The sequence below is a fragment of the Toxotes jaculatrix genome, chromosome 19, assembly GCF_017976425.1.
Source record: "Toxotes jaculatrix isolate fToxJac2 chromosome 19, fToxJac2.pri, whole genome shotgun sequence".
Classification (NCBI taxonomy): Eukaryota; Metazoa; Chordata; class Actinopteri; family Toxotidae; genus Toxotes; species Toxotes jaculatrix.
The window spans coordinates 16,721,956-16,866,134 of NC_054412.1; the positions used below are offsets into that span (position 1 = coordinate 16,721,956).

The 144,179-nt window shown below is 41.4% G+C and overlaps 1 protein-coding gene across 2 annotated transcripts; it reads right to left on the reverse strand.

Annotated features, from left to right (window-relative positions):
* Nucleotides 1-11,222: 11,222 nt before the first annotated feature.
* flrt2 (fibronectin leucine rich transmembrane protein 2) lies at nucleotides 11,223-51,370 on the reverse strand. 2 transcript variants are annotated; one of them, XM_041064402.1, is made up of 2 exons: nucleotides 51,007-51,370; nucleotides 11,223-18,145 (listed from the first exon to the last, which is right to left on the reverse strand). In XM_041064402.1, the coding sequence occupies exon 2, from the start codon at nucleotides 17,697-17,699 to the stop codon at nucleotides 15,717-15,719; it is 1,983 nt and encodes a 660-aa protein (XP_040920336.1). In that variant the 5' UTR covers nucleotides 17,700-18,145; nucleotides 51,007-51,370; the 3' UTR covers nucleotides 11,223-15,716. The 2 variants fall into 2 exon arrangements, with proteins under 2 accessions (XP_040920336.1, XP_040920335.1); XM_041064401.1 differs by lacking the exon at nucleotides 51,007-51,370 and adding an exon at nucleotides 20,575-21,231.
* Nucleotides 51,371-144,179: the final 92,809 nt, after the last annotated feature.

The following is a 144,179-nucleotide window of genomic DNA, read 5'->3' on the forward strand; positions in this document are numbered from 1 at the left end:
TTTAGAGTAAGTAGCAAGTTGAATGTGATCACCTGTGTGTAGTCAAAATGCAGGAACAGATTTTCAGATAGATACCTGTTCACCTATCTAGAAGGTCAACAACAACTGGTTAGTTTTATTGGCAAAACTTTATGGGCTGAAACCGCATCACAGTGACAAAGGAAGTTAACAGAAAAGTACCAATCAGGTAAAGAGTGCAAGAAAATTCCTAAGATGATGAACATCTCTGAAAAGAGTCACTGAGGAAAAAATGGAAATAATACATCACAGCAGTAAATCTGCCTAGGTGAGGCCACCTTCACAAATTAAGTGTCTGTGTCAGAAGGACACTAGTTAGGGAGGCCACTGAAAGGTCTTATTCATCTTTGAAGGACCTATGAGGTTCGGTGATGACATTGGAGAGACTGTGCATATAACAACTGTTGCCAGAGGTCTTCAGATAAGCACAATTGAAAAAAAAAAACAAAAAAACTCATGACAGAAGGTTTTATGGTCTGAGAAGACAACCAATGGTACTAAATGCACACTGAATGTTATGTTTCCGTCTCCACCATGAAGTCTGGTGGTGGCAGCATCATGCTATGGGGATGCTTCCCTGCAGCAGGCCCTGGGTGGCTTGTGTGGGAAAAGACTGGGTGAACTGAGCAAAATACAGGGAAATCATGTTCTGCAACTTCTGAGAAGATAAACAAAAAGCCAAAGCCACAGATGAACAGTTTCAAAGCAACAAAGCTGATGTCCTGACGTAACTAAGTCAGGGTCCAGACCTCAGTCAAATCCAGAATTTGTGGCTGGACTTGAAAAACACTGTTCATTCATGTACCTCATGCAGCTTGACAGAGCATGAGCAGTTTGGCAAAGACAAACGGGAAATTTTCAGTGTCCAGACATGCAAACTCAGGCAGAGTTGCCCATACAGACTCAAGTCTGTGACTGCTGCCAGAAGGTGTCTCTTCTAAATACTGACACAACGTCAGTGAATTATGCCATCAGTTGTTTAGTGTTTTATCCTTGGTCTCAGATTAGATCGATGTATAGAGATTTCTCTTCAGTTTGAGTTTTTTTCTTCCTTTCATCAGAAAAAACTTAATCACACACACTGTGAGTCAATAATGTAAACAGGGCTAGGACCAGAGTGGTGGCCAGGGGTGGCAGGAACCTCCCTCTGCAATCTGATTGCCCCAACCCCATCTGCCCCATCTGCCAGAGTCAGAGAGTGATAGGTAGATGGCTTATTAGTATCACGGGTGGATTGCTGAGCAGTCTTACCACATAAAGGGCCTCCTGACTAAAGTCACTAGATACATAGACATACATAAACATACATTTTAAGGAAACGTTCAGGCCCATGAAACTACGTAACTATTAATAATGTACAGTTTATTATTGCTAAGAACCAGGCATTTAATTTCAATCTTAACACATCTGAACTCATTTTACAGATGTGCCCACTCTTCTTTAAAATCGTGCCCCAGACGTTTCTACACCCAGCCCCGACTGAAAAAAACCATAAAAACATGAGAAACTTATTTAATATACAGTGTATATACAGCGCAGTGCTTATAAAAACCAAGGTATTTAAATAACTGTAGGAATTCCTTCCACTTCAGCAATAACACTTTACCAACTTCAAGCCACTCTAATAACAAGCCATTCCTCAGCTGCTTGGCACTTCCACAGAATAATTGAAGTGCTAAAGCGCTGGAGTACAGCTTGTTTACTTGTTCACAGGCAAACAACATCATCACCAAGTGTTAGACTAAACAGATGAGTGAGAAACAGAGACAGTGATGTTCCGAACGAAACAATAAAGCATCGGCAGAGGATGGAGCTGAATGAGTGATGTCCAATCCGCAGCTGCTTATGCTCCTCAGTGGTTTTCAGGGATGTCTGTGGCTAATGACTCACCATTGGAGCTCCTCCACGTCCCATGGAGAGATTCAGATCTGCAGGCCAGGCTTGAACGCTATCAGATGGTTGTGTCTGAACACCAGTGGCGTCTGCAGCATATGCTTAATTGGCAGTTTGAGCCTCTGCTCTGCTGTCTGTGTTCCAAGTCATTAACATGTAATGTGCACTCCGGACCCGGGGCTCGTAAGAACCATTCCTACTCGCCATAACATTTAAACAGCTTTGAGCCACACTTTCCCCAGCTGTGAGACAAAGGGCTTCTGCTTTTTGTCTCGGGCGTGCTCCTCTCCAGTCACACTGTGTGAACTGTCACCACCTCTCCACAGCAGGCCCTTTTCTCGGCGCCTTCTCGTGGGATCTCACTCCCGCTCAGGCCGCGGCTGGCTTTTGTCTCTGCTACTTACAGTGAGAAAGGGAGAACAAGAGGGAGAGCAGGATAGTGAGAGTTGTTAACAGCTTGTTAAACATGTCTGTTTAATTCAACACCACTCTTACCCCTCTGCTGATCTCAAATGCAACGTTCATCTTCTCTAATGCTAATGCACTCGGCTTTTATGGTCCAGATATAGAGAAAATCAATTCATAATGTCTCGCTTTTCTGCTCTGAGTGGATGTGTGAGACTCTAATGAGCTCCCAATTTAGACAGAAATGTTTGTTTGGGACTACAAGAATTTGTTCCGTCTGGGAGAAAGCAGTACAGGTTCAGCGAGAAGACATGAAACTGCAAACGGAAGTTCAAGAGCATGAGACAGGCACTTGAATTTTCAACAAGTCAAAAAATAGTCTCGAAAACAAGAGTTTTAGGTTGTCAGCAGGTAGTAGGGGAGGGGGAGGAACAGTACATTTCCTGTTTCTTTCCTTCAGCTGAGGAGAGAACTAAAAGACTCTAATCATTTTCCTGTGGTAAATACACTCACTGTATCCACCACACACATATATACACATTTATTCCTCCTGTGCTACGATTCTCTTAAAACCATGTGAAGAGTTTAGAGCTTATTTGAATCTACTGCAAATTTCGAGAGCAGGAAAACAACAATTACACGACAGGAAATGAACAAAGCTAATATTCATACAGAATTTGCACTACTCTTGCCATGCAGTTAATATGTGGGAATAATAATTTTCCACATGTACTTAAACCAGCATGATTACAAACGTGGGAGTTAGGATTAAAAATGTGGCCACACATGTCAGCTAAGATGCAACATGAAATAATCAAGCTGAAATATGAATTTTCTTCACTTTTTGTGTAAAGAAGTGAGCTATAAGTATGCTGCTGCTTCTACTGTGCATATTGTTCAATTTTTTAAAAGAGGATAAAAAAGTTTTTGGACATAACCTACGTGTGGAGACAATGTCAAAAATTCATGACTCACCAGCTTCCAACCAGGAGAGCGGAAGCTAGTTTCTATTTTTTTTTTTTTTCCAGGAAAAACTATACATTCACTAAGAAGCAGAAAGTTTTTGGGTATGCACAGTGTATATTTCTATCAGTGTAGAAGTTGAAGCTGATTTGCTTCCACATGGACGGTAGAATTTATTTAGCCTAACTTCCACTTGCAAATGTTAGGAATGATTCCCACAGTACTTCTCTAACCAGCTTTGGCTCCTCTCTTTATTCAGTCACCAGACTCACAAACTCACAGGTTCACGTAGAATCCTGTAACCACAACATAAATACATTCACAACAAGGAGCAGCAAACACACAGAGTTTCAAAGTAATGTAGGAGTGCTTGAAACATTAATAGGACAAAGCAAAGGCTAACAACAACTGTTGACAGCTGGTTAACTGCCTGTGTGTGTGGCTGTGGGAAATGAAGTGTTATAAGAAACTATTTTTAGTGCCCCTGACACAGATATTGCCTTTTATCCAATCATGCGTGCCAGTGTTGTCAGTCACAATTCACAGCCCATGGAGGACACTAATACTGCGACCTCTATCATGGCAGACAAATGAATTATCTTTTTTCTTTGATACAGGTTGGATAGAATAAAAACACAAGTCAAAGAATTATCAGTGATATGTATACTAATTTCTTAGCTCTTAAATGAATTCTACTTTCAGTTTGCTGTAAATGAGTGCACATCAAAAGCTCCTTTCCAGCGTTACATCAGCTGGCCATGTTTGCCAGGCAACAAACAAACACTCAGCAGTCTTTCCATCACAAATGGGAGAATATGTTTTTGCTCACAAAAACCTTGTTTGTGGGTCTGCAGCACCACAGACTTTACTTTCACTGACGGTCGTATTTATGACTTCAGCCCAAAGAACGCAGCTGTGAACAAGGCATTCATGACTCAGAGAGACTTTTATGACTCAGGACAGTCGTCACTCAGCCCTGATTCTGAAACAATAGAAGAGAAACAGAAATCATGTCAACAAATAAAAGTTATGTTTACATTCATACTTTCGCAACACAGCTCGAGTGTATCCTCGAGGTTTCGAAAAAATTTGGAAGGCGGATTTTTCAAAGACATTTCTATAAACAAAACAACCATGTGAACCCTCTGAGACAGATGCTTAAAACAATGAACTAAATATCCTCCAACCTGTAACTTTCTTTCTGAGAGTGATGGCACTGATGGGGGCATGAACAGGTCCTGAAGACCTTTGATCAGCAAGCAGCTGGCTGCTGCTGAAGCTGACAGTCCCATGGGAAGATCTCCTGGAAGACGCCTTTGAAAGGAAGCTCTCCAAGTACTCAGGACTGGTCAGAGACTGTCAGCAGGCTGGACAGAGAGCAGGGCGTGGAGGTTGGATGCAGAGGATTTGCAAGCAGTTCTTTAGCCAGAGCCTTCAGCAATTTGAGCACTGAGGGAGAGAAGAAGAGGAGAGCCATCTGCAGTACCTCCACTGTGGCAGAGAGGGCTTCACCATGGCTGTGGCTCAAAAGAGAACAGCCATAGAGGCAGGTAAGTGGTTAGCCAAAAGGATGCAAGGTGGAGTCTGATGAGCCTCAGCTGGGTCACCTGGAGGAGGCAGAAAGATCCAAAACACCCGACGGGTCCAGGAACATCAGTGATGATGTGCCCAGAGGCATCTGGAGATGTATGTGCACAGTCTTCAGATCAGAAAAAAGAAAGCTTTCTGATGGTGTTTTTACTCCAAGTTACAAGACTGAACTCTTGATTATAAGTCCTGAAAAACAGATCTAGACAATTAAAGTCAAACTGACTAGAAACATGTCCGATTACACTGAGTTAATGAAATGGTAAAGAGTTAATTTAACATAATTATTTCCAACATTTTACAATGTCAAGGAGTCAAAAAATAAACGGAGAGTCGACGCTTTCCTGCGTTCCACAACACTAACCTGGCCTGTTAGAATAACTATATAAACCCACCTGCCATATTTATTTATGCCAAAGAATATAAGATGGCAATTTTGCAGTGTGCAGACTTCATTGTCTGTTGTCAAGGTTCCTCATAACTCATGTTTGGAAAACTTGACCCTCAGTGAGCAAGTCATTGTCAGTGTCATAAATACATCCCATAAGGCCTTGTTGTTAGATGAATTTGTTTTGGGTGACACCCCCCCCCAAAAAAATACATCATGTATTCAGCAGTTCAATTTGCGACTTGTTTGATCTATTTTGTTGATCTTGTTGTCATGTAGCATTTTCCTTTCACTCTCCAGCATATTTTAATGTGTTCACTAGGGTAAAACGCACTGAAAGAAGCAAAATGTTTAATTTTAAGACTTGAACATTTTTTTTCTTCTTTTTCTCTAAAAAGAAATTTGAGTTGGGTCAAAAACTTGATTAGCTCTTTGAATAATCTACTTTCATCTTCGAGGTTGTGTCTCTGCAGAGTTTTAGTGATATTTCAGCCCTGCTGATAAATCTCCCTGAGCTGGAGCCCTGCACACTCTGAACTTTTATTGAACATGAACATATAAAAGGAGAAAGCATTTTCTGAGTTTCCTCCTGGTCACCTCCAGAAAGCTGTGAGCCTTTCACCTTCACCATGCATCACCGTCCTCATTCATTATGGCCTCAGCAGACGGTGAGTCTCACTCAGGCTCAGCTGCTCTGTCCCACCTCCTTTGACCCATTGGCCCAACATATGGAAGTGCTGCCGTGGTCCATGTGGTCCAGGGGAGAAAGTTAAACTTTAATCTGGCCAGCTACTGGGGAATTTGCTCTAAGTTTCCCTGACAGGTGGTGTTTTAATTATTGAAAATGCTCAGTCCATATTTAGTTTAGCCACGAATGAGTCTTTCATCAAGAACAACAACTTGCAGCCAGAGCCATGAACTTATTGCAAACATGAGGTAATTCTGAGCATTTCTGCCTTTTCTCCCTACTGTGCTGTTATGTGCTGTGCATGCATAAACATCTTCTTTATTAAGCATCTCATCCAGCTCACCCACTCTACAACATTAATATTGTATATGTTTGAAAATTCAAGTAGCTGCTGTTGAAAGCGCATTTCCTTTCGATCAAGGAAAACAGACAACGAGGAACAGTTGTTTAGATCCATACCAATTATTTTTCTATATTCATATGTTTGGAGAAATCACCTTTCCCATGATAACAGCCTCTCTGAGGCACCCAACACTGCAATATATCCTAGACGGAGAAATTACCAATTAGCAAACAAATATGCACAAGGTTCTCTTTGTGTAGCTTCATGTATAAGCAACTAAAGCTGGATTTCATACCAAAGAAAAATGTGTCGGAGACGGTGAGGCTGTGTACATCGTTAGTTTGAAAAACAAGTGACACTGCTTGGACAACTTGAGAGTTTGTGCAACAGATGAACTGAGTGTGTCTCAGTTAGTTACCACGCAGTTATAGATGCAGATTTATATATCAAATATTTGCCATTCGTGGTCCACCAAGAGCTATCTATCTATTTGTCTATCTATCTATCTATCTATCTATCTATCTATCTATCTATCTATCTGTCTATCTATCTATCTGTCTATCTATCTATCTTTTTTTTTTCCCCCCACACATTCTAACAGGCTTAGCTCATAGCACCAAACATGACATGCAGTAGGTATATTTATGACAAGGGAATTCATAATGCATATTTAAAGCTGACCATATGGTTGTTCATACAGAACACTGGCTTTTCACGGGAATCAGTGTGTTTCTTGTAAACCAGATGGATGTTATTGTTCAGTGTTCACGCTAACGTGCTACACTCCAGTGGAATGCAACCTGGTACATTTAATTAAATACAATACATATGCTTGTACTTTCCTTGAGTATTTTCATTTCATGCTAATTTGTACCTGTGACTCCTCTAAATTTCAGAGGGTAATGTGCTATTTACTCCACTACATTTGTTAACAGTTGTAGTTACAGGTTACGTAGCAGGTTAAAACTAGCCTCACCTTGAGTAACTGGAGCAATAAAATACTCCTTACACATGAATACATCACCATTAACAATCCAACAATAGATAATTATAAGACAATTAAGCCATTTCTATGCATAATCAGCTCTTTTACTTTAATTTTTAAGTATATTAAGCTGATAATACTTATACATTTTTATCTAAGTGATTTTGAATGTTGGATTTGATCTGAGTAGATCTGAATACTTATTCCATCACTGCTGCACCTCACACTATTATCTCAGTCTCTCTAATACTACAGGAAGTGGAGAGTGTGCTGTTAACACGAGGACAGCATCTTAATGCACTGTAGTCTTCTTAAAGAACAAATCCTGAGCACATGTCTGGAGAATGATGAATGTATCTACCTTCCCAAGCTCCTTATAACACACACACACGCACATTGTAGTTTAGCAATCAAGTGAAAATAGGTGAATCACAATAGACAAAATAAACCTGTAGAATCTAATACAATCGAAGACAATGCAAAAAATACTGCCTTGGTGAAGGTGGTGATTCAACTCTATAGTCATTTTTAGGTCATAGTTAAGGGGGGCTAATTTTTTGTACCTTTAGCAGTAAATATTAGGTATACCTTTGACAAGAGGTTTTCAAACTGCGTGGCGGCCTCCCCAGGGGGGAAGCAGAAGAAGAAAAACACATGAGGTGAAAGGAACAGGTGCATGTTGGCGTTCAAACAAAAAAACGGGATGTTAGTCATTGTTGTTTGCCCCGGGCACCAACGCAGTCAGCAGCAGCACCGGCTGTGACAGCCCATTAACGCACTTTAAAACCCTTAGCGCCCAACTGCAGCAATTTCCCTCATGATTCAAGTCATAACTCAGTCAGCGTGATATAAACATATTTCTGTAATCATTGTGACTTACACTTTCTGAGGATGTCATTGTGATTAAATGTCCATAAATCAGCTCAGAAAGCAGCAGAAACAAAGCTGATCCTTAGTACTCCTGACCTTGCGTGAGCATGATCATGTTTAGAAGTTTTCTTCGGTATCAAAGATGGCTGTGGTATCAGGTGGGGCGGTGTAAGGGGGTCAAAGTGTCAAACCCCTCCATCACAATATACTGCAATCCAATACAAGAACACCAGTGGCCAGACAGTTGTTATCAGTGCCTCTGGGACAAAGTAACACAAACTGACCACTGCATGCTTCACAGTGGTGGTGTTTGTTGCAGGCCTGTGTTAGTGCATTGCATCACGCTGTTTACAGCAGAGGCTGCTTTTATTGTGTCTTCACCTGTAAATGCCTCCTCAGCTTGAGAGGATTTCAGGTGGTTAGACAGCAGTTTTCGGTGTGAAATTCAGTTTGTCACCAAACAGCGGGTGAGTCACTGTTTAGCTGTACGTTGTAAAAGGGAGGAAAATCATGTACGTATTGTGCACACTTTGAAAGAAAGCGCTGTGGTTTTCCTGTTTGTCCTTGCAGACTCTAAAGATTTGTCAGGCAGGATTCAAAAGATGCATTTTGGTGCAGAAAAAATCCTGCTTAACTTAATTTTTCTTTGCTGCTGAAACAAAAAACCAGACATGAATTCTGTTTGCATTTTCCCCTCACATGGTAATCTTCAGCTCAGTAATCTAAAATTGGGAGGACAAATTTAATTTGCATCTCAAACCAGTCCCCTCGTCGATGCCTGCTTAAAATATCACCTGCGCTCAGCGTTTAAATGCTGTAAGAGGAATTCCTATAGAGCCTGTGCTCTGTTTTGGTCTCTTTCAAGTCATAACATCAAATTTTAATGACTAGCATCAAATAGAGTGAGCACCTACAGTAAACAGCAGTGCTCACGAAAAGAGAAAACAGAGCTTGCAAGGCTGTTTTCTTTTCCCCATCACACAGGAACAGAAACAGAGCATCCTGCTTGTTTTGACCAATTTTCAGTTCATTTACTTTTTCATATAATCAAGCAGAGGAAGATGATCCTAAATTGATTTAGTCGGCTTTTACTTAATGTTCATGGCATTCACTCCTGGCAGCAAATGGGCAGAAATCCAGTGACCCGTCCTGACACGCATTAGCCTGACATACTGTGAAAGAGGCAAAGGCCTCACCTGCACTCAGTCTTTAATTAAAGGCTACTGAGGGCAATGAAAGATGGGAATAACAACAGAACACAGCTTTAAACCAGCCAGTTCAATGTTAAGTCTACCAGATGTCGATGTTTGTTATACCTGGAATAAGATTGCTTTAAATTGGATCCTTTAATGACTTTTCCTCCATATTGAGGCTGATTAGAAGACACTTAAATGAGGATCACAAAGTGAAGCTGTTAGAGAGCTTGTAACCAGAAGGAAATCAAATGTTTTTTTTGGCAGAGAAAGATAAAAAAAAAAAGGAAAGAAAAAGAAAAAGCTATTTGAAGCTAACACCTGTTCATTTCAGAGGCAGAAATCCACATTTCATTAGTTCCTGGCATATGGAATATGACAAACACCACCACTTTCTTTTTAAGTGAATCACAACATTCACAAATGTTAGGACACTAACTGTGATACAACACTGCAGTGATTCTGTGTTATTACAGCTAACGTAGTGACCTGAAGCCAAATGCAAAGTTCAAAATTAGCCTAGTTATAACTTAATTGTTTACCCAATAAAGCTTTATCAACACCACTGATTTAAAACAGTAAACTCGTACTTGCATAGAGGTATCTTATAACCTATGGTGGAGTAAACATTCACATCTTTTACTACAACAACAAACAAACAAAAAAAAGCTGATAAGCATTTTACTGTTGTAGTTGGTTGAGGTGCAGCTAGCTTTAACAGCATTTTAATTAATGGGAAGTTTATTGTATCCCACATTTTGTATGTCAAATTTTCATTTGTATCTTTAATTAAAGGCTACTGAGGGCAATGAAAGATGGGAATAACAACAGAACACAGTAACTATACAATATATTGGATGTTATACTACAGCTCATGATGTGACACTGGCTGCCTGTTTATATAGATGACTGCTGTTGATTAAACAGCATTACAGATATTTCCAATCAGTAACTTAATCTGAATTGCTCACTCAATAAGACATTTCATAAGTTTTAAAGTTGCAGCAAAGTTGAGTGAATCACTGGGAAAAACATTACACACACTAACCAAGCGATGGACTCGAGTCAATCCTGATGAACGAGCAATGGGTGAGGTCACACTCTGAATCTTTTATGGTGCTGGTTATCCAGCACACATGGAGCGGGGAAAAAGCAAAGTACATGATTTTTAGTGCCAAAGCCTCAGTTCTCTTCACCCACTTGGCCTCCCCAAAAACCTTACAATTCTGCAATAACAAATCACATTTTGACATTTGGGGATTTTGCGAAAAAAAAACAACACAATTTCCCGCTCAAAATACCAGAATGACACACCCTCTTGTGTTTCAACTGAATACATGTGGTTAATTGTCATAGTGAATTAAGCCTGGGCTAGTGTGGGTTTTTTAGCGGGCTGGAGGTTGCAAAGGCAACACTGGGTTGTGGTCATGGGGAGGTAAAAAAAGTTGGACTTTGGTAAAACACAGGGATTTGGAGAAAGAACCCATTCCGGGATTTAGTTGTGCCATACATGTAGAATGAAAGAATATCCTGGATTTTCCCCGGCTGAACACTAAGCTGCGGTGGCTACACTAAGATGTCTCAAGCTTCCCATATAGAAATAAGAGGATAACTTGGAATGGTGTGGTGCAGCACAAATCTTTGACCCAGAATTACCAGAGTCTGACCCAAAATAGATTTAGCTAGACCCGTGTTTCTGTGCAGAGTCCCTTCCTTAAATAGCTTGACAGCTCATGCCAACACACAAAACTAATTTGAAAGTCAAATAATGTCAAATCGTTATTTATCAGAGCAAACAGAATAAACATTCGTTTCTTTGTTAAATGCAGGGAACAGGTTTTTGCTTTTTTTTTTTTTTTTTTTTAAATGAAAAGGAGTGATCGCTCAAATCCAATGGCTCTTTTATTTTTAAAAAGCTTCACTTAAGTATTTACAGTTTGTGCAAAAACATTTAAAGGTTTCAAGGACTTTACATTGTAAGTTCAACCTCAAGGCACATACATGGAACAACATCAATATTTCATCATGAGAACAGAAATTTAACTTTGGTTCCTAAGAAAACGTCTCGGTGTGGATGGCTAACGTAACACTGCGAGTGTCTCGATGTGAAGCCAGGATGGCAAAGTATCCCAACACAGCTGTTTTACATGCACTGTAAATTTCCAGCCTACTTTCTCTAAACCATATGAGAACCTTTGTGTATGGTTGCTCATACTGTATCTCAACCACCGCTGGGTGATTGCTTGAAAAAAACAAACAAACAAAACTTTAAAGTCCAAAACCTGCTATGACAAAAAATGAAAGGCTACAAAGCTAAATACAGTACATGCTAAAATCCTTGAATGAATGTCACCATTTGCCGTGAAGGTTTTGCCTACAGGAAGAAAAGATGACTTTAAACGTATTCAGTTTCAGCCTCTCAGGTGTTTTGTCTGAACTGACCTCTCAGTGATTAAACATAATTATTTCAATGCGAATCAATGAGCTTTAAGGGAAATTACTTCTCGGCACCCTGAAACAGTAATAAACCGACGCTAGCAGTCTGCAATACATTTAGTGTAATTCCATCGGTCACGGCACTGCAGCCGCATTCTTTCATCAAGCAAGTTGAAAATTAAGAGTAATGTACGCTGCAAAGCAACCACCAAAAGCTCCTTCCCAGTCTCGGTTGAATCATTATCCACGCACCGCTTAAGGTCTGGACGTATGGATGAACAGTCTCTCGTTAGCTACTGCGTGTCATGCTTAGTGTTGTTCTCCCTGTTAATACTGTTATTGTTGCTGCCGTGGCTGCAATCTGTTGGAGAAATGTGCTTTCTGTTCTGCTGTCTCTTTGTGTCTCATCTTTTCCGCTCCCTGTCCTCTTCCCACTTAAAACACTCTCTAGCTAATCATTCAGTCCTGCATAAAAGGTAAGGCAAATATCTGTCTTCGTTACACATTCACAGACAGGGGAGATACTACATGTTGCAATAGATTGACCTGACTTGTCAGCATGTGACTAAAGATAGGGCTTTCATCTATAACGAAAAAAAAAAACCAAAACCAAAAAAACAAAAACAATCTAAACACTATCTGGTGTAAATGTTCAAGTGTTTCCGTGCGGGGGGTCATGGTCAGCTGGTGCAAAGCATGTAGCAAACCACACATGATGAACTGTCGGTAGGTCAGGTGCTCAGTCATGATTGTTAAGCAGGGCAGATCAAAGCGCAGGTCAGAGCAGCCTGGTGCGTCTGTGTATTGGTTGTACTGATATGTGGATATTAGTAAAAAAGAGTAAAAGAAAAAGTGGAGATGCTTTGATAACCACAGAGGACCTAAGTGTTAATAAACCCAACATAAAAAAGAAATCCATCCAAACAAGTCATGTTTTTAGAAGTATTAGAAGTATTTACCGGTAGTCCTAAAACCTTAGTTTGCTTAAAACAGGTGAACATGTTGTTGACCAGGGGAATGAGATAATTATTTTATAATTTTGTTGCAACGCAAATAAATTTATTTTATTTTATTTATTTATTTATTTATTTAGTTAATTAACTTAAAGGAGCACTCTGACACTTTTTGAAAAAGGGTTTTTCACTTTTTGCCAAGAGTTCGGTGAAAACTGATCCCACTCTGCTGTCCATATGAAGCTGTAAGCCAGGGGACAGCTAGTTCAGCTAACCTGCCTCTGTCCAAAGGTCACACAATGTGCAGGCTGAAAAAATCAACAAGATATATCTTGTTTGTTTAATCCAGACAAAACACCAAAGTGTAAAACTGACACATGGTTTTCTTACCTTTGGAAAGAACTGGGCCATGTGTTTCTGTTTTTCAGTCTTTAAGCTAGCAGTAGCTTCATACTTCATCAATTTTCTCATCTAAGTCTCAGCAAGAAAGTAAATAAAAAGGTTTCTGAAAATGTCAGACTATTGCTTTAAATGTTTTCCCAATAACAGATTTTGTTGTTTCAGCACGTTGCCATTTGTCTTAAAGAATTGTTATAAAATTTTAAGTCCAACAGGTGGGTCAAAAATATGTCAGCTGTCATATTACAAATAAGATTTTAAGACATAACATGACAATGTTAAGACAAATGATTTTATTAATTCACCGTGTTTGTTAATGTTCCGAATGTTGGCTCGTTTAATCAGACTTTAAACATCGGGGCCGTGAACGTCTGTGCATCATCTCAAATTAAAGTCCATATGATCGTAATCTGAGCTGGAATTACAGTAAGTGCAGTTGCTTTTGAGATACTCCGACCTCTGAGGTAAATCCTCTCAGAGATAATCTCCACACTCTGGAATAACTCAAGTACAAGCCCTTAAAAATCATCTGACTGGAAATTTTCGGCCTAGTTTGTGATAATTCTCCACTGTGTATGTCCAAGCAGCTGAATCTGTGTGCCTCACAAAGAGTTAACACACACTCTCTCCCAGCGTGAGCTCCATGCAGCCAAGTGAAAATAAAGTCTACATATTTTTCTCCCTTTTTTGGTTGAGGATTATGAGGAGAGGGGGAAAAGAAAGAGGGGGAGCAGAGGGGTCGGCGGTGGGAATTCTTTAAGCTTGGCCCCTCAAAATAAAATCTTGTCAAATCAAATAAAGTCTTCTTAAGAAGCGCATAATGAAGACCTCTCACTGGCACCTCACATGCAAAGAACTGCCACCACAGCCCATGAGCTGAAGGGCAAGAAAACTGTTTTAATTGAGCCCACGCAGGGATCAAAGGTGTAGAGACAGACAGGGAGACATGAGTCGGACAGAGACTGAAAGACACGGAAAGCGAGGGGAATGGGGTAAAAATCATCATCGCAGAAGCTAACGTCGTGTGGTGAGCAGGTGCATTGTTCAGGTGTGCGAACCATAAACGAAGCAGGCAGTCTCATAAATGTAGACAAAAGGATAAATGATGAGATCCTGGCTGAGCTGCTCAGTCACAACTGTGCTCTGTGAGGATCATGGGCGGGGTGAGATCTTATTGTTGTAATTTCCTAATTTATCAAAAAGCCTAATGAATGCTAGGACAAGGCTGAAATAAGTGGGAGTATAATTAGCATTATGTGTGTGTCTTCTCAAAATTCATCATGTCCACACACACACACATGCACGCAGGGAGGAACAGTAGCCTCCATGATAGACCACAGTGGTGAAAATCCATATAATTTAGCCTCCAAACACAGAAAACACTGTTAGTTTTAAATGATTCCACATCACTGGGTAGCTCGATGAACAATAATACTCTAAACAATGCTGTTTGGCCATGAGTAATGTTGTCTGGGTAATGGACTCTAGGGGAATGGTGGAGGTAAAGTGATCTCTCTGTCTTGCCCTCTGTTCCTCTGTCCCACACATGACGCTGAGGGAAACTGCCCCCTTGTGGCCTCACTTGCCAAAACAGGGAAAACAGGCAACAAAAAAAAAAGAAAAAAAAAGAAGCAGAACAAATTAGGGAATTTCTTCAAAAGGATCTGCATGTCTCAGCACATCCATGCGCCTCATTAGGGACAATAATCCTTTGTTGCTTTTTAAGCTCATGTTAATAATTGCACCTCTTCACCACAAAAACAAACGTGCTGAAAATGACACATCCTTTTCCAGAGTTTTCCAAAAGCGTCTCTGGACTAAGCTCACCTTTGTTCCACTGTAAACCAACAGAACAAAGATGCTTTTAGTCTTCAGGCTCTTTTGGGAAATCTCAGTCCAGGCTTTCCAATGACATTCTCCCTATACAACCAGCCACGATCCCTTACATGTGAGCACCACCTCTGCTCATTTCCTGCCTTGCTTCCATTAATAAGAAAGTGCACTTCTTTTTTTTTTTTTTTACAACATGCCACCAATGAACCAGTGCTTTATTTCCACAGCGCTCTAATCAGCAGTGTTTGGATTTCCCCTGTGCTGTGTTGTCTTTACCACTGTTCTGTTGTACTGGGGAGTGTTTGCAGTGTGTCAAAGCGCAAAAAGGCCATATTTTGCTTCTGTGGTTAGCAAAGGATCCCAGCCCTCTAAGCGCCCCAACGTTTCCTAGGCTGACAGCGTTCGTCAGAAGCTACACCCAGGGTGCCGTGATTGTACAAATCCATGTTCATGTACAGTACTGACCATTAAAACAACTTTCAAAACCCTGCTGATTATAAAAAAAAGAAACACTTGTATCTCTTTTTCTAAGAATAAAAAAGATAGCAGAGAATCCCACAGTATTATCCACAGTATAAATTACATTGTAGACAGAACTTGGAAATATATATAGTACAGTTATATTTCACTAGAATTTTTTATGGTTTTTGTTGTCTACACAAACGGTTTATGTGTGTGTATTTATGTTGTTAAGTATGTCTGGTGTGTGTGTGTGTGTGTGTATGTGTATGTGCGAATGCTGCTGTAGAGTTTGCTGCTGCATCACGTGTGGCAGAACTCTGTACTGGGCACATTGCTGCTCTTGCAATAGGCTATACTGTTGTTACTGAGGTGACAGTCTCTAAATCCAATGCCCCCATTGGGTGTGTAGATGGGCTGAATGCGGAAATCTCCCTTGAGCAGCTGCTCATTGTTCAGAGCCACTATCTGGAAACTGGTCTCAGTCATCTCCAGAATGGAGTTATCCTTCTTGGTTCCAGCCTCACAGTAGTCGTCTTTTCTCCTGCCCCGGTTGTATTTCCACTTGGTCGAAGATGACCGGCTCTTCCTGTGCATATGCCAGCAGAACAGGCTGAGCAGCGTTACCAGGATGATAAGCACCGCCCCACCTATGATCCCAGCCATTAGCAGTGTGGAGTTGATGCTCTCCTGTGGAGCTTGGTCTCTGCCAGGAGGCTTAGTAGACAAGGCAGGCTTGGTCCTGGCCTCAGAGCATATAGTATCCTCTCCAGGCCTGTAGGAGTTAAGGGTGTCCAGCACGTGCACGCAGATCCGATACACAGACCGGGGCTCCAGGTTGGTGAGGCTGATATGTCGCCGGCCCCCGCTCACCGTCCGCTCCCTCATTCCTTCGTTTATTTGGGTTTGGCCCCTTTTGACCCAAGTGACCTTGTAGGCTGTGACGGTGAAATAGGAATCCCAGCTCACCTCGATACTGGTGGAGTTGACCACATTGAAGGAGATCTGAAGGGGGTCCTCATAAGGAGGCAGCGGCCCAGGAGGGTTGTTATGGATTGGAGGTAAGGGAGGGGAGGGTGAATCAAAGTAGTAAGGGATGGATGTGGTGATGACGGTGGAGATCATGGTGGTGACAGCGGTAGTGGTGGGTGGGGGAGGGGGTGTAGAGCGGAGGGTCGGCCAGGGCGGCTGATCGGCATCGACCGGACACTCAATAATATCCAGCGTGAGCTCTCTGATTGCCATGCCACGTACCTTGTCTGGACTCAGGCAAACGAATCCTCGGGCATTGATGTAAGGAGGCAAAGACTTGAGCCACACCACCACCCATTTCACTGCACAGTCACATCGCCAGGGGTTATTACGCACTATGAGGTGTCTGAGGCTCGACAGGCCATCAAACACACCTTGTGTCAGAGTCTGAAGCTGGTTGCTGGAGATATCCAGTTTTTCCAGCCTGTTTAGGCCAGCGAAGGCCGCCACAGGGATCTGGTCAATCTGGTTCTCCTGCAGGCTGAGTTTTACCAGTGACTGGCTGGGTAGGAGGGGAGGGGGAAATGTAAGTGAATTGCGGGCCAGGGCCAGCTCACGGAGGTTGGCTAGGTCCCGGAAAGTCCCTGGCGCAATGCCCTCGTCCGTCAGCAGGTTCCCGTCCAGCAGGAGGCGCTGCAGGCGTGTCACATTCTGGAAGGCCTCCTCCGCAATGACAGCAATGCGGTTCTCATCCAACCGCAGCTCTTTCAGGTCCTCAGGAAGGCCAATGGGAACGCTGCTCAAGTGGTTCTTGGTGAGGAAGAGGAGTTTGAGGCTTACTGCCTCCCTAAAGGCCCCCTCTTCCACCCCCACGGTGGAGATGGAGTTATCATCGAGATGCAGCTCCTCCAATTGAGTCAGCTGGGCCAGGGCTGCCTTGGAGATTGTTTGGATATTGTTCTCCTGGAGATGCAAGACCCTGGTGTTTTTGGGCAGATTGACAGGGAACTCGTCCAGCTGGTTGCCGTAAAGATAGACAGTCTCCACAGAGGCCAGATTGTGAAATTCCACAGGGAAGCCAGCACTGTTGATCTGGTTGTTATGTAGGTAGAGGACCTTGTAGCCCTCCTGTATCCCCAGAGGCACTGATGTCAGGCTGCGTTCGTTACAGTACACAAACGTTTTGTCACAACGACACTCGTCCGGGCAAGAGGCACCCGGGCTGAATTGCATTTGGAGGCTTAAGATGACAGTCAACCAAAATTGCAAGAATGAAGCCCAATCTTTATTCCAGGGTCCAGCCAGAAACTCCATAGTGGAAAAGCAAAACGGGAAAATGGAAACCAACAATAAAAAGAAGAGGGAGGGAAAAAAAAACCAAATATGAAAATCAGAAAGGCAATGACGTATATATCCACCAAAAACTAGACTCACAAAAAGTCCACTTAGGAGAGTTAAGTAATGATGCAGTTAGCTGGGAAAAGAGCAGGAAACCGTGGGAGTAATCCTGTAAATGCTAGTCCTCAGCTGAAGAGCGACGGTCTCATTAGTGGTGGCCAGTCCTCTGACTGACTCCATCCATGCTGAGACATCAGACCATAGCAGGACTCTTCACTCGTTGCTCCATGCAGAGCTCAGCCAGGGCCAATTTGAAGCCACGCAGTCGAGAGCCACCACAGGCTCCACTCGCCTGTCCGTCACACACTGCTGGTCCCTGACCAGGGCAGAGTCCAAGGGGGGTGACATTTGGTTCCAGAGACCTGTGGGAAAACAAAGAAATGCTAGATTAGTATTTTCAGGGGTGGCCTGTTCTCGGAAAAAAAAAAAAAAAAGGGCCTCACTTTTCCCTTTCTTCCTCCGTCTCTTTATTTGACATACAAACATGCACACACATACCAACTGTCTGTCCTCCCCTCTCACTCTGTCCTTCACTCCCAAACAGAAAGACAGTGTCACAAAACATACCGTTCACTGCTGGTGTCAAATTATGCGCTGGCTATTTAAAAAAAGAGTCAAACCATCTGATAAATATTCAGAACAGCTCTTTGCACATCCGGTTTCACAGACATAAAGAAGGCTTTTATCCCTTCCGCGCTATCAAAGGAGGGAATAGACCACTGCAAGGACACACACTCACGGATTCACAGAGGTTCTGAGCAACATCAATGTTGCTTAATGGAAAACATGCTAAAAAGAGATAAGGCCAATAATACACCAGCTCTTTGTGTGCCAACATGGATGCACAGGATATTTCCTGAAAAAACAAAAAACAAGTTACAACTGTCTTGTGGGCAGAGGTACACGAGTAAACACACGAGTGCTTACAGTAAACACAGCCAGTTGTTTTTGCTGTTAGCCTAAGGAGGAGGTTGTTATTACGTGTGTCTGCCTCAATGCACCATCATCAAAATCAGGATTTAAAGCTGTGAAGAGTGGAATTACAAAACAAAGGAGAGACAGTCAAGGAATAGAGACCCTGCATATCAGCTCCTCCTCTCGCTAGAGTGACATACACAAGCTGTCAAATGAAATGGGATTGGAAAATAATTTAGTTCCTCCACCTGCGATAAATGATCAATACGGGCCATTTTTCAGCATGGAGAGGCTCGTAGTAAAGCACAAGGCCACTGGATTACAGTAGAACCCTAGATCCATTATTCCAAGTTTTATGAGCCATCAAACACCCCCCACGCCCCCCCTTACCCCACATGATTGAAAGATACTGGTTGTCATCGGCAGCTTTCAGCTTAACCGAAGCTCCTCCCTGAGTCAATGTTGGATGATACACAATAATGGAAATGATGGGTTCAGTGTTGAACACAGGAATGGCCATGAGCGGGGATTAAGGTGTCCTGCAGGGCTCGTCGAGAACAGGGGTAGCCAGTGAGACACATAATTCCAAAAATAAATAGAATTCTTATTATTTTGGGCCAGTTTGTGGAGCTAAATTTCAGATGTGTAATGTCAGGCAGCCATGGCCGACTACATTTTGTGAAGAAGAGAGCAAGACGCTGAAATTTTAAAAAAAGTTGAAATTTAAAAAAAAAGGGACATTCTTCTATTTGCCTGCTTCCTCAAATTCTGTGTGCTGTTTGTTGACAACATGTATCCTGCATTGGCTCTTTGTGGAAGAGATGGAGAAACAATCCTTTGACACACATCTGTGATCTACTTTTCTAAATTGAAAGAGCTAAATTTAATCAAATAAGCTTGGGGTGTGTGTGTGTGGGGGGGGGGGGTAAGCAACCACATGAGGCGATAAAATGTGCTGCCACAGCAGCAGAATCAACAGCAGAAGGCAGCAGCATCAAGATTATTATAGCTGCATAAATAAAATGTCACCGAGAATCTAAATAAAAACCTTAAAAAGAAGCAGGATATCAAGTCGGTCTTTACTTGTCAACAGCAAATCTGATAAACTGTGGACATGGATGGATCTAGGAGGGAAAGTGATCGAAAGACTTTTTTCCCCCTCTCTCTCTCTCTTTTCTTTTTATTTAATTTCCAGCCGAGGGAGCACAGTTTCTCACCACCAGATGAACGCTGTGATATGTGGCCAGGACAATCCGATTAGAACTGGATTTAGCGACAGAAACGCAATTAAAAGTTTAAAATGGATAGGGTATTTAAGAGGCGATAAGAGGCGGATCAGGTATACTTCAAAGCCTGCCCAGTCAGCGGTGTTCATTTGAATGAATTATTTCAAAGGGAGAATTGAAAACCGTGCAGTGCATTGAGAGTGAAAGCTCCTCTAAAAGCAAAAAAAAAAAAAAAAAAAAGTCAGGTTTTCTCCGGAGTGAAAAATGTGGAGCGCTTTGTAGTGTTGTAATCTTTAACTGGATGAAATACCTATCTAATTAACCTACAAACAGATGGGCCAACAATTTTACTGAATCTTTAAAAGTGGCTGGGACCTGGTGAAGCCATGTCAGTTTACGCCTGCTTTTGCCTGCAGAATGCTCGCGGCTGTAAGTTACATGGATGAAAACATATTCGTGGCTCTGTTTTTTTTTTTTTTTTTGTGTGAGGTTTTTGGATAAAATAAGCTGCATATTTTCTACATTTCATTCCGAACTAAATCAGAAAAGAAGTCGATTGACATACAACTTAGGCCCGGACTAAACCATTCATTTTTCCTCTACATTTCTCTCCAAGTGTGTCCTGGGTTATTGAGAAACATCCACTGTACCTTTGGCGAGCCTTTATCCATTACAAACCCCGCTACCGCGTTCAACTTTTCCCCTTTCTTCCAGCTCCTGTTCTTCAGGCGGTCCTGCTGTATGACCGTGCGTAAAGGTCCGTGTGGTAATGCTGTTGCGACTCGGTTCCGATCAGCAGCGTGAACCCGGTGAGTCTACAGAACAGCATATTTGCCTGCATGGGTCCCCCCCCGGGTTGTGGCTGCGCGTCCGTCCGCACCGCTGTCCGCACTTTCTTTTTTTTCTTCTTCTTCTGTTTTCCAGCTCCCGGGCGCTTCACCAACGGAGCCCCTCCGCTTTAACTCAGCACCGTCAGCAGCGCATGAGGAGCTAAGGAAGCGGCGGCAGGGTGATCGCAGCGTCCACTTGTCCCCCTCCACACTCTGCCCGAACGGTGAGGACGCACTCGCCGAAGTGTCCGCCGCCCGATCCACCACGGGCCATGACGGCCAGCTGCGTCCGTCCGGTGCGCTGTTTAGTGGGGAGCTCAAACTTGCCTTTAGTGCCTACACAGCTCAGACCCGGACTCCCAGCCAGTTGTTTTCTTAGATGGATTCAGTTGATAGTGCGACGTGTGTGCTGTGCTCACCTCTCTCTCCCTCTCTCTGTCTCTCCTTCTCTCTCTCTCTCTCTCGCTCTCACCCCTCCTGTCCCTCCTCCCCTCCTCAGAATAAAGAATGCATCTCTTCCAGCAGCTCCGTGATGGCTTTAAGCCACAGATCCTCCCTGCTGCCCTCACACTGCAGAAAATAGTTTTGTCTCTCAACACGCTTTACCCCTTACATGCTATTTACCCGGCCTACCTTAACCCCCGCGACGATGTCTGAGCTTCCATTTGCATTTTAATCACAAAATCCAGAAGTCACATTCGCCATGAAAAACCACCACAGGGCACATTCCTTAAATATTCCTAGAGTTAGTTACTGTGTGACTACATCCTTGGGGTCGCAGCGTGTCCCTGAAGGGCCTTATTAGCTGTAGCTGTGTTGGAATATTCTTGGGCCTGCTGTAAGATGTTTATTTTTTTATGACCACCAGCCCCACATCTTCTTCTCGGAAGGGTTTTCTTTTTTCTTTTTCTTTTTTCTTTTTAATTACTGCTGGATAATTAGCCCCGAGTGAAAAGCACAGTCTCATCTTTACTTCCCGTAGGCTACTTTCTTCCAGTGATTTGAAGCATTTAGACACACGCTGACAGCCAAAGTAATTTCATCTGACTACATTGCTTCTTCGCGCTAATACTGATTCAGCAGGGCACTGTCGCTCTGCCCACACACACACACTTGAAGCCGCGCGAGCGCACACGCGCGCACACGGACACGTTTGCCTGCATCCAGTCGGACCAACTCTTCCCTGCGCGCGCACTCACTTCTTTAACGCAACTGAAAACAAGCGCGCGCCCCCCCACACACACCTATACACAGGACATCACCATTAAAACATTTTGCTGTTTTGCTGATGTGTGTGTGTGTGTGTTCTGTTTCTCCCTCTCTCACCAGCACGCATTTCATAACCTTCTAAAGTCGAAGTGAAATCAAAGAAAGTTTGAAAGAAAAAAAAACAAACATCACAGCCTCAGTGTTACAGATAAAAAGTTAAATTCATAAGCAATAAGTCACATCCTCTCTCAGTGAAATACGGGCTCCTCAGTCTGGTTTAACCAGTAACTGAATGTGGGAGCTAATATTTGTAATGCAAACATTAAACAGTTACTGCTGTATACCTGATATGAACAGATCAATTTTCTGACTTTATGCTTCTTTTTTACTTGTGCTACAGTTAGAGGATGTTTTAGCATTTAACATTAGCCACGTGTCTCTTAAGCTGAGGTTCAGCCAAAGCTACATGTTCTTACAGAAATCTGTGTCTGTTTGGTGTTTGGTTGTGACTCGTGTACTTGGTCAAAATGAGCAAAAAAGACTAAAGTTTTGTTTTTATTTTCTGTAATTATTGTAGTGATAGAGCCTGTGGCACCAGCTGACATGTGCTATGGGTCATTGGATTACAAAGCTAGACTAACTGGCTGCCACTAGAATGCTGGTGCCCACATTTTGAATGAAAAACAAATGTAATAGCACATTAGTTCCTCACAAATATTGAAATTGGTAAAGGGACAGACAGCTGATAGTCAACATGATGTGGGCTCATTAAAAAAGGGGGGGGGGGGGGGGGGGGGGTGAATTATGTCCATGATTAAAGGACTATCCAGGGCTATGACATGGACCAGTCAGTAGTGCACCACAAAAGCTGACGGAGCGTCTCTTATGAAATGTCTGTTAAAAGTTACCATGGCAAACACCTGTCCAGAACCTTGGAGTTTCAAGGCTGATGAAACAAATATGTTTAAAAAGCAGTTTTATCCTCTTAAATTTTTGAATAGTCACACACGTGTCACTATCATTTATATTTCCTCACACAGGAAAGGCAGTCTGAATTACTGACAAAGGAGAAGAGATTTCAAATTTCACTTTGACTAAAGAAATACTAAATCTGTCATGTTCTGTGTTTTCCATGTTAGTTTATAGCCAAAGCCCGGGCCATAAAGGCACACAGGAGTCACAAGATCCCCACAGGTCAGCAGGTGCACATTTGCCTTTGATCTCGGCCTTCAGTTGCCAAATACTTTTAATGTAGCTCTTTGACTCCTGGTGACCCTCCCGACCACATATAACTCATGAAAACTTTCCGAACAAATTACGTGGCTCTTGTTAAAAATCGCCGGTGTCATTTCATCCAATCAGGCCATCCATTGCACCTGCCATTTAAGTCTTCTAATACGTCAACCCTCTGTGAGATGATTTGGTTGTTCTCAGTGTTTGCCTTTCATGTTTAATTTCAGCTGCCACGTCCCTGAGATGGACGGCCGTTGCGAGGCCCAGTCCACAACATTTAATTCCTTCATAAATCAAGCTTCTGTGCATGGCATGAATTATTGATTGAGCGAATTTAAAGGAAACAGCCTATTTTTATTTTCTCCTTGATGGACATGTTTTGCCGTGGCGCGCTCTGTTCCTGGTTGGCGCAGCATTATGGAGTGTCTCTTTCTGGCACGCCAAAGGGGATAAAATGACAGACACTTAAATGGGCACAAGAGGGGACTATAGGCAAATGTGCTCCAGCCATTATCCTGCATGTTAATTTGATTTGTTCATTGTTGTCAAGAAAAATAACCAAGCAGGAGTTCAATGTAAATTAGCCTGACTATATGGATGACATTCAATCAAAAATGACTTTAAAAATGAAGCTTTATTAAATTGATTTTAAGCTTCTGTGGGTGAAAAAGTAAAATACATGTAACGTGCCTTCCTCTAGAAGCCGCGCTCTTAAGTTTGGTGAAGATACACTGTAAATATTTAAGGTTCATGTTGCATAAATGCACAGAAATATTTCAGGCTACACCCTGTCCTGAAGTGGAAATTCCCCTTTTTCTGCTTTACCCAGAGACCTTCCCAGAGTTTTTGGCGTGGCATATTTACTCTGCACGCTTGTGTACCTTGATAACACTGCAGATACACATGACCCCAGAGCACATCAAAGCCTCCCCTGTCCATCTGCTCCTGTTCAGACCCTCAAACAGTGCTAAAGGAGGGTAGAGGGAAAAAAAAAGTCCACTCAGATATGCAGATATGTTTATCCCTTGGTTATATTCACTCCAGTCCCCGGAGACATCATTAGCTTATCACATTTCTCTCTGCATGAATTTACATCTGGACAGTGAAAGGCACTTCAAAGGTGCCAACAACATCAGTGTTTAAGAACCTCCCCACAAGTATTGGCAAGATCTTTGAAAGAACTAGCTGTGGGAAACCACAGAAACATTGCAAATGGCCAAAGCCGTGATATAATCAAACTCATCGCTTGAGATTTCAGTAAAGTAAAATGTGCTGATTACGTTTAGAGTGGGCGATCAATGCGTTCATTAATTTCTAAGGCGATGGATGTAATTATGTTTACCCCCGTCGATTATCAATCTACATGCATCTGATGTCGGAGCGTGGCTCCCAGAAGAGAAGGCATTTTCACAGCTGAGGAAACGGGTCGGCCCGACAGCGCACTGTATATTTTACTCCAGAAGTGAGCTGAGAGCAGATGAGGGAGTCAGAGGGTTGCACCAGCTCCTCAGCCCCTCTGGACCAAAATTCATTTCTTCCTCTAATTTCAGATATTTTCATTGCCCTGTCCCTGTGCAACCATATCATGATTGACGCTGAAAAATATGCAGTCCATACGGTACACACACAACAAACACCAAATTTTAAGACTATTATTTCATCATTCGGTATCTCCTGAAGGATGGAATGGAGCCTTCTAATTAGATGGCAGAGTTAGGGTAAACAACATGTACTTTTCCTCCTCGTTAAAGTCGAACAAATCGCCCCCGACTGTCCCATAAGAAAACTCAATACAGCACTGCTCCATCTGAACCTCCCTGATATCACGTGGGGTGTTATATGTAGCATTTAAAACATATAAAAGACTACTGTCAGGGCTTAAAGTTGCTTTTATATAAAGAGTAAGATGGTCTGCAGAGCTGTCAAAAGGCCAGCAACGCTCAATCGGGCTCATTTCATGAGAAGTAGCAAAGGTAGCGTGCTCTCACATGAGCATGTGAATTATAGGGGAGGCAAAGTGAATGCAGGGTCCTGGCTGAATGCTGCCCTGTGCTAATGCCAGGCTGTAAAAACACTGACTTGACAACAAGCAAACCCCTGTAGTTCTGCTGAGGGAGGGATGGGGGAGAGAGAAGCAAGAGGAGCAGTGCAGAGGAAGAGAGAGAGAGAGAGAGAGAGAGAGAGAGAGAGAGAGAGAGAGAGAGAGAGCTCAAAAGAGGACAGGAAGAGAGGATTGTGGATTACTGCTGTTTTTGACATGTGGCTGCCATGTCATCCCCGTCCTCCTGAGATTTAATACCTGAGACAACTGCTTAGCAATTGTTAAGATATGTGGTGGCCATTTTGCGCTGACACGCGCTGCTCTCCACTATGAAAAATAATACAGCTTAAAGGAGCAATCCACCCTGGGAACGTCTTACTTCATTTAACACCATCAGTCTGTGATGCTTAATGCATCCCTTTAAGTATATTATGGTCAAGTGTAGCCCCAGTTTGTGCCTCTCATTTATCATCATTACATCGCAGTCTCAGAGCTAAGCATCTGATTTTCCGAAAAATAAATACCTGGCGAAAAACCCAGAAAGTCATTTAACAACACTTACTGCTGTGTTTGCAGAAAGCTCAAAGACTCCTCTAACCATCCGGATGAAAAAAAAATATTCTGTCTGTTGTACAATAAAGAAGATTTAAAGACATTTCTTAAATTGCACCTCTTTAGTAGTGGCATTGCTCTAGGGACAGCAGCGTCGGTCTGCTGGACGGTCAGCCCAGACAGATACAACTCAACAGCTATTTGATAATTTAAGCTGAAATTTTGCTCAGACATTCATAGAAACATGTTCAGAACAGTGCAACGTGTTGTTAAACAACATTTTGGGGTTTTTCAAAATAACATTTTTTTTTTCCTTTTGGGAAAATTGGGCACTTAGCTGTGTGTCTCGAACGTAATTGTAAGGCATTAGAGGCACAAAATGGGGCCAGGTCAAGTGCTGTCATTTACGCTTTCAATCAACATCATTTCCTATATTTCCGGGTGACTTTTTTAGCAGTTTCTTGGGAATAGATCTTTGTGCTGTATACCTGTATGGGTGAATGAAGATGAGGGAAAATTAAGAAAAGAAAATAAAGGCCCTAAACATTCATATTTCAAACACAAATATGCAAATATGTTTCATCTTGTGTAGTTACAAAAGACTAGAAAGAAGTCCTTGAATTTTCCTTTTGCTCCTTTATGCCCAAGACCGATTGTTTAATTACTGCTTATATTTATAGCTAAATATTTTCAGCTTAATTTTCACTGAAGCGTTTCCTGGAAATAGGAAACTCAACATGATGAGTGTGTCATCATGTTGTTTACAGCTGTTCGGATATTTGTGAGAAAAAGACACAAGACTGGAAACTGTGAAGTACTTAAAAGGTTTAAGTGAGTGTGTTCTGAGAACTTTACAAATCCCTGTTTTTCACCTTACTGAAAATGTGCTGCTACACAGGATTTCCTTATCATTAAATGCACAGTGTTGGGCAACTGCACAGCCACAGTAAAAATGACGCCGCTCTGATTTGTTGAAAACGGCCGTGCTGTTCAGGAGTAAAAGTAAAAGGACCCGTGAGACAGCAACTTACAAGAGATCATCGGAGAGAGAACAGAAAAGGAGAAAAATAGACAGATGCCAGGAAGAAGCAGGTCTTGGGGTCACGCGAAAGATGGGCCTAATCCCACCTCTAGTCCCTGCAGCTTTTCTTTTGTTTGAAGTCACATCTGGGCTAAATTTCCCCTCCTGACTTGAGCAAAGAGGAAGTCTTCTGGGTGGGTGGAAGGGGGCTCAGGGCCGCTCCTGCCTTCCAGGCTAAACTGTACAAATACTGTAGATCCATGAGTCACTAAAGCAGGAACTGAACAAACATATATCCAGACCCTGATTCAGAGCTCATCACGGTGGATCCATGATGAATACTCCTCTCACTCATTCACACACATGCGGGCAAAGGTATGTTTTGACTAGGTAAATAAGATGAATCTGTCCTATCAGACTATTTAACATACATGCTTTGTATTAAGGGGTTACAAGCAAAAAGGTTGGGAGCCACTGCTCTACACGTTTTACAGTGAAGAGGAAAAGAATTTTGACATATATATTTTGCATTACATGTATATTAAAACTGTATATCATGTAAAAGTGGTCTCATGGCCACATTAAATGGCACAGTAAATGATACCTGCCCTGTGGACTTGGGTAATATTAAAGGGGAATTCCACTGATTTGACACGAGAATCAGTTTTAGTCATCATGAACAGTGGGGTGGAGTGTCCCACTCAGCCTGAGAGGACAGCAGTAAAATATCTTCTGTGGCCACTGGAGCAGTTTTTTATAAAAGTAATAAATGTTAAAAATGTTTTCTCCATGTTTGAAAAATAAAAACCCTGGTGATGTCATCAGGGTTGTCTCAGCTTGTGCCTTTTCTTCATAGAAATCCCGTGTTAGATTCCGGAGGCATGAAAATCCAAAGGAATGGGTATTTATAAAGAGTTGAATTATGGGTATTTTTTGGAGTTTGGCCTATACTGTGGGCAGAGTGTTCTGACATCTTGGCCTCGGCTGCTTCAATTTCAACCATATATTTAAAAAAAAAAAATCAGTTTCTTGTGAGTTCTCTGACTTTATGGAAATGCAATACTAAATCACTGCACAACGAGTTATTAGAACTTTCAAAATACAGTTATATATGTTTTACAGTGAAAATAAAACATGTTTTGACATATGAAAGTATTTAATGTTAAATGTTTTAAATTGTACATTGTGTAAAAACATATTCTGGTCATTTTGGCTAATTTACTGGCTCTGCAAAATGTTTATTTGCCATAGAACCAAATCTATTCTTTTTGCTATAGAGGAAAGGCAGGTAGGTTACACAAGTTCCTAAAAATGTTCCTGGAAAAGGTCTTTCTGGGAAAATCCACTAGTTATTGTGATTCTTTAGTCAAAAGGGGCCTCACAGAAAAGTAAAACTTTAAAACAGAGAATATTAAATGTTTTTTTTTTGTTTCTCTGTTTGCTTTCTAAGAATATTCCATATAAATTAAAGCTTCAGTGAAGCTTTTACAGATACAAAACAACAGTTACAGGTTGACAAGTCAAATAGGAGAGAGAATAAAGAGTCAGTTACCCCTTTTCACATTAATACAAATTACATAGTCCAATTTATACCATGCTGAAAAAGTCTATCCGAACCCTGCACCGTTCTGTCTGACCAACCACCATCTTGATTTGATCAGGACCTCAAAGCTGTGGACAGCTGTTTAAGCCTCTTCCTGTGCTTGAATGACAATCTGTGTTTATCTTCGGCTTTCCTCTACAACTAATTAACTAAGCCCTGAAACACCAAAACACCACGGTCCCCTGAACCTTTTCCTTTCTGACAGCTTCTCCCCACAGCTGATTTATTATTGCACAATTCCAAATTAGTGCTGAGTGGAGAATGTCTCACAACAATTTACACTCACATGACCTAAGAAGCTTATTAATTGCTATACTTTAATAAGAGATAATTACAATATAGTGCATATAATGTAACTTCATATGGACAAATATAATTGTAATCCTTGGTTATTTACTTGACACACAATAAAATGAAGAGGAGATAATAATAATAATTATTATTATTATTATCATTTTTCAATTAGACACACACACACTCTGGGGATGAGGCACAGAGGTTGCGCTTCATTTTCCCTCTACTTCTGCACTCCTGTGTCTTCACTTTCAGATTAAATACTATGCCAATCTTTACTCCTCATGGAAAGTTTTAATTGCCTTGGAAGCAAAGAGACATTTTAGCTTGCAGTATGACTGAAAGCATACATTGTAGTGGATGTTTGAAAGGGTTCTTATTATCTCTTTCAGCCTCTCCCTTGTCTTTTCAATGTGAAAAATCCCCCTGATGCATGAGGCAGGAATTTGGATAAATCCAGATTGCGTCAGAAGCCAGGTGAAACAGCTCACAAAGCAGACAGTTAAAAATATAATTATGTGGTCAGACTCTGCTAAGCTACATTGTTTAATCCTTTGCCATACTAATGCCATTGCTTGACTTTTCCGAAGAAGTGTCGTAATTTAATATTCTTACGCCGTGTCTTAATATGCATATCTTTCCTTTGGTTAATTCATCATCATCAAAATTTTTTTTCAGGTTATTTATTCTATAATAATCACAGTATTAGCTTTGGCAAGCTTTATTGAAACTTAATGCACTACAGTATTAAAGCCCAATATGTGTTCACTGGCTTTTATTTTGGAATACCGCTCACAAGTTGAAATAAAACTTCTCACAACAACATGCCCCGGAGATATGCAGATGCAGATGAGGCAGCTGGATTTTTTTTTTTTTCTATTATGTGTTGACAGCGTTAGTACTTTATCTTTTGTTTACAAGCTCCTCCAGCGCTGCTCACCATGTCATAAAAAAACATAAATGAGATTTCGATAAATAGCATTTTTGCCCCATATGGTTTTGCTCAGGCAGTAGCCCCTTTAAAACAATCTGCGGTTCCATCTGGTCACTGTGGTTTTTGCCCCTCGCCAGTTTGTCCCCCCCTTTGCTTTCACTTACTGCCGCAGCGTGCCGCCCCAGTTTGAGAATAGTCTCACAAAACATCCCGAGGGTGTCTCTAGGTGGACGCCTACATGCGAATTACAGCTCCTCTCAGGGTGCTTCAGGGACGCATCATCTTTACGTTCCCCGACAGTGGAGAACAAAGAGGCTTGGAGAAGAAGAGAGGAAGAGGAGAGGGAAGTGGAGGGGTTGGGTTTGGTGTGAGCAGTAATGTAAGGCGTATCAATGCAGAGGGATCTGTTTTCATTGCTCATCCCTCACCAGGAATCAGATCACTCTTCCTCTCTCGCTCAGGTGGCACAGGGCCCAACCCTGGCGCCTGCCACCCTGCCCAGATTAATTGAAGCATGCTGTTGTAAATGAATCACATATGGCTAATATCTCCCCACTTTCCCCTCTCTAGCGCACGCTAGCATCACCTATCCTCGTTTGTTTTCTATTTTGGGAACAGATGACTTCAATCATGCCTCTTTCCTTGTTTTTTTTTTTTTTAAGAATTACTGCTCAACACAACAGAGAAGAAGAAAGTGTAAAGGTAGCCAAGGTCAATTGTTCACTGGGTTGACTTCACTGTAAAATTCATGACTTTCCCTTTTGGTTTTTCATTTGTCTCTTTCCACGGTCCACTCTTTGCTCTTAACTTGGCACAAAGCAGATTAATTGCGCTGTCGTACAAAAGGTAGGAATAAGCCAGCACACCTGTCCCTGATGCCACCTAGCATTAAGATAAATGCGTCATAGCTTTGGTCTTTATTAGTTATTTATAAGACCCACTGCCCAGAATAACAGCACTAAAAGAAGCAGACAGAGTGAACAGTCGCTCACAGCGCTTTTTGAAACTAATGCCCACAAGGAAGTGATACAATAGAAGAATGAATGTTGACCGAAGTGACATTATCAACAGTGTCAGGCCAGGCAGCTCCATCAGGTTGTCATGTCAACACAGCATGGTTGTCAGGCAACGTACAAACAACACGCATGAGGAGGATTTGTTTATCTTTATACATTTTGACATAATCTGTTGTAGCCATTTAGCGGCCCCACGCAGCTGTGGAAAAATTATACACTGCATTTGTTTTAGTTCTTCTAGGAAACAATGTCAAAAAGTCAATTATTTCTTTTTCAGCAGTTTTTTTAAAAATTGTGAGCATCTACTAAACATTTCAGATGTCAATTTACGATAAAACTACACCTTCAAACTGCATATTTCTCTGAATTACAGTGAAATAAAGGATATTTTAAAATTTCTCTTATTATGGAAACAGGAAAAGTGTAAAGACATAAAATACTTTGCATACACTTAAAAAAAAAAAAGTAAAAGTTGTTGAGGCATTTCCCTCAGAACCACAAAGGTGAACCTCAGGGTGGCACTGGATTAAAAGTCTGGGGTTTAAAAAGTCGGTAAGCTTTATCCCCTGGAGACCATGAATAGCTGCACAAAACTTAATGACAATCTATCCAATAGCTGCTGAGATATTTCAGCTTCCTCTAATACGACTGCCTATAAAAATTCTACTATAAACTAAGCTCAGAGAAAGATTTTTTCTGCCACTAACTTCCTGGAAGTACGCCACATGAAAAGGTAATTTTTCAGCAGGCTATCACAACTGAAAATGTATTCTTCCAAGCAGTTGAGAAGACCATTAAAAAGAGAGGAGAGTGGACTTTGTACCACTCGTGAGACTATTTTGTTCCTGTCAAATGAGATTTTGGGGTTCTGCAACACAGGAGGCGCTTACAGGCTATGAGCTAATATTCAGCACTGCCTCAAGATGTCTGATAGTTAATGAGAACACAGCCTTTCACAAAGCCACAATGCCCTGTTGGTCCCCTCTTATCATTCGACTGATCAGGGTGTATTCACTAACTTGGCAGAGCCCCTGATTGCATGGTTAGAAATCCAAGTGGTAGATGTATCAGGTTTGATATGAATATTGTGTGGTTTGCCCATGGGGACAATTCCATTTGTAAGACCTACCCCCTTTCTTTGTCTGAACCCTTTTGGATTTGTCACTTTGCATTTACTTTAAAGGTAAAGCTTTTAAACAATCGGAATAATGGAAAGCATGCTTTGGTGGTGACACTGCTATGATCTGTATCAAAGCCATCTGGAAAATAAAAGTCCCCCGCTTGTCTTTAAAAGCGCGCTCGTGCTCTTTAAATTCTGCTTCTTGAATTTCCACATTACATCCTGTGCTGAGGGGGCAAGTTAGTAAATCAGTTCATGCAAATGTTCTATGTGATTGCACTTCAAATGGTTTGAGGATGATGATGTTATATTTAGATGCAGTAAACTAAACCCTTGTCCATCACTGCGGTTGTGTACATCCCCTAACGCCCTCACATTTCCTGATCTATCTATAAAAACAGATGTTAACAATACACTGCTTTACATTCTCCTGTGCAGTGGCCTTACATTTGAATGCGGCCCTGTTTTTTATTAAATGCAGTCTTGATGTATATGATTCTTACACTAAATGCTATGTTTTGGCTCCCAGCATGCACTGCCCACATGTATTTGTCACGCTGAGCCACTTGTTCAACCCACTGTTGTGATTAATTGTGTGGTTCTGCACAGATTTACTGTGATAGTCCCTGCTGTCAAAGAATGAGTGTGCAGACTGGCTCTGAAGCTAACACCCAGCATTCACAGTGGTCGGCACTGGTTTAACACGGAGACGGGACGCAGAGCACGCACATGTTGGAACAGTGGGGTTTGAAGGTGCTTATTCTGCACACTGAACCTCTTTGTTCTCCCTCCGACCTTCATCCAGACACTTTTATTTGACAACGAGGTGTGCCCCGCAACAGCCGATTGGAGATGATGTCCCTATGCAGCCGCCAGGGGTGGTGATTATGACTGTCATAAAACAACCTTGGCTCCATCTCCCTGGTGGATAAGAGGAGAGAAACAATAGCCGGCACATGTACAAAAAAAAAAAAAAAAAAAGAAGAAGAAGGAAGACCAAGGGAATGGCAAAAATTCCCCCTCTTGTTATTTAAAACTGTTAAGAGCTAGCAGGTATTTCTCATGACTATCTGCTTTCCCCTGGGTATCGGGTATCTTCGGGGAGAGTCTCGAAATGCCTCAGAAAGGTAGTCGGAATGCAGAGACTGCACATGGAAGCATTTTAGACGACTGCAGAGCAGGCGGCCGCTAGAGAGATGTAAGACGAAACATTGCTCAATGTCCTCTTCAATGTATCTCTTGGAAAGAGAGTGTTAACACATGTTTCGTTCCCGGGCTATCTAGACCTATGTGTGTGTGTGTGTGTGTGTGTGTGTCTGTGTGTGTGTGTGTGTGTGTGTGTGTCTGGGGCTGCAGCACAGTAACTGCCGTGTCATAGCGGGGGTTGTATAGAAATACGCCCCTGGGACTTCAGCGCTGGCTCAGGACCAGCTCTACTGATACGTTAACAAGAAGAACTTGTTCTTATCAATGGGGTGCTTTATTCCTGCTGTACACACACACACACACACACACACACACACACACACACACACACACACACAGAAACATCAACAGGGACACAGACTAGAGACAGGGAGAAATGCAAACATCAGAGATTCCAATAAACTCACAGACAGACACACAATCGACTGACAGACAAACACACACACAAGTGCAAACACACTAGCTAACCAACAGACGTGCACATAAACCAGTCTCAGAGACCAATAAACACACAAGCATGGGTAGAAAGGCTCACACACACACACAGCCTATGGCTACAAAGGCAGTGTTGACATCAGGAATTCCCTTCTAGATCCTCATCGCAGCACCTCACACACACACACACACACACACGCTGCCCACTTGTTATTATTCCTAGTAAGAGGAAACCGAATCTTTCAACCAGCAGGAATTATGCAAAAAAGACAAGACAGGAAAGAGGGGGGGGGGGTTGAGGGAGAAATAGATGTGGGAGATTTGTGTGTGCTTGTGTAGGTATGGGTGTGCGCCAGTGGTGTAGTGGAGTCTTGGTAGGTGGCTGCACTGTTCCCCTGGTGTATTTAATTCAAAAGTAAAAAATACAGTACAAGGGGAAGGAGATACCACAGAATTGTGTTTTGATTAGACCCAGAGTGATACCAGAGCCGCTTCACTGATACTGACGTTATTAAAAGTGACACATCTACTGTGATGTAGGTAAGAGCATGTGAAGAATTACATACATGTTAAAACACAGGATAGTTTTAATGGTAAATAACAAATGCATATGGTTCATCTTCTCTGAACTAACAAAGTAATCACTGCCCACATGTGTACAACACAACAAAGAAGGAAATAGAGTTTTTTCAACCTGCATTAACTGATTTTTATGCCACTGAGGGTCAGTGTAACAGGCTGGTATCACTATAGTAACTTATCATCACTCTATAAAGCCTATTTACACATCCAGCAGACATTAGCATTTGTTTAAAGTCATGTCTCTGGCCACCCAGTGAAACTAAGTCGAATATTCATTGACTCAATAGTCAATATTCTCCCTTTAACTCTGCTCTGCATTCGACCAAATCCTGAGGGAAATATCTGGCTTAGCTGCTAAATGCTCCATTATGTTCACCAGCTAGTCGCTAACAGTATCTGTATGCCTACTGGAGCTGAGCAGGGTGTATACAGTGCGTTCATAGCAGATTTTTCAGTGGAAACAGTTGTGTGCTGCAGCTGGAAACGAGACTGAACCAAAACAGCAGAGTCGCGGTTTGTAAAACCAAAACAATAAGCTGAAAGGGGCTAAAGCGTTTTGTGAGATGAGAGAGGCAAACGCAGGAGAAAGGAAAAGAGGCTGAGAAAACATGAAGTCTGAGATCACTGTTCATAATGATTGATAGGAGTAATAGCAGTAAAAGCAGAAGAGGAGAGCTCTGTCACCTCCTTGGCTGCTGCTCCTGCCGACTCTGGGGTGAAGCCGAGCAAACACGATGCAGTGCCCAGCCATCCCCTGCCCTGCTAATCTCTCAACGTGGCCTACCTAAATGAAAAGGCTTGTTGGCAGAATTTAATTACAAACAGCATTAGGTCCTTCTCCTCTCTTTCACTGTTTTTCTCTCCTGTTTTCTCCACTGTAGACCTCTCATACTTCCTCTTCCAATGCAATTAGACCTCTTCACTCAGGCCGACAAAAAGGCCTTGTTTTTTCTAGCTTGGACTGCTGCACACATACAGTATGAACACACACGTATGCGGTGTGTGTAAAATGCAGCTCCCACTCTCAAGTAGTACCAAGGCCAAATGCTGCATTACTCACACTCCATGTCACGTCGCTAAACAAAGAGTGCAGGTCTGTGTGGAGGCAAGGTGTTAATACTTTTTTTTTTCCAACAACATACTATTATCGCTGTAAAGGTCTTAAAGCTCTGCCATGTCTTTACCACAGTCAGGAGCTTTTGCTGTCTGTTCAGCTTCTGCTTTTTGCCTTACAACCCGGAAGTCACAAGATCCTGTTGTTTTCAGAAATCCATTAAAAACAGCTTGCAGAACATAAAGCCCACGGCTGCCTTGAGTAACACACTCTATCATTTTTAAACAACGCATGCATTGTACTTTTTTCTCCCCCTCATGTGACTTCATCATGCAGCTCATTATCCTGTTTAATGAGGACTCTTTTCACTTCTTCCATTACTGAGCACTTTTACGATACACAGTTTCAGTACTTCTTGTGAAGAGGTAAAGTGAAACATTAAGTGGGAGGCAATTACACACAGTTTCTGCATATTCCAGTTGCAGCTCTATTGTTTCAGGATGGAAGTGGGTTTGATAGGACTGTAAGCACAGTAATTGTGGTATTATAAATATATGATCAAATTAAACAAAATACATGTGTTACTGTAAATGATGGATTAAATTAGACACTCACTGCGACGATATCGGCTTTTGAACAGGAGCCTGGTTTCTGGGTGGTAGTTTTTTTCTGTGGTGAACACAGTGGTGTGCTCCAGCTGAGACTCAATTCATGCTTGGTCATTTGACACTCGAGACAAAAGATGACATAAGTCATACCAATGTCCACTTTTGTCCCGTGGTGACAGTAAACAATATTGTGGGGACTTGACCCTTAGTCTGTAAAGTGCAAGTACTGAACACAGTACACTAACACAGTCCTCCACTTCAGTTTATGAGTTGAGGAGCATAAATTACATGGAAATCAAATATACAGTTTTATATGTATATTGATAACACTATTATTGTATTACCATGGCAACAAATTCTAATCCACTGTATGCAAATGTAACAGCTGAGACCCATTTTCTGTCAAAATCAGTGATGGGCAGTAAAATTGTTTTAATTATTATTTATTAGTCAGTATTATTATAGAACTATTATTATTAATTAACATTTTTAGTTACAGTAATGTAACAACTACAGTAATGGATTTTACCATTTCAAATTCAGTAATAAAATCACAGTTACAGTTCAGCAATCTGGGGTTCAGCGTGTTTTATAAGGAGTTTAATGGAGGTTTGATATTAATTTTATGTCTGTGCTTTCAGTGGAGAAACTTGTTCAGGTCATGTTAGCGTGGTGTGGGGGCTGAAGGTGGGGGAAGCAGCTAACCTCAGCCAATAAAAAGGAGAAATGGGACTCCGAGGCTGTCTTGTATACATCAAATGTCCTTTAGACAACTCGCTGCCATTAAGCTCCTGATCACCTGTAGCTGGTATTAGCCAAGAGTGTGTGAACACTTGAGCTTCACTGTGATGTTGGGAAGACTAGATTGCTAAACTAACATTAGCTGTTGTTAGTCAGACCTCCAAGCTCTGGGCTGGCTGCTTGTTGAACTGCAGGTTTTATAAAGTGACAAATGTGATGTTGCTGTGTGACTGGTGAAGTCATGAAACAGCTTTTACAATGAGTGATATCTAATTTGTAATATAAAGTAATATGTGATATTTTTCAAGGAACTTGGCCAACACTGGTCAAAAGTTATCAAGACGACTTTAGTGTCAAGCTGAATGATACTGCAGTGGTGTTATCTGAGCGGGGACACTTCTCTGTCCTTATTGAGAAGGCAAAGATATTAGATTAAATCAGGATGAGAGTTTTCTTATTTCAGTCAACTTCCTCTGAAGTCATCTGGAGCTGGTTTCAGGCATGGGAAATATTATGTTCATATTTTTAATTATCTGAGGTATATTTAAAGACTGAAGAGATTACTTCAGGGGAAGACAGGAGCTGGAGAGATGGAACTAAGCTCAGAAAATCATGTTTAATGAGGTTTAATATCTGTGTAAAAATAAGTAGCATTTTAATGTCGTTCCAAAAATTTCTGTAATGTATAAATTAATTTCAAGTTCAGAGTGCATCAGCTTCAGTTCTGTTATTATGTTGAGTGTATTCTGCAGATAAATTCTTAACCTTATTCTGGTTTTAAGTACAGTCTCAGTGATGGAGTTCTCTTCTCCATAGTCATCTAGGGCTTTTATGAAGGCAACTTCTCACTCCCCTAATGCCTGTGGTGCTTATGGGAAAAACTCCCCGAACTTTATTCTCCCTTGAAACAGTTTAGTGATCTCTGCAGCCGAGTCAATAAATAGGAACACATAACTTTTTTTTTTTTCCCTTCCTCTGGCTCAGCTCGCACAGCTCCCCTCCTCTGCACACGATCCAATTTCAGCCCGACAGAGGTGATCCTTCCTCGGGACTCGTTCAGATGGAGGCCGCTGGGCCGTTTACACAGCGGAGTGAGAATGAGGGATTTCTAATGACTCTGCACTCTGATAGTCTTCCAGTGGTGCCCAAGGCCGCTCGCCAAGGACCTTCCAACTCAACACAACTACTCACCGACCAGTCGCATAATTCTAAAGTATAGGCAGAGCGTGCAGGGCCTCTGAGCGCAGGAAGCCCAGCCGCGCCGAGTGTTAGCAGATGGAGCCCATGCTGATGTGATTTTTTTTCTTCTTCTCCCTTTACACTCAACTCATCTCTCTGAAAAGTCAGACATCTCATTGGGCTGAACATTTTAAAGCTTTATCATGTTTCTCAAGTATATTTGTATTACTGCCTGTTCTGATTATTTTTGAACATATTGAACTAAAACCTCTGATTGTCCTGAGGGAGAGTTTCAAAGGAAAACAGCTTTTGTGAGTCTATCAGGTTTTTGCCATGTAAATGCAAATTTGATCTCCGAATAATGAGTGCCGTGTCAAAAATATTAATGATCGCCTTTAATTGAGTAATTAGTGGTGAAGCTGTCCTGCATTGTTAAGTAGCCTCAAAGCTTTCTAATACTAGAGGTAAAGCAAGGTGGAAGTCTTACTTCTGCCAGGTTCAGTGATTAACTTCTTAAAGAAGACCTAGCTTAGCTAGATTTTACATATACCTGATTATGCCCTCTAATTTATCTTCCAGCCCCTGCAGCAATGCTGCATAACCATCGAAGCATTCGCTGTAAAATTGGATAAAACTGGAGCCTTTTTGAGTTCGTAATTTAAATTATTTTCCATCTTACCGAAGGTTTTTGTTATTTCTTTCTCTTTTTCTTCAGTGCGACTTTCTGTATTACAAACCTGTCTAATCTTTAAATTGCCAGTGAGCATTTTTTTTTCTTAAAGTTCACTTTGATTTGTTTGGTTTTGCATCAAAACTACTGAGATGTAACAGCTATCAAGTTTGTCAAGTTTTTCTCAAGTGCTCAGTTTTAAATGATGGACCGTGAGTGTTGAATTGATGAAGCCTGTCAGTGAGATGTTGATGGATTTTGATATAATTTTTAAATTTTTTTTTTTGTTAATGTTAGTAATATCTTTGAAGATAAGCTGCTGTTTTCGTATTGCAGTACTCCTGAGATCACTTGTCAATCCAATGTGTCCAATACTGTGACGTCTTTTTTGTCAGTGTTTTGTGTTTCGAACTGAGTTTTGTATTGTTTTGTTTCATTATTGTGTCTCTTCCACCACTGGGTGTTATCACTACTCCTTTTAGCTACCCAGTTCTCCTCTATGTGAAAAAGAGCTGTACAATGCGCTGAGGGAAATTATTTTTATTCTCATCAGGAAAAATTAATTAATATAATAATTAATTATTAATTTTTTTGTTACTTATATTATTGTTACTAATAATTAATAGTTTTTCAAGTTTCATTTCATCTGCCCTCAGTGATAATACTCCGACTAAAATTCAACTCATTTTAATAAATGTCCACGCTACAAATGATAACTCAAACCTCCTCAGGCCTCAGATCATCAGGAGTTTAAATTCTTTAACTAACTGTATTTGACTGACATTTTATTTTTTTCAATTTCAAATGTTTCAACTGCAAATTTTCAACACTGAGCAAATGTAAACCCTTCTGAGAACTGAACTTTTTTCTAGTTATTACTTATTTTTTCACTGTCATTTTGATCACTTTAATTACTATTAGGGCTGCCAGAAATGATTATTTTCATTATCAGTGAATCTATTATTTTCATTTATTTTCCCAATTTATTGATTCATTGTTTTCACTACAAAATGTATTCTAACATTTTCCAGAGCCAAAGTGACTTATTCAAATTGCTTTTTTTTTTTTTTTTCAATCAACAGTCCACAAATATCAAGCTCACTATCACACTAGACGAAGAAAAGCTGACAGTTCTCACATTCAAGAAGCTGGAACCAGCTGATGGTCGGCATTTTTCCATGAAATATGGCTACAACTACGCATCAGAGCAGTTATCACCACAGTGGTTCTAAACAGCTGATTATCTGTCCCATTTTTTTGTATGTATAACTGTAACACAACTAATAAGTAGCAGAAGTGACAAGCGTCACCAGAACAAGGCCTTCTTGTCATAGCATGTTCATATCAGCGAGTGCTATGCAAAACAGAGCTGCCAAATTTACAGCAAATGTCACAGATTATTACTTTAACATGATTCAAATGTTACAAGCATCGGAGGGCAGGGTAATGTCACTCTGGACTGCACGTCTGATGGTGTCAGTGGACCTGAAGCAGCAGAAAAATGAGAGAGATTAACCAAAAGGTCAGTCCCACCATTTGTTTCCTTTAACCTGCATCAATTCTGAAACTGGTTACACTTCCAGGCTTATTACTGTCGCCGCAGGGAAGGTGGGTGTAAAGTGGCTCCACAAGGCCGGGAACCTCATCCATGTGTCCCTGAATGGGTGTTGGGTATTAGGATGCAAGGAAAATAAGGAGCACTTGACCTCTATTGTCTCTGCGTTTTGTCACATTTCCCTTTCACAGTCACGGGCCCGAGCTAAACTCCATTTCCTTTACCATGTCAGTGTGTCAGAGACAAATCATAACACCACAGGCACAAAGAAATACATACTTGCAATGTCACTGCAATGTGGGTTCATCACCCCCATCAAAAATGCTGCAGTTCATCCTCTCAGGAAGGGAGTGAACACACACACACAGACACACACACACACACACACTCACACACAGCTACATTTCTGTTTTTCATCAGGGCATATGAAGATGTGCATGTCTTAGCAGCGTTCTTCCCTTGACAGTGTGGCTCCTCTGACATTTAACCAAAGCAAAACAAATTCCACTCATGAATGCATTTTCAGTACTCACAAATAAAATGTGTAAAACGATACTCACAATAATCAGAGAGTAAAAAGTCCCCTGATAATGAATACAGGGAGGATGGAGGCAGCAGAGCAACGCGTGCTCGCTGACTGGCTGGTTATATTGGTGCCTGTAAATGAGACCATTTTGTCGCAAATAATGATGCGGCTTTACACAGTTAACTAGTTAATTTAAAAGGGGAGCATTCTCAAGTACGACCCAGTGGGAAGAGAGTGGTTTTATTCCTCGTCTGAGCTCTGGTTTTAAAGAAATGGCCTCACTAAACCGCTGTTACTTTTACACGTCTGGGTCCATTTATGTGAGCAGTCCCTGTTGTATAATTTCTCCCCTGTGTTAGCAATACTCGACCAGCTCCCTGTTTCCCTTCCTCTCTCCTCTTTGGCCCCCTCCCTCCCCAATCTCTCCTTATTTTCTCAACACCATATGGGAGACAGATATGCAGCGTGTTTCAGAATGGAAAATTGATTATAAATAGACGATGTGAGAGATCCACGGTAATGATGGCAGAGAGCGCTCTGTCCCACAGCACAATGTCACCACAAGCTATCAGCTGCCCCGGTGCTGTGCTTTGATGCTGCCCGGTGCATATTCTTATGCTTTGACGCTGGTAAGCCTATATGCCTCAAGAGAGCTCGCCTGGGGGTCAGCTAATGGGACCACTGCCATCCTCCCTCTTTGCTTTGGAAAAGCAGCAATTCCTCTTTTCTCTCTCTCTCTCTCTCTCTCACTTTCTTTCTCTTTCTTGAGGACTTGGTTACAATAACTTCTAGGCCTCAACAAACCCAGATCGGAGACAAGCCGGAGCTCTGGCCATGTAAAGATATGAAGAAAAGGAGTTTGAGTAACCAGCCTGCACAGTCACAGCCAACACAAACTGACTCACACCTTGGAATCTTTCAATTTGCTCATAATAAATTGCAGTAGGAAGCAATTGCGTCGCTGAGGTGCTGAGGGGGTTGAAATTGAAACCCATGCAGGGACAGTGGCACGCTCTCAAAGAGAACAGCGCCATATACCCTTCCCTTTGACTAGCTGAAGAAATGGAAACAATGTACAATTGCTGAATTTCTCTCTCTCTCACACACACACACAAACACACACACACACACACACACACACACACACACACACACACACACACACACACACACACACACACACACACACATTCCCAGGGCCACAGAAAATGTTTGTCAGGCTGAGCACGAAAGCCAGCAGATATGCCTCAACGTTAACATGTCAAGTTGCTACCCGAGCTCGCATATTTTCTCACAATAAAAAAAAATAAAAATACAATTGACAACAACAGCAGCAGCAGCGGCGGCAGCATCTAGTCTGGCAATTATGGAGACAACAAAACAGCTTTCAGAGAGAAATATGGAAGTCTACTTGCAGTATAAAACAGCCACAAGAAGTCCTTACAATGTTTGATACACACACATACATATCTTCAGCTGAGTGACCTGGGTCAGTCGATGCAGTAATACAGTCCTAATACTCTAACCTCCTCTCTTTTTCCGCTGCATTAGTGCCCAGCTGAGTGGCGGTCAGCTCTGTTTGCTCTAACTGCAGGTGGCATCGGTGACATGCATTAGTCCCCCTCTGCCCCCACGACGGAGGAGCAAATGTGAGCTCCCCGGAGCGCCGGGAACCCAGACGTAACTGGATAAAGGCTGCCGGCGGGCCCCATCTGAGCCACAAGTGGAAACGCAGGCCGAATCTAATAAGAGTCCAACCCACAGCGATGTAGACTGTATCAAAACAAAGGCTCTGAATACGGACTTCTTTTTGCAGGTAATTTGGTCTCGGCTGGGCCTAAACTCGTGTTATTCTGTTACATTCCCTCACGCTCCCTGTTCTGCACTTCATCTTGCTCTGGTTCGGTGCTTTTACAGAAGAAAAAGCATTCGCTGACTTTACAAATTACATTCTCTTACAATGATGTGTAGTCTCTGCAGACAGCTGATTTCAAATTAATAATATTGTCAGTGACATCTTGTTTTTCCAAGGCAAATCTTGTTTTTTTCTTCATTCTTACATGATAAAAAACATCTTACGTGGAGAGCGCTAATAAAGGCTTGTTTAGAAAAAGAGGCAGAGAGGGAGAATGAGATTGGCAGAACCTTGTTTGCTCGCCGTGTGTGTGGGTATCAGATAACGCCATGTGTGTTTTATTGGGTGACGGACAAATAAAGAATAGCAGAACAACGTGTGGGAAGACAGACACTGGTCTAAAAGCCTCTATTCATCCCTGAGTCATGTTTCACCGGGGCTGCAGTGTCAGGTTGGACCCTAATCTCCTCCAGATGCCCTCGCAGGAAAACAACATCTCTGCCTGCACCGCCAGAGAACAAGAACAGCACACCCAACCTTGATAACATAATTGATTTGCTTTTCTGTTCTAGTTGTTTTGACTCTGCATCTACATATTTACTCATGTATCCTCTGTGTTTGGTTTCTTCTATCCTCACTTTCTAGTCTTGATCAAAACAGTATCTCCTTCCACTCATCAGCTCTCTCTGTGCACCCGCCTGTTCCTGTTGGATGGCAAGAACAAGGGAAATATATGCATAACCCTCCTCTGACATGCCATCTCGTTTGATGTGGGATTCTCAAACAGATGCCCCGTCTCTTCAACGTTATATTGGAGATATTAAAGTGATGCGTGGCTCTGTCTCTCTGACTCCTTAATAAAAACGCACACACCATCATTTGCAAAAGTCAATTCTATTTCCTGTTTTAGAAGCTAGCTGCACAGCTCTCCTCTGGTATATAATATAATAATAACTAACAACTGAGTTCAGGAATGTTTGAATAGACAAAAGGTTGCTGGTGCATTCAGCACTGGTTGTAGGTTCGCAAATAATGATTGTTTTCATTATCAAGTAATCTGTTGGTAAAGTTTCCACTAAACTGCTTGATCTATAAAATGTCAAATTCCCTGAATTTTAAAGTGATATGTTCAAACTGCCTGTGTTTTTGTGCAACACAATAAGATATTTAATTAATAAAACAGAGAAAGTGTAACAGTGAATGGTTTGACATTTTGGAAAGGACTCTTATTTGCTTGCCAAGCAATAGATTAAAAGAGTGATGCCACTCTTGTGTCTGTACAGTAAATATGAAAGTAGAGCCGCAGCCGTTACCCTAGCTCAGCATAAAAAAAAAAATCTGATTGGCTAAATAACTTTTTATATCCTGATTGGTTAATCCGCACTGAACCTGAAGCAAATAAACACATTTATCAAACTTTGTGCAGATTAAACTAACAAAATATACCAAATTATTTAGCCAGTTATAGAGTTACTTACTGCTGAATTATTTTTACCTTTGGGCAGAGCCATATTAGCCATTTTCCACTTTCCCAGTATTTCTGCTCAGCTAAGTTAATGAACTACTCGCTGTAGCAAAGCTAATCAGCTGTCATTAGTAGCTCCACATTTAAGAATCACAGATGAGAGTGGCATCAAGCTTCCATCAAAGTCTCAGCAAGAAGGCGAGTAATGTGTATTTCCTAAAACGTTGAGCTAATCCTTTAAGCAATTAATCAATTCGAAAAAATCCACTGGTTGGTTCAGTACTAGCTGATTGATTCCGAACATTAGAAGTGTCCAAACAAAGCGTGTGTGTGTACAAACCTGCTACAGACGCTCAGAGCACCACCTGACACAAACTCAGCGCTATGATAAATTTCAAAGGCTCCAAGTGTTTGAGAGGGGATGTATGTGTGCTTGTAAAACAAAACTGTAAATACACCTAAATGAAATTTACAAGCCAATTGCATCTCTGGAGTTGAGTCAAACCTGTAAACAGTGAGGAGGAGGAAGAGGAGGAGGAGGAGGAGGCAGAAAAAGGAAAGATAAGCAGGCCTTGAATTATCTAGGCCAGTCAAACGGAGGTGCGGTCAGGGACGGACGGTGCGGCTCTTGCTCGGGGCCAGGTCTGGGAGAAGGTCATGTGAAAGTGGAATGTGGCGGAGCTGGATGCTTGCCAGAGGCTGTGTTCAGTCAAGAAAGCTTATTTTTCTTAAAACAAAGTGAAAACTGTACGCCACCTGGGAGAGATTATTCCTCCCTGTTTCAATACAGTCCAGGTTATTTGAATAATTGAGTTTTTGAAACGTGACAATATTTTGCCACAGTACAGAGATCTTAGATGGTTGTTTTTTTTTCCTTTTCTTTTTCTTTGGCTTTGTTTTTTTGACGGTGTATTGTTTTGACATAATTCAACAGACATAATGAGAGACTGGGCTTCTGCATGCTGCATTACTGGACAAACAATTACCCAGCAATTACTGTGAAGCTTTTGAGATAGAGGGGAATGCATCACTCAGCAGGCCGCTGACAACATGAGCTAACTCAGCAAGTGACATGCAAAATAGGAAAATAATGGTGTAGAGTGCCAGAAGTGAAGAGCGTCCATTCAACACAAAGACACACAACAAACAAGAAGGAGAAACTAACACATGAGTGGGGAAAAACCAATTTATGTAGACAGGTGAAAGGAACATATACAAACAAAAAGACAAATATCCAAAGAGGAGCGAACGTGCACACGAGTATTCACACTCTCCAGTGAGTGCTGTGAAAGCACTGGACGTCAGCTGAGCCTGTCTGACTGAAAGCAGGGCAGGGAGGGAAGCTTCAGCCTGGACAGGCATGTTCAGAGCAGTTTTATTGAGAGTGAATCATCTATCAGCTACATATAAACAATTACCATCTTACCGAAGGCATGACATATAAACAAAATGATTAAATTTGTTCCCATGTGAAAGGATTATTTCATTTTCCAATATTATGCTGTGGGTTATATTGTAGGGATGAAAGTCTAATAAAGAGGAACTTTAAGGTGAGCAGTATCAGGACTGCCTGGGAGTTGCATAATGTCTGTGAGGTGTTTAGTTTGGAAGAGTGGCTGGTGTATTGTGTTGACTAGACCTTTGATCCAACTCGCATCTCTGAGTCATAAGTTTTGGTATTGCAACAAGAAAACTGAAGGATGATGTCACGAAGTCTGGTGAGAGAAACAGCGAGAGGAGTGAAGAAAATCTTGAAAACAGAAAACACGGAGGAGATAGGAAGGAGACTAAGAGAAACAGAGAATATGGGTAAAGACAGGCACTCGGGTTCAGACTGGCAGCCTAAATCAGATTTTCGGCGTATCCAGATTGGAATCAGATTGCTTTTCATCAAATGTGGATGGCAACACGCACGTAGCAGTCATACTGGAGGTGGTTTGAAATCTGATTCAAATCGAATTTTAAATGACTTAGCCACAGACGCTCAAATCAGATTTCAAACTGTCCTTTACATCACTCACAAAGGATAACACAGAACATATGAAGGTGACATCACATCTGGATATGACTGCAGCACAGCGGTGTAAGAAGTACTCTGATCCTTCATTAAAAGTACCAGTACAACAATGTAAAACTACTCCACTACAAGTAAAGAGCTGCACAATTACAATAAGAAACATATGTACTATAACACATAGGCAGCTGGGTGCTGGGTAAAGGTAGCTCATTATCACACCAGTGATTTAGTATAGAGGCAAGATAAAAAAATAAATAAATGTCTTTTCTATAAATTTGTATTGTACTTTTTGGATATTTCTCCAGTTTAAACAGCGACGGAACGAAACCAATCTGAGAAACCACCAGAGGAAAACACTCTCACTGCTAACAACTGATAAACAGCTGAAACATGACAAAGAGCTGCATCTCGACTCTGCTGTTTTGCAAGGAGTTAATCCCCGATCAGCTTCATCTGTCAAACAAAAGCAGCTGAGTTAAAAGGACAGAATTTACTATTTAGAATGTAGTGAAGAAAAAAAAACTATCAGTGCCTTAAAATTGTACAGTACAGTACTTAGGAAAGAGTGTTTAAACACTGTCCATCAGTGCTGTCACACAAAACACGGCTGCATATAAGAACATTCCTGATCTGTGATGCCGCCCGCACCGCCACTACTGCTGTGGTGTCAAAGCATCTTCATTCTTGATCTAATCTGCATCGTGCTGTTTTGGTTTCACTCGTGAAAAATGCCCCATGAGTCAGTGTCGGAGCAGCACTGTCATTACCACAGAAACTAATCCTGACAGCTTTACAATGCCTGAACACCAAGTGCAACGTCGCTTGTAAACGACAACAGCGTTTTCAGATCCAAAGATCAACTCTTGAGCAACAAATTGAGTTTTTATGAGGTGTGAGCATAAAATCTTTGATAAGAGGGGAAGATGAGGGCAGAAGTGAGGACAGGGGGTGGGGTTGTAGCGTGGTTCAGTCTAAAAATGCGTCATCAGAATGAAGCCTGCTAAAAGTTCAGTGTGGTTGGGGCAGAAAATCGTGGAGCGAGGCTCTGTGTGCTGTGCTGTACGCCTGCTGGCAGCCGCTTTCTCTGGCATTCACAGATGCTTTTTTGGCTGCTTTCAGAAGCCTCCAAAGCAAACAAGAATGGCCCGGCTCACAGGCCATAAAACTTGTGTGTCAGCCTCCTCAATCATACACAGCCCTCTGCTCAACAAAATGGCAGGAAGGCGTTTACATTTTCTTATCAAGCAGATACAACATACTTTCACATGAATGACGCGGTTGCCGTCTTTGAACGCCGTATCCAGTTCTCCTGAAGATTTCCGTGGCTCAGATACAAACTCAAACAAACAGCTAATCCTATAAACTCATTTCCTGTGTAGAAAATCAAATATTACAAACCATTTTTGGCGCCCGCCCACACAGGTAATGCATCAATAGTATGACAGCAACTGAAAAAAATCACACCCTGTGGAGAACACTCTTCACGGTAGAATAATAAATAATTTCAGTGTTCATTCAAAATCATAAGGAGCATGTGCCGGTCATGTTTTCCATCACTCATACTGTAAAACAAACTTTACTTTAAACCAACCCAGTTACAGTGTAATAATATAATTTGTTATTTACAGTGCGGCAGTGCCTGCTCCGTACTGAGATCGGCACGTGAGCCAGATTTAAATGGCTGTTTTGAATGTTTATGGGGTTTCTTCATCCCCTAAGTGGTTTGAATTGCAGGGCTTTTTCAGAACATTGTTGCTGCAGTAATCAAAGCTGTGATTTTCCTTTTATACCGCTCTGTAAAGAACAATCAAAGGCACCAGTAAATGCTGACTGATTCATTTGGGGGGGAAAAAAAGAATCATTCATCACCTCTAAGGTGGAGGTGAATTTTTTCGTAGCAACCTGAATGATGGTGTACTTGCCAAAACAGGCAGTCCTGGAAGCTGAAGTGTGGCAGAAGTAAGTCATTTTTTCCTCCCATGTTCAGCTCCGGTCAGTATTAGAGGCCAAGGTTGTGTTCTGAGGTGAAGCATGTGTAACTATTTCGAGGGGCAGTCTGTCTCTCTGAATGACAGGTTCCACATAAACACGGCACAAATGGTGACAAGAGGAAGATTATGAGTGTTTGATGCAAACAGCTATAGGTGGGATTTATCACGGATGGTGCTCTGTTCGCCGCCGCCCCCCCCCCCTCTCCCAGACATCTCAGACACTTGCAGTGAGGTCACTGCAGCAGCTTAATGTTTTTCACATTGGTCTTCATGTTATTCTAATCACGTGTCTAAGCCACTGACTTTAATCTAATGATTGGACCTCAAACATCCAGGTATTATCTTCACAAAGTATACATTCACAACATTCTTTCTAAACTACTGAGTTGTGTGTTTATTTTAAAGGCAGCAGTAAGAATTCAAGCCCTGCTGGCAGAATATAGGTTGACTTGCAGATGTATATATAGAGTTGTTTTTTTTATGGACACTTAACTCCAATTAACCTTCATTCTCCTATTTGCCTGTAATCACATTATCCTCTGGTATTTGACTCTATTTTTCTTTCATCCAAGAGAGGCCATGTCCTCCTGCTACAAGCCCAGAGAACGGTGCGGCGCTGCAAGAACAGGCTTCTCCTTGTGCTAGATCTCCCAGTTGGCCAGAGAACCAGCCTATGGTCTACTCTCCCCCTCTCTCTTTCGTTCTCCCCCTCGGATCTTTCTCAATACTCTCCTCATGCTCTCTTTTTAGCTCTCTCCTTCTGCTCCCTCGCTGCATATCTGAGCTCTGCCCCCGGGCCATGTCCAGCGCCAGACAACGTCTGATTCATGCCTTCACTTAGCTACTGCGGTCAGCTAACGCTACAGTACAATAGGACTGGGCTTGTTGAGGATTGATTCAATATCCTGCCAGGACGCTGATCAATTCCATTGTACTGTAAGTGTGCCTAAAGGAGACAGTAATTTAAGACAACAGTTTTAATAACTGAAGGACAGAAATTCTACAAAAAAAAAAAAAAGGACGCAGCAGTTTTTATTCCTAACATATCCTACTTCATCTTCATCTTCATCTTTATAATTTATTTCTAATATATTCAGACATAGTGAGTCATTCCTTCTGTCAAAATAATGTAAAATGATTTTAATTCTTGCTACTAAAATGGACAGGTTGAAACAGACGTGCCTTTTTTCCCCTCGCACTGTGTAAAAACACATTCCAGCTGTCAATTACGTTCATTCATGTCCTTCTATATAAAACCATTTTTGACTACCTGCCCGTCGCCTAAAGCTATTATAAGTGAAAGAGTTTACTTTCAGTGCTTGAAACCATACGCTCCAGAAGGTACATGTAGAGCTGTCACACATTTGTGACGTGTTTTCAGAACTGATGCATGAATCACGATGCGTGAAATTTGTAGTGAGTTTGAAAGATTTGGAAATGTCCCCTGACTGGCTCATACACTTCGAGTCCACAACATTTACTTTTAGAGCCTGCATGCAAAATATGAGATGATCTTATGACTGAGTGCTGTAACTAACATTTTTTCCTTGTCCATTAATCTGACAATTATTCCTTTAATTAATTCATCAATAATTCAGACTATTAAGTCTGAGAAAATAGTGAATGTCCAAATAAAAATAAAAAAAGAAAAGAAAAGGTTCTGATTACATCTTTGTTTGATGCTGCTCTTCACTAAATTTAATAATGACTAAGCTCCCAGCCACAACAGGATGACTGCACAGTTCAGACCTCCTATCAAACAGAGTCAGTGTAGAACAGCCCGTGTTGCCATGGAGATGGCATGAACGCTCATTAGTAAGTAAGAAAAGTCAGAAAAAGCGAGCTAAAAGTAACGGATAAATGATTTAAACTGTTAGTTAAGACAGAATAAACATCTGAAAGCTAAAAGTAATGAAAAACAGTTAAAATAGTTAAAGTAATAGACTGCAAACGTGACCAAACCAACATATTAACAATTCAACTGCATGAAAAACACATTTATGTTTTTACTTGGCGTCCACTTTAAAATCAAGTGAAATAAATATGTGTGTAATATGATGGAAGCGGGCCACTGCTGTGATTTAGCTCTGAGCCTTGACTTGTTTGGTATTTGGTGGCTATGCTATGCACACTATTATGGTTCATTTTGGAAAAGAAATCTATTAAAGTTTTTTCCAAGTAGCTGTGGGGAGAAAAAAAGCATCAACTACAGCAAAAACCCATGATACTTCTGTAAAATACCGAATAACTGAATTTATTAGGATAATTAAACGTTAGAGGTTATGTTGATGCTGGGGAGGAATGTGCTGTTCTCTATAAATTGTAATGTTTACTCATTAATCACATCCATTGGCAGTCAAGGTCTGGAATTTGGCATGCAGGCGGTGCGTTAAGTAAAACCTGTGAATAAAGCAGCTTTTTAAATTGAGTGCATTCGGGGCAGCTTTCCCCAGCAAAAAATAATAATAATAATAATAATAAACAAAGTTTTTGATCATAGCGATGTCATTATTTCCCCAGAAGCGTGTTGTGTTTACCTGTGAGGAGCAATGGAGCACTTCACACCCATTTAAATAATGAGACCATTGCAAAAGATGTTAGAGATAATTGTTACTGTTTCACCTCAGACATTTTTAAAGTTATTGCTGGAAACGCTCACAATTATTTTAAATTACTTTCTGCTCGGAAAAGAAGAGCAGGTGGCAGATTTCAGACTGTAAACTGGCCCTTACACCGTTCAGAATTTTTAAAACAGCCCCTGAGAGAGGATGTGAACGTACTCTTTTATTATGCTTTAAAAAATGTGTACTCAACCTTTTATTCAGTGTCTACTGTAGGGCACCCATTAAAATCATCAGCCCCGTTTAAAACTTTGCTTCAGAGGGATTTGTCACCCCAAAGGTTGACAAGACAAGAGCACGAGGTCAGAGAGAGACACGTTGAACAACAGGCAGTGAACTAGAAAGAAACATGGCAGCCATGAATAATGCATGGATGAAAGGTTTATCTAATGGAACTCTTAAAACTTTTAAAAGTTCATCTTTGCTTTCAGCTGGAGATGCTCTCGGCTAAAAAGCTCCTTTCTCCAACTTAGTGCAGTCATCCTCCAAACTCAGCTTGAGAGAGACACTGATTGGTTTAATTATGTTTGCACTGATTAAGCATCTTAATGGTACTCATCACAATATGAGCCATGCATCACAATGATTCTGAGATGTGACATTTGGGGTAAAGATTCTTTTTCTTTTTCTCATTAATACTTTTTAACACAAGGGAGCAGAGTCCCCAAACTATACACACACACACACACACACACACAAGAAGAATTTAAAGAGGGACACATACCATCTTTGGACTCTTGGTGGTCATGGCACGGTCAGAGATGAAGAGAGACTCAGAGAGAGTGGAGAGCGTGACCTCACAGCATTACACTCACATCCCAGCTCGGCTCTCAGACACGAGGACGAGACCGACGGGGCTCGTTAACTTGAAAGCGCGGATGGAGGTCGGCGGGCTCGCTGGAGTGTGTCAAGAGGAAACTGCAGGCACCAGTCAGTCAGGCCGCGGAGAGACAGACAAAAGCCGAGAGAATTCAAAGACGCCAGCAGTTTCTTCTTCCTCTTCCTCCTCGCTTTCTCTGGTGTAACTTAACCCCCGAGGATCCCCGGCAAGCAGACACACAGAACCAGTTCCAGACCTGTCCCGCACCGACGGCTGCCTCTCCCCCTTCTGTCTCCGTTTTCTCCTCTCTCTCTGTTTTTTGGTATCATTTAACTCTTGATTCCGTGGCCCGGCGATGAGCTCACCGGGGGCTCAGGTTTCAGCGCCTTTACTGGAATGCGAGGGCAGCCGTGCAGAGAGGCAGAGGTGCTGGGGAGGTCAAAGGCTACTGGGGTAGTGTGGAGGAACGGAGAAGAGAGGAGTGTCTGTCATCTGGGGGAGTTCCAGTAGAGGGATATCTGAGGGGCCTGGAGTGCCGAGAACAAAACAGGAGTTACAGGGGTCAGGGGTTAGCGATGTTGCAGGGCCAGGCAACATTTGACAGCTCTGGAGGCTATGGACTTGAGGACATTGAGTACATTTACACGCTCAAATACACACATACATGGACATCCCATCCTAAGTGCCAGATTTATTGCTCACTTAGAGAGTGGGGTGTTTTCCTCAGGGAAAACAGTTTTTCTTTTTTTTCTTTTTTTTTACTTGTGTGGAGCTGCTGTTTTCACGTTTTTGTAGTCTTGAGACTGCTGGGGATATGAATTATGCAGTCAAAATAAACATTTAAATAGGGTCACCACAATCACAGGAATAATAGTACTTTTATTTGCATAAAATATGTTTTGTTCGGATTGTTACCGGGTGCTTTATAATAATGATAAAACAACAACAAAATTGAAATAATGACATGTAATGTAAATGATGCAGTTTAAAAAAAGGGGAATGGACTTTTAATAAAAGCAAGAAGGTGTCAAGGTCTTCAGGAAGAGTAAAAGTAGCTACAAGGAAAACAAAGGGAAGGGAGGAGGCTCTACAGTCAGATCAGCTAACAATGCTCAGTGAGGAACTCTTTATGGAGTCTTATCAGGGTTCATTTTGATTTCATAACAGAAATCTTTTTCTCTTAAAAAGTTCCTTTTCAAACGTTTGTTTTTATTGTATAATGTCAGCCTTCCCTGCCTCTCAAATTCCAATCTACAACAGAAGATGATAGCATTAGCTATCATCTTCTGTTGGCCGCAGCAACCAGGCCGAGGTACACTGTCGTAACCAGTGAGCAGCTTCCATTAACACTGGGCTGTACTTTGACTTTGACCAATAAAACAAATTAACTAGCCAAGCTAGCCGATTAGCTGGAAGCATCTGTAGTCGTGTTAAGTGCAATAAGTAGATACTAGAGTGTGTTCAGTGTGTTTGAAGAGCATTATACTGAGAAATGTTTCCAAAATGTTAGTTATACTCATTAATACAAAAGGGATGAACTAAATACTAGAAACACGTCTCAGTTCAATACAACTACATCACAAACTACAGTCTACAAAATGACCTTTCACGTCTCAGTCAGTTTCAAGAAAAGTGAACATCATAAACATCACAACCTTCATGAATGTAGGATTTATAGCAGGGTTTTTGAATTATACTGTATTAATTTTGGCTAGGTTGATATATATTAAAAAAAACTGGCAAACGAGTGCATGTTGTCTCTGAGTCAGAGAAGTGTTAAACACACTGTTTACAATTTTCATAGGGGATATTTATTTAACAGAAACTAACCTGCTTCCAAAATGTTGACAGTGTGTTCTTTGGATTATCCAAAGTAACAGGGGCACTGTTTCTGTTGTTGCTGTTAAATTTTCTTTATGTAAATTTTCAATGCTCAAGACACCACAATTTCATTCACCTCCATTGTACAAGAAATCTCAGCGACAGAAAATTCAAAACTTATATGTGCTGTCTTGTTTTTTGCAATATGGGTGAATCAACCCTTCAATTCAGTTGTCTGAGTTGTTACAACTCTGATATTCTGCATAGTTAGGATTTCTTATTTTTCTTGTCTTCTCTCTCTTATATCTCTATACATTAAAGCCACAGAAACAAAAGACTTCCACTTTTAGTTAATGGTCTCTGATCTATGACCATATTGTGTATTTTTGAACTGACGACTTAGCAATCACTCACACCTGTTTTATGGTGCATTTACTTCCATGAAGCATGGACATGCAAAAATATTGCAGGTTCACTCTATACTAACTATACAGTGTTTGTGCCACCTGTGGCACCACAGCAGAGTTGTGAGGAAGGGCGCTAATCCCTTCTGATGGCTAACTTGACAACACAAGCCAACTGCAAAAAAAAAAAAAAAAAAAAAAAAGCAAAGAACAAAGACGCCATCGTCAAACCGACTTTTTCCTCTGCAGCGTAACAAAAATAACTGCGACTGATTGAAGCGGCCTGGCATTTATTTGTTTATTATTTTGCCAGTCGACTTTCTGCTGTTTACTTCTCCCCCTCTCTTCTGCAGCCCCGGCTGGCTTTGAACTGCAGCTCTGCTGGCCCAGCACTGCTCCAGCCGCTGGGAATGTGTGGTCTTTATTAAGGAAAGGAAGTGTGCGAATGAGCACTGCAGGCCCAACATCTCAGGAATCTTGATCCTTTTCCCCCTTGTGGCACTTTTCACAAGCGGGGCCAGCTAATCGCTTACACTGATAGCAGGGCTCTGTATGAGGCCCCGCTTCTTGGAGAAAGAGGCTGGGAGGGTTGGGGGGGGGTGGTGGAGGCAGCGCAGCACTCTCCCCCTCTCCCCCCACCCCCTCCTGGTTTGTGTAGCATGCTGGGGAGTAGACTTGCATACTGTTTGTGCAGATGAGTGTCGGAGCGGGCACACCCTCTGCGGGCCTGTTCCCATGGGAACAGCAGTGATAGCGAACAGCTTGTTTTTGTGTTTTTTGGCAATGTTGCCACTGCTGGAATACTGACAGGCACTGGGGAGGTCTGATATGCAAAAACGTTTCCAGGTAGGCCTTATGCGAAAAGAATGTTTTCCCTTTGACTTTCTCCTCCGTGTTTTTACATCCATGCTGAGTTATTTGGTCATACAGCTTCAGTGGAATTCAGTGTTTTTCACCTATCGGTAGGCAGTGTTGATCAAATGGAGTGTATGTTTCAGAGATTGCTCCATGCCACAAGCTGACAGGCTGAACTTGTTCTTGAGGGTTCACAAACCTCAGGTGGATTATGAGATGTGTTTTAGTCAAATGACTTCAGGTTAGTGTTACATGTCTCCACACGCTTGGCCGACAGACACTTGGCTTTGGTTTTGACCTTTCTGTGTCTCAGGGGGAATTCCACACTACATAAACAGGAAAATAGGTTTTTTAAAATCTCCCCTTCCCATAAAATTTCAAATGATAACATCACCCCATGGGTTAGCTGACTTCATTAGCATATTTGTAATTGTAAACCACTCGTCCTTTTCTAAAAAAGAAAAAAAAAAAAAAAAGGACGAGTGAACAGGGTGAAGAACAGTGAAGTTTTAAAATGTATTTGCATTGGCTCTGGATCTGCTCGTCATGAACATGCAATGTGTCGCAGCCCAAATCAAAGCAAAAATATGCAAAAGCACTGACTCGCCATTCTTTTAAAGAGGTCAGTCTCAAACTGTGACGAAAACAAAAGCACGCTCCTGCAGATTTATGAAAAGAAATACAAAATTAATTTTGGGCAAACAAAATCAATCGCCATCTGCGTCAAGGACCAAAGAACAAACGTCCCCCGCTGACCTTCGCACATCAAAGAGAACTCTGAACCTATATATTTTTTATAGCTTTTGTTTTCATAAATATTAGACACACACAGAGCAGGGAGAGCTCAAAATGAAATTAAAGTGTACATTTATTGTGCAAACGACCGCCTCGCTTTATGGTGTTTGGATTCCTAAATGAAAACATACCCTATGAAACCCTTCACCAGGCTTCTTGCTGAGAGAGTGAGCTGCACGGAGAGCAAATGCCTCTCTTCTCCTGCGTCCCTCTCGCCAGGGACGGCGGGGTAATTACATCATTTGGAGATGGAATGAAAGCACTTTACAAGCGAAAGTAAGTGAAATGCTTTATTGCTCACGGAATTGCCAATTATAAAGCAACACCTGGAACACAGAGGCCCTCGTGACAAGGCTGAAACCAGTCGGTCCCCTGCTCCACAGAGGCCCCCTGAGAATGTTTTTCTTTCCATCTTCCCCCCCCTTTTACCCCCTCTTTATTTGTGAAAAGTTGCCGACAATGCACCTTCACACTGGCTTACATAGCCCATAAGTCACCAAAGCCTGACGTGCTCTTAAAGGTATTAATAAAGCCCATTTCCTGGGTAGAGCATATGGCATGGCTACAATGTAAACCTGTTCTGGGCACGCTACTGAAAAAGAAAACAGTGGTGATTCTCTCCAGCACCCAGTCTACACAGGTACCCCCCATCCAACACACATACAGCACCTCAAAACCAGTCCAGTCCTGTCCAGTCCCACATGTGTTCCATGCTCAGGTCTGTTTCCCCCAAGAGACAGAAACAGACCAAACTGAGCAAATAGAAAGGTGCAGGAAAGAAAAATGTCTTTCATATTCTTCCACCTACTGACCAGTGTCAATGGGAGACTTGTCTAATAATACCCATTCACTTCTTTGAATGAATAACATCAGTTCAAAGCTCCGCCAAGAGTCTACAGCCATGCTAAGCTCTTTGAGGCTGTACTTAGGCACAATGGTGCTTTGACTTAAATGCTAAGATCAGAGTGCTAACATGCTCACAATGAACATGTTAATATGCAGATGTAAAAACAGGTGTTATGTTTAAAATGTTCACCATCTTAAGTTTAGTGCGTTACTGTGCTAAAGTGCTAATTAGCTCTAAGCACAAGGTACAACTGGAGCTGATGGGAATGTGGTTTTGTAAGAACTGGATCATACACCAAGCTATTAAAAAGAAATTAAATTTTCAAAAGTCAGTGTCTTGGTAAAGTGACTGCAAATCATCCTGTGGGAAACCTGAATATGTGCAGCAAATGTCATAGCAATTCACCCAAGAGCTGTGGAGATATTCACCAAAACCACAAATGTAAACGTCATGGTGGAGCTACAGGGCAAGTCAGATGATAACCAAAGTCAGTAAGAATTATCCTCTGGGAATCGTGAATGTCTACAAAATGTGTGCCAATTCATCATGTAGATGCTGACATATTTTAATGGACAATTGAAAAGTTTCTCATCCTGATGGTGTGAGAAGAAAAGTCAGGGGATCATCAAAGTCCTCGAAATTCAACCTCAGGGACTGATGAATGTCTGCATAAAATTTTATGGCTGCTAGATTGATTAAAAACTAAATCTTCCAGCAGGAGAAGTAAAAGAAAGTGTACAGTGTGTTTGTCAATCAAATTAAACTTGCAAAAGACAAATAAGTAGATTCATTTTTTTTAATACATTCTCTATTCTTCAAGTTCATCCTGGTCCTTTGCCCAAACAGTAGCTGACTGACACATTTACCCCACCCCTACTGGAGTTCCCACTCTGCCCAACCACTGACTGTCACACCCGCAGAAAATATTAACATCAGCCCAGACTGCCATGACGACACCACTGACAACGATGCTGACAGGCGGTGCCATGGTGACAGCACTCATAGGCACACATTTGTGGTGTCAGAAAGGAGGCCTTATTTACTTTGCAAATGTCTTTACCAGCAGCACTGGCTTATTACTTTTGAGCCTGACTGACACAGTCTTATGGAAACTAAATTTGCAGAACCACACTTGATGCATGGAATATCACTTATGATACTTGTTTGCTCCCTGAGGAGAGACATGAAAGGGGATGGATACTCGACGATAAGATGTATTGTCATGAATAAGAGTGAAAGGGATGAGTAAAACCCTGATTAGGGCTCATAGCCCCTTTGTAGCTGCAGTCAAAGTGCCTCTTGCAAATGCAGAGCCGGCAGCCAAGGATAATGTGCCTCTCATGTCCAAATAATGGCTGCTGTACTTTTGCACATCCTTATAAGATCCTGGCTACACAGTTTACCAAGTCCAATGTTATCACTTGTTAAGCCTGCATAGATTTCAGGGGTTTATATAAAGGCACAGTGTCACGTTTCCTCTTTGTACACTCTCTTTCATTAAATACTGCTGAGAGAAGAGGTAAGCTCTTTCATGCTTGGTTTACGTCAAAGTATTTGTACAGTAACTGGTTAAAGGCAATTCCTGTGCTCAGCTTTATAACTGTGGGAAGAGAGGTCTCAGCTGAAATACAAGAGTTGTAAGAGGAGCTTATCTTTTGATGAGCCGTGTGAGCACTCTATTGCCTAAAACCTTCTGGATGACACATAGTCAGCTGAAGCTAGAACCTGAGAAACCGGAAATCTAGCTTTAAGTCAGTGCTCACTACACCCAGGGGTTAAAGTGGGCAGGAACAATCTGGAACAACTTTCCGATGCCTTCGATTAATAAGTAAGTAAATCCAATTGGCAGTTACATAAACATGATGTGGGCCGGTGGACTGTCAAAGAATCCATTAAGTCTTTACTGGCCTTCTCTGTTTACATGTCATTTGCACTGCATTCACAGACATATGTAATCCACCTGTCAAATACTGTTATATCCATTGATTAGAGATGAGTTTGCCTGTGGTATCTGAGAAAATCTACGACAATCCCTCTGAAGTGCTCTGTAACTGCAGCTAGATCTTCCACGTGCGACCTTCTATTATCAGAACACGGAAAAAAAAAAAAAAAAAAACTGAAGTGACCGAAGCCCATAATGCCTTGATACATTACCCCTGTGCTCTGAGCGTGCCTGGCACTAATGCCCCACCTGTAGCGCTGCAGTCTGTGCCAGCACGTCTGACTCAGGAGTAATATCCATTTTGACTTGCTGAAATATTCATTGGCACACCTTGGGTGCACCAGAGGAGGTGTATAATGTGTCAAATAAGGGTAAGGCAGCGGTGTTCGTCTAACCCCTTGGAAATTCAGGCTAATCGCAGTGAATCGTTGTAAAACTCAGCCTTGACTGTGTTATCAGTCCAAATGAAGAGAACGGAAAGGAATATGTTCAAGGTGCATGTTTAGAAAAATACCGCACACAGCATTTAATATTTAAGAATTTCTTTTAGGAATAATTGGGTGAATCATTTAATTGTACACCATAGGTACTGTATGTGTTGAAAATCCAATATGCACTATTTGGTTTGACTTACAGATTAGAGAGAGAGACAGAAGCACACCTTGGCTCCAACTGGGTTTTACTGCACTCATTATTTCTCCTTTATCTACTGAATATGTCCTCTCCTCTATTCAAGCATGTAAAAGGAGATATAACAAAACCCACTGAATATACAATTTTATAGGGGTGAATATTACTTATCATGCAGGGAATTTAGTAAAATTGTGTTTTTCTTGCTGACTATGACTCATATGTTGTATGCTTATGTCTCATATGCATACAAGCACAGGAAAGTGTTAAGTCTGTACATCTGTGGCAAATATCTGTACAGTAGTGGTTTGTCTGAAGAACAGCAAAGGAAATTCTTGTTTCTTATCTATTTTTTGAACTGTTTGCAATCGTTTCTATAGGTAATAATAGCACTGTATTCACTAATTGAATTGCTAATTAATTAATTAACAGTTGGTGGCACTGATTCTCCAGATTGGTGCTAACAAACCACTGCAGAAGAAAAAAGCACAACAAGATGGTGGAATTTGTTTCAAATATTAATTTGAGAAAGGTTAGAGTCTCCTCATTGGTTGGTTTGGGACTAAAAGGTCACAGGTTCAAATCCCTGGACTCGCAGGAAGGAGGCTGCCCATTGCTCCTAGTATGCATGTGTGTGTGCTCATCACTTACAGATGGGTTAAACTCAGAGATCAAATTTCCTGTGTAGCAACATACTTCTATTATAATCAACCAAACTTATAAACAGAAATAGAAAAGCAAGACCCAAAGTTGTTTTCTTAATACTTCAGCTCAGTAGTTATGCAACGAAAGTAATGACATAGTACAGTATACAAGACATCTAACAGAAGTTCAACTGCAGCATGTGTCACTGGTTACACTTTTAAATTCCTGTTTAAATTTCAACTAAGTGTAACCATTATTTTATTTCTAATATAATTTTCTATTTGCGGAAAAGGCTGGGAGTAATTTCAGGCACTGCAGACGTCCGCTGAAGTTCGACAGCACAGAGTAAGGGAAACAACACGAGGTCCTGTGCTTCAGGACTTAACTACTTTTGACAGCATCTCGGTGCAGCGTTTAGCTGAGTTGGGTTAGCTACAGCAGCCATGTTGTCTGTCGACATGAAGCGCCACAGAAAACCTGTTTTCCTTGTTAATATGTGAACCTGACTTTAATGCTGTGATATTGAGAGTATTACAGCTACAGTTAAAGCAGCATACTTCTGCACTGATAACCTTTAATATAGTTTAAGCTGAAAATACCCTGTGGCTCCAGTTGCTTATTGTGTCTGTCCTTCCCTCTTTCAAACCCTCCTACAGACTCAGATACTGGTCCTAAAAATATTCCAGTTCTCTGTGAACCCTATGTGGGTTAGATAAACAACAGAAGAGATAAAACAGACTGTGTGGATGTGTATATGTGTGTATGTATTGTAGATTAGTGTGCATGCTGATATGTATATATTGGTCTACATGTATGTGAATCTAACTTTGCCCTGAGTCCATTTGTGCACTGTTATCTTGGAGGTTTGTTTGTATAATGACATTACAGACGTGATTATTGATTAGGAGCCTGAAACCAGATAACCGCACAGAAGTGCGTGTGTGATGACATCATGGCCTGCATATACAGCACATTTCAAAGTTGAGAAATATACATCCTCTAACAAGAACAACTCAAAGTTGTTTTGATAGACTTTGACAGCTTCCTAAATTAGAACTTTCCTCAAAATCCTTAAATGCATAGATTCCAGTTCAAAGGAGAAAATCCTGAGAAAACTGTTGCAAACTGTATCAATATTTCACAGTCTGATTCGTCACAGTGCCGCCTGGATACCACTCACCATCCACCTGGTGCATCCTGTCCAAATGTTTATCTCTTTCTTCATTTGCTCAGCTGTCTTGTCATCTCTGCAGACTCTCCTTAAAACGCGCGCACGCACCCACAAGACGGCACAGAGTACACAGAGCGCAGGAGAGAGAAACTGTAACACACACAGCAGGTTGCGTGATTGAGCGAAACATAAAGGCAGAGTGAAATTCTTCCCCGAGTGTCACTTCAGAGATGCAGGATGATTTACATTTGAGAAAAACAACTTTACAGGAAACTCCACCTTCATGTGGCGTACTCCCTGCTTCATTTTAACCAAACCGATGCTCTGTGCACACCGCAACACTCCAAACAGCAACGGAAAAGAAAAAAAAGAAAAGAGGGGTTTTGAACATCTGGCTGTGGATGAGTATCGTCATTACAGAGTGAGCGAGTTGCAGTGAAGTGCAGCTAGAGGTTTGAGATATTTCAAGACAAAGGTCATTCGCTAAACGACTCTCTCATGTCCTCTTGTGTCTTTAAATGTTCAAAGCGGCAGAGAGTTTTCCATTACCTGACACCACTGAGGCTGATTTTATGTAAACACATCCTGGGATAGTAAGAAAAATGGGATACCATCCACTTTTTCTTTTTTTGTCCCCCTCTGTTGTAAAGTCAATGTCTCATGTCTCAAAAATCCACAAGCAGACTTTTGTCTCACCGTGTCCACACGCACACATGCATACCTGCCTCGCTGTGGGAAACACTGATGTGAACCGAAGGCTTTTTGTTCCTGAAACGTGCAGCATTTGGGTTACATGCACTGCTCTCATGGCATGCATTAGTATGCAGTAGTTTCAGTGATGGGATGTTTATAGCTGCAGTTTAAATGTGATTTTAGGTCAGCCCTGGATCTGGGAAGAGCGAGGCGAGTGAAGTGCTGTTCCAGTTCCTCCCTCGAACATTGTTTTGCCATTTGGCTGTGTGCCTGTCGTCCGACATGCTCTGTGTCCCATGTTTCCACGGCTCGATAGACAGACGACCTCACGCTCCCCCCCCCCGCCCTCCTTCTCTGCTCCTCCTACGCCCACCCTGGGCTTGGCACCACCAGCTGTTGAATGCATCAGGCCTCAAAATGGCTCCTCAGCTGCTGCAGTGGCACACGGAGAGAGAAGCCTGACAGACTGAGCAGCTGCTGGGCTGAAACGGGGCAAGGTCACTCTCAAAATGAAATTTAGCTCTACTACCTGCTAAAACATTACTGGGTGCTATGATTACATGATATATGGACAGCTAGTTTAAACAGAAAAATGTCTAAAAAGGATAATAATAATAATAATAATTTTCAGACTATACAATGAATAGCTTTGTCAATATTTGCAACCATGAAAGACCTCAATCAGTGTGCCTTTAGCTCTTCAAATACGTCAGATGAATGACATAAAGTATCTCCATTCTACTCCATTACCACTTTTTGTGATAGGATTAGCATAATTTGTAATCAGATTGATGTAATTATGCTACATGGAATTTGTCACTCTCCAATCCTGTTAACTGCTGTGGCAGCGCAGAGATAAAGAGCTGGCAGCTGATTTATTGTTGCTGTTCACACATAGTGAACGCTGCCCCGTGGCAGTATACTACTGCACCACTCCCATATTAGAGTCTTAAAAGACGGCTGTGTCTAATAAACCAATCAGTGGTGTCAAGTTCAAGGAACATGTGGCACGAAGCGATATGATGTCGTTCACTGTTTGCCGATTTTCCCAGAGGGTAAAGCTACGGGTTAGGTTCAGTTGGTGGAAAGATTAGCTATTTCCAACCAGGGGAGCCCAAGGGGACTACTTTAACAGCTGCCGGGGGGAACGTGGAAATATCGCGGAGTAACTCAACTGATTAGAAAAAAATTGAATTATGCTTTGTTTATAAAAATGCACATATTTGTAGAAGAAAACGGTTCCCAAATAGGATTTCAAATGTGTGCGTGATGCTACTCTTTAGTATATACTGTAAACTGTCACAATAACCAGTGAGCTACCAGCTACATTCGGCTGACTGCACAGTGCTACACACTTCCTACTGACCTGACACCGCCCAGAGCCATCAAGCCATATGCTGCCACAGAAATGACACGAAAATTAGACAGAGGTCAAAATGGTTAAAGTAGAAAAATGTAATAAATGTATAAACTGTTTAAACAGAGAACAAATAAATAAATGCATTTTATGCTTTTACCACATACACGGTAAAAGCATAAATGGTTGAAGGATCACGCTCTTGCCACTTCAAGCAAACATAATTAAATTGTGTGAAAACCTTATCGTACGAATACCTTTTTTTCTTTTTCTTTTTTTGTTTGTTACTTAACAAAGGTAAAATGAAGGTGAAGGTGTACTTCAGCTAATTGGATGGGGATGTGGGGTTACTGTATGTCAAACAAAAAGGCTTGGAGTCACTTAACAAATACATCAGTACAGCACTATGGCTTTAGACTGACTGACTGACCGACTCACTTATTAATGAACACTAAGCAGAACAACTGTTTTCCTCTTTAGAAAGGCCTGATCCTTGGCAAGTCTATTTGATTGACTTCAACAACTCCTTCCCACCCACCCACTCTATCCCGTCGGTGCTAAAAGGGTGTTTCCTGACAAGTGAGGTCGTTTTACATTTATGCGTTAAGGTTTTAAGGCCAAGGCTTAGGTTCAGAATTTATTGGCTATTGTATAATGTTTCATGCAGGAGTCTGGGCGACTTTGCCTTGTGTTTAGCCGTTGGCCCACACTCAGGAAAAGCCAATGTATTTTGATAGCAGTGAGAGTTGAAGCTGTCAAAGACTTGGCCTCAGGGAAACTCACCTTTTGCATTACTGACTGATTGCGTAAAGTCCTGTCACACAACAAAAGCAGCTCTGTGAGGTCCTCTGCACTGTAATTAACTCTGATTTGACTTGGTAGATTATTTTTACATGAACTCCAAGGTTGCACTTTATTGAATATTAACCTCCTCTGTGGCACACAGAGGAGTGAATGAGGTTTATGTGCGACGTTCATGCCTTTAGAACATATTATTTGCACAACAAGCTATCCCATGGGGTTGGAAGCTTTCCAGCGAAGAAAATGGGTGAAAATTCTTGAGATAATATCAGCAGCTTCAAGCAAGATAGGTGTTTTCACTTATTTAAAAAGTATAGCGTAAGACAAGCTTAAGGCAGCAAAGATTTTTCTTTAGATATTTAATATAACCTTTTGATTCACAGACAAGTATCAGTGTTGGTGGTAGACAAAACAACGATGTGAATGGCTGTACCGCCACTGTACAGCCATGAATAAAGTCTGCTCCCTGCTAACCCCCTGGTCACTGACCCTCCCCACTGCTGACAAAGGTCTGTGCCGAAATGATGTGTTCTGTGATCGCTGCCTTGATCTTCTCTGGATTAGTATTTCTTCTGGATGCACGTAAATGCAGTGCTTGTTTTCTACCTTCTCAACAGTATATTTCAGTATTTGGCTCCTGACAGCTCCTCCTCCTCCTCCTCCCTCGCTCCCATCGCTCTCCTCCATCTTACTCACAGCAAAGCTCATCAGAGGGAACTATGAGAAAGTGCCCTGCAGGTCTCCCTGTCTGCACGTTCTTACAACAAACCTTGAATGTCAGTGTTAAAAATGTGGACAAACGCACACATCCACCCATACATCACACACTGACAGGCGCTGACTAGCACGCCCAGTATGCACACAGTATAACCCCTAACCCACAATGACACACGTACACACTAATGAGTCATATGACTAGCCATGTGTGTGTCACCGCACAGATGTCAAGTCAGGAAAAACCTCCTGTTAAAGTCAGATGAAATATGGATTCAAATTACGCCTTAACTCTCCCTTATCTGCGCCTCTAGATAAACAGGAAATCAGCTTTTGCGGTTCCAGAAATGTGAGCTGAAGCCAAGCGGATCTGTAATTTTGTTTATTGCAGGGCTGCATTAGGCTTTCCTCAAGTCGCTTATTTTGGTTTCTTTGGGCTTTTTGCTTTGCTTTTCAAGCCCCCTTTTTTATCTTTCCACTCATTTCTCATGCTGACTCTACTGCATTGTTGTCATGCTTCACTGGCTCATTGTGTCCTCCCAAGTTGTGTCAAATATTTTGCACTTCTGTACTTTTGTACTTGATAAACAATTTACAAACCTCTGATCTGCATCACACACACACACACACAGAAACAAATGACATGGTCCGTGTGTGCATGCTCCAGCAAAAGTTTTTTACATCGTAAACACAATTATGCAAATATTTTAATTTTCCAACATTTCCTTGAATATAATCACTACTGAGAATTTTTGTGTGATTTTCCAAAAGCCTTGCAGTTTCTTTGATCAGTTTCTGAACACAAATTGAAAAAAAATACTTAGTGTGCTTGTATATTAAACGTTTGTTTAGTGGGGATTATCTTAAAAAGCAGTCTAAGGAGTCAAAAGAAGACAAATTAAATACTAAAAGGACCGGGTGAACTGATCGTCAGACAGATTGAAAAATGATGAGGCAGTTATTGAGTAATGCTTTACCTTCTGCTAATCATTAGTCTTTTGGATGTGTTCATTTGTTTAAATTTGAGAATTCACATAATTCACTTTGTCATCTTGAGGGATTAGTACATGGAGGCATCCTTAATACTGTAATAGTTCTGTGATGCCAAACAATCAAAACAAACCAAGTGAAAGCAGGCTACGCAGCTTTAAGCCCTCTCTTGCTGAAAAGAGGAAATATCGGCAGATTTTGAAAGCTGTCAGTGTACTTGTAGAACAACAGCCTTTCCCATAGTTTCTCTGTGCAGTACAAACAAAACTGACAAATGCAGCTAGAAAACCTGAGTTCAAAGGCTGACAAGACCTACAGAATTTTTGATAAATTAAAGGGGCCAGCTCTTTCATTTGAAGAATTCATAACATGTTCATGGTCTAAGACATTCCAGTCTACACATATTAAACTAAATAACTCAGTCCTGGAGCTAGAACTTGAAGAAATACTTTAAAGTTAGACTATGCAACTTTTGAAAGAGGAAGTAACACATTCTTCCTCAAGGTAAAAAAAACTTGAATTCATTAGTAAAAAGGGAACTCTTTATCAAATCAATATATATATATTACTTGGTCTACTATGACTAGCAGCTAGTCGAGGCTAATGTTAACAAACTTTCTATAGATATATTTGTATTGCTGTCACTGAGTTTTAACATTCACAGTTATCCCACAACTGTCTCTTGAGTTCACTGTGAGTACACAGCAAATGTTACAGTCTTGCTTTAAAGCCATTTGAATCAATAATCGTATATTAACAATGGATCAAATTACTATGTGTGATTTGAAAGGGTCCCGTGAGGAGACAAACCCACAGAGAATTATGATCCAACCCTGCACGTCCTCTCAGGTCTGTGGAGCCTTTTGACACTTTTCAGGTCATTGTTTTGGTTTTAAGGCCCAAAACTTTGGTTGATTCAGTCTCTCTGCTCTCATCGAGCCTTACCTACGCAGCACCAAACAGATAAAGTGGCAACTAGCTGGTGGGAATGGTGGAGTTGCTGGAACCCAAAACAGAGCTACAAGAGGATGAATACTGACATTACATTTGCCAGACAGACAGAAACATGACCCTAAATGAGCACTAACGATGCTCCGTGTCTGCTGAAAGAGCAAATAGGCAAATGTTTGCTAACACATTCTCCATGAACAGCTATGAAGTGATAAAATGTCACTGTTTGCTCTGCAGCATCTAAGTGACCTAAAATACATCACAGCAGCTTTAAGATTAAAAATCTTTATGTTATACCACACCATACACCAGGAAAGCCTCATCATCACATGTGTATCCCCCGCATAGAAACAAGCCTTTAGCTGTTAAATGTACTGTATTTTTGCTGCTGTGCTGCCGTCTGCTGTTTGAGGGTTGGTTTGGGGCAGCGACAGGGAAGATAAGACAGACTGGCAAAGAGAAAATACAGCAGAAAACTGAGGCAGATGTTTCCAGGTCTGACATCATTCACAACTTGCCTTTCAAGATCTGAACTCAGAAGAAAATTAAAAAAAAAAGAAAGAAACACTACTGTACTAGAATGGCAGTGGCATGTGTAGAAAGTTTGGATCTCCACGCGAAACTAATCCTTTCTCCTACTGTCCTCCAACTCTGGACATGGACATTTCTTCCTCAGATAATGCTTCTGTCCTGACCTTATTCCTTACCTCTTCCTAGGCAACTCACTCCTACCCGGCAGGTTGCGCCATCTCCCACAGATGGAGAAGAAATGCTGAGACAGGCCGTGGCAGCAGGGGGCCTCGAGCTGCACACAGAGCGTGCCGAAAGCAGCATCATTACAGTCGGTCACCCACCGTTTAGCAGACACACCCCATGTCTCCTGTACCTGCTGATGAACAAAGTTGTGAGGCTGAATCACGGCGTTCGCTGCCACAGAACCGAGTGGGAGCGGTTACTCCATCTCTGCAGTGGTGGACACGAACACGAGTTTGTGGAATATGTGAAAGACAAAGTTGAAGGACAGCAGCTCTACTGTGCAGGGTATCCCTGCTGATGCACTTTAATTGGGCAAAGTCATACCCTTTAATAGCCTTCAGGCAATGCATGCTACTTTAGCATTGTGTCATTTCCCAGCAAGTTCAGTAGCAAATAAGAGAAAAAGAAAAGAGGTGGGCAAAATTCCAGTGTGCTGTACTTTTTGGGATCCTAAGTGTTGATAAGTTGTATGTTTTACAAAACCCTCTGCTGCTGTCACAGAATGACTGGTTTTAGCCACGCTAACGTTGTCAGTGAGTTGGTCCACCACTTCTGTCCAAACTGATAGACTGTCATGAAATCTGGTACAGACACTCTTGGTCCCCAGAGAATCCTAATGACATTGGTGATCCCCTCACTCTTCACATGCAATACATTTGTTCATGTGTGACAATTCTTTCTTACTAAAGACAGACGTGCTATATACCATTACGAAGTAATAAGGAGCCTATGAAAAACAGCACCAGATGGCTCAAACACTCCGATCAACGTAAAAAACTCCTTGACAGTGACCCTGTTTAAACCTTTTCTACGGTGAGAGCAAAAAATCCACTGAAACACAACAGAGCCGAGCAGCATCAAAGCATGATTCCTCCAAATAAATGAAAATTACACTTGAAACGCTCTAAAAATACATCTGGAGTAATACGTGTTTGATGTGCCACCAGCCAGTTTTACATTAGCAAAATGATCCACGCTAAATATTCCCAAGGTAATATTTTATTCAGATGCTTCACACGGATCTCACAAGTCCAAAGTGATAGCAATGAGAAGACCTTGATTCTCATCACTTTTCTCGCCACTTTGAATAGACCTTCATGTGAACATTATTATTAATTCATCATGCTGCCAGACTAGGTTTAAACTTTCATACATTTTGAGATTGAGCTATCTTCACGGGAAAGACTCTGAGTGATAAATGATTGAGGGGAGGTGAGACCATCAGCCTGGTCCACTACACTGTCCCGCTTAGATAGAGTCATGAGACAGTATCAGCGGAGGTAAGAACAGCAACATCTCTGAGGCCGCTGTATAAAGCACAGCATCTCCGACAATGCCGCAGGATCAAATCTGGTTACACACAGCTCTAAGCTTATCCTGTCTGTGTGATGGTTGCTTTTGTCTGGCCTCAAAGGCTTCTGAGCTGTAGAGTCACCTCAAACAGCGGGTGAGAGAGAGGCTAAAGCTTCGGAGAAGAGGCAAAAGAGAGCGAAGGGTATCAACATATGCACACGCAGTGAGCGAGAGCCTGCGAAGATTATCCACTGCAAGCTCAGTCACGTTGCTTTTGCTTTTTCCTCTTCGGCTCTCTCGTTTTATCTGCTACATTAAAAAGCATGCATGCAGCAGACAGGCCTGTGCACACTCAGGCAGCACATATCCGTCCTCACTCAAACTGCCAGACACTTTGTAGACAAAAGATAAAACAAGACCTTTTGAAGGTCATCATGTAACAGGTGAGAGATATTGGGGCCCTGGTGATGTGGTGGTCTTGTTTTGGTGTGTGTGAGTAGCCTGGCCTTTTATCTCAGGTGATGTGATCCCTTCATCCTGTTCAACCCCTATGTTACTAACTCCATCTGCACTTTGATGTCTTCGCTTCTGTCTTTCTATGTCTGTATTAGTGGAGGAGCTGTCACTGCACTGTTGTTTGCTGCACACGGACATAGTGGTGCTGGTGAGAGAAAAGGTTTGTTGTAGATGAGTTTACTGGTGTTGGGGTCTCATGGCAGGAAATGGGATCTGGGGGCAGCAGGGGTGAGAAAGGGTAATGGAGGAGTGTGGCTGTGGTGTGAGCATGGTGTGAGGGGAAGCATGGCTGGAAGGAGTTAGCTTGGAAGCTAGGAAGCAGCTGGCTGTGACACGAGAGACACAGGTTGGCGTACACAATGCACAAGGATAACTGAACTCAAAGAACAACAACCTGGAAACATCGACAGCCAGCGAGGCTGAAACAGCAACATGGAAAGGGACTGACGTACTGCAGATAGATGAGCTGACAGAAGGGAAACCATAACCACGACAACGCACAGGCAGAGATGGACCGGGGAGCACAGGGAAGGGGAAAACACAAGGAAACACTTGGGAATCTGCTGGGCTAGAGCCACAGCCACAGCCACATCAGCTGTCAGCAAAGAATACAGAAAGCCATGTTTCACAAGAAGAAATTATAAGACTTATACGTTTCTGCTAAACGTTGCTTATTTTTTTCAGCTCCATGACATTTTCACCTGCATACCTGCGGAGGAGCCTTTTAGCGTATTCATATAAAATGTCAGGGCTAATGGCAGACTGTCAGAGATGAGCTGTGGAGCAACAAGCTGAGACTCGCACTTCGGTTTTATTTTCAGACCAAACTCAATGTTTTGAAGTTCTGAAGTGCCAGCAGGATAGAGTTGCAGCAATGTACATGTCCAAACTGAAGACAATCTGTTCTCATCGGTGACAAGAGGTGATACAGTTTCACCGCACAGAGGGCCTGAGATCTGCTGAAGCTTGACTTAGCCCTGCCAGTCACAATCCACTCTAACTCTTAACCTAAGCTTGAACTTAAAATCACCGTGGTGCGAGATTTCTCAACTGTTTCTGGCCCTCGACCTCGTTTCTTTTTAGGTCTCTCAATTCTCAGGACCTCAGCAATTAGAGAGCTGTCAAGTTGTCACGCTAATTTTAGTCTTACATACTTTTGTCTTCTTTCCTAAAGAAATTGGACATAGCGTCTTCTGTTGCGAAACTTTTGGCAGCCTGACATTTATGGCCATCATAGCCTTCCAGTTAATACAGAGAGCTGTTCCTTCTCCAGGTAATAGTTTAGTTGATTAGCTCAATTTTTTAAACAAGTCTGTGAATTTGAAAGACATCTTACAGTTTTGTTTTGGGTTTTTTTTTTTTTGGAAAATTAGAAATTGTTTAGAAAGATATTGTTGTGTAGCTGACATTAGTTTGTCTGCTGAACTCCTCTCTACTACTGAGCTACAACTACATTTTACATGTCACAGTTTAACATTTATGTGGCTTTATCACAAAAGTAAAACTAATTTTAGCAAAGTCTTAGAGAGATGTTCCTGTATAATTGATATTACTGAGTTATTTTACCGCCTATGGCTCTTTTCTAATTTTTTTCTAATTGTTTTCTAATTACTACTGCTTCATTTTAGCACGTAACACGTGAGCATTACAGTGGGTTTATCTTTAAACTGCACAAATATAGCTTCGCAGTAAGGTAAACACACAACATCACTCAAGAGGGACATATTTGTTGTTCCGTGCCAGTGGCCACCTTCCTTCAGTGTCACTCAGGTCATAACAACGTCTTCAACTGATCAAGGGAAAATTCAACAAGACATCATGCTCTGCTAAAGTTTAGAAAACAGTACATGCTTTTTCCTCTTCTTCACTTTAGACCAAACATCCTGCTGTACACTGGGATTGGTATGAATTAAGTTCCAACCAGATGGCTGTCACTAATTACTTGCACAGAGGATGTTAAATGTTGCAGAAAAACATCTCAGGATTTCAGAGTAATGACAAACTTTTCATCTTTGGAACAATTGAATGAATTATGACAGCAACCATAAACGGACCATGAGCCATTGCAGCAGAGTGTGGAGAGGTTAATGGCCGAGATATCAAGCTTTTAGTGGAAGACTCTGTAGGACACGATGAACATGCATTTTTGCTATTAACACGTAAAAACAATCAATATTTTATAATACATATAATATTTTAATATAGTTTTATTCACAATCAGCAAAAAAAAAACCCTCTGAAAATGAAGGACCACTTTGGTGGCATCTAGAATAACATCCTTCAATGTACAGTAATTTCACTGCCAGCCAAGCAATCCTGATTACACCTAATTAAGACAACATTACATGTAAACCAGCACATATACTCCACTGGTGTGTGTTTTTAAAGCCCTCGACTGCCACAGATTTTTATTATCTTCTTAGTGGTAATTAGCTGTTTAGTGTTCTTGAATCCTTCTCCAGATGCAGCCGGGGTATATGTGGGAGGAACTGACTCGCTTCATCGCAACAGGAGGTCCAACCCCAACAACACGCTGTCTAGCTACTTTATCTACGATGCTGAAAGGCAAAAAATATAAGGTGCAATGAATAACAGGCTATATCGTTTTCACATTGTTTTATGTTCTCTTACTCTTGGCCTCTCTCGGACATGCATTTTCACACCAACTCCAAGATGTAAACTGATAATGATAATGAGCCGTGTACCACCTAAAGGCAGTAGAAGTAAGACCCCAACACATGTTGTTGCTGCAGCTTGTAAACACCAAAGTGCACTAACTTTTTTGCCACTGTTTCTAACATCTGTTTAGTTGAATGCTATTTTTAGGAGTTCTGTTTTTTTAATCGCAGCTTCCGCAGTGAGGAGGCACCAAGAGGTGGTGTTCGTGGTGAATGGCAACACTTTCCTGTCTCCTGAACGGCACCAGTGATTAAAGAGCAAGCTCCCCTGCTTAATAAGCGACTAATCCTCCTGCCCTTTTGGTCTGTCAGCCCAAACAGATGAGCTAGCAGGTCAGGGAAGATTCATCAAGGCAAGGTCTGTGGTTACTGCGACTGTCCTGGTTCAGCCAAATTCATCCTGTACCAACAATGTATGTGAGTAGGGAATCATCTCACCTAATAGAAAAAATGTTAACAAAGCTGTTGTAATCAATATCTTAATATTAACAATCGATAAAATAACTACATGTTGTGTGAAAGGGGTTGCTGATAGTGACAAACCTGCAGACGTTTATCACCTATTCCTGCAGTTCACTTACATTGTATGAAGTTTTTAACATTTCATATAGTGTCTTTCAGTTCATTGTTTTTCTAATGAGCCCACTGTGTAGGACCTGCCCAACACCAGACAGTAAACAGGTCCCCAGAAACAAGTAAATCCTAATCTTGCTCCATGTGTAAATAGGTAACTGTTTGCTAACACATTTACTGTATTTCCCAAATCAAATAGCCCCCGAGTAGCCAACATTAAATCAAGGTTTTAAAATATAATAAATAAATGATAAATGCTGCCGACAGATTCCATACCATTCTTTCATTTCTGGTAGAAACATCTGAGAGGATGTGAATAAAATGTTGTGCATTGCAATCCTGGTTATGGCACAGCTCCTAATCCCATTCTGTGCAACATAAAACTAAGGATCAACTTAGTAATAGTTGAAACTCCTCAGTCATTAAGGATGTTTCATGTAATTTAATGTAATCTACATAAAAACAATTTTAAGGCTTTAGGCAGCAAACATAAACCACAAGTGAAGCCAAAAGCAGCCATTACTTGCCCAGGAAGTTGACAGACAATGGCAATTGGTTGAAAAGGCAACTTAAGCAGTGTTTGATTGTCACGGGGATAACGTTTCATTTCTTTGGTTGCAGTGCGGTGAACGACCTCTCACCCCTCCAAACCCCTCTCTTAAATCAGTCGCTGTGATGTGGATCACATTCCTGGCTGTTTACATTATCCCCCCATGCCAGACGCTGCCACCAGCCTTTCACACCTGTCCCGTCACGTCCTTGGAAAGGAAACTGTGATACATTTTCGCAGTGGAACAGAAAGGCCTTTGTGTGTGTGTGTGTGTGTGTGTGTGTGCAGTGAGACATTCACACAAATTCAAAAGTGCCTGCATGCATAGACACACAGCTGAGAGATGGCCCACACAAATTCAAGCAGCAACACAGTGAGACTCACATTCACGTACACATTCACAGGGCTGTCAAACCGTCAGAAGAGTGAGTTATGGAGCTTTTGGATGTGTCTGAACATGGAGGGGAGGGGGGGGGTCCACTGCTGTAAGGAGTGATAAATGAGGGAGAAGTGAGGAGGAGAAGCTCCTCACTCAGACAGAGACACCACAGTCCCTCAGTGGAGAGATCAGTAAGGCAGATAACAGCCGTCAACCTCAGTGCCATACTTTCCTAGTTCATACACATAACATTACAAAAACAAACAAAAAAATCTGGTAAGATTCCTATAATAACAAAACAGCTTTAGAACCCATGAACACCTGGTTTTAAAGTTCAGTATTTGTTAAGTGAGTTTTCTTGTAATCTAACAAATGTTATGTTTGCATTTTGTGTTAATCATCATTGTGTGTATTCTTAAGGTCTAAAAAAAATCTTAACCTACCTTATAAAAAGTTTGTGGGCCAATTATTTTTTGAAATATTTCAAGTCCTGCATTGTTTACACACGTTTGTTTGATAGCAATTGTTTTTCTTCACTGCCTTCCTGCCAACTTCAGAATGTGAAAACAAGCTCACGTATATTCATGATACACACAAAACAAGGATGCAATTGTTAAAACGCTGTTCCAAAGCACAACTAGTGGTTAAACACTCAGTAGGGGACCTTTAAATATTTCCAATTAGAGAAATAATCAAAATTTTTTAAAAAAATCTTTCGGTAGTAACTCAACCAATCTGCTTCCTTAGCACTGTCTAGATGTGATTTGAGCAGATTTGATTGACAGTGCGCAAACAACTGACACAACTTAGAAATCTTTAAAGAGAAACAACCACCCTCATCAGACTGCTGTAAGACTCCAACGTAGCAACCGTGTAGCACGGTAAGAACAGTTTATTACTGAGAAAACTAATTTACAGGGTCTTTAATTAGATTTTTTATTAGTATTATTACAAGCTACCAACATAGCCTATTTCAACCAGGAACTTTTCTTACACAATGGCATATCATCATATCTTAAACAATCTTTGTTCACAATAACAAGATATCATGATAAAAATAAACCTCTCATTAAACTTCTCATTTTTCTTCCAATGTTTACATTTTGTGTGTAAAATGAAAAGTGACACCATATTTGCTCAGAAGGTATTTCCCTTGTTGATTATTGCCAAATGAGTTATTTTCTACCTTGAGTAACCTTGTTAGGGCTGATGATTGCACAGGCAGAGTCTTTATAGGCATTACTATAGTCATTGTAGGGAGTGCAGTTTTCACTCCTAGAAATTGAGTGCAGTTTTGAAAACTGAGCTCAATTTCAAGCAAGACAGAAGCTGCTCATGTTGTCAGAAAGAGAGACACTCTTTAGTCCCATCTCATCTTTTAATGCTTTTCATCTCAAGAAAATGCTGATTCTCACTTTACTTTTCACTGAAGACAGTTTCCTCTAAAGCACACTTGCTGTTCTGTTAGTGTTTCTCTTTTCCTTATTTTCGACAGGTATCTGTTTTCTCTTGCAGGGATGTTGAAATTCATCATCTTACAGTGCTTCAGAACATCAGAGGATTTTTATTAGCTCTAAGGATGAATGACCACTTTGGTTCCAGCATGAAATATCTTGTTAACTATTCGATAGATTGTTGTGATTTTTTCTTTTCTTTAATGAAACCTAATGACTTTGATGATCCCTTGACTTTTCATCTAGCACCACCCGTGGTTCCAACTTTTTATCTAAATGAAAATTCTCAGCATTTATAATAATGGATTGGCACTGTTGACTTTTGGTACAGATCTCCACGGTCCCCAGTCTATGTGTCCTAGTGACTTTGGTGATCACTTAACTTTCCATCTGGGACCATCATCTGGTCAAAATTTCATTTGTCCACTACTTCTGACCAAATACCTGAAAAACCAGTGACATTGCCATTAACCTAAGCTGCAAGCACTAACTCTAACCTTAAGATAGTAAAGAAACTTGGTTTATAACCAGATACTTTCAAAAGTTTTTCCTTCTGATAACACTCTGGCCAGTTATTACAGTAACTTCACAGGTACTTCTAAAGATCCAAAGTTAATTATACAGTTTGGTTTTCTATACAGTTACCAGTGTCATAGCTTAAGCTCAATTCTGTTTTACATCTAAGAAAATGCTGAAACGGATAATACAATTCATTAGGAAATCTGCACAGCAGCCGTTTATTAAGCCATCAAGTAAGTGCATAGTAAGTTTTAAAATCCATCGCTCATACAGCTAGCATGAACTGGATTTCGGTTCATGTAGGTAGAGTATATGTCAGTAGAAATCTCAAAACCACTTCTCTTCACCGCTCTGTCTCCTACACATGTACACCCACTGACACACATGTATCTACTCATATACCCCACCAATAAAATAGCCCTTATTCTATATCACACACCCATTATCATGTCCGCTTCCTGTTATCTTGTTCTTTCTTGCTTGCCATCCCTCTGTACCACACACACTTTACAAGCATCCATTAAACCACACACTCATTACATTCATCACTGCACACACACACACACACACACACACACACACACACACACACACACACACACCTCACAGCAGTGCACGCAACCCGCATCACCGCCAATCCATTTCTCACCATCTCCACTCAACACTGGGATATTGGACTAATGGGTCTAATAGCACGCCCACTGCTATTGCAAGAATCACCAGGTGTACATGACTAAAGGATGATCTGTGTGTGAAGGGGGAGATACAGAGAGAGAGAGAGAGAGAGAGAGAGAGAGAGAAAAGGCCAGGAGACAGAGGAAGGAAAAACAGATGGTGAGAGAAAGAGAAGAGTGATGAAACTGACATGCTGAGAGATACAGAGAGAGCTGGGGATGACGGGCCAGACTGACAGGAGGCACCAGCAGAAGGGAAATGTAAAAGTGCATTTCACTGTAGTCTCACAGTGCAGCTTAGCTGTCAGCACCCCTTGTGTACAATCTAAACATCAGGATCCTTTGATTGTGATATTTTTTGTTTCTTTGTGCCTTTTGTCTGAGCTCAAAGTAAGTGCTGTCGGACGAAATGAAAGCAGCTGAGGAAAAAAACATTGTCTCGCCAGTTGCACACAAAAGAAAACACTTGTCTGGTCAGACTCCAGTGTTCAAAAATGTGTATCCCCAGAGCTTGAGTGATTTAAGCACATTCTTCCCACATGCGGTTATTACTGATCCGACACTGAAATATTGCCTTCGAGATGGGAACAGTTGCTCCACCTGACTTTTATTTTCTGAGACTCGGATGAGTTGATAGATTTTCATCTACCAGAGGAAAAAAAAAAAACAACCATGTTTCAGTTTTAGCGTCTGAAAATGAATTCACGCACACATGCCTATATGTATTGTAGGAAGCGGTTATTGGATTATTGGAAAATTACATTTCTACAAATGCGCTCATTACTGAGTAAATTAGCACAGCTACAATTTCCTTTTGTCTTTAATAGTCCTGATTTAATATGTGGTAATTATCTCCAGGGATGTGTAACGAAAAAAATGAAAAAGCAATAGCACTGATGGGTTCAGGGATAGAAATTTGAGCTTGGGAAGTAAAATTATAGAAACTGTTTTTGTACTTTAATGAAGTATTCAGGAGGAGGGAGACGGGAATCGCAGAGCTCTCCTTCTCCTGATGAAAAATATTCCTCCTCCACTCGTGTGTAACAGAAATAAATGTTTATTTGGTTAACCTGCGAGTGAGCCGCTTCTTCCTCTCCCTAAAACTGCCTCTTCCTGCTATTTTTAAATGTGTCAGAGCAAACTTACAATTTGAATGTAAATTGTCTCTTTCTGTCACCCGGTCCCATTCATTAAAGCTTATTTCAGTTAAATCCCTCAAAAAAAAAAAAAAAAAAGGCAAACAGGATTCAAGCTAACGCAAACAGAAAACATGTGAAGCTGCTTGTGATCTTTAAGGCGAGGGGAAAAAAGAGTAAAAAAAAACACAACAGTTAAATGCCTTAAATCTTAAAACTGACTCACAAACAAATGCCTTTTTACAGATGAATTATTCATGTACTACTGATTAGATTGCTACATGGGGCACACACAGCACTCGTTTTTTTTTTTTTTTTTTTTTATCTCCCCACAGAAGTTTCCAGATAAGGTTTTCGGCTTTCGCCCTAATCAGCTGATGTTAGATCCCTTTAATTAGCTAGGACTCCTCCGTTTGATTTCTATCACTTCTAAACTTTATGTTTCTATTTACCATTCCTCCATAGTAAGTAGTAGTAATGAACATATCAGCATTTTGCAATTATGCAGGAAGGTTCACGGATGGGAGTAATTAATTAACTATATCTAATTAAAATGTGCTTTCTATGCTGCACTTAGAAGAGAGAGGGGACTCGAGATGTTTCCAGGGGTTTGATGGTTTGATTCTGCGTGAGAGTTGGTGTGCATGAAAATGTGAGAGTATGCATGCCTGTGTTTAATTGGATTCTTGCTTGTCTTTGAAAACACTGAGTAATATTTTTTTCCCCACACATGCTTCACTAATCTTTTTTATTTTGCTTGCTGATACATTCCGGTAAATATTCAGCAGTTGTCATATCGGTTCATTCAGTTTTAGGTCTGCGGAGACACGTGGCATAACAGACTGAAAGGTTAGCTAGTGGAGCAGCGAGAGGCACGTTCCACTTGAGTTTCTACTTTAAATTGCTGGTATTCATCAACTTAAGTGATGAGTCTGCATAATGAATGGTCTCTCATTAATATCATTATGCCATTAGTCTTTGTCTCTCTCACTCCGCTATGACTAGAATATGCATATGTACTCGCTTGTGCATTATGTGGGTCTGTTTTCTTTGTGTCCTTTTTCTCTCAGTATTATTCTGTTTATCATATTTACACATCCCTTAGCTTTATTTCTTTTCTTTTCTGTTCTGTTACAGACGTAAGAAAATCTCATTCAAAATCCCATCAACATTTGTAATTATGCTAATAACTAAAAATCCAGCTTTGGAACATAACTTTTCTTTTTACTATGTCATGTGGCTGGCTTCTTATGATTGGATAAGGATGCTTTTGTTTAATATTGAAACATTATGTAATGTTGTTTCTTCAGTATTTACATTTTCATTAGCCTTAAACAAACACCTATGGCCTTTAGACCTCCATGACCTCCTCCAAGTTAGCTCAATAATATATAATAATAATAACAATTATATATTAAGTCTGTAATGACTCTTCTCATACAGCCTTTAAAACAAGTCTGCGGAGCTAGGTGGTCAAATTGGCTGTAAACAAATGGAGGACTCAAGTACTAGTTGAAGAACATTCCCCTCAACCAAGGCAACCAGAAAACTGAGGCCTATGCTGATGCACTAATACTAACGAATAACAAATTGGTCTATTGAGCTATTAGCACACCTTGTGAAGAACTAATGGCATCACAATTGTTTGAAAAGTGAGGAAAGTCTGTGTGAGTTTACCAGACCTGTAGCACACTCCTCTTCTCTGCTTGAGCTTTGCAGCTTAAGGCTACATTAGCCACTGTTGGCTTAACACACCTGAATCTCCGACTGAACTGACAACAGTTGAGTTGCATTGTGGGTAATGAAGATGGCAGGTTTTGACAATGAGAAGGACCTGTGGTTCAACTGCACTGATTTTGATTTTCTTTTTAAAAATAGGTCCAATGTGAGTCCGACAACATTTATAGGAGTAAAATGCTAAACTGGTGGAGCGGTCTTTTAAGAAGCACAATGGAAGCTACAGAAAACTGGGCGACTGAGTAGAAAGCTGCTCTTAGCAGGCAAATAGATTTCTTTAACACTCTGGAAAAACAGATGCTATGAGAAAAGAGCTGAATTGAAAGAATGCTGTGAAGGCTTGGAGGTAAGATCATGCCACTGCAATATTTGCACCATGGGACTGAAGCCAGGATGTGAAAACAGCAGAGCTACAACTCAATTTGTGGCTGACCTTCCAGACGAACCATTAAGCCTTGGGAAGACTCTGCTCTCTCTCTCTCTCCACTCAGATAGAGATATGCAGTCTGCCTCTCAGTCTTACTGACCGCTAACACACAAACACACCTAATATACCTATCACAGTAGATTTATCCCCACAAGATATACAATCCATAGGCCTCTCCAGCCACAGCCGCCCTCCTGGTGGAGCTCCAAGCAGATGTTCTTCAGTCCTTGCAGCCCATGAGCAGGGTGATGCCTTATAATTATGGATATAAACAGATTGTGCACATGGTTTAACCTGCCATGGCTGATGAATGGCAGCCCAGTCCTGCTGCATAAACTGCCGGTGCCAGAATAGAGTCCTCTTGGCCACACGGGGTCAACTGCATGAGGAGGATTTAATGAGGGTGGGCATCCAAACAGCCTGGGTGTCCATCTGTCCACTCTCTCTACTTTTACATGTCACACATTTGTGAAGATGGTAGCGGCGCTGGACCAGTGGGGGTGCTCGGTGAGGTGTGTAAATGCACACTTTACCCGAGAAAGTGAAGGTAAAAAAAGAAGAAGAGGAGCTTTCAAGAAGGTCAAGACCTTTGAAAGGAGGGACTCTTTTTCGCGCCGTCGACTGTTTTTAAATTTAAAGTTTTGTTGTGGAACTGTCGACCGGAGGGGTTGAAATTGTTTTCCACATCACAACTGTATGCACACACTGACAGAAAAAAAAGGCAAGGGTCCGCATGGGTGGGAGCACGTTGTTTCAGGTACAGGTGAGACAATGAAACGCGTTGCTCGAAGCACTGTTACCTGATCTTACAGATACAAAATGGCCCAATCAGAGCCTTGAACCTGTTTTTGAGACCCTGTACTGGTCCACCACCCAGGGGTTGACCACCTCAGTTCTACATGATCAAAGCTGTTCCAAACCAAGCCTGGAACTGTTATCACAGCCAAGAATGCCACAATAATCAGTGGAAAATTAAATATTAATGATAAACCACAATGAAATATTGATTTTCTAATTGGAATGAATGCATTTCAGATTCTACATACCCACAGCTCTGTGAGCTAAAATGGCTACATCGGTATTCTGAGTGTAATCACTGCAGGTGTCTGTTTTTCCTCAGAAAACCCCTGTGAAACTGCATTCATCAAACGCTCTGACAGCCCATTGCACAAAACACACATGCATTATTTTAGCTTTACTTTCGCTTTGTTATGGTATTATAAGTCATTACAGGTACGTGGAAATGACTGAAAATTGGAGCTTGCTGTGGCATATGTGGAAACGCTCACAGCATGAAAAACCCACATCAAACACTCAGGTGAACCCTCCATCACCTAGAATGACCATTACGGCAGGAAGGAAACGTTGAAGTATCAGGGATGATCAATACGGCTGGTATTATGGGCTGGCAAGGGGGGATAAAGGTAGAGCAAATGATATAACAATGTGTAATGGAAGTAATGCTGTTAGTAATAATCGCTGGAAATATTACTGCCCGTCTGCTCTGTCTGAACATGTCTGCTGTTTGCTGTGAGGTGTTATGACATCGGCTACAAAAGCACCAGGAATAAAAAAAAGCAGAAAGCGATGATACCACAACAAACACACGTAATGGCCAAACTGATCTGAAGCTTTTGTCTTGAAAAACAGAAGTGGAAGTTGTTCACGATCGTGAGGCTGCTGCGGTTTGTCCGACAATTCTCCAGCTGTAATTTCCACTGGCAGTGTGCTGAAAACATTCTGTTTGAATCTAAAAGCCGACAGCATTGTCTGGTCTTTATTAACAGTCTGAGGATAGCCTGTATAGCTGAACCGATGCTCCCCTCTCCTCATCTAATATTCGGCCAGAGGTTGTATGACATTCCTCAGGGCATGTGCCTGACATTTGGAAGTAGACTCTTATAGATGGAGTAATAATGTCACAGGGGCTGTGGGTGTATTTTTGTCTGAAAAACAGAAACAGCAGACAGACAGGCATTGTCTAATGTGGAGAATGATTTAATCTGCAGAGACAGACAGCCAAGAGATGGAAATAACCACAGAGAATATTAAGTTTTCTGGTTTTGTTTAACCGCAAAAGCCTGTTCATATATTACAGTTAAGAAATCATCTAAGGAATATGAACAGAAGTCATTATGATCAGACAGCAAAGCCCACTGTTTCTCAGCTTCTGCTGTTGTGCCTTAGAATAAGTTTAGACATCTTTGAAGTCCACTATTAGGAGGAAGAATAGCAAATATTTTGTGTTGATTTAGGACAAATCAAATCAGCTCATGGTTGTGCTTCCCACATTAAACTTCAAAGTTTGTTCTTACACCAACAAATCTTAAATACTTCAGGACAAAAATGAGCTGTTGGGCTCCCACTGATCACATGCCAAAAACACTCATTCATTTAAGAACAATATGAAAGGCACCCTGTAGCAGCTTTTATTACATGTAGCGCTGTGCAGCAATGTTACTACGAGCGGCTCCCTGTTTGGTCTTCACCACACATGCATGTGTTCAAGCACCAGAGGGACATGATGCACATTCCTGCCATTAGTTTCACACTTTAACACGCTAATGGACAGTTGGCACAAAGACACGCAGTAACTCGCCAACAAAAGGCAAGGAAGGAGAAGACTGCCTGCAAGTAAATATGAATGTAAACTGTTCTGGGTTTATTCTAAAGAAAAAAAAAGACTTTACTGATGTTTTCAGGGAAAAGACACGTTTTTTATCACACCTGAAGGACGCATATGATTCATTCATTCATTCATTCATTTTGGTAAGAATCACTGAACATAAACATAAGAAGAAGAAACCTCCAAAAGGCAACTATAACTATTCAGGTCTTAATACTTGAGTTTGACACAGGACACATGCACAAATCAACAAAAACCAAGTGATAGGTTAAACAAAAAGAATAAAAACATCCATAAAAACCTCTCAAACCAACAAAATAATCCACCTCTTGTCTGCTAATCTCTATGTTGAGTACGTTAAACTAAATGAAGTTATGATAAGTTTTGTGCCATCAGCTACCCACTGGGTTGGGATGAAGGAGCTCTGTCATTTTAGACATGAACTAGGAGAACAAGTCCAAATTTGGGGGAAAACCCACACACTTCTTGCACAGGGTTGATTTTCAGACGAGACCCGGTGCTGTAAAGGCACACCGGTCCCTCGCTGCTGAACCCATAAGAACAGGCAACACGAGGAAACCTCAATACCTTCATGCTCTGCTGGACAAGATTTATTTCTCACTGTTGTATTTTCCCACATTAAGTAAAAGTTTCGGAGCAGCGGAGCAGCGCTGTACAGTCGGGGTGTGTAAGAGAGGTGAATGTGTGAGTGCTGCATCTGGCAACGCGTAGACTTGCAGGTCTGTGTGGGTGTTCCTGAGTATATACTGTACAGGTACTGCATCGGGTGTGTGTGTGTGTGCGTGCAGGGCTGTTAGCGCATGTGTCCTTGTGTGTATATAGGTGTGTGTGTGTGGTATGCACATAGTATAACAGATAAAAATGTGCACATGTTGCTGTCAGTGGCAGTTGATGTATGGGCTGGAACATCGTTTATTGACACAACACCTTCATGTTTCACAGGGCCATCAGTCATACAGAATGCCCATCTTCTGCTTTAGGCATGACCAGCAATTCACACACTCACCTACTCACACACACACACACACACACACACACACAGAGCTGCTGAGTGTTTTTCCTCCCAGTAGTCACGACCTTCAGCCGCTGCCATTGCCATTGCCCCATTCACTCTGTGAAGGTACCAAGGAGAGCTTTTCACGGGCCTTTCAGCTTAAAAGAATACATACATATTTCAAAAGGACATTTGCTGTTAATATGACCACATCAGAGTGTGGCAAGACCTTAAAATGCCAAGCAAATGTCCTACAAAAGACACATCTTTTTCTGCAATACTGACTGAGGCATTTGCTTTTCTCTTGCTTTTCCATGTCACCACATACTGTGTAATCTGAGTTTGTCTTGAGCTGTGAAGGCCCCCGCCCCGCCCCCCGAAATTTGATTGTCACCCCCGTTTTTGCTGGCACCCAGACCGCTTCAATGCGAGCTCATGCCTCACTCACCCAACCAGCACACCATGCTACTGACTTACTGATTTCCACAATGTTGTACATAATAAACGAGCTGAATCATGGTTGGATTTGTGTGGACTCACTCTCTCACTCTCGCCACTTGTAACAGTTAAAACTTTCAACAATGTATTATCAATCTCAACAATCTTTTCTCCTGTTTATTTTAAAGCTGTAGTAAATGATATTTTTCCATGAAAGGGCCAAAGTGGACATATTTGGTGACTAGCTGGTGAACGCGGTGGAGCACTTAGCAGCTAAAGAGCCAGGTATTTCCCTCAGGAGTTGGTGAAGAACAAAACTACAAGACTCGCGAATATTGTACTTAAATTTGTCGAGTCATAAGAAACACACAACTCCTATGACTGTTGATGTTGATATATCTGTCTAGGCTGTGTAAATAGGTAACTGTTTGCTATCGTTTGCCAGCTTTGTGTCTCGAGTGAGACATGCATTAATGCTGCTTTAAAAGCAGACTGCAACTTTTTACAGCAGGGCTTCCCAGAGACTGAGGAGACAACTTCAGATGCCTTCTTTGTCTTGCCAACTGTCCAAACATGCAAAATATTCAGCTCAGTATCAGAGATGGCTCAGTCAGCCATCACATTTACACATTTGAGCATCCGGAGGAATTGATTTTTTGCATTTTTGCTTGAAAAAAAAAAAAAAGAGCTTAAACATTTAATTGATCATCAAAGTAGCTGCCAACTCATTTACTGCCAATCTAATCAAATAATCAACACGTTCTTTGAGCTTTATTTTAAAGAAATGAAGGGAGATGCAATTGGCTATTATGTTGTAACTGCCCACAGCAGCCACTCTTTGGGAAAAGTCACATAATCTTGCATTAACATGCTTTTCATATCCCTGCTATGCCTTTGTTTTACACCTGGGAAAGGCAGAGCAGCACTGTACAGTACCCTTGTTAACAGGACACCACTGCAGAGGCCACTTTCTTGACATTACTCATTTCAATATACATGATCCAGCTGGTCCTGGGTTTTGAGCGGGCAGCGTTTAGGTCACAAGCTTAATTTGAAGTCATAACCCTGACAGAAAAATGAATGCCCAAACAAATACACACTTCCGTTTTTTTTAGTACATATTTCTTTTAGCTGGAGCTCAGAGCGAGTAAGCAATAATTCTTCCCCGTTTTTCACAGAGAAAGACAAGAGAACAGCATGCAGTCTACCTTAGATTGGTCTTCACCTTCTTCTGTCGACAGCTGTGCTCTTATTATTTTCCTTGGCTCCCTAGAACCTCTCCATCTCCCCTTTCTTTGAATCAAATATACACTCCAAACAGACAGCCAAGGATCCTTTCTCAGTCTCAAATCTACAAATCTATTATGAAAAAGATTTTTCTCTCTCTGTCTCTAAAAAAAAAAAAAAAAACAGCAAGAGTTCTGCCTTACAGCCTTGCTTCTATTGTTTGCATGCCTTTGTGTGTCTTTAGAGACAAGCAAGCAAATCCTTAAAGACCAGTTCATATTGGGTAAAACATTTATGTATATCACAGGGGCATGACATGCTGTCAAGATTAAAAAAGGGCCAAATTTTTATTTTACAGCAACTGGGTTGTCTCATCAGGTTGTCCCTCCCTTATGCTCAACAGCTTGTCCTGATGATCTGAGAATCATGTGCTTGGGGCAGATGCTATGGCAACATGATGGACTGCATTTCCCTGCTCACGCTGCTCTGTGCCTCTGTACCAGAAAAATAGAGACGAGGCAAGGAAGTGAGGGAGGTATGGGATGGCTGAGAAGGGAGAGGGGTGAGCGCTGTCGTGTTTTCAAGCAAGCGAGCGTCGCCTTCCTCTGCAGTGACACACACTCGAGCTCTTCCTCTTCTCCTCGCTGTGGTGTCCTCATTACGGTTAATATGAGGCTGGTGGCAGGGGGGCTGTGGCGCTGCCTGGGGTTCTCAAGGGAGTAATGATGGGGGCCAGTGGCCAAGAGCCCCAGGAGGGATGTTTGTTGGTGGTGATTCCCTGCTACTTATGTAGAGGCCATAGAGGTCATCTTCACCCGCTCGCAGACACACACACACTCTCACTGTCTCACACTCAGACAGCTGCAGCTCGCTCGATTCTCTATTTGCCCTTGGGAGAAAAATGGGAAGAGGGAAGCAAACAGCAGGGAGTGTTTGCCCAGGCACACGCCACACCCCATCCATCTCCGAGCTCCCTCTATCCACACTTGCCGAGGAGGCACAATCATTTCTCCCTCTCCTCTCTCTCTCCCTCAGTCCTTCCCTCCATCCCCCCGGGTGTATTGGTCCAGTCTCGGTTCAGCGAAGATATAATCCTTTAACGCCTCTAAATGATCCAGAGGTTGAGTGCTCCTCCTGGATGCCAGTGGGACCTGCTGGGCTCACACCTGCTGGAGCAGGTTAAGATAAATGCCAGCGGCCAGTCGGGCATCTGGCCCTGCATTAATATTTAACAGGCCGACTCTCATCTCCTCCACACTGAAGGTGTGAAGGTGCCAAACCAAAGACATATCGCAGCTAAATATGGATTGGTGCAAACCGGGGAAATGGAAGAGCGGTGATAGCGTAGAGAGATTCAGACTGCATGTTAAGTTTGTGGCTGCCCACACGTACTAAGGTGACCTTTATTTCTGAGACTGAAGAGAGTAAACCTGCACGTGAGGCTCTCGGGGAAATTAATTCGAGCATTATGTGGTTTTAAGTCGCACGTCCTCTGAATATAAGATCGATTCAACTCATCATCTGCGTCTGGCTTTTTGAAAAGCTCCACAGGTTTCATTTCATTAGCTGGTCCATAAAGCAGAAGTGCTTTGTGAGAATATCCCACCTTTGTCTGCGCTGTCTTCACTTTAAAAAAACCAAAGTATTGGGTATCTCTTTTGTGTTGAGGTTAAGTGTGTGACAGTCAGTCTCTTAGAAGTACAAAACTGTTGCTAAGTGAGTATCAGCAGAATGTGGACCTCGTTAAAAATTCCAATCTGACAGTTTCAACTTAACTCAGGTCAGCTTGTCTCTCTGAATCACCTCATTGCTGGATGTACCTAATTGCCACTTATGCCAAGAAAGATTCTGACCTTTCTAACAGGGTTAAATGGTTCACATATTTTCTTTAGAAGATCCCCAAGAAACATCTGTAACAAGGATCAGGTGCCGCTGACCTGTAAACCTAAGCCTTGTTAAGAGTGCAGCTTAACTACAGGAAAGAACTTGTTCCTTCTGTTTTACGCAAACACGTCTGAAAAGTGCACATTATTGTAAGACTAACACTGTGGAGGGAGATCAGGTGTTTATCCGCCTGGGTTTTATTCTCTCTCTCTTTTTTTTTTTTTGTCCATTATGAGACTTGGTCATGGTAACACTTTATTCACAACCTCCTCTGCAGAGATTTAGGAAACACAGGCAGTAACATTGATCAGAGCCATAACGACTTCAGATCAGCAGAGATTTTTCCAAACACTGCACCTTGATTACATTTAGAAGTTAACACCAAAGATAGTCCCCTAGAAATCCCTGCTGCTGCTGAATAAAACTGTACAACACAGCTTGAACGTGCGTCACAGCTTTGAAATTCAGTGTTTTTGGTGGTTTTGATCTTATCTGGTGTAGGTAGACGTTCCTTTGAAACGCCAAACAAAGTTCTTTGATCATTTTACCGTCAGTTTATTGAGCAGTTAGCCACAGCTGGAGTTTTTGTTAACTATAACATACATTTTGTATCATATAGTGCCAGTGGATGAAAATAGACATGAGCCTTCTTCACATGTTTGCTACTACTTCACCAGCATGCACACAAGCTAAACAGAAAGCAGCTAAGATCCTTCACAGAAGAAAGGAGGAATGCTTTGGGTCAAGTATGTTTACACAGAGCCTCACACAGTTAGCACACACACACACACACACACACATAACAGTGTGCAGTCGCAGCTGCAGAGCCCGTGGAGCAACTGGGGGGTTAGGTGCCTTGCTCAAGGACACTTCAGCTGTGGATGCTGACCCAGTGTTCATTCACTCCCTGCACCCACATTCTTTTCCTGCTGGTCCAGGTTCATACCAGCGACTTTTTGGTACCAAGTCCGCTTCTCTAACCTCTAGGCCACGACTGCTCCTCTCATCTTAACAACCCAAACAACCTTCCTAACTGCATTATATCCAAAACAGGTAAGTTAGCTGGCAAGTCAACCAAGCAGAACTCCAGGTTCCATTTCTCCCTAACTAATGTAGCCAGAAGCTGTTTTCAAACAATAAAAGGCATGTACGGTGCTCAGGGATTGAACACTACTGACTTTGATCTTTTGACTTTTCCTCAGTTCCAGCATGAGGCTGACATTTGTGTTTTTGAGTGAAATGTCTTGACAGCTCTTGGATGAATTGTTTTTGCAGGCATTTATGTTCCTGTCAGGATGCATTGTAATATTTTTGGGTGATTTTCTTACTTTTAATCTCCTATCATCATCAGGTCAAAATTAGTATTTATCCAGTACTTTGGTTTATGACCTGCAAAATGAATGACATTCCCATGAGCCTCAGCTGTACTGTAGATTATGCTAACACACTAAAAGTAATGGTAAACATGGTAATTGATTTATACCTACTAAAAATCAGCATGTTAGATGTTGTCACTTTGAGAATATTAGCATGTGATGTTAGCATCTTGCTCAAAGGACCACCAGTGGCTGTGTTGGTATTGGGGATTTCACTATAATGCAATCCAGAACAACACCACCACTAACAATGACTCCAATAAACATACAGCTGCACCTTTACAAGAGTGTCAATTATAAACTGATTAAAAACTGAAACTAGATTGCATTAAATTCTATGGGGGTAATTTATGTTACAGCTTTTAGGTGCCATCTTGAGATCTTGCTGTTGTTGAAGCCTGCATGTTTCAAATGTTTACAGTGGGCGTGATGAGTGAATCATAATAGGCAGACAAAAATATGAGAGGCAGGTTGACAAATATCATCATTTCCCTTTAAGGTATTTACATGTGTCTTCTCACCTGTCAGAGACAAAAAGCTGTCAGTCTGATAGCAGCTAATCTTGTGTTTTTTATGTGTCTTTGCCTCAGCGCTTTGTGAGCAACATGATGTCGTATGATCGCTGTTATCATGTGACATCACCCACATGGATTAAGGTAGTTCATGTGCCAGCAGGGTAAAAGCAGATGCATCAGGCCAGCAGTGCGAGTAAGATTAGACATCATCCCACCTCACTACAGGGATCAGAGCATGAAAACCCAGTGACACAACATCAGGTCGACCCAACCTCTTTACCCTCCATTTCTCCCTGTGGGCGGGCAGCCATTTTCAAACGCAGTTTCTTAGGAGCCTAAACCTGGAGCTTAGAAAATCACGGGGAATTAAAAAAAACAACAAAAAAAAAACAAACAGAGCAAAATGGTGGCGTGTGAGGTGGATAGAAAGCTTTTAAAGCTGTACAGCTAACATCCAAACAGATTTACTTTTTTTTTTTTCAGATTTGCAGATAGTTTGACAGATTAAGATAAGAAATCAGTCCTCTGTATACACATTTAGCTTTCTAATAGAGACAGTGTGCTTTATGAATATACAGGCGAGGAGCAAAGGGGGGGGGGGGGGGGGGGGTTTGCTAGTGGCTTTTTGTCTGTCTTCTCAAAGCAATACGTTTCTTTCACCCCAGTTGAGCTGATAGCAGAAACCTCAGGGGTGCCTTTTAGCAACGCATCACAGTTTTCCTCTTCTGCCTTTTGCCTGTCGGTGGCCTTTTATGCAACAGCAATATCAGCTCATCCCGGGGTAATGGGTAACAGCCTCAGAGGCAGCCGAGATTGAGATCACTTTGAATTATTAATATTCATTCTCCACAAAGGGGCAGACGGGGCGGGGACTCCCACTTGTCAACACAGCCGAGTGTTCAGACTGTCACCGAGCCAGTGTCAACAGTAGGAGTCAAGCTGCGCTCTCCCACAGAGACACACACACACAAATTAGGCGTACGCATGGATGACCTTCCATACCTAAATACAGACTGTGACAAATGCAAGCGCAAAGACAGGGCCGCACACACACACAAACACACAGACACATACCATTTTACTGTCATTTCAGTTAGAGGTGGGGCTGTGTGGGCTCCCATCTGTGCACACAGCTCCATTTCCTCTGAGCCGCTACCAATCCACAGACAGTATGGAGGACAATTCAAACGGCAGGAGCAGGAAATGGCCTGCATAGTGTTTTTATGTGCTTTCATGTAAAGACTTCCTGCCATATTAATCAGGAAGCCTAGAAGTGATCATACAAAGCGCCTGATTTGCAGCAAACACTTCTCTGCTAGCTGAAGAAAAAGTTACACCATTTATTCAATATTTCCTTAAAGTTTTGAACTGTGAAAACAGAACTGACATTTATACTAGCTGGTAACGCTTTTCCTCCGCTTTCTGTGTCTCTCTGCTTATTTATAACTGTGGTAACCTTGGTTCTCATCACCTTCAAGTGCTGCAGTTTCTCTGTCTTCTCATGCTTAATATACGGTCTATTCCAGGTACATAACTAATAGTAACTGCTGTGGTGTGGCTTCAAATCCCAAAGCATGAATATATTGTTCTATATTACAATGTGAGCACGCACAAAAATACAAATGCAAATGTAAAACGCTTAAGATTCATGACTCAGTCAGGCCTTAAACAGGAGAATTTACTCATACTGGAAGCTTGCATGGCCATTGTATACTCCATATGGCTCCATATTTCTGCACATGATTTATTTTGAATTATGACCTCGGGAAATACTGGACAGCATACTGGGAGCTGTGGAAATGCGATATCTGTAGAGGTGGCTAGGCAGCTGTCATATTGTGTGTTTGTGTGTGTGTGTGTGTGTGAGTATCATTCTACTGTGGGGACTGACTTCAATGGTAGGATGAAGGTGCGGTCAGTGAGAGCTGAGCTGTTGCCAGGTCTGGATATGCCCCGGCAGAGGAGGTCAATTCTTTTTTTTTTTTTTTTTAGTACCTTTGTCTTGCAGTATGATTGCACAAACAGATGGGAGCTGACATCCTAATATCAACAGGAAACACTCTCGGTTTACTCTCTGCAGGGATATGACATCAACAGGCAACAGGAAAAATCCTGCTTCACCTCTGTGGGGATGCTCGTAGTCAGAGCGCTGCAGATCATGGGGGATGGAAATGAAGCCTGTTGCTTACCTGCACAGATCTGGAAATACAACAGACCTAATCCACAAATGAATCCATTCCTGTACACACGCTGGACCTAAATCCTGTATGTAAATGTGCTATTCAGGGTTTGTTTTATGTTCAGTTGTTTGGATGATAATTGAAGATAAAGAAAAATTCCAGGTTTTGATCATTTCCTGCATTCCTTAACTATTTTACGTCACTGCACATTGTTTCCCACTGAGCTTCTCATGTGAGGACATACTTGTCATTTTTCTCTTTGTCCTTTGTCGTTTTGTCATGGTAAATGTCCTGTCAAAATGTCTCCAAATAAAGGAGGCAATTACAGTACGAGTCTGTAAAATGTATTTTTAACTTCTGTTGTACTTCATGTGGCTCTGCTTTGGTTTGTCTGTTGTTTTGGACGGGCTGTAAAAGGAAGGCAGGTCATAATGCAGCTGTGGAGAGTGAATTTCTGAAAGCAGACGTATGAAACAGTGAATGGAACTGCTCCCAAAAATGAACTATGAATTCAATAGTGAATATAAACAAGAAAACTCCACAGTGCAGTGCAGTGATTTTAAATGCAGAGCTTTTACTTGAACTGATCGTTTTTACATTGACGTAATAGTTCTGTCACTACAACTGGTACACAGAAGGTAATAAAACATCTCTGGTCCATGGTAACATGACAATTCTGAATTAACAGACAATGTAAGAAACTAAAAAAAAGCTGATGGCCAAAACTGAAAAACGTATGATCATGTCTACATGATGGTGAAGGCAGTAATTCAGTATTTAATAATGTGAAATGTTCTCAGATCCAGTGGAGACCTCATTATTTCAATTTATTTCCCAAGCCAAGGCGATACAAGAGGCTATTCTACGTTGCATACATGTTCTCTTCACAGTGCCACCCAGTGCAAGCCCAGACCCTACCACTTCATGATGCCAGCATGCAAATGTCATAATTCATTGTCCAACCCATATGAGCCTTGCTATTGTCTCTGCGACACCACGCTGCGTCTGTATCATGTATGACAGCATGTTTTCCCCTCAGCAGCTCTGTTGTCAGTGTGTATAGATGACGACGTGGAGCCTGCTTCAGAAATGATGCACGCTCGACCGGAGCGTCCTGAGGATGTCAGCGGAGGCAGAGGGAGAGTGTTCAGCGTGCCTGCTACTGCTGACTCTCCCGGGACAGCTTTAATGTATCCACCTGCCAGGCGGCAATATGCCATACACTCAGCAGTCATTCAATCATTTGCCCTGGCGCGCCAGATGGTATCACCTATGATAAGGCTGATACACCGCCTGGCACCGCAGAAAGTTTGGGGAATTGGGATGATTTGTAAACAAACTTAAAGCACCATTTTCAGACTGAAATAAAGATCTCACTGCGCTTTTGTTCATGTTTTATTGCCACTATTTGTGAGCCAGCACCCTGCGATGGTTTCAAGTAAAGCCAGAGTGATAGTAATAGCGTAAGAATCCCTGTCAGTCTGCAGCTCCTAAATGCAGCCCCACTGAACAGATGCCCATTGTTGTGCTGTGGGCGGTAATGAATTAAAACAACGTGTTCTCTCCCGCAGGTTAATTGTGCTGATTTGAGTGAAACGTTTTTGGCGGCACACGAGAGCTCGCAACACTTTTTATTACGACTATATTTTCCAGAACATTAATTCTGTGGATTTTCTTTTTTACAGTATGAAGTGAAAGTGGAGAGGATACAGTATACAGGCCTGTGTGAAAGGCATTTGCTAATGAGAGCTCATAAATAACCTGGATGGCAAGGGCCAAAGTGATTTTGGCTGTGGATACATTTACATAGCTCGGTGGCTAGACATTTTTTCTCTCAAATTAATTTAGATCCTATGACTTCTACTGCTGCCTGTGTGTTTATATTATTAGTTTTTAGAGGTTAAATTTCATCATGTCCTGTGGTAGGAGGTGCTATAACTTATAAAGTGAATGAATAAGTGCTCCCCATGCACTTGGGTACTACCTGGGCGAGTGCAGTGTATTTACAGTATAAATGTGTGATTTATTTCAGGAGGAAAAAAAAAAAACCACGTAACATGGTGGAAACATTAAAGCACAGTAGGAGTGAGCACAGAGTTGTGTTTGTCTGTGTGTGTGTCAAACAAATACTTATTTCCAAGGGACATCTCTGAAGGGCACACCAGACTGATGTTCTCCCTGGTATCTGTCATGTCGTAGCATACTCATGACTATGAAAAGAAGCTGTGAAAACAAACAGCAGCTTACACTGTGTCACATCTGACAGCGATCTAGCAGCCCCCACAGAGTATCCACAAATCCATTTCTTTCCAGCAAAAAAAAAAAGGAGGTATTTTACAGACATTCGGGATCAAAACAAATTCCGGCGATGCTAAAGACACCTCACAAATCCAATGTCAATACCATTACAGCCTTTCATTTTCTATATATTATGCAGAAGGAGTCATATTTCCTTTCCACTGGACCAGGGCCAAGCACATATTTGAGATGTACCAATGTACACCTTGGGTCATTTAGTATTCATGGCTGAGATGATTTCCTTTAGCACCCCTGCTGGAAGTGCTTAAACACTTTCCGCTCCGAGAGACAGTTCCCCATGAACAGTAGGGCCACACCTGCACAGGTCATGTTGTGTTTGCCATCAAGGAGACTTTGAAAGTGGCAATCACTGCAAAGGTAATCCCCTGAGAGGTAATTAAATTCACACATATGCAGTAGTTTTAGTAAGGAGCTGACTGAACCACTGAAAAGTGTCCAAAGCATCAGAACAGTTAAAAGAAATGGCTTGGTTTGGACAACAACTCATTAATGTCTTATTATGTGTCTCAGTTCTTTTGTTCTGTCTCTGTTGACATCAAGTGCCTCACTCTTACAACATGTAATCTATTTCTATTTTGTTCGCTCCAAGGCTACTGACACAGTATGTCACTGCTGGTTACATTTGGACACCTCACACGCTTGTGCAAACCAGTTAGACAACACTGAAAAACTGTTTTGCATTTGGTTTCAAAAAAGTAAAAAAATACAGAAGCTACAGCAAAAGCTGCGGTGGCCCTGAGCGCTCAACGCAAAATACAAACAGAAACACAACGAAATAAAAGAAAACCTTTTCATTAACTTCATAACACGAACACTGCATGACAAAACTAACAATAGCTGAAAATATAGAATTTGTATGAATGAAAATTCCTCAATTTACCCGTATTACTTCTTCGCAGCATTTTTCTTTTAAATGCTGCAATTTTTTTTTCCTTCTACTTGCTTGTGCTGTGTCCATTGCATTGAGTTTTCTTAAGCTACAGTGCGTCAAGCTGTCAGGACCTCTGCAAATAGCAGATGTACGTGGAAACATGGACTTTCTATCTTCCGCTGTATGTAAAAAGTGACTTATGTCAAAATAGAAAAGAAATGCAACCAGATCCACCTTATTCATCCTGTTATGTTTCAAGGTCACAACTTAAGATAGAGCAACTTGAGTGAAACCTATAGAAATACATCATGTCTCTCACTTACAGATAACATATACGCTGATATAATAACCTTGGGAAAGTGACATGCATGTAGGTGCGGGATAATTCATACAAGCACATGGGAAGTCACATGCATGAACACACAGGTGCACCTAACTGCATGACATGCACGCTCTCTACAAAGTCTGCCCCCGCGGGAACACGTCTAGGAATCAGGAAAAAGTCAAAGTCATAAATTCCAAAATTAATAAGACACACCTGGCTGAGTCACATGTCAGGCACCGACAGGCTGTTCATGCCTCTAAGTGACAGTGAATTGAGGTCTCTGTGGGATCTGCCATTGGACGTGCTGCAATAACCCAGCGAGATAGTGGCTTATTATCTACGCCCAGACAGTGTTTCTCCCTACTGGTCGGCCGCAATGACCATGGCTGTTTGTCTGTCACCCTCACTGTCTGCCTCATATCTCGTCTGTTCAGCTGCCTCGATGATACGACTCTCCCTCCCTCGCTGTCTGTCTGTGGTGCTCGCACATCTTTGGGGAGAGGTAGGGGAGAAAGCTTTCCGTCCCAGCGAGCGATATCACACTTTAAGTGGCATTTTAGCATGATACTTGATCAGCCAAATATCATTATGAGCTTTTCATCTCATCCATAATTCACCTGCGAGGGAGTCAGCTAAGAATAGCCAGCTTTCTGTGCTTATGGCAGGAGAGCGAGAGACACAGAGAGGCAGAGAGGAGATAGATGACATGACGCGGAAGCTATAGTGCAGCATATTTTGGTGCTACGTGGTAGCCTGCAGATCCCATTATTGTTATTCATCATGCAAAGACAGCCAGCGGGTCACGTTTCCCTTTTTTGAACAGAAAAGAGAAGGCTCTGTGCTAAACTGAACCCACCTCTACCCTCTTTCCTGTCTCATTGTGTCATGTCTTGGCTTCATCGCCCAGGAAACAAACAATTAGACAAATATAGATGAGCGAAACTCATTTTTATATCATTGCATTGTTCTGTCCCCCCCCCCCCCTGGTCACTTGGTCAGCCAAAGTCAAAGTCATATCTCATACACACGCATTCTTCTGCAGGATGTGACTTTTGTGAACTCTCCTGTATACAGAGGGATTGTTTGTCTACCTAAAAGAGTGTACTTCATCAGCAGCCAAGTCTGCATACATGAGTGCACACACAGGCTGTAACGATGAGCCGGGGAGAGACAGCTCAGTCCCTGCGGGCCGTTCTGCTTTTGTCCACTCAGACGGTCCCTTTCCAGTGTGACGATACGGACATATCTTGCCGTTAATCTGTTTGGACGAGACGTCAGTCTAAGCATGACACATCGTCCCTCTTCAAAGCTGAAGCTAAAGTCAGAAAAGGGCTCTTAGACTCGCCAGTGGGAGAGAAATCAAACTCCCGAATGTCTTTGGCCTTTTTGTGTTACAGCCAGGGGGCACAGCGACCTTTTTATGAGCAACACACACTGTCCTTACAGCCCGCAAAAGACTGACATTTGACCTGAATAAAAATGCATATCTGGTCTTGGTGCTGCAGTGTTGGCTGAGGAGTCACTGTGACTATAGGTCCCTCTCATCATCTTGCAATGTCTGAATCAGCACAGAAAGGCCATCAACTAACCACACTGCTCTCCCAGTGCAATTCTCACATTCCAACAGATGAACAGAGAAAGTGTCAGATTGTTCCCAATGCAAATAGGACGGAAAGTCTGTGAATGGGCCTGTCTCTCCTCCCTGATGGAAATAAATATTCAAAAATCAAGGAAGATTTTGCGGGGAAGTTAGTCAGGGAGGGCTGAGAGTCACCCAGCCAGTGCTTAATTCATGCATACCAGGGACATAATGTGACAGTAATGCAATTTGTTCTGGGCCAAAAGCCTAGTCGCACTTATCCAACAGTTACAGGCTTGATTTGTCTTTTTACTCCTCCTCTTAGGCCACCGTGCATTGAAGAGGCCTTTATACGCTCCTCGCCAGGTTGGAGGACGGTGCCCTTATTAGATGTGACTGCATGATAATGAAACGGCGTAATGCAATGTCAGAGCAGTTGACACGACACAAAAGGCTAAGGCTGGTGAAATTCCTAATCAGCTCAAAATGTCACAGGGCTCACCTTGGGTCTGAATCACAGCCCGCGGGCAGATTAGTTCTCCACATCGATGTCAGCCTCAACGATGCCTCTCCTCTTTGGTCTGTCTCAGAAAGTCACTCTGGCTCTTGACTTACTCCCTTCTTTCCTCCTTCCCTCTCTCTCCTTGGCATTAGTATCCTACGAGCTGTGAAGATAAAGAATGGCATATTTATTGGGTGAAATAGTTGGCAAAGTGCGTTAATGGTCTAATATTGGTGTCAATCTGTGTATAAAAAAACTACTTCACGTATGATAAAGAAAATATAAGATTAGACTGTTAATTTGTTAAAACATAACCCTGATTTGCTGCTTGGTGTACATATTTCATATTTTCACTCAGTATATTTGGCTTTTTTTTACTTGAAACAAAAGAGATTGCCTTTAAGATGAGGACTCACTGATGTGTTCGGCTCATGAAATGCTACTTCAGATAACGTTGCTTGCTATTTAACCAAATCCAGTAAAGGGCAGGACAGAGCTGCTAGCGCTACACTAAACTCTGATAGCATCCAGGACCTGCTCCCACAGAGCAAGCAAATACTGCACAGTGGATGTGCAGGTCTTTAAGAGGGCTTTTTAAAAAAAAAAAGAAAACATAACCCCACAAACTCAGACATTTAGATAATGTGTTCCTTGACTTTGGAAGTAAAGCTCAGTTACAACCTTGGTTGAATAATGAGTCTGTTAAGGTGAAGTGCTAGATCTTGCAGCTTAAGTTATAGCAGATAAACACACAGGTTAAACTTTTTCTCACCCTTTCTCTCTTGTGTTTTTGATTTTTGGAAAGACTAAAAAAAAGAAACCATTATCCAGACTCTTTAGATACAGAGTATCAGCCTTGTTAAAGCCCTATGCTCACTGCCCCAGCATCTGGACAAATCCAAAGCTTGACAGGCCTGCCATGCCCTAGTTGTGGTTGCTATGCGATGACTGAAGAGTCGCTGTTCAGGGGGGAGAGGGTTTTCAAATGGTCAGTTATATCAGGTTTTGATAAATCTCTTCATGATTTCAAGCCATGCAAGTCAAATATATCCCAAAAATTTTCCCCACTATTAACAAGAGCAGGCAGCCTGCGATTCCATCAGAATAAAGACCAAAGATAAAGTATCTCTGTAATGCAGTAAGAACTTTCTCTCTCCTCAGAAGTTGAAATGCTCCCAGTGGAACCAGTGCAGTAAAAGATGTAAGCAATTTGCAGCAGTTCAACATCGTTTCTACTGTACTACAAATATGTGTCTTTTTGCCATGCAGAGTTTGCCTTAGGAATAAATTCAGTTCATAGATACTCTCCACCCCCCAATTCCACAATGACACCGCCTGTGGAGAAAAATACTTTTATCAAGTGCTAATATGAGATAATAAGTAATAATAGTAATAACCTGACAATTCACAATGTTCACTTCTGTAGAAGCCAAATCACTTTGGGCTGCTGGAATGTAATAGAAGATCATGTTATCACAGCGCTCAAACATGGTCTGTTTATTTTATTTCACCCTCAGACCCAATTCATGTCCACAGTCTTGACACAGCGCTACATCACACCTCATTAAGTACCAAATCTGGATCTGGCTATTTGTCTGACTACACTTCTGTGCCCAGTCTGGTCACACTGAGGCAGAACAAAAGCCAGCTCGCTTTGCAAGACTGCAGCACCGCCTTCACCGGCCCACTGGTAGCTGCAGACGTAATTTCAGGGTAAGAGTCAGGACGACATTTTTTTTTTTTTTTGAGTGGAGAAAACAGCACTGGCACTTGTGCTTTTCAAAAGCTGGAAGGTTATTTTAGTCACAGAAGCGGTGGTCATATCCTATTTACAGAGGAGAGAGCATCCAAACAAAACCATGAAATATAGTTCAGTATGACAGGTCTGAACTGAACGCCATCAGATGAGCAGAAGGGCCACAGCCGCTTAAGGTCAAATAGGCCATACGAAGAGACGATCACATGTTTCTTAATTACCTGATTAACATCACTGAGGTACTTTTTTCACGTGTTGTCTCCTGTGCCCAAAAAAAAAAAAAAAAAAAATTCAAATCTGATGAATAAGCTATGAAAACCTGGTAGCCAGTGAGCTGGTTTGACAAAACAAAAAAAAAAAAATCTCACACAAACACAATAAAAAATCTAGCCTGTTGTGTCCGTCCTTATGTTTGCATGAATGAAATTATGACTATCCAGCAAGACGCTTTCACATACACTCTACACACGTGGATCACTGTCCGACCTCACTAATCATCAGGGAGTCAGGGGACCCCTGGGCCAGAGCCTCCGTTTGAAGTGATTTTTAACATTTCTTGTTGGAAAGTCAATCAAACACAAGCCAAGAGACACAGAACGACTGCAACGAGATGCAACGGGACTACAAAGAGACACAAACCCACTACATAGAGTTGTGAAACAACTACAAAGAAATGCAAATCGATTACAAAGGGATGTAAAGGACTACAAAGACATGAAAAACTACAGGCAACACAGACGCAGCAAAATCCTTCAGCCATAAAATTACGAAATTAACGGGAATATTTAGTAATAGAGTCACTAGAAGGGAAGTGGCAGTGACACCAGCGAGCATCCCTCCTGCTAACAATGGCAATCAATTAAGGCTTAAGGAGCAAAATAGGTAAAAACCCAAAATGTGACGTGACTTCAGAGTAAACAGGATAAACTCTTCTTCCTTCATGCCATCAGTGGCTTTAACTCAGCACTGTTCACTGTCCAGACACCGCTCCCTCCTGTGCACCGGGTGCCAGATAATGCTGGAGCCTGCACCTCTTTCTGTAAATGTCCTGTCAAGTCTGACACCACCACTTTAAGAGCGTGATGAAGCCAGCAGTGTTACGCACCCCATGTCAGAAAGGAGCTTTTAACAGTACTCTCAGCCCACCTACAGTAAGCATGGGACATTCACCTTTCACAAACCCGTGTATGCAGCAGAAGTAAGTCAAATATGGTGACATGCTTCCTGCTGTACTGAAATAGATTGTAAAAATGCACATTTTTTCGCTGGTGCAGAGGACGTCTGTCCCAAAAGCATGGCACAGGCATAGCTAACAGAATGGCTGGGATGTAATTGCAACTCACTGGGGAGCTGTGCAGTCGGGGAGCAGAGTCTTAATTCCACAAAGCACCGGCCTTGCAGCAGTTTCCTCCCTGATTGATACTGCTATTGGACCGGTCTGGTTAGCCAGTGGAAACCACCATAAATTCCAGGCCCACTTTATCGTTAAGCTTAGTAGCCCGGGAAATAAAATTAGCTGTGTCCAATTTTGGAAAGGACTGCATAACACTATAAATAACAATTTACAGTAGGTGATAAAAGGACAAAATTGGAATTAAAAAAAGAAATACTACTTAACCGGTTTTATTTATGTGTGTTTTTTGTATATTTATTGAGCAGCTTTTACTTATACAATCTACCATTGTGATATAATAATTAAACTATTATTGCTTGTGCATTATTCAGGCAATTTGCTTTTGTTGTCAGCACATAAAGCCAGCATGTAAGCACCGTCTTAACTCTGTTACACATGCCAAAGGGCCCATCACAGGGAAATGACTAATGACCAGGCCTTTTTGCAATGTTTCTCCTGCCTGTATATATAGCACAGGCCCAGCGGTTTGTTGAGGGCGAGGACAGCTGTAGCTGCGGCTACAGTGAGGGAGAAACAGCTACTATTCTTAATGTCAAATGAACATGTAACCATACTTTATCATTTCTGACTGCTCCTTATTGCTAAATCTTGAGCAGGCCGGCTGTGCTCCCTTTCCTCCTTTCAGTTTGAACTGAAACCCTGCTGAGGAGGGAGCAGGACTGAGGCAAAATAAATGACATGTCCTACATCTCCCTGTTTAGGTATGTTTTCACAAAGCCCTTTGTGTGTGTCTGAGTTTGCGTGTGCATCCAAGTGTATAGCTATGTCTGTCTCTTGGTATCCTCCCTCAACAGACAAGGCCTTCTCACTCTCCAGCATGTGTTTCTGATTACAATCCCAAATTCCTCTCTCTCTCTCTCTCCCCAGTTGGCTGCCAGAGCATCACATCACATCTCTCTGCAACTGCTGGCCATGATGCGGTATCCCATAAAGCCACAGTGCTCGGCATATGATGAAGATTCCCATGCCCGTCCATCCGTATGTCCATTTGTCTGTCAGAGGAAGCTCCATTGTTAACAGATGGTAATGTAATAAGTTGACCTCTTGACCCCAAAGTAGCTGCCATGCAACCTCCTCTTCAGACTGGATGATATGTTAAGTGTGTCCCGGACAGCTTGTCAACAAACACATAGGGGAAGCCAATAAACGGCGTGCGCTGCGGTTGTTTTAACCCCAGCAGGGCAAAGCACATTAATCACAGTTAAGGCAGCGATGATGATGAGGTGTTTGGTGGTTTGCTGCAAATAGCTGGTAATGGAGCTGCAGTGTGTGGAGGTGTCTCTCTGCTGGTCCCATCTTGAATGCAAATAGTTGTCTGGCAGATGCTGCCAGCCCAAATGGCAACAAGAAGAGGAGTCCAGAGGCACGGTAGTGGGTGTGTGAAGCTGTACTGAGTCACACTGATGCTTTGAGCTAAACGCTAACTTTAGTATGACAACACACTTTGACTTAGACCATCCTTTTTTATATGTTTCTTGAGAGTCCCCAGTTGTATGGACATCCAGTAATGCTGAATAATTCCAAAAACACTTATAGTACTCACCACCTTACTTAAGGGTGCTACAATGCCAAAACGTACTGATTAGCATTAAACACAAAGTACATTTAAAAGTCATGGAAATGTCAAACCAACAGTTCAGACAGTTCATCCTGGGGGGAACAACCTCACAATGATGATGCTATCATGCTGATGTTAAGCAGGTATAATGATTGTCATGGACCAAATTTCATTGCTTCATTTTTGTTGAGATTGTTTTATCAAGACCAAGATGGTGGGCCAACTGACCGAGAAACTGACATTATTATTCCGATAGGAATGGGGCTAGCACAGCTAAATGTAAACAAACAAACATTTTTCCGTGTGTGAGAGCATGAGGTAATTTCATGTAAACACAGAAATCCTTGGATTGCTCTTGACCCATTACAGCACTCAGCACACTGTGTAACACCATGGTGGTTGCATATTTTTACACTGCAGAATTTAATATCTGATTATTTATATTGAACTGAGGAATAGGTTACCTAGTTCATTCAATTCTGATAGTACAACTGCAGTGACATTTAGGAGAGCAATTATTTTCAGATCTGCTGTCACTGACTGTGGCTGCGATGCAAATAAGCTGATCAAAATCCCAGCCCTGTCCAACATTTAATATTTAAGTGATGCCAAAATGATGAACCGTGGCAAACAGTTCAATGGCCGAGGCACTGGGGGGGGGCGGGGGGGGGGTGGGGTGGGGGGGGGGGGGGGGGCACACACAAATATGCAGATAATATTTTTATTTTTATTTTCTCTGAAATGACACCTCCCAGGGTCACACGTTTCTTGCAGCATTTGGCATTCCAGGCAAGGCCAGGCTGCCTTACCAGGCAGAGCAGGTCCGCTGCAAGGTCGGCACACATGGGCGATCAGTTTCACAGTGAATACCAAATGTAAACGCGCGTCCAAACCCTGAGAGATGAGACAGGACATTAAAGCTACAGTCCCCGGAGGAAGGAGGAGGATGAGGACGACAACGGGGAGGGAAGAGCAGTGGGGGAGAAAAAAACAGGTGGCAGCACTTCAAAGCAGGAGAGTTTTCTGAATTATGGGAGATAATGTGACTGCTGACTTCTGCATGGGGTCCCAGTGGTGCTGGGTATCATTCTTTATGGACAGTATAACACACTTTTTTCTTTTCTTCCCTTTTTTTTTTTACACAGTAATAAATAATATACATTTCCATGCTATCTGAGGAGTAAAAATAACATCCCCCTCTTCCTGGAATTATTCCTGCAGTGATCTCAGTTCATGTGCCATCATTTTTTAGATAATGAAATCATTTCCTCTTTCCACTGACTGAATTAAGTGACCAGCAGCCAAAGAGAATTAAGTGACTCATCCCTCACAAAAGAAATGTAATGGCATCCTTACCCACGTAATTCAATTGCAATATCTATCCTTTAATGCTATTGTAGGGCTAATCAGTTTTCTTGGATAGGCTATCATTATTATAATAGGCTTTTTTAGAGGATCATTTTTGAAAGGCTGAAATGGAAGGACATTCATGATGTGTGCAAACACAATGATGAATGTGTGATTAAATTCTCTGACAAGCGTTGTGCTACATTATGTGTGCGTAGTGTTTATTATTCTGATCTGGATATAATGTGTGGAAATCCTTTGTCGCTGATGTTATATGTGATTCCATGTGATTCCAGTATTGTAATGTTTTCACCATCTAAAGCTGACACACTTTGGTTTGGCAATCACTACTCACTGTAAGCACCATGTTCTCCAAATGAGGCTTCAATAGAAATCCTTTAGTCATTGGAGAATAACATCAGCTTGAGAAACTGAATAATGAGAGATGATGAATAGTACCTTTGGTCTGTAGGTTCATGATTGTTTAATTGGTTGTATTTTTGTAATTACTTGCTACGGTTTATGTTATTAATATGTACAATAAGGGTGAACTAAATGCTAAATGTTAGCAAGTATAATGTTTTCACAATCTTAGTTTAGAATGCTAACATTTGCTAATTTGCACTAAACAAAATGGATAACATTAGACTGCTCCATTTGTGTGGAAGTTTAGTTGCTTAAAAATATACAAAACATCATTTGTAATATTGGTAATATTTTAACTGTGTACCTAAATTCAAAGAATGACTCATGCTTTGTATTTCAATCCCACATTCCAAAGAAAAAAAAGGAGAGAAGCCTAAAAAGGTCTGAACTGAGTCTAGATAAAAGCTGTGTAACTGTTAACGGTCATGGTGGAAAAACGGTGGAGTAGCAGAAATACAAAAGGAGGTTTAACCTGTAGAAAAATACAGAATTACACTAGACAGTACTGCATGGTTTTTCTTTAAAAACGTATTAACTGAAAAATGTCTATTTCGTTTAAAGGAAAAAAAAGAAGTTGTTCATGCAATGGGAGGAAGTCCAGGTGAAAATAAAGTTGGCTTCACAGTCTGAAAGAAAAAGATCAGAAAAGCTCTTTTGGCCATTTTGCATGTACTTTTGAGACAGCCTGTAGCTTTAGCTCATCATTCCCCGTCTGCTGTCATGTCGCTGAGGATTTTCGAGGAGCCATGCTTTAATGTCAGATCAGGAGGAAACAGTAACACCGATTGAATGTAAGTCAACAAATATCCTGAGCTGCTCAACAAATCTGGTGAAAAGTTATTGAGGATGAGCCTCACTCAAAGTGTGGATGTGATGAGTCAAGATTTGGCTCATAATCACCAGTTAAAGAGGATGCTTTTTTTCCTGTGAATTTTGGATTTGGTGCTGAACTGATGTCTGCAATCTTGGCAGCACTATAAAGAGTGTGTTCCACTAACTGCAGCAGTGTGTGTGATGGTTTTTCAATTTTACTGAGTTGTGAATCTAAGAAGAAGTGGTGTCAATCATGTGACAGGACAAAAAAAGAAAAACAAATAAAAACATTTCACCAAAAGTACAGATGCTGTTCATATCCGAGTAGTGAATTCATATTGATTGGCATCCCTAATGTATAATAAATTATTAAATTGTTAGCAGTTACTTTTTGATGATCATTAACAAATAATGCTCAAATGAATAGAGAATTATTAATGAATTTTCTGCTCTGAAGAGTATTCCTGATATATCAATTTGTCTGTCTAATGTGTCTTCTAAAGTTGTTGATGAATTCTCACCCTCTACTCTAAAGTCAAAACTCTCCGTCATGTCCAAACATCCATTAGGCTTCTATAAACCAGCTTTGAGCTTTAACTTTGAAGGATATAATCTAATCCTCTGTCAGTGTTCAGTAAATGTATTCATAAATGGTCGTATTTCATGTCCTACTTTAAGGTTGCAACAAATAATAGTCTTTAAATATTTATAGAGGTTAGTAAGCCATTTGTTGCAATTAGGATGAAGAGATGATAGGAATGATGATGCAGCGAGCACATTTTGCATTATTACTTCTGTGGTAGTCTAATTTGTTTTCCTCCCACACCCGTCTCCTGATGAAACCTGAGGAGAGCAGATGAAGGAAATGTATGATTAATGATAACAATGGTTAATGATATACAGTTTGTGGTTTACATTTTTCTCCATTGGTCAGTTAAGTTTGCTTCTGTTAATGTTTTTTTTTTTTATTGGGTTTACCACATAAATCACGTAAAACCAATATGGCCACAGTTTAGTGAAACAAATAGCTGTCAGTGTAATGTCTTCCCTTCATTCTAATGGTAATAGAGGGCTTACTAAACCTTTTTGAAACATGGGGATTTGATTTCTGTGCCCATGCAACATGTGTGTATTTGAGCGGGTGCATTTGTACGTTAATGACTATATGTCCACTGCGTCTTGAACAGAAAGCTGACACCTTCTTTTGCAGTCTGATTTAATCTTAACTCAGACAGAGGACACATCATTCATCCTTACGCTGCTTTGTTGCTGTTTCTATGGGTAACTGTCAAAATAAAAATTAAAAAAAAAACAAAAACACTGACTAAATAACAGGTGCATAGAACAGAGCCTGCAATTTTAGTGCTGAACCCCTTTCTTTCTGCATTTTGTGGTTTTTGAACATGACTTCAGAACAGACTACACTGAGTTTTTGTGCAGGGTCTAAACAAACAGCTACAGCCATGTTGGTGCCTCCATGAGCCTGTAATGCCATTGTAAAGACAACCAAACTGTTTGATAAGACAAACAAAACTATACTAACTTCACAAAGGCCACAAATATGTGCAATAGACTGCAGGGTAATTCATGCAATTTTTGTCAAGATACTTCACTCTGAACAACAAATATCAACTTACTGGCAGCACTAGAGGAAAAGTGAGTGACTCTATTCATTAAGCTACACTGAACTGGAACCATGAATACTACTACTACTGCTTTTGCCATCCAACTGCCATGACCTCACCAAAAACCAAAACTGTCTGGGTAGTCAGCCCAAGGTCAGTCAGCTTTAATCTCTAGGGGACCATAATTATCTGTTCACAATTTTAGTGCCCATTCATCTACTAGACAGAGATATTTTCCTGTGTAATTTAAAATTATGACCTGCTGGTGGCACTAAAGGAAAAGTCAGAGGATCACCGAAGTCATTAAGATTCAGCCTCTGGACACCATGAATGTCTGTACCAAATGTCATGGCAATCTCAGTCTATCCATTAGTTGTCGCAACAGTTTTTAAAAAACAAAAATGTCAGCCTCATGGTGGCTCTAGATGAAAAGAAAAGGGATCACCAGTGTCAGTAGGCTTTAACCTCTGTGGTCCTTGAATGTCATACAAAATTTCACACCAATCTGTCCAATATCAACCACTGTAATGAAGAAACTTAATTTATGACTGCTCAGTTCCAGAGATTTTTTTCCATTTCCCAGTAGGAAGCTGGAAGCTCTCAGTCACACTGTCAAGTTACTACGCAGAATTTTCAATGGATTTTGATTCTGTCCTGTACTGCGTTCCTACAGGACTTTGGCAGTCCTTTTCAGAAGCCATTCCAGCGCTGGTTTGGCTGTCAGAACATAAGTGGCTGCCACTCATCTATGGGTTTTGGCACTCTATAGAAAGTTCTCCGATAAAATTTGTTCATTTGGTTCCATTCATTGTTCCCTCAATCCTTACAAGTCTCCCAGTCCCTTCTGCTGAAAAGCCCCTCCACAGCATGACGCTGCCACCACCATGCTTCGCAGTAGGGGTGCTATTAGACGGGTAATGAGCTGTGCCCAGTTTCCGTCTGACAGAGAGCTTTGTTTTATGGCTGAGTTCAGTTTCCATTTCATCAGAACAGTCTCTTCTGCCTCTCGCTCTCTTTAAGAGTCTCTCAACTGCCTTTTTGCCAAGTCAAGGCGGCTGCCTTTACCTCTGCATCACGGAGTGGCCTCTTTCTGGATACTTTGCCATACAGCCTAGCTTCATAAAATGATGCACTCACTTTGGTTCTTCCAGCAACATCTCCCATGGCAGCCCTACAGTTCTGTAGTTCTGTCAGACAGCTCCTTGGGTTCTTGGCTTTCTTGGCTGGCCGCTTAGGTTGGATGGACTACCAGGAAGAGTCTGAGTAGTTCCTTGTTTTTCTTTTCCATTTCCAACTGTCTAATACTGCTGAATTTTTTTGAAATACTGACACAGAAACTGCTAGAGGCCTTTCCCTAGGTGGTCTGTACTGTTCAGTTCTTTCCCTACTATCATTTCTCAGGGATTCATGATAGAATTTCTCCTCTGACTCCAAGTGTTGGATCTTATGTCAGCACAGAAGCTGTTTTATGGTCATGACCACTGAAGTTTGCCACACAGCTTTGGCTTTTAGCTTACAGACAATCCATTAAATCCATTTTAATTTCCCATGTAAATCCACTAAATGTGGGGAAAAAAAGAAAACTCAAGACCACTGAATATTGAGGTGCTATATAGTGAATGCAGGTGTGGTACTTTTCCTAGTAAGGTTTAGACCCACCATGCCTTTGAGCAGGAGGTCAGCACCAGCTCATTCGAAGCTATTCTGAGTCATAAATTTAAGCCAATACTCCAACTTCAAGGACAAGAGCAGCGACGGAAGGATTTTGCTGAGAAACCATAGTAACCACAGCCTTTGTCGTAGAGAAACTGCATGGTACATGGTAGCAATTAGTGACCTAGCCCCCAGTTAACACTTCATGCTATTGCATCATATACTGTCATTTACACAGACAATTCAACAGTAAAGCTCCCTTTAAACCTAGAATGCAGGTAAACATTTACTATAGATGAACTACTGTGACCACTTATAAGTCATTAAGTTGTGCCTGAACATCATGCTGTGATCAATTCTAAAGTGGCTTTACAATAATCATAAAAAGCTGGTAGCTTGGTTGAATTTGCCTGCAATGATTCATTCATGTTGCACAGTGTCACTACATGGAGCTACTGAATGTTAGCAGCTGTTACTGTTCGAAAATGGGCATAAGGATTCAAACTGTAACTGTCTCTAGCAACAAATGATTTAAGATGCTAATCTCCCTGCTCACCCGAGCTTACAGGTGTTTATGTTACATACTGTATGCAGTATGTGTATGTGCTCATGTAAATAAGTACACTGTACTGTGAGCAGACAGGGTTGTGTGTGAGGCCTGAGCTGCACTTTTCCCACACTTGTTTCATTTCCTATTTTATCCTTCTCAGAAGACCTCAAACATGCACTTCCTTTCTCCCTCAGGAGTGATGAGAATTCAAATTAATTACAAGAGCCAGGAGACCATGAAGACTGAGACCACCAGAAGACATGTGCATATGGTGTCTAAAATGTATGTGTAAGTGAACGTCCAAAACTTTAAGTTCTGCAAGTGTGGTCAAAGCGTACTTTGACTACTCAAGTGTACTTTTCAATTGTGTAAAAAAGCGTGTTTGTGTGTCTGTGTGTGTGTGTCTGTGTCCTGACCAGTTGGTGGGCTGTGCCAGGTGTGATTTCATTCTCCCAGCAGTCACGGGTCTGTGAGATCGCTTTAGACACAGTTTTTACCTCCCACTGGCAGACGATGTTGTGCTCCTCCCTTCCAGACAAAGCGTGTATACGAGTTGGTGTCAGTGTACAGTATATCATCTGTGTGTGTGCGTGTGTTATTGACACCTTGTAACTGTGTGCAGTTAGGTTTCAATCTATGTTCGATCTGCCCGTAGGTGGTTATGTGTGTTTGAGTGTTGTCTTTAAATGTGGACAAAGACCCACGTATGTGGCTATCTGTATCGGCATCGTTGTACAAGGACAAAAGTGTTTGTGCACGTGTGTGTGTGTCTGTCCATTAGTGAAGGGGGGAGCCAGAGGGAGGCCCTGGGGCTTTTACGAGGTCAACTTCCTGCAGAGCAGAACAGTTCGAGGGAGATAATAATAGCCAGGTCAAGATTCAATTATTTGCCTGGGGATTAACCTTATGGGGTCTTTCAGGAAGGTCAGTGGGTGGTGAGGGGTTTCAAGCTTCTGAAACAGAGGCCACTTACAAAGCACTTTTATTATTCTTAAGTCCCCTGACCATAAAGATCTGGAAGCTGCCACTGCAGAACAGATCTACAGGTCAGTCAGACTTGACTGATTTGATGCACTTTAAATTAAACAGAAACTGTGGAGCAGCGCTTGAACATTTTCAGCCCACAGAAAAAACAAATATATTTAAAAAACTGAGTGAATAAAAAATAAAGTTATGTTTTATTTTGGCTTCACAAGGGCAGTAAGATATCTGTCTTGTTATGTGGGAACCCCAGGCTTGTGAGTCATTTCTGGTGGTGATAGATCACCGTAATACATGTTAGCTTAGTTAGAGAAGTGAAGGATAAAAAGGACTGGTTAAATTGGCAGACAGCTACTGCAGAGGGAGTGGATTTAGAGTTTCCTGATAGTTTTGGGGACGGGAGATAGTCTTTAAAGAGTCAAAAGGAGGGACTAGTTCACAGCACAGTTAAAGTGTTTCTCTTGTTTTGGTGCAGCACAGTAGCCAATTCACTGAGTGCTAATAAACTGCCAGTTAAGCCAGGTTTTTATCTTTGGTCTTTTTGAGTTTCTGTATTAATAACAGTTTCTTCACTGAATTTCTACAATGTCCTTATATTACAATTTAAATTTATAATATGTTCTCCCCTACTTCTAAAGGATAAATCAGGTTTACCACAACTTGTGTCTTATTCTGGTAATTTTACTGAGACAGTACTCATTATTAAGTCATAACTCATTATTATGTACACTATGCTCACAGCACACACAGTCTTTTATCCTTAATACTGTTTGCTGCTGGTTAAAAATAGGCCCACATTACAATCAAGAACATTGCTGTTATATACATTAATATGTGTCTTTGCCAACTGAGCCAGCAGGACCTCCATAAACACACACACAGACTCAGACACACGCTACACACTCACACTTACACACTGTATCCATCACAGCACAGTGTTGCAAGATGAAAGATGAGACAGAAATGTGAACTTCACAAGAGAGGAACACTCATACCATCAGAGGCGGCCAATTGATGCGAGTGAATTAATCATCCGCAACTCGCTATCCAAAATACTTATGTATGAGCTAATGGAAGAACTCCTCCAGCATGAGGAGAGAAATTAATGTGTTGATGAGCAATGTCCCAGATATTTACAGGCCAAATCCAGGACTACAGGCTGTTCCACTACCTGCCTGTCAACTGGTCTGTTTCTCTGTCTATTTCTGTCTCCTTTTGTCTGTCTGTCTTGTCTGTCTCTCTCTCTCTCCTTCTCTTGCTTTCTCACTCGCTCATTGAAGTCTTTGCTAAGAGTATGGGAGATGAAAAGAAAACAAAATGCCTTTTGATCCAGCACCCTTGTGTTACGGCTCTGTCAAAGAGCATTACCCTGATAGCCCAACCACAAAATCAGCCACGGGGTATCAAAGCCAAATATCCAGACCGTTAATGCACAGACTATTAATGCACCGGCACAAAGTATGGACGAGCTGACTGAAAAGGAATGCGGTAGAATAGACACTGCATCCCTGCCAAGTGCCCTTTTTCATTTCACTTCTCTCTTGGTCACTTTCTTTCTTCGTGTCTCCTGTAGCTGGCAGTACAAAGCCATGTGAATCCAGCCAATATTTTCAGTTTAGGTTGCTCTGATCAAATAACTGTGAACTGCACGCAATGTTACATTGTTGGGAGTTACACTGTTTCATGTCTGACATACTCAGTGCGAGGGGAGAGCGATATTACCCTCCTGTCATGCGGAGAAGAGAAGAAAATAAGGCAGGGACCTTTGAAACTGCCAGGAAGACGAATTTACTTCACTCCTGTGAGAAACACGCCTTCTATATAACCTTGTTTCAAACTGCACAACGTTTGAATTTCTTCTCTGAACAACCACCCAGATCTTTTTTGACCATCTTCAGGTCAGAAGGGGAAGGTCGGCTTAGATTTAAGTTGTAAACAATTGACACAACAGCCCCAGATTGTGTGTGAGGCTTACACTGCATACTAAAGTGTTTAGGTATCTTTGTTTCTATGCACGAAAAGTCCCTCAGCAGCCTAGCGACTTTGAAAACACCCATTCAGTGATGGTTCTCTGTTGGCTTCAATACCTGTCCTCAGAAATTGTTACGGTGCACAAAGTCTCGTTTGTAGCTATGAATGCATCCTAAAAAAACTAAACGGCCACCAATTATTTTCAACTACACTTTATCAGAGGCCGCACTTCAGCCATACTTCAATGAATGAACAGATGAGGAGTTCTGCAGAGCAGGCAACAAGAGAGTGAAGAGTCAAGCAGCTTCAGGGAAAGCAAAATGCTGGGGTGGAACGAGGAGCTGGAGAGGCTCAGACTAGTGCTACATGAGCACTGACTTTAAGTGTGTAGCAAACAACACAATGTACTGTTTTTTTAATCCACTGCTGACATTTTTGAGCAGGCACTTGGGCAATCTTTGCTTTTTAGGGGCCTTGAAAGCACGGCTGCAAATGTGCTATTTAAAATTTTATAGTTTTTAAAAGTAACACCCTTAGATTTCTTAGCTCAGTATTATCGCTACTTGTTTTCTCACTCTGTTTTATGCCTTGATTAAATAGATGACAATAGAAAGAAGACACGAAAAACATGGGGAAAAAAAGGTCCCCAGCTCGATGCAAAATGGGAACCTTGCTGTTCATGGAGTGTGCCATAACACCAGGGTGTCGGTCAATAAATTGATCATAAAAAAAGCCTGCGAGCGTCACCTAATGAGAAACAGTTTGACAGCAACATGTTACTGTTTGATTACTTTGAGTTTTTTCTAGTAAAGAACCATTTTTCCTCTGAGTTTGTATTCAGTTCCCACAACTCCAGCTGAATGATACGTCTTCTATATCAGTCTCAGAAGTCTTTCATTCATATCACATGAATATGAATATCGTAAGCTCATGATCTTAAAAGTCTTGAATCAGGAGCTTCAGTCAAGACTGTCAAGACTGCAACGCAACCTCATGGGCTGAAAGGTGAACAGGCAGAAACAGGATGCAGCAGAGCCTTCCACAACATATTTATTGTGTTGTCGCAACATTTCACTGTTTTTAATGAGGAGCTGCTAAAAAATTCACAGGTGCTAAAAAGACACAAGCTCAACGAATCCCTCAGGGGAAAATACACGCACTCACGTGGTGACACAATTAGAGTTGCCATGGTTACCAAATGACGTCACAGGAGGCTGCTTTTACAGATTGTTTATTAGTTTGCGTCCTTGACAGGAGCCTTGCAGAACTCATGCCCCCAAACTGCTGCTCGAGGAAGTAAAATGCAGTTAAGCCAGTGCTCAGGGACTGCAGGTTTAAACTTGTGGGCAGAATGAAATGACAGCAGCCTTTGTTAAATTGGTAAAATAAATAAATAAACAGCCTCTCACATCATGATGTTGGACAAATCAATGATGTCTGTCAAACATGACCAATTAAAGATTTAATCAAAACATCACTCACATGAATGATGATGTGGCACTGTATTAGCACTGTGGCCACCGGGAGGAATGATTTGCATTTTACAAGCTCTAGGTTTTCCAAGCTAATGGCCACAGAGTGCGAGTGAAAAAAAACACACTGTTTTTGTATAGGTGGAACAGATTTATCTTTCCAGAGACAAAACACCTGAATAAGAACAAGGATCTACTCCAGGAGGAAATATTATAATTACAGTATCAACAACAATAGCTCTATTCATGTACAGTATGTTAGTTTTGTCAGATTTTAGTCATTTGATTATTTAAACTTTAGCATGGAGTAGCTGTATTCACCATGCAGTGAGAGTAGCAGCTAAAATGTCAGATAGCAGATGGCTGACATCTGTACATTAATCCTTCACTTGTTCATGCCGATAGCCTGTAAACCCAGAAGACAGTGAACTGAAGGCTATCTCAATGCTAGCACATCTACATACATCTGTTTCTGCTTTTCCCTGTAAGAACAGGTTTCATTAATACTACTGGCAAAGACATTACTACTCTCATAGAGATGGACTTACAGAGAACTGTCATCTGAAATGCATCTCCTCTCCACTTTACAGAGGACTCTATCGAGTTTCAGCTCACTCTTTAGCTGTCCAGCCCACAACTTGACTGTTTTGATTCACTCTCAGTTTTGGCCATAAACACAGCAGTTTTCAGTGAAACATTTCTTAAAAACCCACTCTATTCTAAACTACACTACTCCAAAGTCTCAGCACCCCGCAGGAGACAAAGTTAGCCACTAGTAAGGGAACATAGTGGAGGAAAGCTAAAAGAGAGTCAATATCAGAGTTACATTCACCGCATGGTCAGAAACATGATTTCAAATGAATGCTAATGTTGTGACTGCTGTGCAAATAAGCTATTTTAACTTAAAAGAAGACGAGATGTCTCTGTAGTGTTCACGGCTTGTTTCTGCTGTCCCTAAGTGGCAAGAAAAATCTGTTGTTGCAAGTTTGGTCCAGAACAACAGGTCAAGCAGCTGAATCTTCTTCTTCTTAAGAAGAGATATTTGTTTTTGTATAATTTGTTCAATTCATTACCATCTAGTTTTTGTGTGTTGAGTAAAAATGTAATATGTTTTGTCATAGTTTGCTTTTTCATGTTCTTGTTTCTGTCATGAAACCACAACTTTTGCTGATGAATTTATAGCTGCATCACATACACAAAGTGTGTAAAAATACGTTGTGCTGAAACATTTACCTACTGAGTCCTATACCCTGTGTTGAAGCGGCCTGGTAGCTAGTGTTTCCGTGTTTTGGATCCTCTGTCATACAAATCTATAGCTGGAAGGATTCTCCCATTCAGTAAATGTCAATCAAACCTCTATACAATCCCCTGCTGCGTCTGTTATTGGCAGTATATAATTCAACCTTTAAACATTTTTCCACTAACAGCCAGAGTTAGAATTTTCTCAGCGACTCTGGGGTCATGCTACGGGAAGTGTTGGAATAGCGTTGTGAGCTGAGATGTCATTACTGACTCTTTGCTGCTGTTCCCATTATAAAAGATCAAGTGAAACAGCGGCTGCTTTGCTGCCTCTGGAAAGCTGTGATAATAATTGTGTGTGTGGTTTCAATGTGTGTGTGTGGTTGGGAGAACACTGCATGAGTCTGAGAAAGAGAAGAAAGAACCATAAAAGCAGAGTTTTACTACTTATGTCAGTCGAACAGTATCATTTCACCTAAATGCTTTTCTCCATAAAAGGAAAGAAATGTTTTCCAATATAAGCAGAAGTGGTAAAATTTTGGACACATTAAAACATCTACTGACAGATGCATACCTATCAACCTCTCCCAGATCAATTCAAGGTCAAAGGGATTTTTCAGTGTAAGGCAATACACTCCACCAAGCTGTTCCTGGGTCTGTTTAATATGGCAGTCATATCATGCTGAGTTAGCCTTTAAAACCAACCGCCATTACTTTCTCAGAGTGAGTGATGAGAGGCCACAGTCAAAAGCATATGTAATGGCAGAGTCAGCTGAAGTCGGTCTTTCCTGTTATTGCTTCATATACTATATAATATAAATTTCACATAAACAATCATTATCTCCACCCAGATAGGTTTCCCTGTTTCTAGAAACACATGTGAGCCCTGAAGGATCGAATCCCACCGCAGTGTTCTCTCCATGTCGTACCTCACACTGCACTGAAATATCATCTAAATAAACAATAAGAAAACAAACAAAAGCTGATTGGTTGCCTGTTCCCCACTAAGAACAGAGTCAGACTGACTTTGTATCTGTTAAACCCATTTTTGAATTACAGTGTAAACTAGAACAGTAAAATACACTATCAGAGCTCAGCTTCACTTTTACCACTGACATCTACTGACACCTTTAACACATTTTTTTTTTTTGTTGTTCTGGCTTTGTACGCCAACATGCTGGATGTGAAATGAAACACTGACTGTGAGGTTAAAGCTCCAACTTTCAATTAGAGGGTGTGCCTTGAATGAGGTCTTCATTCAGTTCAAAGACCTGCTCAGTTGGATTGTGAGGTGACTGACTTGGCAAGTCAATAACATTCTACTGCCTGACCCTTATAACCTTTAGTTGACTTGTCGGTATGTTTGGGTCAGTTTTTTTACCCAATAATTATGTGAACAACCTCAAACACCCTTAAAGTCAAGTAAGTCAGCACTTGAACCTCATAACCAATTCCTTCAATTCCAAGCCAATGTGCTGGAGTAGAGTCAAAACAATAAAAATAAATAAAAATATGACTTTCTGACTATACTGTATGATACATCCACCCTGTGTATCCATCCACTGTATACTAGTTTTGTACTCCTTTTCTGAGGTACAGTAGGTGCAGGTGCCCTATCATACATTTACCAGCCGTGACAGCGTGGCTGGTAAACGTGCGCCAACATGTTGACTGGCGTCACAGCTGATGTGATCCCATAGCAAAATGGTTTCTAGATCACTTTTAAAGCTGCACTAATAAATAAAGTTTTTATTAACAGTGGGTCATGTATGTGAAAGGGAATTGCTCAAAATAACAAACCCACAGAGAATTATCACCAGACTCTCCACTTCCCCTCAGCACTACAACGTGTGTTAGTGTCTTTCAGCTCATTGTCTTGGTTTTAACTGCCCACAACTTTACTGTTTGGGTTCAGTCTCTCTGCTCTCATTAGTGCAGTTCCCAGTTCCTGAAGGCATCTATATTCAAGCAAAACTGTCCTGATATAAATCTACCTGTCCAGCACCAAACAGCAGACAAATGTAGCAACTAGCTGCTGAAAACAGTGAAAACATGTTAGCCACAAGGGGACTTACAAGCAGAATATGTAAGTGCTGTGCTTACAGCCCCTACCAAAAGTAGCCAAACAAAATCTATTGGTATTTCTTAAAAATTTTGAGCAAAGTGTATTTTAGTCCAATCAAACTTGTCTCCTCTGTATTATCTAAACCACAGTGACCACTCACACTTAGCTCTAAAGGATTATCAACAAAGTAGACCATGTTGAGCAAAGCCTGAGCTTGAAATGGGTTTTAGAAGAGAAATATGGGAGTATAAGCAGCTAATCCAGGCATTCTTCTGGTTTGTGCCTATAGCTCCCCCCAGTCTGTCAATTAACCTACACAAGCATGTTTGTTGGTGCTGTTGGTGTAGTTAACAAGGTTCAGCAACCTGTTACTTTCCTCTTCACTCATAATCACCTGCCAGGGGAAGCTTCTCCGATTTATTCATTTGCCTGAGTTGCCAGGGAGACGATTAATCCTGTTAATTCTCCAGAAGTTGAAGTGTTTAGTTTGCAAATGCAGACTTTTCTCTGTTAGGATCATTGCCAAGTGAAGGGAAGGAAGGAGGGCTTGTGGGACGAATAGATGAAGTAGTGTCGTTAACCTTTAGATGTAATGTGTTGCCGAGTGAAGAATATTTACGCAATTTTTTTCTGAAATTCTAAAGGTCACATTGTCAGCAGAACAGGCTTTATGTCTCTGCTTTACAGACAGCTTTCTTCGTGAAGGGGTGGAAAGGTGGAAGTGAAAGGAAAGCTGCTGTTGACTTGCAGGGCAAAGAATCACACAACAGACACATTAGAACAGATAATCCATTGAATACTCTTGCACTGCTATAAAGCTTTCAGTATTTTCATATATGGTGTCAAATTTAAGTAACGTGTTTGTGCTGCATCCACTTGTGACAAGGTTACACTGCATGTGTAAACAGGCAATTGAGCAGGAGAGCAGTAGCCAGTAAATAAATTCAGTGATGCCAGTTGCACAGCAGTATCCAACTCATGTTCTAACATTAGCCAACATAAGCAACTGGTCATACCAGACCACAAAAGGTAAACCACAGAAGTAACAGCAAAACCCCTGAGGGCACTAAACCGAGCAAGGGTGTGTTTTACTTCTTATGAATTCAGCTTTTCGTATTTTGCATGAAAATGAATGTGTTATTTCTCCTTTCATAAGTTACACAGTCCAGCTTTAATTTTAATTGCTCTACAATGCTCACGTTAGTTGTGACAACAAGGGAATTTAAGTTGACCTAATCTGAAATCAAACTTAACTACATTTAGGTATTTACAAAAGACTGGTTTATTTAATTATACTGACTATGAGAGTTCAGACATGTCGCATGGTAACAACATGCATTATAAAAAACCATGAACTATTACGAAAATTCAGCCAAAGAGTGCTATTGAAGTGGTAAATCAGAGAAAAGGCATAAAAATAACGTGTGTAGAAGAAATGTGATGTTTTCCTAATTTACTGTTTTGTTAATCCCTGTGTGACCCCCTGTGGGTTTGTGGGAGCACTGATATAGACTCCTGTAAGCCCTATAGAGTTAATTTAGATCATACAGCTGTGTTCAGGATATCAATAAGAATCTTTAAACACAAGAACATATTCCGTGCATTTGAAACTATTCCACCATTCACATATGTAAAACTGAGAGAGGATATTTTCCAAAGTGAAATTGTGAATACAGGAATGTATTCGTAAGAACTGATGCAACCATTACTGATAAATATGGATAGGTCCTGTGTTCTAAATATGCATGTCTCTCTATTTTCCTTTCAGGATGATCGTGCGTTCATGTGGTGGTGAAAAATAGGATGTCACATGTCTCTGTCTCTCTCTCGCTCTCTGTCTGGCTCTAAGGGACCAGATCTGGCTTGATGTGTTGGACTTTGTGAAGGAGCCTGCGCTGATGAAGGGCCTCGCAAAGAGTGATGCAGAAGTAAATAGGCGAGACCAATGTAGGACTGTCTGCCGATTGATTTTCAGAGGCGATCCTTGTATCATCCTTGGCTCTCATATCCTATCTGTCTCCATGTTGGCCCCCAGATACCCATCTGAGATGAAAAACCCAGACACAGTGCCATGTAATAGTACTTTGAACCTGGGGCATTGGGGCTTTTCAATCACACCCCAGATGGAATGAATGCCCTTGCTCACAGCAAAGAAGCGTCAGTATTATTTATCTTCTCACCAATGTTTCATGCCTTTGAAACTGAAAAATAAATGGACGTGTTTCTGTAGTATTTCTTTAATATAAAATCACATCAGAGTGTGTCAAGATGTGCATTTTTGAAATAGAGAAGTGAACTTTTTTTTTCCAAGAAAACCTCTGAAGTTCACCTTCATGGCTGTCTTTGTAGTATCAGAAGAGACGTTCAGTCATTGTTGAGTGTTATTATCACGTTTCAGTTCGGCTCTGAAAACAGATCATACACTGCAGCGCTATTTGTGACAACGGAGAACAGAGCAATGCTCCCTAAATGTCACTAAATAGCTAGTTTTGTATTAGCAAATCATATTTCTTCTTGCTCAAAATGCACCCCAGACACAATGTAATCGCTTACATTAAATTGGATAACAGCTTAAATCAAGGTTTGAGTGAGTGCCAACAAATTAAATGAACTTAGATTTAGCATGCATTCATAGCCAGCAAAATTACTTCTTGGTTATTCAGCAGAGGCCACTATAGAAAATAGAGTGCAGCAACAACAAAGTATTGAATCATGGAAAGAGCAAATCATTAAAATCCTTCCTTGCAGTGTATCTGTGTATGTCTCTCTTTATTGGCCTAGACTGCAGTGTAGTCAAGGCATGACGGTTCAGCCTTGCCTAACTCCCCACTGCAACTTTGAAGTCGGGTCAGGAATACTTGCCCCCGTATTTGGCTGGATAGCAGCAAAATATTGCTTCACCTCTCAGTGTCTTAACTTTCAGAGACAGTTGGAATCGGAGAGCACTGTGCCCCCTGCCACCAGTTTAATATGGGGCTATGTGGACTGATTTTGTGGGAAATCTTTGAATTGCTAATAAGGTTGGGGAGGGGGGCGCATCATGTTTCTCTCCGAGAGAGCGAAGGACAGAGGTGGGGAGGGAGGAAGAGGGGCTTTCGGAAGCAGCGCTCTAGGTCACAGAGACGTAATGATGGGCTGGGATGAGCTGGGGTTTGCCGGAGGATTACCGTCTGTCTTCGTTGCAAGCGCAGCTCTCCAAGGCCAATGTTTCTATCCCCACAGAGCAGATTTGCTCCCACTGCCAATTTGAAAATAGAAAGGCAGCATGTGTACTAAAAAAAATAAGCGCTTGATATGATGGGTTGTGTGTGTGCAGCAAAATCCACTGACCAAGAGTAAAAGCAAACAATGCACTATTTTCATCCCTGTGGTGGTACTTAAGTTATTGTATCAGCTGTGACCTGCATTTATATTATCAGAAAACTAAATGCGGTATTAACATTTGATAAAGACCCTGTGATTTAATCAAAGCTGAATCCTATTTGTGTACGTTTAGCTCTTTTCTTTCCTCTTTGTGTTTTTTCCACAACAGAAAAGCTTAAGTGTATAAACAAATTGAAATAAAAATAATGAAATGATTGGAATTCATTATAGTAATTGTAGGGTCAGTTCACCCAAATTACAAAAACATTTTTCTCAGTGTAGCCTGGTTATCTCTAACCATTTGTCCAGCTTCCAAAATGTCCAGGTCTAAGACTTCTCTCTCCTTTTTAATGAAAAATAATTTCATGTAGGGCCCTTGCAGTACTGAGAAACTGAAACTATTTACAATATAATTAGATATATTAGAGTTTTATTGTCATAGCGTAGCACAGCATAATAGTACTCTCACCAGAATGATTGTTGTGAAATTCTTTGTTTCCCTCTTGGTTTGTAAGAAGCCTGCCCAGTAACATATGAGAACAGACAGCTTTAATTAGCAATGTATGGGCAGTGATTATACATAATATAATAATAAAATCACATTTTAACAATCAAATTTCATGAACACACACCTCCTCTTACACAGGTGGTATTCTTGAGGTTGTCTACTGAATGTTGTTTTTCAGTGTGCCACAAATTAGATCACATTTGCCTTAATTGTTGGCTCAGAAGAAAGAAGTCTCACAGTCTGACATTTAAAAACTATCTGCATGTCATACAAGTCATTTGTATGGACTGACCCTCTAAAATAAGCTGAATGTGTTCAGCTGGACTAAACTGAAACCTGACATCCATATCGCGTGTACAGCAACAGGTTCCCTATTTATTATTGTAAATGCACAGTCTCAGAGGTGACAGAATCTTTGACCAACACATGATGTCAGCGGGCTGAAGAGACAAGATGAAGAGGTAGTTAGTCGTCGTACAGCACTGACAGCCTTCTTCACCTTTTCCCCTGCACTCTCCTTAAAAATCTGGAAGCCATCACTGCTCCTTCATATCTCTCTCTGGCTAGATATGAAGTGAGCTCACATTATAAATATCTCCATTCTGTTTGATTGCCCTCCAAATAAGTCACACTGTTCAAACAAGCAGAGAGCACTGCTCCATTGCCTCCCATTGTCTGGCTTTGAGCTATTGACGCTGCAGTTGACGATTTATTATAGGCACCTTTCCCAAGTGACCGATAAGCATTGTGATGGATGCATGATTTAACTGTGCCAAAATGGCTTTATCTCTCCCCTCCAAGCTACTATCTCAACCGAGCTGATGAGCTGTGCTTATTCTCTCTCCTCTGACTTTCTGTCTTTCCCTCTCCCCTTTCTCTCATCTCTCAGAAGGCAGCCACTGAGAGTCTTATCCTCCAAAGAACCCATTTCACCAGGAACAAATGTATTCTATTATTTACTGATTTAGTCATCTATGCACTTTGTGGCTTCTTTCCATTCTTTCTAATTTATTTGCTAGTGTTTATGTGTGTGTTCGTGAGCGCCCACATGTATGTAGAGATGCTGACGAGTTTACACCATATGCATCTGTGCATGTGCCTGTGCAGCATTCTCAGGATTTGAGCTGAGCAGACAACCATGATTGAGTTTTCTCCCTGATGCTGTTTCACATTGTTATTCCGTGCTCTAGATGCAATATCCTGCTATTTAGAAACCCAACTATCAATCATCTCAATTATTGCTGGCAAACTTCAAAGCGCTTTCGACTTGCTGCTCATTTTCTTTCTATTAGTAACACTCAAGTGGATAGAAATACAAAGGAGCACAAATTACAGAATGACGTGCATTTGCGTGTGTGTGTGTGGCAGCAGAGTGTGATTTTAAAGATGAAAGTTAGCCGGAGAGTGACAAGAAATGTCTTAAATTCAAGCTAAAAGGTAGAACCTGATGTCTTCTCTACTCTGCTTGATGATTAATTAATTTTGGGAAAAAACATGGTTGTCTGTTATTGTTTGATATTAACTCTAATTACTGTTGGTTCCTGTGTGTGCTAATAAACGCTGGCTCACTTAAGCTTTTGTAAATAGTTTTAATAATGAATCATTATTTTTTTGTATGTATGCTTACACACAAACCCTGCCTGAATACATGCACAGATTGTGAGACAACAGACTCCTGGGCAATGAAATATAAACGGCTCACCTCTTGTATAGAGGCAAGTCACCACTATTTGAATATTATATAAATAAAGAGCGTGAGGAGGTCAAATTTACAAGAAAACAGGTCTGTGAGTCATGCTAGCAGCTCTGAAAGGGTCTAAAGCAATGCTTTGTGCTGAATGCTAACATCAGAGGGCATCATAATGACAACGACTATATGCTGGTGTTTATCATCTTAGTTTAAGGGTTCGGTCAGCTGGTGGTGCAGCAGCAGTGGCTGTGATACAAAGTTTGTGTGGAGCCCGTCTACAGCAAAATTTGCAACAAAATTCTCAAACCTTCTCTGAGTCGTAACTCAATCAAATCCAAAGATTCAGACATGATGCACACATTCTTAGACTGAGAGTGAAAAAAAAAAAAAAAGAAGCTCCTTATAACTCAAAAACTTGCCAAACAATTGTCAAGTTTTGATAGTTGTCTGTACATCCATGGGTATATTTTTCTCATGAGAAGATTTTATCTCACTCCTCCCCGCCCCCCCCCCCCAGGAGGCCACGCCCCCCCAGGTTTGAAACAAACAACAGGACACTGTACAAAATATTATAAGAACCTCTGTGAGGAAATCAGTTAGCTGTACTTTCCACAGCAGAGCTGCTCTGCTGTCAAACATAATAAATTTTCATTACTAATCTTGTTGTAAGCTTACTGTTGTCCAACTAATGACAGACACTCAATACAGAGAATCAGCTCTTTGGCAAGTAAATGCTAGTAGCACGTTTTTACTTTTGATTAAGCTTTTTGACTTTACAACAAGACATGTAAATAAGTCACTTTCAACAGAGGCTCTGTTTTGGGGCCCTGTCACTATTCTAGTGACGTGTGTGTGTGTGTGTGTTTGTGTGTGTTGTACACATGTGTGCACAATGTGTTTAGCCTGTTGTTTATTTGTTTTTGGCAGAAATGCCTCCCAGCATGGAGGCACAAACAATCCAGATCCGCAGCATCACTCACCTCGTCTTCTGTCCTCTCCTTCCTCTCCGCGGTATTAAGTATCACTCACTGCTACTCCAACACTGTCAAACTCAATTTCAAAGTTTTTCATCTGCCAAATCCAGCTGCATTTTCCGGCTCAGATTCGAGATCACGCTGCGGTTGGGAAACAGAGCCAGGAAGAAGTCAGTGTGATTGGCGAATCTCAACGAGCCAGTGTAGCATTTCAAAGTCTGCTATCATTCCCGAAAAACAACAGCCCCAGCCCAGTTTTGGCTGCCGCCGTGCAGAGAGAAGTCAATAAATTTCTTAATTAAAGGAATGCATCTCAAATACACAGAATGCTCTTAGTTACTGATGAGATTAAAGCTGCGGATTTGAATTTGTTTTCATACATTCGAATTTTCTGTCATCGTGCATTAGTCACAAGGGAAGTCTAGCTTAACAAAGTGCTTTCCTAACACAAGGGGAGTGAGACTGTGTCAATGCACTGACTGGTCCTCCAATTTGCCACTACTGGAAAATGTGATATATTTGCTAAGGCAGCTAATCAAAGCAAGCTGACCGAAGAATATGTGTGTAATTTATGACATGTTAAATTTGGCTGGTGTACTTCCTCACACTCTGTTCCTCTGCAGCTCCACCCAGAAATAAATTTCATTTAAGCAGAACAACACAGCTTGGGCCACAGATTTCTAACCATGGGAAACACTGTTATTGCAATGATAAGAATGCTTAAGGCAAGTTAGTCCATATATTATCCCCCACTTTTTTTCCACTGGGTGTTTATTTACCTTGGAGATGAATGCAGTGAGACTCCTTCTGGCCCCGGGCTGAGCTCTCCTTACTTGGGGTTGCGGAGGAGATGTGCTTTCTAAACACAGAAGGAAAGTGCAAGACAGAGTCAGTCTACCTTTATTAAATCTGTTTTATTGCCGGTGCCCACTCTTCCGTTGCAGGGCTGTTCGCCCATGCTCACTGAACCTTTGGCTTGTGTGTTCATACTTTTGATTCTCTCTTTCATTGCCAATGATAATTACAGTAATATGTGCTTAAATGGATGCACATGCCTCATTGAAACTGATGAAATCAATATTTTAAATATGCTGTTTCTCCAATTGATGAAACATCTAATTTCATAATAAAGCACCATAATTACATTGCACTCAGTGGCACTTTAACAAAGGATTTTCTATTTTACTTTACTAAACCAAATAAAACGTACGCCAGCAAACCGCCTTCACAGGGACTATTTTTGGTAAAAAGCAGTTCCAATGAAAACTGTTAACACTGAGGTCTATCCATCAGACCTCATGCTAGACCATTTTTGTTCTTTAATCCTAAACCTCTGTTGAGGCTTGTTCATACCACTGTTTCAAGTAAGATTCACCAAACACTCTGAACTGCATAAACTTGCTTGTTTCGGCCTGATGAACGCCACCTGTTCCACTTCCTTTGTGGACAAGTTTCATTCACAAGTTACACAAGTGAAATGTTCAAGTTACTATGAAAAAAATATGCTAATAAAAAACTAAATCTGAAAAAAAAAGAAAAAAAAACTCTCAAACTACTTTTTTTTCTGTGGAGAATATCTGACTGTCTCACACAACAGGTCTGAACAACTTGTGAATTTTTGTTTCAGAACAAGAAAATTGTTGAATGCCACACACAAAGAACTAAAGGACAAATCGATTTGTACATCTGGTTCTTGCATGAGGCCCACTGTTTCTGAAAACACACTTTGCTAATGCATTTTCTAAAGCTGAGTTTTTGCTCATCTTCACACAATTTAAATTTTATTCACCTCCATTGTATTGGTGTCAGTGGTAGAAGAAAGTATTTAGATCCTAAACAGTAAGCAAAATATTTTATTACACATAAACATCCTGCTCCAAAAACCTTACTGAAAACGCACCAAAAGCATAAAAGCATAAAAAGCATAAAAGCATAAAAATGAAAGAGGAAAAACAGCCTCTGTAAGTGTTATCTTGAGTGTTATTTACATTCATGGTAAACAAATTTTAAACTACTTTATACTGTATACTCTGGGGCTGTTTCTACCTATATCTCATATTTCATTATTGTTTTTCAAAAAAGTACAATATTTCCCTCTGAAATGCTGCGTGACAGAACTGCACAGTAATGAAAACTCACCATTCATCAAAGTGTTGAGCAAAATAAAAGCAAGTCGTGGGTAGAATACTTCTATGGCTAAAGAAGAATATATGTGAGCAACAGAACGTAGAGATGATTAGGACTGTAACACGATGCCAATGTGTTGACTGGTTATGGTTCACAAAGAAAAAATGGATTCCTGTGCATGTACAGCAGTCGTAGTGCAGGATCAGCGATTAAATGGAGCAGGAAGACTGATGCTTTGTTCAGCTGCAGTTTGACAGGTGCAGTTACTTGATTTCAAGTGGAATAAACCCACAACGAGTGAGATGAGTGTTGTTGTCTTTGGCTGAATATCTTCACACAGATCTAAATAGCAGACATGCAAAAAAACTGCATCTCATAGTGTTGTACTATGTGTGTGGCAGCGAGCTTCATTTTATGTGTATTTAACTGTGACAGCATGCATACAGTATTTGTGCGCATCCTGTGTGTTAACATGCGGGTGTGATTGCTGCTCGAACTGTGTGAGATAAACAGGACATGCTCCGAGGAGTGGGACGATGGCCAGTGGACACAGCTGAGGAGGCAGCTGTGAGGAGGAGGAGCGGTGGAAGGAGGGGGGGGGGGGGTGGGAAGGAAGAAGAGAGAGAGGGAGGGATGGGAGGAGAGCAACACACTGTGGAGGGCAAAGTGCCCTGACAGCCACAGGAGTCGCAGAGTGGGAGCTCTCCAGGTTTGACAGATGGACAGACAGGGCTACGCCCCGCTGGCAGACTCTGGCTCTTGATGCCAGCATGAGTGCGCAGACACATCAACACGCACACACAGAAACACACAAAAACTACCTACATAAGCATGCCGAAATACTGATGCACAAAAAAACACCAATAAAGCAACATGCCCAACAGAGAAAGACGAATCCTTACTATTTAAAGAAATTGATATAAAAATATACCTTTCTGTTTTGTTTTACTTGAGTGCAGAGCTGTTCCAAAGAAGGACTGAGGGCTGTCTGAGGCTATTTGTCAGGGGGAATAAAGGTGAATCAAGTCCAGAGATTTTATTTCTTCGATTCAGGACAGTGCCCAAAACCGCAGGGAGTTGCTAGGCATTGACTCGTGTGTAGATCAGCTAGCCTTTGCAAAGGACAGTATTGGCCAAGATGTGAAACGTGCACTGAAGCTTGTGGAGGCAGGGAGGAGATTCGGTGGGTTGGGGGGGCAGAATTCAATCAGAGTTGACCATCTGCCAGATCACATGTAACGCCAAAGGTGTTATTCCCCTGTGCAATATCTCTAGACTGGGGTGGCACACGTGGCAAGACTCTGACAAAGTTAAAGCGCACAAATCAGTTTGAGGTGTAATTCATTTTCAGATGTGACTTTAACGTATCTCAGACATTACACAACACATTTAGTTTAAAACACTGCAGGAAAATATCAAAGTTATTATGCAAGAAAGAGATCATTTCAGAAGGAGATGAATATCTGTGACTAAAAGTATACAACCATGCTAGCAGCTCTGCTAGATAATGCACAGTAATTGTCAGTTAGCATATTAGCATGCTTTAAGTTATTATAACATAAAATAACTTGTAATGAAGAAACGTATTGGTCAGAGAGAAATTTCTAACCTGGTAGGTGTGTTAGATAAAATGTAAGGTAATCACCTAATCCACAACTCATCATCTGGGAAGCAGAAATTAAAAGAAATATTCCTCTAAAATTTCATGCCAAAATGTTAAATAGTTGTCAAGATATCTCCCTCTTGAAGAAAGTGTTGGTCCAAACAATCAAACCACTGACCGACCAACATTAACGCCTCTAAAGGCCAAAACAGCTATTACAGTAAATTCACACTTACTTATATAGATCTCCAGGTCACACAGGAGTAAGTAACAATATAAATTACACTTCTATCATAAGCCACAAATGGATCTCACCACATTCATTTCGTCCAGCAGCCCTGTGGGCAACATTCAGTCACAATGGAAAGAAGTGCACTGACTTTTTCAGAGAGATGTGTCTGCAGCCATCACAGTTCATTGGTCGTCATGATGAAACCATCAAGTCACTGCAGGGATGTACTGATATTCCTCTTTTCTCCGTCAATACAAACCTAAGTGTAAATATCAGCTGATACAGAGAAGTGACCCAATCCATTCCTTTAAATGAAACCTTGGTTTGGAGTCAATGGACACGACTGCTTGGAATATCTTTTTTTTCCCTCAGTATTCGCTTGCAGGCATAAAAAAGGGCAGAAAGTCTGAAGTCAGAAAGGGAGAAACATCAACAGACTACTTTACCAATGTGTGTGGCTACCCGTGATGTCTTTTTAAAATATAATTGATGCAGAAAAAGAGCACTCAGATGTGTAAAGAGCAGTAAATTCAGCGTTCAAAGCAAAGCTGCACTGCTTGCTACCATGGAGTATTTTCTCCCTCTCCTGCAAAACAGGGGAATAAGGCGAGCAGAGAGAGAGAGAGAGAGAGAGAGAGAGAGAGAGAAGAAGAGAAAAGCTGTGAGGCTGAAAGAGGGGCAGATGAAAAAGGAGGTGGAGTAGGAGGAGAAGTAGAAAGAGGAGGAGTGGAGTGATACCATTTAAATTGATTCCACGACCTGTGGGCCTGCATCCTGTCACGCTTTCTTGCAGAGCCAGTCCTCTGCCATTCCCATCCGAGGAGCACATCTGAAGAGACCCACAGCTCTTTTCCTCCCCTTTTCTCTCTAAGGATAGGTATTCTCATCCCACAGCATTTCACAGCTCTTCCCTGGCCATTCCCTTCTCATTCTCTTATCTTCCACACTGTCACAACCATTCAGCGACTGTAGGCTTCAGCAAGGAGCTCGAGCTTACAGTGTGTTTTTTTTTTTTTACAGAAAAACTGGGATTCTTTCCTTCTCTCCCTCCATCTTTTCTCTTTACGCTTCCATCTCCTGCTCTTTCCTAGCCTGCCATCTCAGTATGCACTCCCTTCACATCTCCCATTCCCACTTTTACTTCTTCTCTCTTTCACTTGCTGTTAATGACTTCCCATTCCCCATCTCACATCTCTTCCTCTCTTCAGCCTCTTTTCTCTGTCCCTCGCTATCTTTGTTCTTCCTCCTTGCCATATGTTCTCTTTCTCTCTCTGCCTCTGACTTGAGTGCCATTTGATGAGACCTGGATTGAGAGCGGTGGAGTATCGGTGCCGTGCAGCAGTGCACCCAGGAGAGGATGTCAGGGAAAGAGACAGGCCCTCTTCACATTAAATATCATCTGACACCTAATCTGCTGCACCTTCTGCCACTGTGATGAGAGGAGGAGGACAGAACTGTTCCCCATGCTCAAAGAAACAGCCCCCATCTTTCCCCCTTTGGTTCACGCTGGTGGAGGAAGAAGTGCCACGTAATTAATACATCAAGACAAAGGCTGTTCTCAGCCTGTCTGTCTTTCAGAGCAAGAAAGAGGAGAAAGAAATGGGGACAGGCTTTTAAACAGCAGCCACATTCACTAAGGAGTGAAATCAACCAAGGGCACAATTATGTCAGAGACAACAATTGAGGTCCTCCCTCCTCCCCTCTGTCTTTTCGGACAGCCTGCTATCTGTCGCTAAGTTGTCACAATTCTGCATCGTATCAATATATCACATGGTTGATTTGGCAGCCAGATCATAGGTTTGCAGTTGGGATGCAGGGCGGTGGCCAAGAAAACAGCCTTTTTATGATTCCACAAAGGCTGTGGGTCTGCGCTGATGCAATTGCAAATTGAAAAATGAATGAGAACTGACAAGTCTCCCAGGGAAATCAATCTGATAGAATAGGTTTCCAATATGGAAATGCTAGAGAGATGATCACCTGGAAACGGTTGCAGCACATTTCTGAGTTTTCATTTTTTGGGATAATGAATTGGTTTGTCCTCTGGGGTTAACAGCCGGCATCGTTTTAAAGGGGAAAATCAACCAAAAGCAGATTGGAATCCCAATTTCATGATTCCAAAGTTTAGTTTTTTTTCTGTTTTGTTTAATTCACATGAGAGATTTTGGTTGTTATTGTTTTTTGTTCCGTGTTCTTCTCACTGGTTTGAAATAGACGGGGTTCAGTTGTTAAAACAGTACGTCACAAATTTCTGTTGCCAGACCACTGTCAGTAAGTCTGACCAAACCATACCCACACAGTCGTTTTAAATGTTTAACTCTTAACAACTAACAAATGTTAGGTGTTACATATGTAGTCATGGGTATTTAATTTTATAAATAAATTATAAAGACTTGAAGTCTTCAGGGGCTTCAAAATCCTTTGATATGATTTTTATCATGTCAAACCCAATTCTTTGACAATACATATGGCAGGCATTTATTCTGCTGTAGCCATTAAATATCTTTACACTTATTAGTTTCCTCTCTAGTAGTTTTTACATTGTCAGGGGAAGAGTCTACCATTTCAGTGCTGGATTCAAGTCTCAGGCACATACATGTCTTCCAAATTTCACACATAATGACTCAATCTGGAAAAGCAGAAAAGCAGGTCCTTGGCATTTACATACAAGTCTAACTGCAGCAATTTATAAAGAAGACAAGTTTGACAGCTGTTCGTCTTCTGGTTGCTTTTCTGACAGAGTAACTGCTCACAGTGCATCTCCTGCCCCTGGTGAACGATAAACCTGTATTATTAAAGCATTCTTCATGTCACCACAGGTTTTAACCAGAAGTGAAATCATCAGGATTATAACCTTAAAGGGAAGAACGAGGAAATCACATTAAGGGTCAAAATTAAAAATGTCGACAAGCAATTTGAAAGGTAGTTAAAAATTTACTTTGAGGAGTAATTTTAGCTTTTACACTCTGCTGAGTTTGATTCTAACTCGGCTCTGAGCTTGGGACAAATTTCTTATTCAACCAGTCACCCATGGGTGCTGTCACAGCGGCCACAAAATCATTCTCACTCAGTTTTCAAAAAAGTGTGGTCATTTGATGCCTTTGGAGACAAGAGTTTTACTTCTCTTTCTAGTTTTCGGGGGGCTTGTTACTGTGTTTAAAATTGGCTCAACCTCCTAAGATCGTAGGACAAACACATGTGCACTCGGTCTTAATATGGATTTTCACTTTAAGAAAAAAGTATTCCCCCACAGCCATTGCCAGGAAATGGTCATGATTATGAAGACATCCACTGCACTTAATACTGGCTGAGTCTGGGCTTCTTCCCTGCTCAGAGAGTTTGATGTGTCTCGACAGGCAGATGTGAGTCTCGACCAGTACTCAGTGAGGTTGCCAACCGGCCATTTACCCAGTCCGCCAGGTCTCCCAAAACCCCCAGAGAGGCTGCACGACCTGAAAGGCATCAGTGTCTGGGAGTTCTTAACAATGCGACCCGAGCTCTATATCAGCCATTTGTTTCTGCCACTTTGGCACTGAGAGAATTGCTCTCAATCTCTGGGAGGGAGTCTGGCATTCTTGCACCCCATCCATCACGAGTCCTCTCTCCAGCGGATGGACCACTTCCACGCCTGTTCCCTCCCTGTCTGTCGCGTTCATTGGCTGGAAGCTGCCTCCATGCACTGCAGTCATCTCCCTGTGCCTGTTGCAATTACCCTCGGCACAGACATACATCACCCAGGACACCGGTGGACAATTTTTTTTCCCTTGTTCTGGCACTACAGGAATTGACTATGATGGCCAGCAACCAGTGATATGTGGCTGTAAATGTTCCCTTCCTACAGTGTTCCTCCATAAAGCACCAGTGTTTGACCTCCTGAGAGTGACACGTGAAGTGAACTAAGATTTGTGACCAAACTCCATGAACTTACTCGACTTTGAGGGAGACCTAGTTTACAGCAGAACATGTTTGTTCTAATCAAACAGATTTGCTAGCAATTTTTTAAACTGTGAATGCAAGACTTGACAATAATGAAAAATGAATCTTCCTTGAAGTGCCTAGCTTTCCCATTTTAGCTTCAATTTATCAAAGAAAAGACTCGCAGGCATGCTAAGATGTAAATAACAGCAATTGCAAATGTAGTCTGTGACAAATGACACAGTATATCATCCCAAATGGCACATGAATTCATCTGAAAGGAAATATCACACTGCTTGGATTCTTAACGACAAAGCTAGCTCTTTATATAGATGTCATGCATGTGTGGTTGTGTGGGATACTGATTGCTTGCATGGCTGAAAAGAGCTCCGTTCTAGACTTAATGATGTGCGGGAGAAAAGGCGGCCTCACATAAGCTCTATAGTAAGTTGGAAGACAGTGCTTTTATTGGAAATCCCAAGAGTGACAACAATCCCCAGCAACAATAATCAGCCCTGACCTCTGACCTCCTCATGGAGTGGGGAAAGCAAAGAGAGAACTTCCATTTGTAGGATAAAAAACAATCTCCAAATAGGCCATTCTTTCACTCTCTCCACACACACGCAGCTAAAGGTTAAACTCATGCCTACAGTCACTCGTTACTGAGTTCCATGTGTGGATCGGCTAGTGTGTGAGTGAGTGTGTGCGGGTGTGAGACGGAGAACAGGGGGAGAGGGGGCTCTTGGCTAGTGTCGAAAGCGGTTAAATCATCGCACATAGGACCAAAGTGGCACTTATAGCACATAAACGTCACTTGGAATGAGTTGGTCCTGGGTAGCCAGTATAATATGCATACCGATATATGTGTGTGTAAAGTGTGTGTGCGCACTTGTGGGGGTGCAAAGTGTAAGAAGCAGAGAAGATTAAAAACAGACAGATGATTCAGTCAAGCATCTGCCTGCTTCAAGTTCAATTATCAAGCTGAGAAAATATCCAAGGAAGATTTTCCGCAGTATTTCTCTTTCATTTGTTTCTCTCGGTCCCTCCAATAACAAAATGGATGTCTTTCAAGCCACTGAAATGACAGAATTTATAATCATTCATCACAGCTCGGGTAAAAATATGCTTTTTCCCCCTCTGCGACAGGCCTCATCTTGCAGAGCTTTTCAGCAAGGTGTTGGATCAGCAAGGGCAGTCGCTCACTCTGCACAAGCAGGTGATGATTAAAGGCTGACCTTACGCTTAATTAGTGGCAAATAGGAGATTTCACTGCTTGGCTATGAATCACGGGGGGAAAAAAGCAGCCGCCAGGGAAATGTTACCTAAGTGATTAGGTGAGGGGTGTAAATCAATAGTGCCGTTGACCTGCGAATGGAGTGGCAGGGGGAAGTGAGGTGCAAAATGAAGATGGAAAAAATAATGAAAGGACATGATTAACACCACTGGCCTGCTCCTGTCTCTCTGACATAAACAGAAAAGGTAAAGACCTTCATTTTCTTTATTTTTTTAATTTAATATGATACGATAATAATTTAATAAAACGTTTTTAACAGTATAACATAAGATAGAAAACAATAATGACTCTTGAACATCAGTAAATGTGTTTGCAGGCTGAAAAGTGACAAATTTGTATGTTATTTGTTCCTATTATATTGACCACGAGCAAGATGAACAAAAAACGGTCCCCTGTGCTGCAGAGTAAGAAAGAAGAAAGTTGCAGTCATCTCCAGCACTCTGGCTCAGATTAAACAATTAATCTTACATTGAGCACTTCACCCGAAAGCTAAGAAAGGGGCTAAATGGCTCATTGAAATCTGGAGCTTTAATCGCTTCTGTGAGGCAGTTTGTGCCAAATCAGTTGTTGATGCTTCATTCCCTTTCTCCACTCTAAATGGGCCAAACCCTTCTTAATATGTAGCCAAGGTCAGGAGACGCATTAGTTATTGAAGAGTGGAGATCAATAGCCAAAGCAGTCCTTGGCAACGCACGGCCTGAGAATGGCTAACTATAACTTCTTCTGTTTGTGTGTGTGTGTGTGTGTATTGTAATGTGTAAGACCCAGCAGCATGTTAATATCAATATTCGCAAAAGTGTGTCTGCTACCGCTGCTGGAGAAAAAAGTAATTTTTGGAGGACTGCTTTAATGATTTTTAGAGTAAACAATACTCAGTGAAATATGATGTCTTCAAAATTATGTTACAAATACACCTAAATTGCCCTGGTTGATATGTTTACTTACAATATGCACTCAAGAAGGTTTTCATAGTCATGTTTCAGGTTAAGCTTTGGGATATAACAAGATCATAGTGAGTACAGAGTGGATTAGTTGTGGTTATGTCAATCACTGTGAGTGTCCCGCCTCAATTCACTGTTGACATTTTCATTGTTTAACCATGACCACAACCTTTCCCTAACCTTGAAGCTGCACTTCCACTGTCAGTCATTACATTAACAATGGAAAAAAAAAGAATGTGTGTAATGTGAAAGGGTTTGTTCCCAGTTACAAACCCACAGAGAATTAGAAACCGGTTCTGCAGTCCCCGTCAGCTCTATGGAGCACGTCAGCGTCTCTAAGCTCTTTGTTTAGGTTTTATGGTTCCAAGTCAGTTGGATGTATAAGTTGGCATCTGCTAAATTTTTCATATCAGCTTAGTCCATGCTGTGTTTATAGTTAGTTGCACTACCATCAAGTGGCCAAAAAAATCTATTAATGTAGGCTAATTACAACTTGGTTCTTATTCCTTGGGTCATTTCAAACAGTTATGATAACATGATAACTCTGGCAATTCAAGAAATGAGGGTGGTTAGAGTCCAGCTTTATTTTCACTGTACACTTACATTTAAACACCAGTATAATATTGTTTTTACTGTTGTGTACTGATAACCATAACTAAGCAAATACAAAAAAAACTTGAGTTATCCTTTAACCAAGCCTTTACAAGCCTTAACGTCTGAAAAAGTCAGTCTGCTTTAACGTCTCCTATCCTGTACCGTATTGTGTTTTTAACATTAAATCAAAGGACTGGGTTGCTCAGATTGAAAGGAATAAATTACAAAAGCAAAATGAATTAGGGCTTAACACTTTCAAAAGCAAAATAAAATGATGGTTCAAAAGCTCTTTTATGCTCATCTCTTGTACTAAATGCCACATTTGCTGGTCAATTTAAATCAAAATCAATTTACTGAATCTGCTTGCAATTAAATACCAGTTCCTAATGCCCCATGAAAATACGGCCCAGGCACTGGCTGTGTGATTCTGTCAATTCAGGTGGAGATGAGTCCCACGTGGCTCATTTCACTCTTACACACACACACACACACCTCCACGTCCAGTTATAATTGACTCTATTGAGCAGGAACAGCATGCTTTCTCATTGCTCCGGCGCTAATTGGGTTCTTCGCCCTTACTTTTTTACATGAAACACATTTTATGGAGCAATTTAAAATACGTAGTGCTGCATAATTAGAAAGAGATGAGGGAATGAGTGGGATCTGTGCCATGACAGCTGCAAGATGAAATGTCTTTTATACACTTTGGGTGCTCGCTGCATTGAAAAAAGCAGCGAGCAAAGAGAGACATAGTGGGTTTGGATAAAACCATAAGATCACCTTCCACTACAATGTAAATATTAGGAGACAGCAGCGAGCAAGGCTGTAACGTCTGTTAGATGAGTGGAGCCAAATGGGGTCATCCATAAGTGATTTTGGGAAAAGATGGAGGAAGGAAATGCATGAAGGTAAATAATGATTAGCTCTTGGGAACATATGCTGTTGCTTTCATAAACTCACTCCTAATGACTTATTTGGCAGTTGTTGTTTTGACCTGTGTGTACTGTGTAAATGTTCAAACACTGAGGTGAGGCCAGATGTTTGGCAGACACATGTGCACATTAATAAACAGTGTGCACGCACACGTTTGTACACACATGTACAGATGCTCACACAAATCTGCACATCCACAGTAACGGCTACACACAGGCTCACACACACACACAAACACACACACTCTCATCTGACATCCTCTGGGAGTCACTGGAGGAGGAGTCATTTTTTTCCCTCCCTGCTTGTTGATATTTGTCCTGTCAACTCTCTAAAGCAACTGCTGGCTCCTGTACGGACCTGAGCAAAACACTTCAAACACCGTTGCAAATATTTAAAATTTTGAAGTGGGACTGAATTTACTTTCTGCTAATCAAGGAGGCTGAAACAGTGGGACAAGACAGATTATTCAGAGATAAATAAAATCTTTAGTGTTAGGTTAAGTATAACGCTCGCATCATCAGTTTCCTTTTTTCTTTTGGCTTGCTGGTAGTTACGGTGCATAATGCTAATTTTGGTTTACAGGTGTGGCTTGGGTTTTGGTTTGTGTTGAATCAGCTAATTAGGTATTGACATGCAACACCTGGAGTTGTACCCCCCCCCCCCCCCCCCCCCCCCGCCAAAAAAAACAAAATCACACAATGCCAGGCTATTAACTTAGAAGTGTGTGTGTAGTGATTAACCACCTGTACTGCCTGGCGTTTAACAGTTTCTTTTATGTTGGACTTGTCTGCAGCAAGGCTTATTTTATGTTAAAGCTGCAAATACTCCACTAGTTGCTGAAGTGGTAAAGTAGTGTGTGATGGTTGCGTGGTATGTAGATAACGTTAGAAAGCCAGCTTGCTAGCATTTGTGTTATTGCTCACAGTCCCAAATCATTACATACTGCAGAATTACCCTAATACTGAAGGCTTCTATCTGACAACAGTATAGTGGTAAAACACTTTGTATGGCTGCTTTGCGACAAATTGGTTTAGTGTGTCATGATTTATGTAAACTTAAGAAATACTGGTTGTTTTCAGTGTCTCTGTAATTTGAGTTCGGGGCCATTTTAGCAAACCTCACCTTGTGCACTAGCACAATAAAACTCCAGCATATCATCTTATATAAATAACACGTTCCATGTTTAATAACCTTGTATGACCCTCATGAAGCACTTGAGTATTCAGAAGGCTGGTGATTATGGCAGTTATTGAAGCCGTATGGCCAGAAATCTGGGCCCGCTATTACTTCCAGTTATTCATAACTGCTGTGGTTGCATCTGGTTTCTTTCAGGTTTAAATCAATCTATGTCATGATTCACCCTGAGAAAAAGCACGGCGGCTTCTAGGACCTCAAAGATCTTGTGTGTTAGAATCTCCTCCTCTGCTTGGTCAGAGATCACAAGTAAAGCGCTGTAACATTTCGCAAACTTGGAAAGGTTCATTTAATTGTATCCAGATTGATTGCTTGTACTTTAAGATATTTCAATTCAGGCATTCAGTTTTAGTGCAGAGGCAAAGTGGGGAAGCTGGCCTTGTTTTATGATTGCATGAGTGTTTGATGTCACTCACAATAATTAGAACTCTTGTACAAAGAGCAAGCGAGCTGTGTTTATTATTTTTTTGTATTTTCTTTTGTTTTACATCACATTTGCTTTCTATTAGACATCAAAACATTAGCTTAAAATTTATTAGGATCTCAGATGATGCTTATTTATGTTTTCCAAACATAACCACAAAACCATTAGTATGAGTTATGGTGCTGGCCCACACAATGCAAATATACATTTGAAAAACATGCATTTAAACATTGTGCTATTCTGCAATTGCTTGGATGTTTATCGCAACATACAAACGAATTATTGGTTCAGAAATGCTAGTTTCTAAGTGGGTTTCTACACTGTATGAAGTCATCTAATAATCAATTTGTTAATCTATCATTTTCAGTGCAGTTGTATAAATGAATATTAAAGGATAGCAGTGGTAACATTTTATATTTTTATTACTGCTAACAAATTCCATGAAAAGACCAGGGCCTTATATACAGTTGCTGTATTTTATGGCCAACACTGCTGCTATAAAAATTGTACAAACTCTCTAAGACACATTTCACTAGAGAAACAAACTCAAACTAAAAGCTGAAAACAACAAATGCACTGTGTGCTCCCGTTTGAGCATTTTACAAAAAAACTACAGTGTCCAGCTGCTTCAGGAAATCACTGAGACTATTTTTACCAGCCGCAACAGCGTGGCTGGTATTAATGTCACCTTGTGAGTGTGTATGTGTTTGTGTGTGTGTATGTGTGTGTGTGTGTGTCATCAAAGCAAAATGTGGTCTTGGTGAGACCTACTGTAGCAGGATCTACCACAGAGGCAGTTTTGAGTACTTTGGCAGGTGTTTCATCTCGGTCTGTCCGTCGGTGGACAGATTTTGTCACTGTGATAGGATGACAACTGTGTAAGATACACACATGAAACGTTACAGGTGTGTAGTTCAGTACTGAGTAAAATGTAGTAATGACTACCGAGTATTACTGGGTCAGAGGGCCAGCATGCTGACGGACATCGTGCCTGGTGTGATCCCATGGCAAGATGGTTTCTATGAAGACATCAATCTATGTATTTTTAACCAGATTTTAAAGATTTACATCCAATGGGCAACAACGGGCTTTGGGCTGAGTGAAACAGGCAGAGTAAGAAATAAATAACGTACTGAGAGTCTCACAAACACTTTGTTGGTCATTTCATGAGATTTGGTGAAAGTTAGAAAAACAAGTAACATCAGCCTTATCCTTATCATTATCCACTGATTCCTGTGAGTGTTACCAGAGTTACAATTAGTATACTTTTTCAATTAACTGAAAAACAATTTGGGTGCCGACAGGCTGGCTTTTTCAATATTATTGTAAAACTTCTTTGAGCTTTATAAGCAGCAGAGTCTAGGATGATCGTAAATATAAAACAAAGAAACTTTAGTGAGTCTCTGGAAGCTGTGAATGTGAATACAATATTAGCCTTGAAATTACTTTTGAATGCCTGTCTAGCATCGAGAGTGAGAGAAAGAACATGCACGGCTCTGAGAGCCAATAACAGGTCAGATTTCCCCAAAGGTTCTGACACCAGCACTGAAATTAATTGCACTGTTCTGAAGATGAATAAAGGCATTTGTGCTGTGATTAAGGAAGCCCGAGCACTCCCTCCCTGCAGGCCTGAACCAACATTCAATAAGCCCACAGCAGCGCCTGCCTGCCTGCCTGATGGACTTTGCTTCCATGGAGCCACAGAGCCTGACAGGAAACACAATGCCTACACACACACACACACACACACACTTTTGTGTACTTCTCCTGCACAGAAACACTCCCACAAGCACATATGCAGACAGAAACCACTCTCCCCAACCACATACAGACACACACACACAGCACTCTGTATGCATGCCAGTGTACATAGACATAGATTGTAGTAAATGCAAAAACAAACGCAGACTTGTCATTTGTCAAACAGCAGGAGCAATAACAGAATGCACGGTATGTATGAAAATGTGTATGTGAAGTGGAGAGGCAGCTGAAGCTCTCTGAATAAGGCTGTCAATGACAAGCCCTGATAAGAGAATGTTTATGATACTGTACGTGAGATCTGACTGTCTGTCACAGCGAATGGAGCTGTTGTGTGATTGTAATCGTCACCTCGGGTGACAACAGGGCTGCAGAGCTTTATAGCATCTGGGAGTAATAAACTGTAGGGAAGATAGCAGAGCTGTGATGGAACTTGTGGGAAACGTTGGAAGATATAGGGATCGTCAGGCTTTTATGAACACAGGGTTCAAATTTATGATGAAAATAACATTTACAATAGATTTTTATTTTTTCACTATTAGAAAAAAAGACCTATGTAGCAGTTTGAAAATAGAAAATAAGAGCATGTAATTAAGAAAAAAGAGCCGGTAAATAGCCGACCACAGTGAGTCATTTCTTCCATGAGCTGTCAGAAAGTCAGAGTTTTAACAGTGGTTTTCTTCTTATGTTTTAAAGCTGTTTGGATTGCTGTGTTTTGATAGTTTGGCATCTTCTTACCTGGATCAGTGTCAAATCCTATGAGCCTGAGAGATTTACTTTCTCTGGCCAGCCTTCTCAACTCCTCTGAATGCCATGCATTTGATTGGTCTGGTCAACTTTACTTTTCAGCCAGCAGCCAAATCGTTTGTGAGCAGCTTCTCACTCTCACGATTTTCCTTGTTTATGTTAAACTAATCTCTCTGACAAACACTGTTTCACTTTTCCTCTTCTCTCACAGTACCTTACTTACACTTGCTTGGTGCCTCTTTAAAAATCTCAACCACTGTGTGAAATCAGTCAGAAACTAAACCGTCATCGCACAGAAAGATTTACAGGCCTGCAGTGATTATCTAATGCACAGGGGCTGGACTGGGACACAGCTGGAGTTGGAAGATTGGTTCCTTAACATTTGAAAATTCAAAAGCTTTCCTCAATTAAAACTATACTGTAGTATAGATTATTAAACTAAATCCTACATTTGCTTGCACAATCTAATATGTAAAACTTAAACTTAATGACTCAACAACAAAATAAAAGTTTGAAAAGCTTACTTTGTTTTCCAAGACATTTTAAAGTCAGCTTAAACTGGTTGTGCTGATGTACTGTTGCATTTATAGCTACACGAGCAATGTGACTATAATTTTGGTCAGTCTGTCCACCACTTTGCTCAGATTTGAAATATCTCAGTGACCATTGGATGGATTTCCATGAAGTGTTGTGCATACATTCATGAACTTTAACAATGAATCCTACTGTCTTTTATGATCCTCTGACTTTTCCGCCACCATGAAGCTGACATTTGTGGTTCTGGTCGAAAGTTTTTAAGATGGATTTCCATTAAATTCAGTATAGTATTTACGTTCCCACCAGGTTGAACCGTAACCAACCATTTTTCATCTAGTATTATTGTCTGGTGAAAAATTTATGACCACATCCGTGCAAATCTAACGAAATTCCCATTAACCATACATGTACTCAAATGTTGGCATGCTATAACCTGCTAACCTGCTATAAATTAGCAAGTCACTGTAGGCACCTTAGCAAGTGTCCTAATCTGATTAAGACTGAAGTATTACTGTCCATGTAAATGCAGTCATTCATACAGCAGTTACCTATAGTCCATTACATTAAGATACTTACACTTACTGTCTATGTGCTCTACTAAATTCCATTATAGTTCACATTTCATTTTCTTACCTGATCATCTGTATCTCCAGAGCACGTCCTTGTCTGTCCACTGCTTTCAGCACGTCTCTCCCTCTTCCTGTCTCTCTGTGTTGCCTGTATTGTGACCAGATACCATTATTTTACCAGAGGAACAGTGACTGACCTTGATGATCATTTTAATTTGAATGCTCTGCTTGTATCACTAGTTTAATTAACTGCAATGTCATCACACAACGAACAGTGTACAATGTACAGTAGTCATGGGTGGAAGAAGTATTCAGATCCTTTATCCAGACTCCTTTACTGCATGAAAAAGTAAGTATTAGCAGCAACATGTTACAGTAACATTAAAGTATTAAAGGTAGTGTTTTGGTCTCTGACTGATATATTATTATATATGACATGATTAGATGATTAATACTGAAGCATCAGTGTGTCAGCAGCATGTTACTGTTGTAGCTGCTGCAGGTGGAGATAGTTTGAAATACTTCATTTACAGTTTTATAAACAGGGACATCAGATACACCTGATTAATGGGAAAGGAAAGAAGAAAAATAGTTTTGATTCACTGATGTGGTTTCAGTTATTGGACTTTTTTTCTAATCTCTGATTTTTTTGTGAGATGTTTGTGTTGTGAGTGCAGCTGAAACAACTCAGTCACGTTTCATCTGAAACGTGACCCTGACTACACACTGCACACTAAGGCAAAAAGGTTGGAAACCACTGGTTTAATCTTTAACAATGTGTTTTATTTTAAAAACCTTGTTATATTATCCATTGTGTAAAATGTTCTTGTCTTAAAAGTAACCAGTTCCTAAAGCTGTCAAATTAATGTAGTGGAACAGAATGTACAATATTTCCCTCTGAAATGTGGTAGAACAGAAATATAAAGTACAAATACCTCAAAACTGTACTTAAGTACAGTACTTCAATAAATGCACTTAGGTCCTTTCCAGCAGTAACAGTTACCGGACACCTTAGCTATCACCTTATTGGCAAAGCTAATGTTACCTGTTCAGGTGTCTAGTAACATGCTGTGTGTCGGTCCTTTAAAGACCTGTCAAATGAAGACTACAGAACAAAAGCACGCACTAAACCAGGTAACGAGTTGTGTGTGTTAGCTAACTGGGGGTGCAACCAACTGTACAACTGGGAGGGGAGGGGGGTCACACGCTTCTGTTTTCTATAGGAAAAGAAATTGACTGAAAATAAACAGGAAATGACGAGAGGGATCCGTTGCCAGGGTTCATAAGAGGAGGACATACTTAACATAAATTCTACTGTACAAAGAATGCACAGTTACGCCCTAGCTCAACAGTACCTACCCAGTACAGTATGTATATGTATAACTTGATAAAATGTGTTAAACATGCTATTCCTGGTGTCTTCTCTCGCCGCCTGGCTCCTATTCTGCATTTCAGGAGGAGCTGCACTTCACTCAGCCATGACCGCAGCCTCAGAGAGAGCTGCCAGGCATTTCTCCTCTCTCCACTCCTGATGTCATTGTTTGAAAAAAATAAATAAATACTTCAATGCCATTTCTGCATAGCCAGACACTGGAGTAGTGTTGAGAAAACAGAAGAGTAGGGAAAAAGAGAAGTGATAACATGTACACAAAGACCTGGCTTCAAAACTAGAACTATTTCAAAATAATATGATCTGCTTTAGCATTACAACCAACACACCCTCTCAAAGTAAATCCTCTACACAGTGACACATGGTGACATTTCACAAGACTAAACCACTAAGTTTTGAGGTGTAGCAGGACTTTTCTCTTTCAAGCTGTGATGAGATGTAGTGCTAACCACTGACATTATTCTAAAGCTGACTGCATTATGATTGGGACCATAAAGGTGGTCTTTACAAGGTGAAGCATCTGAGAATGTAAAGGCGGAGGTGAGGCAGCAGTGGAGGCACTTCATCCGTCAGCAACCTGTCGGTCTGCCTGGGTGATTCATGGCAGCCATTTTGTGTCAAAATCTCACCACAAATCAGTTCGCCATGAAAAGCAGGCTGACACTCACTCTGTCTAGAGACAGTCAACACAGGAATTCTCAGATGTGTGTCGGAGATATGGGGAAAAAAATTGAGTTCAAAAGCTGCTACACAAAACACGCAATGAATGCTTTTTATTTGCTCGACTCGCCAGCTGCTGTTTCCTGGCAGTTCTTTCATAATTCAGAGCTAGAAGACAGGAGGCAGCCATGTTTGCTGTATTTATTTCCATGTTTGTTACCTTAGCACCTTGCAGTATAATTGTATTGTGCAGCCACTTTTTAAAATTATTTATTAGGTTTCTATCAGCAGAATGGAAATAATAACAGTCCCTTTGGTCCTGAGTCACAGTACTGTTCCTGTGCCATGGCCAAGCTAGTACATGAATTATTTCCATTGGAAGTGTTTTCTCCCCCCATTTCCCATTCTGTTTTTATCACTTCTCAAGTTTTTAAGTGTACGCCATCGCCCCGGTTCTCCCCAACTTCTCCCCTCTCGTTTGAAATGTAACATTGGCAGAATAATGGAGAATTACCCTGTCTATAAAAAGCTCCTGAAGTCAGGAGGGGCACCGCTGCCAAACGACACTGAAAGCAATTACCGTATGTTTCAACACCCTTTTCATAGGAAGGGATCTGTCTCGAGGGCCACTCACCATGCGTATGAGACTCATTTGGTTCACATTACCATATCCTGCCGAAGCACAGTCGGGCCTCGGCTGTCACTGCCTCGTCTACTCAATGTCTTTTGTGTGTGATGGCCATGTCCTTGTATCAACAGAGGATCAAGGAACAGAAAAAAATTGCATGCAAACATGTCTTTGTTTTCATTTCCCAGGCATCGAGTGAGGAGTGATTCCCTGCTACTCCAGTGACCCTGTGTGAGTGAAAAATGAGATTAAATAAAGGAAGGGGGATTCTCTCGCTTGCCATTTTGGTACCGTCAGGGAATTGTGAATTCAGCAGATAAAGGTGAGCCTCGCCGCCTTCCCCTTCTCGGAGAACAAAGCTATTGTTGAATGTCACACAAGGGGCAAAAGAATTCAAAATAAAATGCAGGAAAGATGGTGTGATTTGTTTCTCTCGTGCTGTTTCATCTCCCCAGATATTTCCTTCACTGCCTCCCCTGACGCACACACACCTTCCATCCTCCTCCCTCTCTGTCCCCACATGGAGCCTGAACTCTGTGTGGGTTTTCTGTTAATTGGATGCAGATTGCAGAGATAACACAGTCTTATGCGGAGCGCTGCTGCATCGGGTTTTCCCAAGCCGGGCCTCAAGTTAGCCATCGCTAAAGTAAGTACAGTAGTCATACAGAGGAGGCTGTGTGAGGAAACAGTCTGCTATGCATCTGCATGGCAGGCGGCATAGCCAACAGGAGGAGGTCACCCAATCATTAGCGCCCTGGGGATGATGTCATCCTGCAGCGAGCTGGACGCCAGTCAGCTCCCCGCACACATGTGTCCCTGCCTCAAGGAACGCATCATCACCGCCGCCCTGCTGAGTCAGCTGGGTGCAGGCTCTTTGTGTGCGTTCGCATAAGGAAAATAACGTAACCGTACTGACACAGATGCACAATCATGAATAAATTGGAGCGAGCACTGGAGGAAACATTTGAGGCCGTTTCTGCCATGTCTGAGCTCCAGTTGTCAATTGACGATCACTTTGGATAAAACCGAGGCTGCCCGCCCGGGCTGTCACCAACACAGCTCCACAATCTCAACAATAAAATTACGGGATAATTCCACAGACTTCCTACTCGAGAGTCCCAAGAGGAAAGAGAAAGACTTTGTTTCCATGGTTATTCTGTTTGTTTACTCAGTCCGCCTGACTTTCACTGAGATGAGAGACAGTCTTTGTGTACTTGTTTATGGGAAAATGTATGTTTTGGAATTGCCTAGCTGCTTCTAGTGGGATGTGGAATGCGAGTTTCCATTGTGAAAAGCAGCCAGGAAAGAAATGATTCAAAAAATAAAAGGCAGTAAGAGGAGCTGAGAAAAAAGGAAAGAGAGATCCATGAGGGGTAGCGCATCAAAAGCTGCACATTTGTTTTCAATTTCCCGCAATGATCCCTGAAACCAAATCAGAGCAATTGCATTGGAGGCCAAAATTGGCACGAAACATGGCCTTCCCCTCCTACATCACCCCGTTGTGCCGTTCTCTAGAATAATATTTTCTTTCACAGGGAAAGAACATGTTTGATTACCCCCTTTATTAGAGACGAGGCTCGCCTCAGAAGTGCCTCCCGCCCTTTCTCACCGCTGTCACTGTCTGTCTGTCTCTGCCGCTCCACGCTGTGTGGCGTGGCACAGGAAAAGCATATAGAGGAAAAAGGGCCCATGCTCGAGGGCTCAGATGTGGGATACGGTGCCAAAGTGGGCCTCGCTTCTTCCATCCGAAGGGTCATATTATGTTCAGAGATTGGCTTTCCGCAGCGAAGCCGCTCTCCTCCTTGATCAATAAGACCAGTCACCCGTTTGCATTAATCCCACAAGCCGCCCACATGCAGGAATGTGCAACACAGGGAAAATCTTACAAGATGTAATTTCTTCAGGTCTGCAGTGAAGAGGCTCAGAAAAAAAAAGTTCCCCACAACTTTTACTGTTTTTATGTTTCCCCTCATTGATACTTTTTATAAGTGCAGGAGCTTGGCGAGCAAATTCAGCTTCCCTCCCCGGACCGTGAAGAAGAAAATACCACTTAAGGTCTCCCTTCTTTGTTCTCTGCCTCAAGTCAAAGCCCCCGATGATTTACACCAGAGGTTAGGTCAGAGGCATTGTCTAAAGGAAAGCTCGCCAGCATTGAGTGTTTTGCTCTATTTTCGAGCATGACTTGCACATCTTGACCATGAAGAGTAGAAAGTGCTCGTGCCACTGTGCCCCAGATGAACTCCTCAGGGACAAGTGGACAGGAGTCTGTTTCCTGGCTGCATTGTCCAAGGAGAGTATCCTGTTTATTACAGCTGGATGAACTGCAGAAGAATGGCTGGCAACACCTACAATGATTAAACTGGTCATGCTTTGAATTTGGGACTTTTTACAGCAGATAAGCGGGAGCTCTAAAATTAATAAACAGATGTCCAAACAAAATGATCAGTCTCCTGATAACCAGCCAAACCTTCTTTGTCTTTTGTCTGTACAGTTAATTTTAGCAGGACAGCTGAGTTTTTTGTTGGATGTTTGTTGAATGTCAAATATATTTCTCAATCTTGTATATAAAAACATAGCCCTCCTGAGTATTCACTCACGCAGGCTTTTGAGGAGGCAAATGTTTATTATGGAGCTCTTTTTTTGTGTTGATGGATTGCCTTGTTGAATTTACAGGAGAACGTATTATAAATCACCGCTGTACTGACCTTTCCTTATAAAATGGGAATCAAAAGCCAGAGCTGATTTGCACGGGAGGTTGGGTGTAAATGATAGGACGGCTTTGGCTGGGGAAGACTGTCAAGGCATCTGTCGGACAGGGATATTAAACTAAAGCACGGATATAAAGCAGAGGATGGTAAGGAAAGTTGTGAGTTATTGCTGTGGACAGAATACATCCTGTTCCTTTCCATATATAGGATTACTGTTATTGACAAGCACAGCACAGAGTGTTCGTGATGTGCTTTATGTGGCCTTGTTCTGACCAAATGGATGCTGTGACTAAGTGCCAATGAAAAGAGGAAACAAATAAGGTGAAAATCCACCTGCCAGTACAGCAAAAGTGCACTAAGTAGCGCGTTACATCTTGTTTGTTTAACCTGTACAAACGCTCAAGTTTAAAAATGACAATTCAGCATTTTACAAGGGGTTATGTGCCAGACTTTTTCTTGACTTGACCATGCAGCCAGAAAAGACTCCTGATAGTTACTGCTCTTAGACAAATATTCCCCCATAAAACAGAAAATCGCTTTCACACTCAGATTAAACAAATAAAATTTAACATATTAATTACAGACCTTTAAAGGCACACATACACAGGTTTTGTTACCTTTGGACAGACCACAGTGAGCTGTTTCCAGTCTGTATGCTAAGCTAAGCTAACATGAAAGTGGTAGTAAATGTGTCAGTCTGTCTCTTTCCCTTATTCCTCCACTGATCCCTGGTATCACCGCATACTACACTGTGCTCCTTACATCAAATTTTCTAAATATTCTAGCTGGGAGGAAGCAGCCAAGAAATCACAGGTGTACACAGTCTCTAATGCTATAGTTCCAGTAATGGGGATCAAATGCTAATACTGCAGTTTTTAATAAAAATAAAACCAACAAGAAGGATATTTTGATCTTTCTGCTCAATAAAATCCTTCATCCTCAGATAAATACAAGCATGAGCATGTTGCTCCAAATCAGGTAAACTATTTGACAGAGATTATCCCTAGGAGAGGCTGCCAAGCTAGAGTATTAACAAAGGGCAACTTTCCCGCCATGCATTTTTCACACCAGCAGCACAAAGTGAAATTGGTTGCTCAGCTCCTAATGCAGCGCTCTCCCCTGTCAATGGGTGATTAGCTGAAAGGGCTTTCATATTATGGCCAAAGTTGCAAGGCTCCTTTCAGACGAGAGCCTCGTAAAAGTTCGGGAGGTTCGCTTTTCTCATTAGGTTGGAGTCAGCTTCGATTTCCTGTGCT

What these genes read in the sequence shown, in the direction of transcription:
- flrt2 (XM_041064402.1), bottom strand. Translation starts at nt 17,699, where the DNA reads ATGGAGTTTCTGGCTGGACCCTGGAATAAAGATTGGGCTTCATTCTTG.